The 135,899-nt window shown below is 45.6% G+C and overlaps 1 protein-coding gene and 1 pseudogene across 4 annotated transcripts; one reads left to right on the top strand and one right to left on the bottom strand.

Moving 5' to 3' along the window:
- The first annotated feature begins 49,920 nt into the window (after window positions 1–49,920).
- Window positions 49,921–99,412, top strand: LOC128595833 (carcinoembryonic antigen-related cell adhesion molecule 8-like). Of its 4 annotated transcripts, XM_053604875.1 has the most exons (10): window positions 49,921–50,097; window positions 50,951–51,310; window positions 53,074–53,352; window positions 53,710–53,964; window positions 56,499–56,777; window positions 57,175–57,429; window positions 85,254–85,532; window positions 85,888–86,142; window positions 96,585–96,715; window positions 99,355–99,412. In XM_053604875.1, exons 1-9 carry the CDS (start codon window positions 50,034–50,036, stop codon window positions 96,674–96,676), a joined length of 2,118 nt encoding a protein of 705 aa, XP_053460850.1. In that variant the 5' UTR covers window positions 49,921–50,033; the 3' UTR covers window positions 96,677–96,715; window positions 99,355–99,412. The 4 variants fall into 4 exon arrangements, with proteins under 4 accessions (XP_053460850.1, XP_053460851.1, XP_053460853.1 ...); XM_053604876.1 differs by lacking the exons at window positions 85,254–85,532; window positions 85,888–86,142; window positions 96,585–96,715; window positions 99,355–99,412 and adding exons at window positions 61,943–62,070; window positions 65,179–65,693; XM_053604878.1 differs by lacking the exons at window positions 85,254–85,532; window positions 85,888–86,142; window positions 96,585–96,715; window positions 99,355–99,412 and adding exons at window positions 61,943–62,070; window positions 65,179–65,317 and having other exon boundaries at window positions 56,502–56,777.
- Window positions 99,413–115,407: 15,995 nt separating this feature from the next.
- Window positions 115,408–116,653, bottom strand: LOC128595835 (dimethyladenosine transferase 1, mitochondrial-like; annotated as a pseudogene).
- Between the last annotated feature and the right edge of the window lie 19,246 nt (window positions 116,654–135,899).

Raw genomic sequence — 135,899 nt, 5'->3', positions numbered from 1 at the left:
AGATACCGAGTACCTCCTACTCCTCTGAGTGCGGTTAGGGAGGTTTGTTCGGTTTTCCTCATTCTCTCAGTTTCAATGGAGGGCATCGGTCTTGTCATCCTCTTGGTCGACGGTGCTCCAAAGTGAGACGCCATAGCTACCTGTCCCAGGTCTGGCACTGAGCAGGCACAAGTGTCAGCAGACAGCACTGTTCACAGTTCTGAGGCTCGCTGAGGAGTGCCTTATGTTAGTTGAAAAGTTTCTCTTTAACATAAGGACAGAAGGAGAAGTGGTGGTTAATCGTAAGTATGACAGAAGTTTTGAAGAAAACAGCTGAGGATCACGCTTTTCTTTTTACGTTGTCTTGAACACAGAGACTTAAATGCAAACGATTCGGTCGTTTGAGCCAGGAAGTATAATCGTATCTTTTCTCTTTTGCTAATTTGAAAGCCACACGACAAAGTTCAACAGTGTTACCAGGTCGTTTTGGGGGCTTTCTTTCTAGTTTATCATTTCTCTTCCACTGATCTTTGTGGCTCTTTTTCCACCAGTACGATGATGTCATCATTAGAGTCTTGCACCATAGGTGTGAAGTTTCTCAAACGTCGACGGGCCATCAGGTCCTGCACAACTGACAACCCTTTTTTCAGGGAGCAGAGAAGTATCTTTTTCAAGAGTAGAAACATAATCATGTGCTTGAAACGCCGGTTCTCTGGACAAGTCACGAACTCTGGTTTTAAATACATGCTCCCCACATACAGAACACACGAAGCCACAGCGTCCATCATCAATTCGATGGCTGTCTCTCTCATGGTCAAAATCAAAGAGTCCTTGCAGAGCATAGTGAGGCTGCCTCTTAGCATCAGTGGCCTCAAGGCATCTTCACCCAGGACAGTCACCCTATTATAGAAATGACAGGGGTTGCGCAATCACTACTGGCCCCACCCACAGAGTCCTGGGCCAATGAGGTTCTGCCAGAGCACCAAACCACGCCCAGCACAGTTCTCCTATGCCGGGAACAGAGGCTAGCAGGTCCTGAGATGCTCGGGGAGGGGAGGAGAAGAGCTGGGGACTGTCAGACACTGGTTTGCAGAGAAGAGCCGTGTGAGGAAATGAAGAGCCAAGAGCCTGATAAGCAGCTTTTGTGGGGAAGAACAGAGCTGAGAAGCTCGTGAGGGGACCTTGTGGGGAAGAACCGATGTAAGAGGTTAGTGAGGGGTCCGTATGTGGAAGAGAAGGTCTGGAAAACATCATTTTACTCACGCAGGCTCGCAGATCTACTCTATCAAGTTGCTGAGTTCTCTTGTTTTCGCGCTATGGAACGGAGACTTTATTTTTAGAGAGAGAAACAACAGAGGTTCCTCTGCTCCCCTGCCCCTTCAGAGACCAACATACAGATAATGAAGCTGTGAAAAACTGAAACAAGTAACCAATGTAACTATTCTTAGAGTGTTTCTAATTGCTTGTAGGAAAGAAGGTTTTTCATAATAAAGCTGGGATGTCAGCCCACCTCAGAAAGACATCTAAAAAGCAGAAAAGCCCTCCTTGCCTTTATTTTGTCCTGACAATGGGGTCCCTTTATGTCTAAGGGAAAAGGAGCCTGCTTTGTAAATCTTCTTACTCTGTAAATGTATCTTTCTCAATAAATTCTGTTTCGTGCTTGCCCTACAAGAAATAGAAAATAAATAATGAAAAGCAGAAAAGCCCTAAAATCAGTCATTCATTCAATCCTTTCCATCTATCTTTTGATTTGTCGCCTACCTCTTCTTCTGGGCAGTCACGATGAAATCTGTTATTTTCAGAGAGACAAAGAAAAGAAGTCGGTGTCTCTCTCCTGAGCCCAACATAGAAATAGTGATTCTGAGAGAAAGTTAAACGAGAAAGCAGCAATGTGGTTGTTCTGGCTGCTTTGAATTTCTCCCACCAAAGGATGACACGTATTATTTCTCAGTAAAGTCGCCAAGCTGGGAGGGAAGTCAGCTAGTGTCTGAGGAGCCTCTTACAAAAACAGCAGAGCCGAGAAGCTCCTTTCGGGCACCCCGTGAGGAACAGCAGAGCTGAGGAGCGCCCGTCTGCCGGTTCAAGCACAGAGATCTTCCCTGTCGAGCTGTTGTGTGGTTCCCCTTTTCTGGCCAGCAGGAGCGTGACTGACAGGTCATTTTTACACAGAGAAAGGACAAAAGCTACTCTGTTCCTTTGCCCCTCCTGAGACCAACATCGAGACGATGAAGCTGGCAGAAACTTAAACATATACCCAACAGAAGTATCTCGAGTGTTTCTCATTTCTTGTAGCAAAGGAGGACCTCTGTGGTTTCTTATCGGGGCCATAAAGCTCGGTGTGAGCCCACGTCTGAGGAAAACGTCTAAGAAGCAGTGAAGCCCCCTGGCCTTTTTATGTCCAAACAGTGGGACCCGTTTGCTGTCTAAGGTGAAGGGATCCTGCTTTGTAAACACTCTTACTCTCTAAACATCTTTCTCACTAAACTGTTTTGTGCTGGCCTTACAAAAAGTAAAAAATAAATTAGTAAGCAGGAAAGACCTGAACACCATCATCAGTTAAATGGTTTAGATGTATCTTTTGAATTGCTTTGTAGCTCTTGTTCTGGGCAGCGAGAATGAGACATTTGCTTCTGTTCACAGCCAAAAAGAAAAAACAAACAAACCTGGTCTTCTTCTCCTGACCTCAGCAAAGAAATAGTGATCCTAGAAGAAAGTGAAAGGAGAAAGCAGCAAGATGGTCGTTTTGAGAGCTTTGACTTTCTCCCACCAAAGGATGACATGTGTTATTTCTCAGTAAAGTCGCCAAGCTGGGAGGGAAGTCAGCTAGTGTCAGAGGAGCCTTGTACAATAACAGCAGAGCCGAGAAGCTCTTTTGAGGCGCCCCCGTGAGGAACAGCAGAGCTGAGGAGCGCCCTTCAGCTGCTTCAAGCACCTAGATCTTCCCTGTCGAGCTGTTGGTCGCTTCGACCAGCAGAAGCGATGATGTGATTTGTACACAGAGGAAGAACGGTAGTTCCTCTGCTCGTCTGGCTCTCCTGAAACCAACACAGACACAACGGAGATGGGAGATGCTTAAAGCCGTGACTAGCATCACTAATGTTTTGAATGTTTCATTTTTCTTGCACTGAAGAATGCTGTATATAGTTTCGTTGTTTGTAGAGACAGAGTCTCACTTTATTGCCCTCGGTACAGTGCGGGGCGTCACAGAGCTCACAGCAACCTCCAAATCCTGGCTTAGCCGATTCTCTTGCCTCAGCTTTCCCTAAGCTAAATAGGGAAACAGTTATGTCTAAATAGTACTGAGCCATAAGAAGGAATTATTTTTTAGAAAGGGGCCATAAGTTCTAAAAATTGGAGCCTCCACTTTCTTTATAATATCTCCCCCTAAACTTCCTGGTGCCCATAGGTGTTTCTTTTAACACACTGATAATATGTCAAAATTACACCACAACTTCTCCAAGGTCAATTAGTGGCCTTTGACTTCATCATCTTTGTTCCGGTGGTCTCACGTTTTTCTATCAGCTTTTCCTGTTTTTGAACGGGGTACTTAGCATTTTTTCAACTGCGTGTTAAGCAGTGCCTGCTGGTTCCCAGTCTGAAAACTTACTCTGTAATGAACAGACTTCATCATCTTAACTAAAACCTTCTTTGGGACCAACTCCAGTTTTTAGGCAAAACACGATTCCTTTACCAATAATAAACTGAAGAATCTCTGAATCCACCTCTGGGTTACACGCCCTGGGTTCGATGTACGCTGCCTCTTCAGGCAAACCCATGGATACATCCCATCCATTCTTTGGCATGTTGGTCTAAAATTGTAGCCTCCTTAGAAACCTATAAGACCAAACAACAATCTAACCACCTCTGCATTACTTACTCCAGAATTCTTGGGATTCTATTTCTCTGGGCAACAGTCACTCCCACTGCATGAAAACAAACCTCTTCAAAATATTTTACACACTTTATTTTTCCACTAACATCACAGAGCAAAGAACGGCCACACAGAGGTAGGGTCTGAGGAGCAGGGGTGCATTGGCTGGAGTCCTCCGGATGTCCCCTGCAGGATGCACAGATACGGAGCACCTTCTGACCCTCTGAGTGCAATTAGGGACGTTTGTTTGTTTTTCCTCATTCTTTCAGTTTCAATGGAGGGCATCGGTCTTGTCATCCTCTTGGTCGTCGGTGCTCCAAAGTGAGACCCCTTACCTGCCTGTGCCCTTGGTCTGGCACTGAGCAGGCACAAGTGTCAGCAGACAGCACTGTTGACAGTTCTGAGGCTCGCTGAGGAGTCCCTTATGTTAGTTGAAAAGTTTCTTTTTAACAGGACAGAAGGGGAAGTGGTGGTTAATCGTTAAGTATGACAGAGGTTTTGAAGAAAACGGCTCAGGATCACATTTTTCTTTTTACTTTGTTTTTAACACAGAGACTTAAGTTCAAACGATTCGGTCTGTTTGAGCCAGGAAGTATAATCCTATCTTTTTTTCTTTTGCTAATTTGAAAGCCACGCGACAATGTTCAACACTGTTACCAGGTCGTTTTTTTTTGGTTGTGCCTTTAATTTCCATTTCTCTGAAGATTAGCAATCCTGAGCATCTTTTCAGATGCTCGTTGGCCATTAGCTTTTTCTTTGTCTTTTTTCTTCTTTGCCATATCATTGTTTTTATTATTATTATTACTATTGTTATTATTTTAAGTGGCCTGAGGTTTGTATTTGTTGTTGTTTTATTTGCAGTTTTGGCCGGGCTGGCGTCAGGCTCGACCCCGCCACCCCTGGTATATGGGGCTGGTGCCCTACTCCTTCAGCCAAAGGCACCACCCAATATCATTGTTTTTCTGACAAGAAGTCTATTTGTGTCCTTTGCCAGCACTTAAATCGGATTCTTAGTGGGTTTTATTGTTAATATTTTCCTTGTGTGCGTTCTGATTTACTCTGTCAAAGACAAGTTAGCTGTTGGCATATGGCTTTATTTCTAGTTTATCATTTCTGTTCCACTGATCTTTGTGGCTCTTCTTCCAAGAAAGGAGAAACACTACTCTATTCCTTTGCCCCTCGTGAGACCAACATAGAGACAATGAAGCTGGAAGAAACTTACAGAAGTATCTCGAGTGTTTCTCATTTCTTGTAGCAAAGGAGGACCTGCGTGATTTCTTATAAGGGCTATAAAGCTGGGTGTGAGCCCACCTCTGAGGAAAACATCTAAGAAGCAGTGAAGGCCCCTTGCCTTTTCTATGTCCAAACAGAGGGGCCCATTTGCTGTCTAAGGTGAATGGATCCTGCTTTGTAAACACTCTTACTCTCTAAACATCTTTCTCACTAAACTGTTTTGTGCTGGCCTTACAAAAAATAAAAAATAAGTTAGTAAGCAGGAAAGACCTGAACACCATCATCAGTTAAATGGTTTAGATCTATCTTTTGAATTGTTTTGTAGCTCTTGTTCTGGGCAGCGAGAATGAGACATTTGCTTCTGTTCACAGAGAAAGAGGGAAAAAACAAACAAACCTGGTCTTCTTCTCCTGACCTCAGCAAAGAAATAGTGATTCTAGACGAAAGTGAAAGGAGAAAGCAGCAAGGCGGTCGTTTTGAGAGTTTTGACTTTCTCCCACCAAAGGATGACATGTGTTATTTCTGAGTAAAGTCGCCAAGCTGGGAGGGAAGTCAGCTAGTGTCAGAGGAGCCTTGTACAACAACAGCAGAGCCGAGAAGCTCTTTTCAGGCGCCCCCGTGAGGAACGGCAGAGCTGAGGAGCGCCCTTCAGCTGCTTCAAGCACCTAGATCTTCCCTGTCGAGCTGTTGTGTGGCTGTCGCTTCGACCAGCAGGAGCGACGTGTGATTTGTACACAGAGGAAGAACGGTAGTTCCTCTGCTCGTCTGGCTCTCCTGAAACCAACATAGACACAACGGAGATGGGAGATGCTTAAAGCCGTGACTAGCATCACTAATGTTTTGAATGTTTCATTTTTCTTGCACTGAAGAATGCTGCATATAGTTTTGTTGTTTGTAGAGACAGAGTCTCACTTTATTGCCCTCGGTACAGTGCCGGGGCGTCACAGAGCTCACAGCAACCTCCAAATCCTGGGCTTAGGCGATTCTCCTCAGCTTTCCTAAGCTAAATAGGGAAAGAGTTATGTCTAAATAGTACTGAGCCATAAGAAGGAATTATTTTTTAAAATGGGGCCATAAGTTCTGAAAATTGGAGCCTCCCCTTTCTTTATAATTTCCCCCCATAAACGTTCCTGGTGCCCAGGGGTGTTTCTTTTAACACACTGATAATATGTCAAAATTACACCACAACATCTCCAAGGTCAAGTAGTAGCCTTTGACTTCATCATCTCAGTTCCAGTGGTCTCACGTTTTTCTATCAGCTTTTCCTGTTTTTGATAGGGGTGCTTAGTCGCTTTTCAACTGCGTGTTAAGCAGTGCCTGCTGGTTCCCGGTCTGAAAACTTACTCTGTAATGAACAGACTTCATCCTTTTAACTAAAACCTTCTTTGGGACCAACTCCAGTTTTTAGGCAAAACACGATTCCTTTACCAATTACAAACGAAGAATCTCTGAATCCACCTCTGGCTTACACGCCCTGGGTTCAAACTACGCTGCCTCTTCAGGCCAAACCCATGGATACATCCCATCCATTCTTTGGCATGTTGGTCTAAAATTGTAGCCTCCTTAGAAACCTATAAGACCAAACAACAATCCAACCACCTCTGGATTACCTAGTCAAGAATTTTTGAGTTTCTATTTCTCTGGGCAACAGTCACTCCCACTGCATGAAAACAAACCTCTTCAAAATATTTTACACACTTTATTTTTCCACTAACATCACAGAGCAAAGAACAAGGACACAGAGGCAAGGTCTGAGGAGCAGGGGTGCGTTGGCTGGAGTCCTCCAGATGTGCCCTGCAGGATGCACAGATACCGAGTACCTCCTACTCCTCTGAGTGCGGTTAGGGACGTTTGTTCGGTTTTCCTCATTCTGTCAGTTTCAATGGAGGGCATCGGTCTTGTCATCCTCTTGGTCAACGGTGCTCCAAAGTGAGACGCCATAGCTACCTGTCCCAGGTGTGGCACTGAGCAGGCACAAGTGTCAGCAGACAGCACTGTTCACAGTTCTGAGGCTCGCTGAGGAGTGCCTTATGTTAGTTGAAAAGTTTCTTTTTAACATAAGGACAGAAGGAGAAGTGGTGGTTAATCCTAAGTATGACAGAGGTTTTGAAGAAAACGGCTGAGGATCACGCTTTTCTTTTTACGTTGTCTGGAACACAGAGACTTAAATGCAAACGATTCGGTCGTTTGAGCCAGGAAGTATAATCGTATCTTTTCTCTTTTGCTAATTTGAAAGCCACACGACAAAGTTCAACAGTGTTACCAGGTCGTTTTGGGGGCTTTCTTTCTAGTTTATCATTTCTCTTCCACTGATCTTTGTGGCTCTTTTTCCACCAGTACGATGATGTCATCATTAGAGTCTTGCACCATAGGTGTGAAGTTTCTCAAACGTCGACGGGCCATCAGGTCCTGCACAACTGACAACCCTTTTTTCAGGGAGCAGAGAAGTATCTTTTTCAAGAGTAGAAACATAATCATGTGCTTGAAACGCCGGTTCTCTGGACAAGTCACGAACTCTGGTTTTAAATACATGCTCCCCACATACAGAACACACGAAGCCACAGCATCCATCATCAATTCGATGGCTGTCTCTCTCATGGTCAAAATCAAAGAGTCCTTGCAGAGCATAGTGAGGCTGCCTCTTAGCATCAGTGGCCTCAAGGCATCTTCACCCAGGACAGTCACCCTATTATAGAAATGACAGGGGTTGCGCAATCACTACTGGCCCCACCCACAGAGTCCTGGGCCAATGAGGTTCTGCCAGAGCACCAAACCCCGCCCATCAGTTCTCCTATGCCGGGAACAGAGGCTAGCAGGTCCGGAGATGCTCGGGGAGGGGAGGAGAAGAGCTGGGGACTGTCAGACACTGGTTTGCAGAGAAGAGCCGTGTGAGGAAATGAAGAGCCGAGAGTCTGATAAACAGCCTCTGTGGGGAAGAACAGAGCTGAGAAGCTCGTGAGGGGACCTTGTGGGGAAGAAACGATGTAAGAGGTTAGTGAGGGGTCCGTGTGTGGAAGAGAAGGTCTGGAAAACATCATTTTACTCACGCAGGCTCGCAGATCTACTCTATCAAGTTGCTGAGTTCTCTCGTTTTCACCCTATGGAACGGAGACTTTATTTTTAGAGAGAGAAACAACAGAGGTTCCTCTGCTCCCCTGCCCCTTCAGAGACCAACATACAGATAATGAAGCTGTGAAAAACTGAAACAAGTAACCAATGTAACTATTCTTAGAGTGTTTCTAATTGCTTGTAGGAAAGAAGGTTTTTCATAATAAAGCTGGGATGTCAGCCCACCTCAGAAAGACATCTAAAAAGCAGAAAAGCCCTCCTTGCCTTTATTTTGTCCTGACAATGGGGTCCCTTTATGTCTAAGGGAAAAGGAGCCTGCTTTGTAAATCTTCTTACTCTGTAAATGTATCTTTCTCAATAAACTCTGTTTCGTGCTTGCCCTACAAGAAATAGAAAATAAATAATGAAAAGCAGAAAAGCCCTAAAATCAGTCATTCATTCAATCCTTTCCATCTATCTTTTGATTTGTCGCCTACCTCTTCTTCTGGGCAGTCACGATGAAATCTGTTATTTTCAGAGAGACAAAGAAAAGAAGTCGGTGTCTCTCTCCTGAGCCCAACATAGAAATAGTGATTCTGGGAGAAAGTTAAACGAGAAAGCAGCAACGTGGTTGTTCTGGCTGCTTTGAATTTCTCCCACCAAAGGATGACACGTATTATTTCTCAGTAAAGTCGCCAAGCTGGGAGGGAAGTCAGCTAGCGTCTGAGGAGCCTCTTACAAAAACAGCAGAGCCGAGAAGCTCCTTTCGGGCACCCCGTGAGGAACAGCAGAGCTGAGGAGCGCCCTTCTGCTGGTTCAAGCACAGAGATCTTCCCTGTCGAGCTGTTGTGTGGTTCCCCTTTTCTGGCCAGCAGGAGCGTGACTGACGGGTCATTTTTACACAGAGAAAGGACAAAAGCTACTCTGTTCCTTTGCCCCTCCTGAGACCAACATCGAGACGATGAAGCTGGGAGAAACCTAAACAAATACCCAACAGAAGTATCTCAAGTGTTTCTCATTTCTTGTAGCAAAGGAGGACCTCTGTGATTTCTTATCGGGTCCATAAAGCTCGGTGTGAGCCCACGTCTGAGGAAAACGTCTAAGAAGCAGTGAAGCCCCCTTGCCTTTTTATGTCCAAACAGTGGGACCCGTTTGCTGTCTAAGGTGAAGGGATCCTGCTTTGTAAACACTCTTACTCTCTAAACATCTTTCTCACTAAACTGTTTTGTGCTGGCCTTACAAAAAGTAAAAAATAAATTAGTAAGCAGGAAAGACCTGAACACCATCATCAGTTAAATGGTTTAGATCTATCTTTTGAATTGCTTTGTACCTCTTGTTCTGGGCAGCGAGAATGAGACATTTGCTTCTGTTCACAGCCAAAAAGAAAAAACAAACAAACCTGGTCTTCTTCTCCGGACCTCAGCAAAGAAATAGTGATCCTAGACGAAAGTGAAAGGAGAAAGCAGCAAGGTGGTCGTTTTGAGAGCTTTGACTTTCTCCCACCAAAGGATGACATGTGTTATTTCTCAGTAAAGTCGCCAAGCTGGGAGGGAAGTCAGCTAGTGTCAGAGGAGCCTTGTACAATAACAGCAGAGCCGAGAAGCTCTTTTGAGGCGCCCCCGTGAGGAACGGCAGAGCAGAGGAGCGCCCTTCAGCTGCTTCAAGCACCTAGATCTTCCCTGTCGAGCTGTTGGTCGCTTCGACCAGCAGGAGCAACGTGTGATTTGTACACAGAGGAAGAACGGTAGTTCCTCTGCTCGTCTGGCTCTCCTGAAACCAACACAGACACAACGGAGATGTGAGATGCTTAAAGCCGTGACTAGCATCACTAATGTTTTGAATGTTTCATTTTTCTTGCACTGAAGAATGCTGTATATAGTTTTGTTGTTTGTAGAGACAGAGTCTCACTTTATTGCCCTCGGTACAGTGCGGGGCGTCACACAGCTCACAGCAACCTCCAAATCCTGCGCTTAGCCGATTCTCTTGCCTCAGCTTTCCCTAAGCTAAATAGGGAAACAGTTATGTGTAAATAGTACTGAGCCATAAGAAGGAATTATTTTTTAGAAAGGGCCATAAGTTCTAAAAATTGGAGCCTCCACTTTCTTTATAATATCTCCCCCTAAACTTCCTGGTGCCCATAGGTGTTTCTTTTAACACACTGATAATATGTCAAAATTACACCACAACTTCTACAAGGTCAATTAGTGGCCTTTGACTTCATCATCTTTGTTCCAGTGGTCTCACGTTTTTCTATCAGCTTTTCCTGTTTTTGAACAGGGTACTTAGCATCTTTTCAACTGCGTGTTAAGCAGTGCCTGCTGGTTCCCAGTCTGAAAACTTACTCTGTAATGAACAGACTTCATCATCTTAACTAAAACCTTCTTTGGGACCAACTCCAGTTTTTAGGCAAAACACGATTCCTTTACCAATTACAAACTGAAGAATCTCTGAATCCACCTCTGGGTTACGCGCCCTGGGTTCGATCTACGCTGCCTCTTCAGGCAAACCCATGGATACATCCCATCCATTCTTTGGCATGTTGGTCTAAAATTGTAGCCTCCTTAGAAACCTATAAGACCAAACAACAATCTAACCACCTCTGCATTACTTACTCCAGAATTCTTGGGATTCTATTTCTCTGGGCAACAGTCACTCGCACTGCATGAAAACAAACCTCTTTGAAATATTTTACACACTTTATTTTTCCACTAACATCACAGAGCAAAGAACGGCCACACAGAGGTAGGGTCTGAGGAGCAAGGGTGCATTGGCTGGAGTCCTCCGGATGTCCCCTGCGCGATGCACAGATGCCGACCACCTTCTGACCCTCTGAGTGCAGTTAGGGACGTTTGTTTGTTTTTCCTCATTCTTTCAGTTTCAATGGAGGGCATCGGTCTTGTCATCCTCTTGGTCGTCGGTGCTCCAAAGTGAGACCCCTTACCTGCCTGTGCCCTTGGTCTGGCACTGAGCAGGCACAAGTGTCAGCAGACAGCACTGTTGACAGTTCTGAGGCTCGCTGAGGAGTCCCTTATGTTAGTTGAAAAGTTTCTTTTTAACAGGACAGAAGGGGAAGTGGTGGTTAATCGTTAAGTATGACAGAGGTTTTGAAGAAAACGGCTCAGGATCACATTTTTCTTTTTACTTTGTTTTTAACACAGAGACTTAAGTGCAAAGGATTCGGTCTGTTTGAGCCAGGAAGTATAATCCTATCTTTTTTTCTTTTGCTAATTTGAAAGCCACACGACAATGTTCAACACTGTTACCAGGTCGTTTTTTTTTGGTTGTGCCTTTAATTTCCATTTCTCTGAAGATTAGCAATCCTGAGCATCTTTTCATATGCTCGTTGGCCATTAGCTTTTTCTTTGTCTTTTTTCTTCTTTGCCATATCATTGTTTTTATTATTATTATTACTATTGTTATTATTTTATGTGGCCTGAGGTTTGTAGTTGTTGTTGTTTTATTTGCAGTTTTCGCCGGGCCGGCGTTAGGCTCGACCCCGCCACCCCTGGTATATGGGGCTGGTGCCCTACTCCTTCAGCCAAAGGCACCACCCAATATCATTGTTTTTCTGACAAGAAGTCTATTTGTGTCCTTTGCCAGCACTTAGATCGGATTCTTAGTGGGTTTTATTGTTAATATTTTCCTAGTGTGCGTTCTGATTTACTCTGTCAAAGACAAGTTAGCTGTTGGCATCTGGCTTTATTTCTAGTTTATCATTTCTGTTCCACTGATCTTTGTGGCTCTTTTTCCAAGAAAGGAGAAACACTACTCTATTCCTTTGCCCCTCGTGAGACCAACATAGAGACAATGAAGCTGGAAGAAACTTACAGAAGTATCTCGAGTGTTTCTCATTTCTTGTAGCAAAGGAGGACCTGCGTGATTTCTTATAAGGGCTATAAAGCTGGGTGTGAGCCCACCTCTGAGGAAAACATCTAAGAAGCAGTGAAGGCCCCTTGCCTTTTCTATGTCCAAACAGAGGGGCCCGTTTGCTGTCTAAGGTGAAGGGATCCTGCTTTGTAAACACTCTTACTCTCTAAACATCTTTCTCACTAAACAGTTTTGTGCTGGCCTTACAAAAAATAAAAAATAAGTTAGTAAGCAGGAAAGACCTGAACACCATCATCAGTTAAATGGTTTAGATCTATCTTTTGAATTGTTTTGTAGCTCTTGTTCTGGGCAGCGAGAATGAGACATTTGCTTCTGTTCACAGAGAAAGAGGGAAAAAAAAAACAAACCTGGTCTTCTTCTCCTGACCTCAGCAAAGAAATAGTGATTCTAGACGAAAGTGAAAGGAGAAAGCAGCAAGGCGGTCGTTTTGAGAGCTTTGACTTTCTCCCACCAAAGGATGACATGTGTTATTTCTCAGTAAAGTCGCCAAGCTGGGAGGGAAGTCAGCTAGTGTCAGAGGAGCCTTGTACAACAACAGCAGAGCCGAGAAGCTCTTTTGAGGCGCCCCCGTGAGGAACGGCAGAGCTGAGGAGCGCCCTTCAGCTGCTTCAAGCACCTAGATCTTCCCTGTCGAGCTGTTGTGTGGTTGTCGCTTCGACCAGCAGGAGCGACGTGTGATTTGTACACAGAGGAAGAACGGTAGTTCCTCTGCTCGTCTGGCTCTCCTGAAACCAACACAGACACAACGGAGATGGGAGATGCTTAAAGCCGTGACTAGCATCACTAATGTTTTGAATGTTTCATTTTTCTTGCACTGAAGAATGCTGCATATAGTTTTGTTGTTTGTAGAGACAGAATCTCACTTTATTGCCCTCGGTACAGTGCCGGGGCGTCACAGAGCTCACAGCAACCTCCAAATCCTGGGCTTAGCCGATTCTCCTCAGCTTTCCTAAGCTAAATAGGGAAAGAGTTATGTCTAAATAGTACTGAGCCATAAGAAGGAATTATTTTTTAAAATGGGGCCATAAGTTCTGAAAATTGGAGCCTCCCCTTTCTTTATAATTTCCCCCCCTAAACGTTCCTGGTGCCCAGGGGTGTTTCTTTTAACACACTGATAATATGTCAAAATTACACCACAACATCTCCAAGGTCAAGTAGTAGCCTTTGACTTCATCATCTCAGTTCCAGTGGTCTCACGTTTTTCTATCAGCTTTTCCTGTTTTTGATCGGGGTGCTTATTCGCTTTTCAACTGCGTGTTAAGCAGTACCTGCTGGTTCCCGGTCTGAAAACTTACTCTGTAATGAACAGACTTCATCATCTTAACTAAAACCTTCTTTGGGACCAACTCCAGTTTTTAGGCAAAACACGATTCCTTTACCAATTACAAACGAAAAATCTCTGAATCCACCTCTGGCTTACACGCCCTGGGTTCAATCTACGCTGCCTCTTCAGGCCAAACCCATGGATACATCCCATCCATTCTTTGGCATGTTGGTCTAAAATTGTAGCCTCCTTAGAAGCCTATAAGACCAAACAACAATCCAACCACCTCTGGATTACCTAGTCAAGAATTTTTGAGTTTCTATTTCTCTGGGCAACAGTCACTCCCACTGCATGAAAACAAACCTCTTCAAAATATTTGACACACTTTATTTTTCCACTACCATCACAGAGCAAAGAACAAGCACACAGAGGCAGGGTCTGAGGAGCAGGGGTGCATTGGCTGGAGTCCTCCGGATGTGCCCTGCAGGATGCACAGATACCGAGTACCTCCTACTCCTCTGAGTGCGGTTAGGGACGTTTGTTCGGTTTTCCTCATTCTCTCAGTTTCAATGGAGGGCATCGGTCTTGTCATCCTCTTGGTCGACGGTGCTCCAAAGTGAGACGCCATAGCTACCTGTCCCAGGTGTGGCACTGAGCAGGCACAAGTGTCAGCAGACAGCACTGTTCACAGTTCTGAGGCTCGCTGAGGAGTGCCTTATGTTAGTTGAAAAGTTTCTTTTTAACATAAGGACAGAAGGAGAAGTGGTGGTTAATCCTAAGTATGACAGAGGTTTTGAAGAAAACGGCTGAGGATCACGCTTTTCTTTTTACGTTGTCTGGAACACAGAGACTTAAATGCAAACGATTCGGTCGTTTGAGCCAGGAAGTATAATCGTATCTTTTCTCTTTTGCTAATTTGAAAGCCACACGACAAAGTTCAACAGTGTTACCAGGTCGTTTTGGGGGCTTTCTTTCTAGTTTATCATTTCTCTTCCACTGATCTTTGTGGCTCTTTTTCCACCAGTACGATGATGTCATCATTAGAGTCTTGCACCATAGGTGTGAAGTTTCTCAAACGTCGACGGGCCATCAGGTCCTGCACAACTGACAACCCTTTTTTCAGGGAGCAGAGAAGTATCTTTTTCAAGAGTAGAAACATAATCATGTGCTTGAAACGCCGGTTCTCTGGACAAGTCACGAACTCTGGTTTTAAATACATGCTCCCCACATACAGAACACACGAAGCCACAGCATCCATCATCAATTCGATGGCTGTCTCTCTCATGGTCAAAATCAAAGAGTCCTTGCAGAGCATAGTGAGGCTGCCTCTTAGCATCAGTGGCCTCAAGGCATCTTCACCCAGGACAGTCACCCTATTATAGAAATGACAGGGGTTGCGCAATCACTACTGGCCCCACCCACAGAGTCCTGGGCCAATGAGGTTCTGCCAGAGCACCAAACCCCGCCCATCAGTTCTCCTATGCCGGGAACAGAGGCTAGCAGGTCCGGAGATGCTCGGGGAGGGGAGGAGAAGAGCTGGGGACTGTCAGACACTGGTTTGCAGAGAAGAGCCGTGTGAGGAAATGAAGAGCCGAGAGTCTGATAAACAGCCTCTGTGGGGAAGAACAGAGCTGAGAAGCTCGTGAGGGGACCTTGTGGGGAAGAAACGATGTAAGAGGTTAGTGAGGGGTCCGTGTGTGGAAGAGAAGGTCTGGAAAACATCATTTTACTCACGCAGGCTCGCAGATCTACTCTATCAAGTTGCTGAGTTCTCTCGTTTTCACCCTATGGAACGGAGACTTTATTTTTAGAGAGAGAAACAACAGAGGTTCCTCTGCTCCCCTGCCCCTTCAGAGACCAACATACAGATAATGAAGCTGTGAAAAACTGAAACAAGTAACCAATGTAACTATTCTTAGAGTGTTTCTAATTGCTTGTAGGAAAGAAGGTTTTTCATAATAAAGCTGGGATGTCAGCCCACCTCAGAAAGACATCTAAAAAGCAGAAAAGCCCTCCTTGCCTTTATTTTGTCCTGACAATGGGGTCCCTTTATGTCTAAGGGAAAAGGAGCCTGCTTTGTAAATCTTCTTACTCTGTAAATGTATCTTTCTCAATAAACTCTGTTTCGTGCTTGCCCTACAAGAAATAGAAAATAAATAATGAAAAGCAGAAAAGCCCTAAAATCAGTCATTCATTCAATCCTTTCCATCTATCTTTTGATTTGTCGCCTACCTCTTCTTCTGGGCAGTCACGATGAAATCTGTTATTTTCAGAGAGACAAAGAAAAGAAGTCGGTGTCTCTCTCCTGAGCCCAACATAGAAATAGTGATTCTGGGAGAAAGTTAAACGAGAAAGCAGCAACGTGGTTGTTCTGGCTGCTTTGAATTTCTCCCACCAAAGGATGACACGTATTATTTCTCAGTAAAGTCGCCAAGCTGGGAGGGAAGTCAGCTAGCGTCTGAGGAGCCTCTTACAAAAACAGCAGAGCCGAGAAGCTCCTTTCGGGCACCCCGTGAGGAACAGCAGAGCTGAGGAGCGCCCTTCTGCTGGTTCAAGCACAGAGATCTTCCCTGTCGAGCTGTTGTGTGGTTCCCCTTTTCTGGCCAGCAGGAGCGTGACTGACGGGTCATTTTTACACAGAGAAAGGACAAAAGCTACTCTGTTCCTTTGCCCCTCCTGAGACCAACATCGAGACGATGAAGCTGGGAGAAACCTAAACAAATACCCAACAGAAGTATCTCAAGTGTTTCTCATTTCTTGTAGCAAAGGAGGACCTCTGTGATTTCTTATCGGGTCCATAAAGCTCGGTGTGAGCCCACGTCTGAGGAAAACGTCTAAGAAGCAGTGAAGCCCCCTTGCCTTTTTATGTCCAAACAGTGGGACCCGTTTGCTGTCTAAGGTGAAGGGATCCTGCTTTGTAAACACTCTTACTCTCTAAACATCTTTCTCACTAAACTGTTTTGTGCTGGCCTTACAAAAAGTAAAAAATAAATTAGTAAGCAGGAAAGACCTGAACACCATCATCAGTTAAATGGTTTAGATCTATCTTTTGAATTGCTTTGTACCTCTTGTTCTGGGCAGCGAGAATGAGACATTTGCTTCTGTTCACAGCCAAAAAGAAAAAACAAACAAACCTGGTCTTCTTCTCCGGACCTCAGCAAAGAAATAGTGATCCTAGACGAAAGTGAAAGGAGAAAGCAGCAAGGTGGTCGTTTTGAGAGCTTTGACTTTCTCCCACCAAAGGATGACATGTGTTATTTCTCAGTAAAGTCGCCAAGCTGGGAGGGAAGTCAGCTAGTGTCAGAGGAGCCTTGTACAATAACAGCAGAGCCGAGAAGCTCTTTTGAGGCGCCCCCGTGAGGAACGGCAGAGCAGAGGAGCGCCCTTCAGCTGCTTCAAGCACCTAGATCTTCCCTGTCGAGCTGTTGGTCGCTTCGACCAGCAGGAGCAACGTGTGATTTGTACACAGAGGAAGAACGGTAGTTCCTCTGCTCGTCTGGCTCTCCTGAAACCAACACAGACACAACGGAGATGTGAGATGCTTAAAGCCGTGACTAGCATCACTAATGTTTTGAATGTTTCATTTTTCTTGCACTGAAGAATGCTGTATATAGTTTTGTTGTTTGTAGAGACAGAGTCTCACTTTATTGCCCTCGGTACAGTGCGGGGCGTCACACAGCTCACAGCAACCTCCAAATCCTGCGCTTAGCCGATTCTCTTGCCTCAGCTTTCCCTAAGCTAAATAGGGAAACAGTTATGTGTAAATAGTACTGAGCCATAAGAAGGAATTATTTTTTAGAAAGGGCCATAAGTTCTAAAAATTGGAGCCTCCACTTTCTTTATAATATCTCCCCCTAAACTTCCTGGTGCCCATAGGTGTTTCTTTTAACACACTGATAATATGTCAAAATTACACCACAACTTCTACAAGGTCAATTAGTGGCCTTTGACTTCATCATCTTTGTTCCAGTGGTCTCACGTTTTTCTATCAGCTTTTCCTGTTTTTGAACAGGGTACTTAGCATCTTTTCAACTGCGTGTTAAGCAGTGCCTGCTGGTTCCCAGTCTGAAAACTTACTCTGTAATGAACAGACTTCATCATCTTAACTAAAACCTTCTTTGGGACCAACTCCAGTTTTTAGGCAAAACACGATTCCTTTACCAATTACAAACTGAAGAATCTCTGAATCCACCTCTGGGTTACGCGCCCTGGGTTCGATCTACGCTGCCTCTTCAGGCAAACCCATGGATACATCCCATCCATTCTTTGGCATGTTGGTCTAAAATTGTAGCCTCCTTAGAAACCTATAAGACCAAACAACAATCTAACCACCTCTGCATTACTTACTCCAGAATTCTTGGGATTCTATTTCTCTGGGCAACAGTCACTCGCACTGCATGAAAACAAACCTCTTTGAAATATTTTACACACTTTATTTTTCCACTAACATCACAGAGCAAAGAACGGCCACACAGAGGTAGGGTCTGAGGAGCAAGGGTGCATTGGCTGGAGTCCTCCGGATGTCCCCTGCGCGATGCACAGATGCCGACCACCTTCTGACCCTCTGAGTGCAGTTAGGGACGTTTGTTTGTTTTTCCTCATTCTTTCAGTTTCAATGGAGGGCATCGGTCTTGTCATCCTCTTGGTCGTCGGTGCTCCAAAGTGAGACCCCTTACCTGCCTGTGCCCTTGGTCTGGCACTGAGCAGGCACAAGTGTCAGCAGACAGCACTGTTGACAGTTCTGAGGCTCGCTGAGGAGTCCCTTATGTTAGTTGAAAAGTTTCTTTTTAACAGGACAGAAGGGGAAGTGGTGGTTAATCGTTAAGTATGACAGAGGTTTTGAAGAAAACGGCTCAGGATCACATTTTTCTTTTTACTTTGTTTTTAACACAGAGACTTAAGTGCAAAGGATTCGGTCTGTTTGAGCCAGGAAGTATAATCCTATCTTTTTTTCTTTTGCTAATTTGAAAGCCACACGACAATGTTCAACACTGTTACCAGGTCGTTTTTTTTTGGTTGTGCCTTTAATTTCCATTTCTCTGAAGATTAGCAATCCTGAGCATCTTTTCATATGCTCGTTGGCCATTAGCTTTTTCTTTGTCTTTTTTCTTCTTTGCCATATCATTGTTTTTATTATTATTATTACTATTGTTATTATTTTATGTGGCCTGAGGTTTGTAGTTGTTGTTGTTTTATTTGCAGTTTTCGCCGGGCCGGCGTTAGGCTCGACCCCGCCACCCCTGGTATATGGGGCTGGTGCCCTACTCCTTCAGCCAAAGGCACCACCCAATATCATTGTTTTTCTGACAAGAAGTCTATTTGTGTCCTTTGCCAGCACTTAGATCGGATTCTTAGTGGGTTTTATTGTTAATATTTTCCTAGTGTGCGTTCTGATTTACTCTGTCAAAGACAAGTTAGCTGTTGGCATCTGGCTTTATTTCTAGTTTATCATTTCTGTTCCACTGATCTTTGTGGCTCTTTTTCCAAGAAAGGAGAAACACTACTCTATTCCTTTGCCCCTCGTGAGACCAACATAGAGACAATGAAGCTGGAAGAAACTTACAGAAGTATCTCGAGTGTTTCTCATTTCTTGTAGCAAAGGAGGACCTGCGTGATTTCTTATAAGGGCTATAAAGCTGGGTGTGAGCCCACCTCTGAGGAAAACATCTAAGAAGCAGTGAAGGCCCCTTGCCTTTTCTATGTCCAAACAGAGGGGCCCGTTTGCTGTCTAAGGTGAAGGGATCCTGCTTTGTAAACACTCTTACTCTCTAAACATCTTTCTCACTAAACAGTTTTGTGCTGGCCTTACAAAAAATAAAAAATAAGTTAGTAAGCAGGAAAGACCTGAACACCATCATCAGTTAAATGGTTTAGATCTATCTTTTGAATTGTTTTGTAGCTCTTGTTCTGGGCAGCGAGAATGAGACATTTGCTTCTGTTCACAGAGAAAGAGGGGAAAAAAAAACAAACCTGGTCTTCTTCTCCTGACCTCAGCAAAGAAATAGTGATTCTAGACGAAAGTGAAAGGAGAAAGCAGCAAGGCGGTCGTTTTGAGAGCTTTGACTTTCTCCCACCAAAGGATGACATGTGTTATTTCTCAGTAAAGTCGCCAAGCTGGGAGGGAAGTCAGCTAGTGTCAGAGGAGCCTTGTACAACAACAGCAGAGCCGAGAAGCTCTTTTGAGGCGCCCCCGTGAGGAACGGCAGAGCTGAGGAGCGCCCTTCAGCTGCTTCAAGCACCTAGATCTTCCCTGTCGAGCTGTTGTGTGGTTGTCGCTTCGACCAGCAGGAGCGACGTGTGATTTGTACACAGAGGAAGAACGGTAGTTCCTCTGCTCGTCTGGCTCTCCTGAAACCAACACAGACACAACGGAGATGGGAGATGCTTAAAGCCGTGACTAGCATCACTAATGTTTTGAATGTTTCATTTTTCTTGCACTGAAGAATGCTGCATATAGTTTTGTTGTTTGTAGAGACAGAATCTCACTTTATTGCCCTCGGTACAGTGCCGGGGCGTCACAGAGCTCACAGCAACCTCCAAATCCTGGGCTTAGCCGATTCTCCTCAGCTTTCCTAAGCTAAATAGGGAAAGAGTTATGTCTAAATAGTACTGAGCCATAAGAAGGAATTATTTTTTAAAATGGGGCCATAAGTTCTGAAAATTGGAGCCTCCCCTTTCTTTATAATTTCCCCCCCTAAACGTTCCTGGTGCCCAGGGGTGTTTCTTTTAACACACTGATAATATGTCAAAATTACACCACAACATCTCCAAGGTCAAGTAGTAGCCTTTGACTTCATCATCTCAGTTCCAGTGGTCTCACGTTTTTCTATCAGCTTTTCCTGTTTTTGATCGGGGTGCTTATTCGCTTTTCAACTGCGTGTTAAGCAGTACCTGCTGGTTCCCGGTCTGAAAACTTACTCTGTAATGAACAGACTTCATCATCTTAACTAAAACCTTCTTTGGGACCAACTCCAGTTTTTAGGCAAAACACGATTCCTTTACCAATTACAAACGAAAAATCTCTGAATCCACCTCTGGCTTACACGCCCTGGGTTCAATCTACGCTGCCTCTTCAGGCCAAACCCATGGATACATCCCATCCATTCTTTGGCATGTTGGTCTAAAATTGTAGCCTCCTTAGAAGCCTATAAGACCAAACAACAATCCAACCACCTCTGGATTACCTAGTCAAGAATTTTTGAGTTTCTATTTCTCTGGGCAACAGTCACTCCCACTGCATGAAAACAAACCTCTTCAAAATATTTGACACACTTTATTTTTCCACTACCATCACAGAGCAAAGAACAAGCACACAGAGGCAGGGTCTGAGGAGCAGGGGTGCATTGGCTGGAGTCCTCCGGATGTGCCCTGCAGGATGCACAGATACCGAGTACCTCCTACTCCTCTGAGTGCGGTTAGGGACGTTTGTTCGGTTTTCCTCATTCTGTCAGTTTCAATGGAGGGCATCGGTCTTGTCATCCTCTTGGTCGACGGTGCTCCAAAGTGAGACGCCATAGCTACCTGTCCCAGGTCTGGCACTGAGCAGGCACAAGTGTCAGCAGACAGCACTGTTCACAGTTCTGAGGCTCGCTGAGGAGTGCCTTATGTTAGTTGAAAAGTTTCTTTTTAACATAAGGACAGAAGGAGAAGTGGTGGTTAATCCTAAGTATGACAGAGGTTTTGAAGAAAACGGCTGAGGATCACGCTTTTCTTTTTACGTTGTCTTGAACACAGAGACTTAAATGCAAACGATTCGGTCGTTTGAGCCAGGAAGTATAATCGTATCTTTTCTCTTTTGCTAATTTGAAAGCCACACGACAAAGTTCAACAGTGTTACCAGGTCGTTTTGGGGGCTTTCTTTGTAGTTTATCATTTCTCTTGCACTGATCTTTGTGGCTCTTTTTCCACCAGTACGATGATGTCATCATTAGAGTCTTGCACGATAGGTGTGAAGTTTCTCAAACGTCGACGGGCCATCAGGTCCTGCACAACTGACAACCCTTTTTTCAGGGAGCAGAGAAGTATCTTTTTCAAGAGTAGAAACATAATCATGTGCTTGAAACGCCGGTTCTCTGGACAAGTCACGAACTCTGGTTTTAAATACATGCTCCCCACATACAGAACACATGAAGCCACAGCGTCCATCATCAATTCGATGGCTGTCTCTCTCATGGTCAAAATCAAAGAGTCCTTGCAGAGCATAGTGAGGCTGCCTCTTAGCATCAGTGGCCTCAAGGCATCTTCACCCAGGACAGTCACCCTATTATAGAAATGACAGGGGTTGCGCAATCACTACTGGCCCCACCCACAGAGTCCTGGGCCAATGAGGTTCTGCCAGAGCACCAAACCACGCCCATCAGTTCTCCTATGCCGGGAACAGAGGCTAGCAGGTCCCGAGATGCTCGGGGAGGGGAGGAGAAGAGCTGGGGACTGTCAGACACTGGTTTGCAGAGAAGAGCCGTGTGAGGAAATGAAGAGCCGAGAGTCTGATAAACAGCCTCTGTGGGGAAGAACAGAGCTGAGAAGCTCGTGAGGGGACCTTGTGGGGAAGAAACGATGTAAGAGGTTAGTGAGGGGTCCGTGTGTGGAAGAGAAGGTCTGGAAAACATCATTTTACTCACGCAGGCTCGCAGATCTACTCTACCAAGTTGCTGAGTTCTCTTGTTTTCACCCTATGGAACGGAGACTTTATTTTTAGAGAGAGAAACAACAGAGGTTCCTCTGCTCCCCTGCCCCTTCAGAGACCAACATACAGATAATGAAGCTGTGAAAAACTGAAACAAGTAACCAATGTAACTATTCTTAGAGTGTTTCTAATTGCTTGTAGGAAAGAAGGTTTTTCATAATAAAGCTGGGATGTCAGCCCACCTCAGAAAGACATCTAAAAAGCAGAAAAGCCCTCCTTGCCTTTATTTTGTCCTGACAATGGGGTCCCTTTATGTCTAAGGGAAAAGGAGCCTGCTTTGTAAATCTTCTTACTCTGTAAATGTATCTTTCTCAATAAATTCTGTTTCGTGCTTGCCCTACAAGAAATAGAAAATAAATAACGAAAAGCAGAAAAGCCCTAAAATCAGTCATTCATTCAATCCTTTCCATCTATCTTTTGATTTGTCGCCTACCTCTTCTTCTGGGCAGTCACGATGAAATCTGTTATTTTCAGAGAGACAAAGAAAAGAAGTCGGTGTCTCTCTCCTGAGCCCAACATAGAAATAGTGATTCTGGGAGAAAGTTAAACGAGAAAGCAGCAACGTGGTTGTTCTGGCTGCTTTGAATTTCTCCCACCAAAGGATGACACGTATTATTTCTCAGTAAAGTCGCCAAGCTGGGAGGGAAGTCAGCTAGCGTCTGAGGAGCCTCTTACAAAAACAGCAGAGCCGAGAAGCTCCTTTCGGGCACCCCGTGAGGAACAGCAGAGCTGAGGAGCGCCCTTCTGCTGGTTCAAGGACGGAGATCTTCCCTGTCGAGCTGTTGTGTGGTTCCCCTTTTCTGGCCAGCAGGAGCGTGACTGACGGGTCATTTTTACACAGAGAAAGGACAAAAGCTACTCTGTTCCTTTGCCCCTCCTGAGACCAACATCGAGACGATGAAGCTGGGAGAAACCTAAACAAATACCCAACAGAAGTATCTCGAGTGTTTCTCATTTCTTGTAGCAAAGGAGGACCTCTGTGATTTCTTATCGGGTCCATAAAGCTCGGTGTGAGCCCACGTCTGAGGAAAACGTCTAAGAAGCAGTGAAGCCCCCTTGCCTTTTTATGTCCAAACAGTGGGACCCGTTTGCTGTCTAAGGTGAAGGGATCCTGCTTTGTAAACACTCTTACTCTCTCAACATCTTTCTTCTAAACTGTTTTGTGCTGGCCTTACAAAAAGTAAAAAATAAATTAGTAAGCAGGAAAGACCTGAACACCATCATCAGTTAAATGGTTTAGATGTATCTTTTGAATTGCTTTGTACCTCTTGTTCTGGGCAGCGAGAATGAGACATTTGCTTCTGTTCACAGCCAAAAAGAAAAAACAAACAAACCTGGTCTTCTTCTCCTGACCTCAGCAAAGAAATAGTGATCCTAGAAGAAAGTGAAAGGAGAAAGCAGCAAGGTGGTCATTTTGAGAGCTTTGACTTTCTCCCACCAAAGGATGACATGTGTTATTTCTCAGTAAAGTCGCCAAGCTGGGAGGGAAGTCAGCTAGTGTCAGAGGAGCCTTGTAGAACAACAACAGAGCCGAGAAGCTCTTTTGAGGCGCCCCCGTGAGGAACGGCAGAGCTGAGGAGCGCCCTTCAGCTGCTTCAAGCACCTAGATCTTCCCTGTCGAGCTGTTGTGTGGCTGTCGCTTCGACCAGCAGGAGCGACGTGTGATTTGTACACAGAGGAAGAACGGTAGTTCCTCTGCTCGTCTGGCTCTCCTGAAACCAACACAGACACAACGGAGATGGGAGATGCTTAAAGCCGTGACTAGCATCACTAATGTTTTGAATGTTTCATTTTTCTTGCACTGAAGAATGCTGTATATAGTTTTGTTGTTTGTAGAGACAGAGTCTCACTTTATTGCCCTCCGTACAGTGCTGGGGCGTCACAGAGCTCACAGCAACCTCCAAATCCTGGGCTTAGCTGATTCTCCTGCCTCAGCTTTCCCTAAGCTAAATAGGGAAAGAGTTATGTCTAAATAGTACTGAGCCATAAGAAGGAATTATTTTTTAAAATGGGGCCATAAGTTCTGAAAATTGGAGCCTCCCCTTTCTTTATAATTTCCCCCTCTAAACGTTCCTGGTGCCCAGGGGTGTTTCTTTTAACACACTGATAATATGTCAAAATTACACCACAACATCTCCAAGTTCAAGTAGTGGACTTTGACTTCATCATCTTAGTTCCAGTGGTCTCACGTTTTTCTATCAGCTTTTCCTGTTTTTGAATGGGGTACTTAGCATCTTTTCAACTGCGTGTTAAGCAGTGCCTGCTGGTTCCCGGTCTCAAAACTTACTCTGTAATGAACAGACTTCATCATCTTAACTAAAACCTTCTTTGGGACCAACTCCAGTTTTTAGGGAAAACACGATTCCTTTACCAATTACAAACTGAAGAATCTCTGAATCCACCTCTGGCTTACACGCCCTGGGTTCAATCTACGCTGCCTCTTCAGGCCAAACCCATGGGTACATCCCATCCATTCTTTGGCATGTTGGTCTAAAATTGTAGCCTCTTTAGAAACCTGTAAGACCAAACAACAATCCAACCACCTCTAGATTACTTAGTCAAGAATTCTTGGGATTCTATTTCTCTGGGCAACAGTCACTCCCACTGCATGAAAACAAACCTCTTCAAAATATTTTACACACTTTATTTTTCCATTAATATCACAGAGCAAAGAACGGCCACATAGAGGGAGGGTCTGAGGAGCAGGGGTGCATTGGCTGGAGTCCTCCGGATGTCCCCTGCACGTTGCACAGATACCGAGCACCTTCTGCCTCTCTGAGTGCAGTTAGGGACGTTTGTTCGGTTTTCCTCATTCTTTCAGTTTCAATGGAGGGCATCGGTCTTGTCATCCTCTTGGTCGTCAGTGCTCCAAAGTGAGACCCCTTACCTGCCTGTTCCCAGGTCTGGCACTGAGCAGGCACAAGTGTCAGCAGACAGCACTGTTGACAGTTCTGAGGCTCGCTGAGGAGTCCCTTATGTTAGTTGAAAAGTTTCTTTTTAACAGAACAGAAGGGGAAGTGGTGGTTAATCGTTAAGTATGACAGAGGTTTTGAAGAAAACGGCTCAGGATCACATTTTTTCTTTTTACTTTGTTTTTAACACAGAGACTTAAGTGTAAACAATTCAGTCTGTTTGAGCCAGGAAGTATAATCCTATCTTTTTTTCTTTTGCTAATTTGAAAGCCACACGACAATGTTCAACGCTGTTACCAGGTCCTTTTTTTTGGTTGTGCCTTTAATTTCCATTTCTCTGAAGATTAGCAATCCTCAGCATCTTTTCATATGCTCGTTTGCCATTAGCTTTTTCTTTGTCTTTTTTCTTCTTCATTTTTTTCTTCTTTGCCATATCATTGTTTTTATTATTATTATTATTATTATTATTATTTTATGTGGCCTGAGGTTTGTAGTTGTTGTTGTTTTATTTGCAGTTTTGGGCGGGCCGGCGTTAGGCTCGACACCGCCACCCCTGGTACATGGGGCTGGTGCCCTACTCCTTCAGCCACAGGCACCACCCAACATCATTGTTTTTCTGACAAGAAGTCTATTTGTGTCCTTTGCCAGCACTTAAAGAGGATTCTTTGTCGGTTTTATTGTTAATATTTTCCTAGTGTGCGTTCTGATTTACTGTGTCAAAGACAAGTTAGCTGTTGGCATCTGGCTTTATTTCTAGTTTATCATTTCTGTTCCACTGATCTTTGTGGCTCTTTTTCCAAGAAAGGAGCAACACTAGTCTATTCCTTTGCCCCTCGTGAGACCAACATAGAGACAATGAAGCTGGAAGAAACTTACAGAACTATCTTGAGTGTTTCTCATTTCTTGTAGCAAAGGAGGACCTGTGTGATTTCTTATCAGGGCCATAAAGCTGGGTGTGAGCCCACCTCTGAGGAAAACATCTAAGAAGCAGTGAAGGCCCCTTGCCTTTTCTATGTCCAGACAGAGGGGCCTGTTTGCTGTCTAAGGTGAAGGGATCCTGCTTTGTAAACACTCTTACTCTCTAAACATCTTTCTCACTATACAGTTTTGTGCTGGCCTTAGAAAAAATAAAAAATAAGTTAGTAAGCAGGAAAGACCTGAACACCATCATCAGTTAAATGGTTTAGATCTATCTTTTGAATTGTTTAGTAGCTCTTGTTCTGTGCAGCGAGAATGAGACATTTGCTTCTGTTCACAGTGGAAGAACAAACCTGGTCTTCTTCTCCTGACCTCAGCAAAGAAATAGTGATCCTAGACGAAAGTGAAAGGAGAAAGCAGCAAGGTGGTCGTTTTGAGAGCTTTGACTTTCTCCCACCAAAGGATGACATGTGTTATTTCTCAGTGAAGTCGCCAAGCTGGGAGGGAAGTCAGCTAGTGTCAGAGGAGCCTTGTACAACAACAGCAGAGCCGAGAAGCTCTTTTCAGGCGCCCCCGTGAGGAACGGCAGAGCTGAGGAGCGCCCTTCAGCTGCTTCAAGCACCTAGATCTTCCCTGTCGAGCTGTTGTGTGGTTGTCGCTTCGACCAGCAGGAGCGACGTGTGATTTGTACACAGAGGAAGAACGGTAGTTCCTCTGCTCGTCTGGCTCTCCTGAAACCAACACAGACACAACGGAGATGTGAGATGCTTAAAGCCGTGACTAGCATCACTAATGTTTTGAATGTTTCATTTTTCTTGCACTGAAGAATGCTGTATATAGTTTTGTTGTTTGTAGAGACAGAGTCTCACTTTATTGCCCTCGGTACAGTGCCGGGGCGTCACAGAGCTCACAGCAACCTCCAAATCCTGGGCTTAGCTGATTCTCTTGCCTCAGCTTTCCCAAAGCTAAATAGGGAAACAGTTATGTCTAAATAGTACTGAGCCATAAGAAGGAATTATTTTTTAAAATGGGGCCATAAGTTCTGAAAATTGGAGCCTCCCCTTTCTTTATAATTTCCCCCCCTAAACGTTCCTGGTGCCCAGGGGTGTTTCTTTTAACACACTGATAATATGTCAAAATTACACCACAACATCTCCAAGGTCATGTAGTGGCCTTTGACTTCATCATCTTAGTTCCAGTGGTCTCATGTTTTTCTATCAGCTTTTCCTGTTTTTGAATGGGGTTGTTAGCATCTTTTCAACTGCGTGTTAAGCAGTGCCTGCTGGTTCCCGGTCTGAAAACTTACTCTGTAATGAACAGACTTCATCATCTTAACTAAAACCTTCTTAGGTACCAACTCCAGTTTTTAGGGAAAACACGATTCCTTTACCAATTACAAACTGAAGAATCTCTGAATCCACCTCTGGCTTACACGCCCTGGGTTCGATCTACGCTGCCTCTTCAGGCCAAACCCATGGATACATCCCATCCATTCTTTGGCATGTTGGTCTAAAATTGTAGCCTCCTTAGAAACCTATAAGACCAAACAACAATCTAACCACCTCTGCATTACTTACTCCAGAATTCTTGGGATTCTATTTCTCTGGGCAACAGTCACTCCCACTGCATGAAAACAAACCTCTTCAAAATATTTTACACACTTTATTTTTCCACTAACATCACAGAGCAAAGAACGGCCACACAGAGGTAGGGTCTGAGGAGCAGGGGTGCGTTGGCTGGAGTCCTCCGGATGTCCCCTGCACGATGCACAGATACCGAGCACCTTCTGACCCTCTGAGTGCAGTTAGGGACGTTTGTTTGTTTTTCCTCATTCTTTCAGTTTCAATGGAGGGCATCGGTCTTGTCATCCTCTTGGTCGTTGGTGCTCCAAAGTGAGACCCCTTACCTGACTGGTCCCAGGTCTGGCACTGAGCTGGCACAAGTGTCAGCAGAGAGCACTGTTGACAGTTCTGAGGCTCACTGAGGAGTCCCTTATGTTAGTTGAAAAGTTTCTTTTACAGGACAGAAGGGGAAGTGGTGGTTAATCGTTAAGTATGACAGAGGTTTTGTAGAAAGTGGCTGAGGATCACGTTTTTCTTTTTACTTTGTTTTTAACACAGAGACTTAAGTGCAAACGATTCGGTCTGTTTGAGCCAGGAAATATAATTGTATCTTTTCTCTTTTGCTAATTTGAAAGCCACATGACAATGTTCAACACTGTTAACAGGTCATTTCGGGGGCTTTCTTTCTAGTTATCATTTCTGTTCCACTGATCTTTGTGGCTCTATTTCCACCAGTACGATGATGTCATCATTAGAGTCTTGCACCATAGGTGTGAAGTTTCTCAAACGTCGAAGGGCCATCAGGTCCTGCACAACTGACAACCCTTTTTTCAGGGAGCAGAGAAGTATCTTTTTCAAGAGCAGAAACATAATCATGTGCTTGAAACGCTGGTTCTCTGGACAAGTCGCAAACTCTGGTTTTAGATACATGCGCCCTACATACAGAACACAGGAAGCCACAGCATCCATCATCAATTTGATGGCTGTCTCTCTCATGGTCAAAATCAAAGAGTCCTTGCATAGCATAGTGAGGGTGGCTCTTAGGATCAGTGGCCTTGAGGCGTCCCCACACTGGAGAGAGTCGCCCTATTCTAGAATCGACCAGGGTGTCTCAATCACTCCTGGCCCCACCCACAGAGTCCTGGGCCAATGAGCTTCTGCCAGAGCACCAAACCCTGCCCTTCAGTTCTCCTATGGGGGGAACAGAGGCTAGCACGTCCCGAGATGCTCATGGAGGGGAGGAGAAGAGCTGGGGACTGTCAGACACTGGTTTGCAGAGAAGAGCCGTGTGAGGAAATGAAGAGCCCAGAGTCTGATAAACAGCCTCTGTGGGGAAGAACAGAGCTGAGAAGCTCGTGAGGGGACCTTGTGGGGAAGAAACGATGTAAGAGGTTAGTGAGGGGGCCGTGTGTGGAAGAGAAGGTCTGAAAAACATCATTTTACTCACACAGGCTTGGAGATCTACTCTATCAAGTTGCTGTGTTCTTGCTTTTTTAGGCCTATAGAATGGAGAAAGAGAAACGACAGAGGTTCCTCTGCTCTTCTGCCCCTTCTGAGACCAACATACAGATAATGCAGCTGTGAAAAATATAAACAAGTAACCAATGTAACTATTTTCTGAGTGTTTCTAATTTCTTGTAGGAAAGAAGGATGTGTGATTTTTTTTTTTCACGCAGTTTTTGGCCAGGGCTGGGTTTGAACCCACCACCTGTGGCATATGGGGCTGGTGCCCTACTCCTTGAGCCACAGACGCCACCCAGATGTGTAATTTTTTTATGATAGAGGTGGGATGTCAGCCCACCTTAGAAAAACATCTAAAAAGCAGTAAAAGCCTTACTTGCCTTAATTTTGTCCCGAGAATAGGGCCCATTGACTGTCTAAGGTAAAAGGATACTGCTTTGTAAATCTTCTTACTTTGTAAATGTTTCTTTCTCACTAGACTCTGTTTCATGCTGCCCTACAAAAAATAAAAAATAAAAAGCAGGAAAGCCTTAAATATCAGTCATTAATTCAATCCTTTAGATCTATCTTTTGATTTGTCGCGTACCTCTTCTTCTGGGCAGTCACGATGAAATCTGTTATTTTCAGAGAGACAAAGAAAAGAAGTCGGTCTCCCTCTCCTGAGCCCAACATAGAAACAGTGATTCCAAGAGAAAGTTAAACGAGAAAGCAGCAACGTGGTTGTTCTGGCTGCTTTGAATTTCTCCCACCAAAGAATGACATGCATCATTTTTCAGTAACGTCCTAAAGCTGGGAGGGAAGTCAGCTAGTGTCTGAGGAGCCTTTTACAAAACCAGCAGAGCTGAGAAGCTCTTCTTGGGTGCCCCTATGAGGAACAGCAGAGCTGAGGAGCGCCCTTCTACTGGTTCAAGCACTTACATCTTCCCTGTTGAGCTGTTGTGTGGTTCTCATTTTCTGGCCAGCAGGAGCGTGACTGACGGGTTATTTTTACACCAAGAAACTGAAAGAACCAGACCAGCACCATCTCAGGAGTTAAGTTTCGCTTTCCCCGCCATTTCGCTCAGTAAGTTTCACTTTCCAGACAAGCCCAGGCAAGCCTAGGCAAGCCCAGGCAATTCCCCAGAGACAACTGCCCACCAATCAGGGACACCTCACCTATCCAATCCAGAAGTGCCCCCTTTGTTTCAAGCAGTGCACGCCCACCCGCTGCGCGGGACCATAAGAACCCGCTGCTACAGAGCTCAGGGCTCCTGGCTTGAATCCGTTGTAACAGAGTCTCCGGGAGCCCAAGTTCGAACTTGCAATAAAAGGCCCTTTTGCTTTTGCATGGGACTCAGCTCCCTGGTGGTCCTTGTGGAGGATTTGGAGATCTGGGCACAACAAAAGGACAAAGGCTACTCTGTTTCTTTGCCCCTCCTGAGACCAACATCCAGACAATGAAGCTGGGAGAAACTTAAACAAATACCCAACAGAAGTATCTCGAGTGTTTCTCATTTCTTGTAGCAAAGGAGGACCTGTGTGGTTTCTTATCAGGGCCATAAAGCTCTGAGCCCACCTCTGAGGAAAACATCTAAGAAGCAGTGAAGGCCCCCTTGCCTTTTTTTGTCGGGACAGTGGGGCCCGTTTGCTGTCTAAGGTGAAGGGATCCTGCTTTGTAAACACTCTTACTCTCTAAACATCTTTCTCACTAAACAGTTTTGTGCTGGCCTTACAAAAAATAAAAAATAAATTAGTAAGCAGGAAAGACCTGAACACCATCATCAGTTAAATGGTTTAGATCTATCTTTTGAATTGCTTTGTAGCTCTTGTTCTGGGCAGCGAGAATGAGACATTTGCTTCTGTTCACAGTGAAAGAGGAAAAAAACAAACAAACCTGGTCTTCTCTTGACCTCAGCAAAGAAATAGTGATCCTAGAAGAAAGTGAAAGGAGAAAGCAGCAAGGTGGTCATTTTGAGAGCTTTGACTTTCTCCCACCAAAGGATGACATGTGTTATTTCTCAGTAAAGTTGCCAAGCTGGGAGGGAAGTCAGCTAGTGTCAGAGGAGCCTTGTACAACAACAACAGAGCCGAGAAGCTCTTTTCAGGCGCCCCCGTGAGGAACAGCAGAGCTGAGGAGCGCCCTTCAGCTGCTTCAAGCACCTAGATCTTCCCTGTCGAGCTGTTGTGTGGTTGTCGTTTCGACCAGCAGGAGCGACGTGTGATTTGTACACAGAGGAAGAACGGTAGTTCCTCTGCTCGTCTGGCTCTCCCGAAACCAACACAGACACAACGGAGATGGGAGATGCTTAAAGCCGTGACTAGCATCACTAATGTTTTGAATGTTTCATTTTTCTTTTCAAGAGCAGAAACATAATCATGTGCTTGAAACGCTGGTTCTCTGGACAAGTCACAAACTCTGGTTTTAGATACATGCTCCCCACATACAGAACAACACGAAGCCACATCATCCATCATCAATTCGATGGCTCGCTCTCTCATGGTCAAAATCAAAGAGTCCTTGCAGAACATAGTGAGAGTGCCTCTTAGCATCAGTGGCCTTGAGGCGTCCTCACACTGGAGAGAGTCGCCCTATTCTAGAATCGACCAGGGTGGCTCAATCACTCCTGGCCCCACCCACAGAGTCCTGGGCCAATGAGCTTCTGCCAGAGCACCAAACCCCGCCCTTCAGTTCTCCTATCGGGGGAACAGAAGCTAGCAGGTCCCCAGATGCTCAGGGAGGGGAGGAGAAGAGTTGGGGACTGTCAGACACTGGTTTGCAGAGAAGAGCCGTGTGAGGAAATGAAGAGCCCAGAGTCTGATAAACAGCCTCTGTGGGGAAGAACAGAGCTGAGAAGCTCGTGAGGGGACCTTGTGGGGAAGAACCGATGTAAGAGGTTAGTGAGGGATCCGTGTGTGGAAGAGAAGGTCTGAAAAACATCATTTTACTCACGCAGGCTCGGAGATCTACTCTACCAAGTTGCTGTGTTCTCGCTTTTTTAGGCCTATAGAATGGAGAAAGAGAAACGACAGAGGTTCCTCTGCTCTTCTGCCCCTTCTGAGACCAACATACAGATAATGCAGCTGTGAAAAACTTCAACAAGTAACCAATGTAACTATTCTTAGAGTGTTTCTAATTGCTTGTAGGAAAGAAGGTTTTTCATAATACAGCTGGGATGTCAGCCCACCTCAGAAAGACATCTAAAAAGCAGTAAAGCCCTCCTTGCCTTTATTTTGTCCTGACAATGGGGTCCCTTTATGTCTAAGAGAAAAGGAGCCTGCTTTGTAAATCTTCTTACTCTGTAAATGTATCTTTCTCAATAAACTCTGTTTCGTGCTTGCCCTACAAGAAATAATAAATAAATAATGAAAAGCAGAAAAGCCCTAAAACCAGTCAGAAGTTCCTCTGCTCGTCTGGCTCTCCTGAAACCAACATAGACACAACGGAGATGGGAGATGCTTAAAGCCGTGACTAGCATCACTAATGTTTTGAATGTTTCGTTTTTCTTGCACTGAAGAATGCTGTATATAGTTTTGTTGTTTGTAGAGACAGAGTCTCACTTTATTGCCCTCGGTACAGTGCCGGGGTGTCACAGAGCTCACAGCAACCTCCAAATCCTGGGCTTAGCTGATTCTCTTGCCTCAGCTTTCCCTAAGCTAAATAGGGAAACAGTTATGTCTAAATAGTACTGAGCCATAAGAAAGAGTTATTCTTTACAAAGGGGCCATAAATTCTGAAAATTGGAACCTCCCCTTTCTTTATAATTTTTTCCAAAACTGCCCTGGTGCCCAGGGGAGTTTCTTTTAATACACTGATAATATGTCATAATTACACCACAATGTCCCCAAGGTCAAGAAGTGGCCTTTGACTTCATTGTCTTTGTTCCAGCGGGTCTCATGTTTTCTATCACCTTTTCCTGTTTTTGATATGGGTGTTTAGGAGGTTTTAAACTACATGTTAAGCAGTGCACAGTCTGCATGTTAAGCTGGTTCCCAGTTTCAAATCTTAATCCGTAATGAACAGACTTCACATCTTAACTTAAACATTCTTTGCTACTGATTCCAATTTTTGGACAAAACATGATTCCTTTACAAATTACAAACTGAAGAATCTCTAAATCAACCTATGGCTTACATGCCCTCGGTTCAAGCTATGCTGCCTCTTTGGGCCAAAGCAATGTATATGTCCCATCCATTCTTTTGTGTCTTAGCCTAAAATTGCTTCCTCCTTAAAATATATAAGACCAAAAAAACAATCCAATCACCTCATTTACTCAAGGATTCTTGGGTGTCTGTTTCTCTGGGTCATAGTCACTCCATTGGCTGAAAATACATTTTTTAGAATACAGGTGGCAATTAAATTGCACACAAACTTTATGGCCACCCTGTATTTTACAGAGTTTAATTTTGCCACTAACACCAGAGAGCAAAAGACTGCCACACAGAGGTAGGGTGAGGTGGAACAGCTGTGGTTGAAAATGCAGCGTGCTTGCTTGAAGTCTTACAGACATGCCCTGCGGGATGCAGAACTCTGAGCAGTTTGGGACATTTGTTTCACTTTTGTGATTATTTCGGTTTCACTTGGGGGTGTCACTCTTTCTTATAATCCTCTCAGTTGTTGAATCTCCCAGATGAAAAGCCCTTATTCTGCTGTCTGTGCAGGGTGTCCCAGGTCTCATAACCTGTAGGCACGGAGGTCACTAGGAATCTCTATTGACATGTCCAAGTCTCACCCAGAAGTCCAATAGCAGTTAAAAAGCTTCTTTGTCCTAAAAGGCAGGACACAATGGCTCACGCCTGTGATCCTAGCACCCTGGGAGGCCGAGGCGGGTGGATTGCTTGAAGTCAGGAGTTCAAAAGTCCCTGAACAAGATTGAGACCTCCATCTGTACTAATAATGGTAAAATTAGCTGGATGTGGTGCTGGGTACTTGTTGTCCCAGCTACTCGGGTGGCTGAGGCAGGAGGATTCGTTTGAGCCCGGGAGTTGGATGTTATTGTGTACTATAACACCGTGGCAGTCTGCCGAAGGTGACAGAGTGAAACTGTCTCAAACAACAACAAAAACAAAAAGAAAGTTTCTTTTAACAAAGGCACAAAAGGGGAAGTGATTGTTAATCTTTTCTTTTCTTTTTTTTTTTAATTGTTGGGGATTCATTGAGGGTACAATAAGCCAGGTTACACTGATTGCAATTGTTAGGCAAAGTCCCTCTTGCAATCATGTCTTGCCCCCATAAAATGTGACACACACCAAGGCCCCACCCCCCCATCCCTCTTTCTGCTTTTCCTCCCCCCCATAACCTTAATTGTCATTAATTGTCCTCATATCAAAATTGAGTACATAGGATTCATGCTTGTGACTGTTAATCTTAAGTATAACTGACGGCTATGAAGAAAACTGTGGAGGAAAGTCTTTCTCTTTCTCCTTCTCCTCCTCTTCTTCTTTATTTTTTTTTTTTTAACACTGAGTTAACTAGAAATTATTGGGTCTCTTTGAGCCGGGGTAGGAAGTCTTTTTAGTTTTGCTGATATGAAAGCCACTTAACAGTGTTCTACACTGTACCAAAAGACTCCACTCCAAGGACCAAATCCCTACAGCGAAGGTGACAGTGAACGCCAAGGACCCTTTCCACACAGAGACACTGTGGCCGTCGTGTTTGTGGTGCAATTCAGGCTGGGCATTCATTTCTGAAGGTTCTGTTGACCAGAGTCCAAGTTCCTCAAACCCCTCAAGGCTAGCAATAGCCTGGTGTTCTACAGCGGATGTCCGGTGCCTGGCAGGCTCGGGGCTAGAATTCTGGTGTCCCATGTACCACAGTCCAGGATCTTGGCTCCCCCCACACCCCGCTTTTCAGGTGCCACCAATGGCCCTATTGTTACCTGGTGGCTGAAAACAGAATGCCCAGCACTCAAAAATTTCTATCACCTGTGTCCTGCCCTGGCATAGAGAGAAGTCACTGAAGTGAGTTAGGCAAGTTTATTCCCAATTTGTAGAGTGTGTGTTGTAATCACATGGTGTGCCTGCATGGTTTTCCTTTCCTTTGTTTCCCTTCTTCTCACTATTAATGATTACTTGAGGCACCTTGCTTTGAATAACTTGAATTAAGTTCATGCATTATGTTGTCAACATGATTTATGATTTTTTTTTTTTGAGACAGAGTCTCACTCTCTTGCCCTTGGTAGAGCACCATGGTGTCACAACTCACAGCAACCTCACACTCTTGGGCTTAAGTGATTCTCTTGCCTCAGCCTCCCACGTAGCTGGGACTATAGGCATCCACCACAATGCCTGGTTATTTTGGTTGTTGTTGCAGTTGTTGTTGTTTTAGCTGGCCTGGGCCAGGTTCGAACCCCCCAGCGTTGGTGTATGTGGCCGGCGTCCTACCCCCTGAGCTATGGGCATGGCCCATGATTTAGGATTTTTGATTGAATAAAGAGACCTATGGGAAAATGGCCCTGTGCTGCACTTGCTGGCTGCACTTGAGATGCTGCTGGCTTAGTGTATAACTCTCACAGCCTCTCATTGGTTACTTCACCTGAGATAACCTGAGTCTGAGTTTTTTCTCACGTCAACTGACCTCAGTGCAGATCCCAGCAAAGGTTTTGGGGACCGAGGCCCCAATAAGACATGGGTGAATATGCTCCCAGCCCTGGGATACCAGGCCACAGTGTTCCCGACGGGAATGAGTCCCCCAAGGGTTTGCCATCTGGAGCTTTCTCCTGGCTCTCTGACTCACAGGTGCAGGGCACAGGACCATGTCCTTCCCACAGGCATCAAAGGCCGAGACTCAGGGTCTTTTCAGAATCCTTCCTTGTGTTTCAGTTTGACTCCCCCACATCCCTCATCAGTGTAGCGGTGCTAAGATGAGTTACTTGTATTTGTTTTATTTTTGTTATTTGGATATGGATCTTTCTTATTACTGTCATAGTTCTGAATCTGGGCAGTCCTTGCCCAGGCGGGGACTCATGGGGATAACAGTAAAAAGGCTCCAGAAGTGGACCCAGGGCTGGGAACTATACCTTCAGGGCTCACCAATGCCCTGGTTCAGCCCAGGCTGAATGAAAGTGCCCGAGGACAATCAGGAGAGGGGACAATAGCCTCAAGAAGAGCAGAATCCAGCAGGGGATTCAGAGTGGTGAAAGCAAGACGAACAGAAGGTAGGAGAATAAACAGCGCAGAGGCAGATGGCAGCTGAGCCATTGTGTGAGGCATTTGAGAGAAGACCTGAATCTGAACTCTGTAGGATAATATTTAGAAATAAACATATCCTACCTCAAGCACACAGAGTGAATTCAGTGTGAGTTTAAAATGACTTGCTTTTCTTCCTGATGCTTAAGGGACTTGGACCCCCCTGGGTCACACATAGAGTTGGCTTCCTTGGAGTTAAACATTCCACAGGTCCATTCTCTGAAGCTGTGCACCCCGTGAAGCCTGAGATCAAAGGGCATGCTGTCCTTCCTCAGAGATACGGGCCAGAGGGTTGACGTATGTTAACAACATATTGTCAGAGGTCTATAGGTGCTCTGTCCTGAAGGAAGGACACAGTCCTTACTTCATACTGAGTAAACTGAGTGAATGCTTGAAGATATTCTTCTATTTACTCTGTTCCCCTGTGGCTACTTTCTTCTTTGTGATCTTTCTTTAGATACCTGCTCAGAAATTAGTCAATGTTTAGAAGAAGAGGTTTACTACAAAGGAGATTGTATTGATATGATAACAAAATATTTCCTTTCAAGTTAATTTCCGATAGGTAAATTGAGGTAATGGTGAAACTAATAGATAATAGATTAAGTGTGTATGTGACTAGAAAAGTATAAAATCAAAACCTGGAATAAAGATTTTTGCTACACGCCATCTCATCGTGTGTAGCCTGTTTCTTGACTTCATAATTACAGGAGCAAGTTTACACCCACGGCAAAGCTGCTGTTTGTTCGTGTCTCCGGTCACGCTACAGATCTCAGTGGTTTCTCTGTCCAGGATACTAGTCTAGAAAAAAGTGGGCAATGCAGGGTGAGGGTGTGGGACAGTGTGGACTCACAGCAGTTTCCAGACTGAGTGTCTGGCTTTTCCCATGTCCAGCTCTGACCAGGGTGAGACATGGGCAGGTTGCTGTCAAATTTGGTCTCTCTTTGGAAGTGGCAGCCATCCTAGGCCAGGCTGCACAGAGAACCAATGTCACTCACATTTCCTCGGGGCCTGTGCTGTCCTGGTGCTGGGGGTGTTATCAAGGCAGGGAGCCGGTCAACAGAATGTGGGCTCCAAGAATGGCTGAGTGACTGCAGGGGGGCGGGCGGGAAGGAGAGGTGGGGACCTGAGAAGGCCGGAGTGGGTGGGGGTGAGGAAAGAGGCTGGGTGGACCCTAGAGAATGAAGCCCTGAGAAACGGGGAACAAAGGAGAGGGACAGGAGCCCAGGTCCTGGATAACTGGGGTAAACTCCAGGTGGGGGGCACCTCTGAGGGCATCAGAGCTTTCCACACAGAGTTTTTCTTCTTCTTCCATCAAAGGGCTTTGATAGCAGAGTGAGCCATGGGAGCTGCCAGCCAAGCAGCCTGTTGAGTTTTCATTTTTCCACAGACATGTGGTTGGAAGTGAAACCAACCAGAATTCAAAAGCTATGCATTCCATGAACATGGCCAGAACAGTTCACTGGAAAGTCTCTTCTCCATCAGAAGCAGGTGGCACACTGCTCTTGCTGGAGCCTGCCAAGGGGGTGAGAATACTCTGAAGATCTGTAACAACATGCAGGGTTGTTACATGAGCAGAAAGACTCATCAGGACAGCTTCCCTGTTCTTTCACTTCCATTCAACCAGGGTGTGCACATCCTGGGCTCTGCCTGGTGAGGACTTGTAGGCTGCATGTCTCTAGGTGATCCCCCAAGAACCTCTGAGTCCTACACATGAGGAGTGGGGTGTGGATGCACTCAAACCCTCATGTGGGTCAGGGGTCAGTGGATTTTCTCTATGCCCTGGCCATTGGAATTCTTCTCTACTATCTCCAAACCACTTTCCCCAAGCTTGCTTACCTCACCTGTGTCCTCCAGGGGGCCAGTCTACTCTGGTCTTGTTTGGAACAGCTCCCCTCCACTCAGGAAATGTGCCTCTGGTCACCAAGTTGTGTACTGTTCTCATCTCCAGCTTCTCTTCCCAGGCAAGAAAAAGAATATACTTACTGTGCTGTGGAAGTAAGGCAACTTCATAAAAGTTGCCTTGTATGAAGTAATATTAATCAATGATTGTGGAGAAATGTATAATCACTGCAATTCTCATTATATTTAACCTTGTACTCATTTGCCTGCTATATGACTGTGACTGAGATAAAAGTAAAAGATCAAGAGCTGTAAATAATAGGTGTGGGAAACATGTAACAAAGATATCTTAAGATATGCATAGGGAACAGGATGTCTAGGGCAGTAGCCAAAGTTACTGATCTAGGACACTAGCTAGGCATGTGAAGCTGTAACAAAGTCGCAGCCTCATGCATAGAGAGAAATTAGGGCAGGTGCACCAGCAGCAACAGTTGCAACCAATTAATCACTTAACTAGGCAGAAATAGCTAAGGCAGATCCTAGTCAGACCAGTACACAGCCAGCGTCTGGACACGTTTCCCATAGTAAGATACATCAACCCAGAGAAAAACAGTTAGATTTGCACAGCCTGCTGCATGTTGTACCATTTTTTGTAACTTTTTCCTTATACGTCTTTGTTTGAATCTCAATAAATCTCAGTAAATACCCATTGGAACCTGGAGTCAGAGGAGCACTGCAGTGTCTGGCCCCCCAGGACCCTGCGTTGTAGGGTTGTATTACACTGAGAATCAGCGTCTTCTCTCTGTGGCATTCCCAGAAGCCTAGAGGCTCCACCCTGTTAGGGGTCGTCTCACTGTGAAATAATTAATTTGATGATCTTTAAAAATTTTCACATGGGGGCAAGACATGATTGCAAGAGGGACTTTACCTAACAATTGCAATCAGTGTAACCTGGTTTATTGTACCCTCAATGAATCCCCAACAATAAAAAATAAATAAATAAATAAATAAAAAATTTTCACAGCACACCTAGACCCTCTCACAGAACACCTGTTGAAAATCACTGGAATAGCATCTATAAACTTTGCCTTGGGTTCCCAAAATAAAAACGGAATGACGCTCTCCTGTCATCTCACTTTATGTCCTTGAGAGCTTGACTCGTGACCAAGTGGAAGGGTTTTCTCTTGGTCTTTCCCACAGGGGTGGTGATTCGGGGGTCACATCAAGTAGCCAATCTGAAAACGGCTGGGCACCCAAGACACATAAGATTTTAAGCAGTGGACTTTTTGTTCGGAATGTGTCACACTCTCAGGGGAGTTTAAGAAGTCCCACCATCCCTGTGAAACAGCCCTTTATGAAATTAATAAATGGCCACAAGGTGGAAACTGTGGTAGGAAGTAAAGAAAAATATACATATACATATATAATCTCCACCTTAGCTTGCTTTCCTATAGTTACTTACTACTCATTTTAGCCAATGATTATAAAGATTCTTAGCTTTCTTCATCGCTTCCATACAGAATATCACCCTCGTGAACCCTAAGGCTAGTTTCTGAAGTATCTCATAGCCCCAGCATCACAGTGGAGCTGCTGACCCACACGGACCGTGGCCCACACGGAGGAACTGACTCAGCTGGTCTTGTGACCTCCCCCCCCATCCAAGAATTAACTCTTCAAATAAGACTATTTCTATACCCCTGTGGTTCATCCATAAACCCAGTCAATTAGCAGACCGAATTGCCTAGCCTTTCGCCCACCAATCTTTAAAAACTCGTTCTCCCAAATTCTCAGGAAGAAGAATTTGAGAACTTCCTCCTGTCTCAGGGTTTTGGTTTCCTCTTGTGCAGAGGGCAGTGAACCTGGTAAGCCTGTAACACCTGCGGGGCTTTTGTCATCTCAACTCTTGTTGTCTGGTTAGTGCTGGGCAAGTCCAGTCCCAGGGTCTGTGACTGGTGGCCCCCACAACTTTGAGTGTTACTGAAGACACTGTATGCGCAAACACTGCTTTTAACCATCTGTGGCAGCAGAAGTCTTTTGCTATCTTTTCCTGAGAGTACATTTTTGGGAGGAAGGAGGAATCTTTGGGATTGCCTCCTCTATACCTTCTCTAGGAAACATCTCTGTCTTATATGCTAAAAACTTCTAAACCTGGAAAATTATATCCTGGGATTTTCCATGAAGATGCTATCAGGTTGAATCTGCTAAAAAGAAAAATAACTTAGTGTGGTCTGAGCTATAGGAGGGATTAATTTTTTTTTTCAGAGTCTGTCAGGGTCTCCCAGAGAGACAGGGAGCATGAAACTTCAGTCACAAATCCCACTCTCATGCCCAAGGGCAATTGTGTAAAGGCATTTTCTTCCAAACTAGGTGTATCATCCATTATCTTAATGTTGCTTGAAGTTGTGATACCAAGAAACATGTATAGCCAATCAATAGCTTTTAAATTGCCTCTCCTTTTCCTTAAAAAATGAACAACAACAACAAAAAAAAATAAAAATAATAAAAAACAGGGTGCAGTGGCTCTTGCCTGTAAACCTAGCCCTAGGGGAGGCTGAGGAAGGTGGATTGCTTGAGCTCAGGCATTTGAAACCAGCCTGAACAAGAATGAGAAAATCTAGCTAGGTACTGTGGCACTTAGTAGTCCCAGCTACTCAGGAGGCTGAGGCAAGACAATCACTCAAGCCCAAGAGTTTGAGGTTGTCATGAGCTATGATGCCACAGCCCTCTACCCAGGGCAACAGAGTAAGACTGTCTCTCAAAACAAAACAGAACACGCTCTTTGCCAATGACATGATCTAATACTTAGAAAACCCCAAAGACTCAACCACAAGACTCCTGGAAGTGATCAAAAAATATAGCAATGTCTCTGGATATAAAATCAAGGTCCACAAATCAGAAGCCTTTGTATATGCCATTAATAGCCAAGATGAGAAGCTAATCAAGAACACAATTCCCTTCACAGCAGCTTCAAAAAAAAAAAGAAAGAAAGAAAAGAAAAGAAATACCTAGGGATATAACTAACAAAAGAGGTGAAGGACCTCTATAAAGAAAATTACAAAACTCTAAGAAAAGAAATAGCAGAGGATATTAACAAATGGAAGAACATACCATGCTCATGGCTGGGAAGAATCAAAATTGTCAAAATGTCTATACTTCCCAAAGCAATTTACAGATTTAATGCAATCCCCATTAAAATACCATCATCATACTTTCAATATTTGGAAAAAAAAAAAGATTCCTCATTTTTTGGTTTGTTTGTTTTTTTGAGATAGAGTCTCAAGCTGTCACCCAGGCTAGAGTGCCATGACATTAGCCTAGCACACAGCAACTTCATACTCCTGAGTTGAAGTGATCCTCCTGCCTCAGCTTCCCCAATAACTGGGACGACAGACGCCCACCACAATGCCCAGCTGATTTTTCTGTATTGGGTAGAGACGGGGTCTTGCCCTTGTTCATGCTGGTCTAGAACTCCTGAGCTTAAGTGATCAATGAGCCTCAGCCTCCCAGAATGCTAGGATTGTAGACCTGAGCCACCACACCCAGCTGAAGTGTGGTTTTTTAAAATGAAAATTAATTTTTCCTAATTTAAAGTCTTAAAATTATTTTAAATTAAATAAAAATTTTAAAAATAGATAACAATAATTGGATAAAAATGTTGGAGAAAGATGATAACAATTATGAAAGATTTATAAAAATCTTAACTTTATGTTCAAATTAATTAAAATTAAATGATTTGTTTTATGAGATTTTATTAAAATAATTTACTTTAGTATTAGTAATACACATATACTTTTATAAAGGTAAAATTTGGTTTTCTCTTTTGGACAAAATTTTCATATAATATTAGTACATTTTTATTGCAACTTCTGAGTAATCTTTAAAAAAGAAGAGACAGAAAAAGAAAAACAAGTTTAATTTGCCTCTTCATTAGCTTATCTTTCAATTTGTTTTTATTAGCTCTTACATTTGAGAAACTAAATCTCTCCTTTAAAAAGTAAGGTTTTCGACTTTTGAAATCACTGATTATTGCTTTGTTTAAATGAACAACTTATTTTATAATAACTGGTAACTCTGTTTTAAACAGGTGTTTTAAACCTTTGATATTTGACAAACTTTCCAAAATCAAAATTCTCAATTCAGTCCTCAAACTAGCTTTCTAAATATGTCACTTAAAACCACCATAGGCTGGGCATGGTGGCTCACACCTATAATCTTAGCACTCTGGGAGGCCAAGGCAAGTGGATTGCTTGAGCTCAGGAGTTCAAGACCAGCCTGAGGAAGTGAGACCCTGTCTCTACTAAAAGAAAAACTAGCCAGGTGTGGTGGTGAGTGCCTGTAGTCCCAGCTACTTGGGAGGCTGAGACAAGAGGATTGCTTGAGCCCAAGAGTTTGAGGTTGCTGTGAGCTATGATGCCATGGCACTCTACTGAGGGCAACAAAGTGAGACTCTTGTCTCAAAAAAAAAAAAAAAATCCACCATATTAAGCTTCCTTGGTGTGTTAAATGTTAAACCGTACAGGAAGCATTGTCAAATATGTAACGGTGCTTAACTTTCTTTGGGTTAATTTGTATAAACACATAAAAATTGTGTGTTCCAATATTGTATGAGGTTCCTAAAATTCTAATATGTCTTATTATATATTATCAGTTATAATTATGATTATGTTAAGTTGTTGAAGGCCAAAGAAAACCAAATTTCTTTGTCACGTGTCTCTTTTTTTAATGGAATATATTGAGGGTGGACATTAATTGTCTCTTTTTAAAAAATCTTTTTTATTAAGTCATTTGTACATAGATCATAAATACATTTATGCCATTATGGGATTCGATGTGTTGATTATTTGTACAAATCGGAGTGCTTACATCCTACTAATCAATATAACTTTCACCTCATTTACCCAATTACAGCATTAAGACATTTGTGTTCTACACCTGATAGATCCAACTTGTACTTGCAATGTGCTCCATAGGTGTGGTCCCCCTACTAACCCTCCATCAACCCACCCCCCGTCCCTTCCTCTCTCTCTCCCCGCCCCTCCTTCATCCTAGGCTATAGTTGTGTTTCATTCTTCATATGCAAGTGTGAGTGATTCTAAATTGGTTTCACAGTAGTACTGAGTACATTGGATATTTTTTTTCCCATTCCTGAGATACTTTACAAAGAAGAATATTTTCCAGGGGCAGGGTGGGTGCCACTGGGTGCGGGTGTCCAGCTGCACCTCCTTCAGCGGAGCCACCGCTGTAAACATCTGGGTGATGAGGAATACTTGAAATTATTTGGAAAATGCAGCAATCCAAACGGCCATGGACACAATTACAAAGTTGTGGTGACAGGACATGGAGAGACTGATCCTGTTACAGGAATGGTTATGAATTTGACCGACCTCAAAAAATATATGGAGGAGGCAATTATGAAGCCTCTTGATCATTAGAATCTGGATTTGGATGTGCCATACTTTGCAGATGTTGTAAGCACAACTGAAAATGTAGCTGTATGTATCTGGGAGAACCTCCAGAGAGTGCTTCCTATGGGAGTGCTTTATAAAGTAAAAGTGTATGAAACGGACAATAATATAGTAGTCTACAAAGGAGAATAGGTCTTAGGAGTTGACACTGTAGAAAGACCAATTCAATTTCTTTCCATATTACAAAGAGCCTTATCCCCTTGGAATATTAAGCAGTTACCACATAGTTGTTATACCTTTATTTTGTGCCCCAGAGTGGGCTGATTCACTGAAATTCAAGACCTGTTAAATCTATTTTAAACAAAACTTTTAATATATCTTGGATATCATTTAGAGAGTCTCTTATATGGAGATTGAAAATCACTTCATTTTTGTGAACTGTTTTAATGTGGAATTATTTGAAAGCAAAAGAAATCCAGTCATTTTCTCTGTTATTCATTTTTGTGTGTGTAATATAAATGGCAAAAATGTTTTATAACTTAGAGTGGGCAAATCTTATAAACAATAAAATTCAGGCGACCACAAAAAAAAAAAGAATATTTTCTAGCTCCATCCACGTAAACATAAAAGAGATAAAGTCTCCATTTTTTAATGCTGCATAGTATTCCATGGTATACATATACCACAGTTTATTAATCCATTCATGGGTCGATGGGCACTTGGGCTTTTTCCATGACTTGGCAATTATGAATTGAGCTGCAATGAACAATCTGGTGCAAATATCAATTGTCTCTTTAACATTAACTATTCTATTTTTTTACTTTGATTCTTTCCAAAAATGGGTTGAATTGGCTACAGTCCAAAATTTGCTTCTTCAAGAAAAGTCATGAAAAAAACTGATAAGTACTCTTGAATAAAGGTGCCTGATAGCTTTGGATATCATACTATTTAGACAAGAAAAACTTCCAAAACTTTAATTAAAAACCTAAATATTCATGAATATTACTAACCCATGTTTAAATAGGAAAAAAATGTAATTACATGGGACAGAATCAATTTTTATATTTTTTTATTTAAATGTTACTAATTCTTTATGTTTGGTCTTCTAGAGTCAAGGCAAATGTTGAACAAATACAAAGTTTCCCAGAATTTAAATCTCCAGAATTTAAAACTATGGAATCCTGTGGGCCCAACCTGCTAACTACTGCCAATGCTCTACTGCTAAAACTCCAAACAGGCCCAGAGACTATCACAGAAGAGGGGGGGTGTATGAGATTGTAAGGGCTGTTTTGGAAGTTTGGTATTAGTTCAGACTCTCCAGATCAAGGAAACCTAAACAAACACTAAATGGGAGACTTTGCCTCTTGGGGCCATGTGGTCCAAAAATCAAGAACTCCATCCCAACCATAAAGAATTTCTTTCTTTTTTATTTATTTCAAATTAATATGAGGGTACAAATTTCTTGATTACATTGTTCTCACTTCTGAGGTAAAGTTCCAGTTGTAGAAGAACCCCTTACCTGGGGGTGTGCTATACACCCTCACATTGTCCTAGCTAAGACCCCACCAAATGCCCTCCCACCTTCTGCCAATCATCCTCCCCCGGCACCCATAGTAGACTATCTTTGTGTTTTGTTGTTCATATGAGCCTGTAATTGTTTGTAAATTGGTTTTATATTAGTATTGAGTACATTGGATATTTATTTTTCCATTCTTGTGCTACTTTACTAAGAAAAATGTGTTTCAACTCCACATAAACATAAAAGATGTAAAGTCTCTATCTTTTTTACAGCTGAATAGTATTCCACAGTATACACATACCACAATTTCCAACGATGAAGAATTTTCTGCTTACCATAGACTTAGACCTTTCTGCATATAATTGTTCTCAGTTATGGGGTTTATGCACATAGACACATAACAAGAAATTTATCAGCCACCTCAGGACAAATTACTAAAAATATTGTGATACAACAAAAGTCTAAATTCCTTAGCTTAAATGGTTAACAGTGCTTATATTTTATACAACAAATTGCTACAAATCTGCATCTAAACCCAAGAACACTGCAGCTCAATACTTATTGATAAATTAATCTTGTAGCCTTGCTTTGACATCTTGGGTTTTACTCTTACGTTACCTAGAGGGTTGATGAGTTCCTGTCCATCTCCAATCCCAACTGGCCCACAACATTTAATTACCTGTAAGTCTTTTCAGTTCTTAAGTCCTTTTTGGTCACAAGGGTCCCACCAAGGGCCTGGATGGACAGAGACAGTTATATCACCCACGCAATGATGAGACAAAATTAAACTTTTACCATCAATACTGCCTCTGGAAGATCTTGGCCAAAAGGGGAGAATTTTGAACTAAAGTAAAATCTTAAGACCCCAGCTGTCTAAGTGGATCCCTTCTTGGCCAGGTGGACCTCAAAAATACCCTAAAGGGTAAAATGCCCCCCAATTAAAAACTACTAAACTTGAGCTCCATAAAAAAGATAGCACAGAATAGCAAAAAATAATCTCGGAAAGGAATGACAAAATTGGAAGATTCAAACTTCCCAGTTTCAAAACTGACTACCAACATACAGTAATAAAAATAGCATGGTATGGGCATTGAAATAGACATATGGATCAATGGAATAGAAGAAACAGACCAGAAATAAATCTTCATCATCATGGCAGATTGATCTTTGACATGGATACCAAGTAACTCAATGAGGAAAGAATAGTCTTTTCAAATGGTACTGGGACAGCTGGATAAACGTGAAAAATGACAATGGTGGGACTCTGCCTCATTGTTGTGTGTATTTTGCCACATCTAGAAAAACCTTTGGGAAAGGAAAAGCCACCATGAAATACATTCACCCTGATCAGAGTCCTCACCATACTCACATACGGACAACAGACCCCTCATGACCTTCTGTAAGAGAGATCCAAGGATTTAGGGACATGACACTGACCAGCCACCTGCAGATGCACAAAGTAAATGTATCTGCAAAGAGACTGGGAGTTAAGCAGGAGGCACAGACCACAGCACTCCCGGGACACACATCCAACCCGTGGATTCTGATTCTACCTGACCCTGCCCACTGTTCAGATCTTGTCGTGGGGTTCAGAAAGGGGAGATAATGGGTCTGTCCCCTGGACACTCTGCGTGAGGACACAGGACTCTCCACTAAGTCTCCACACACAGCTCTGTCTGGATATTGTGAGGAGGACTCTGGCCCAGGCTTCGGGACAACGCACGAGAATCAGCCTCTAAGAGGAACCCGGAGCTGGAGAAGCTGGTTCCCTGCAGCTCGCAGGTCCAGCCCACCCTGGAGCAGAACTCCCTGTGATCCAGGCACCCCTGAGACACAGCTCCCTCCTGCGGCCTCCTCCCGGTGACACGTCAGGGAGCCTCCCGCTCAGGCTGTACAAAGAGCGCAGCACTTTGGACAGCGCCTATCTCGCCTTCACCTTCCCCCTCCTCACAGGGCTCAGGGCTCAGAACAAAGGGCGGAGAGGCCAGTGAGGCCAGAGTTTGGGAGGGGGCAGTGACCATGGGGAGAGCTGCCTGGAACGGGAGTAAGTGGGGGCACTGGTCAGGGCACCAGCAGAGGTCAGGAGAAGGGGGTGCAGGAAAGAAAACCCAGGCATGGGGAGCAGAGGAGAGAAGGACACAGGCTCTGTGGGGAGGAGCCCAGTGTGGGCTGTGAGTGTGGCACCATCTCAGCAGGTGAGGACAGGTCCAGATGAACAGGAGAGGAAGCAGCTCCCCTGTCCCCTGACCCAGGGATGAGAAGTGTGTGGGGCTGTGTTTCTGGAGTCAGGGCCCCCTCTTCTGGTTGGTGGGAGTGAAAAGTGAAGTTGCCTTGTCCCTCCTTCTCCCTCTGCTCCCTTGACATTTACCTCCCCCTCCTACCCTTCCTTCGTCCACTCCCAGACCCTCCATCGCCTAGTCCCAGACATCACTGGCTCTTGGAGCATGCAGAGTCCAAATACAGATGGATTGGGACTCACAGAGCTGGAACCTAATGGCGTTTTGTTGTTGTTGTTGTTTTGGGGTTTTTTTTTTGTTGTTTGTTTCTTTGTTTTGATGGGTATACTCACCACTACACTAACAAGGAAGTGATTTGTTTTGTTTTGAGACAGGGTCTTGCTCTGTTGCCCTGGCTAGAGTGCCATGGTGGCATCAGCATGGCTCATAGCAACCTCAAAATTCATGGGCTCAAGTGAACCTCCTGCCTCCCCATCCTGAGTAGCTGGGACTACAGACATGCATAACCATGCCTGTCTAATTCTCTACTTTTTCTAGAGATGGGGTCTCGCTCTTGCTCTCCAACTCCTGACCGCAGTCAATCCTCCCACCTCGGCTTCTCAGAGTGCTAGGAATCCAGGTGTAAGCCACCGCGCCTGACAGAGCTTTGACGTGCTCTAGGCAAGACCCATGGAAAATACCTACACAAGGATGTTGAACCAAACAGGCAGCCTGGCATGGTCTCTGCCCGCTACACTTTCTCCACTGTCCACCAGGGGGCGGCGGCGTCCTCAGCCTGAAGCCTGCAGCGCTGACCTGCCCAGCACCTTCCTCAGTCCTGCAATATCTGATCCTCGCCAGCCGCGCCTGAGTCCACAGAGCTCCCCACCTGTATCCCCCTGGTGACGGCCACTCTGCCAGTCTCAGCCCTCAGAAGGGCTGAGGGTATGCAGGGCCTCCCCTCCCCTAAAGAGGAACTCTGGGCCCCCCTGACCAAGCGTCCAGGCAGAACTGTCCCAGTTCTTGGGCCCTGTGCAGGAACCTGGAGCAGGTGACCGACAGGGGCACAGATGACTTTGAGGCAGCACCCCAGTGCTGGGATGGGGGAACACAGGGCACTCTGGAGACCACTTCCCAAGGCAGTTTCCTCCCCATAGGCCTCCAGAGGCATCTCCCCAGTCCCCACCTGTGAAACCCCAGGGACAAGCTCCCTCTGAGACCACCCATGCCCCTGGTGGACAGTTCTCCTGACACTGGACCGGGACTCCTCTAGACAACTCCCATCCTCCCCCTGCAGTCCCCCTACACTGGATGGAGTTAGGCAGCCTGGGGACTCCCAGTGAACAGGACTCAGGGTGACCTGACCCCACACTCTGACCCCAGAGGTCAGTGCCTGACTCTGCCCAGGGGTCAGGGCCAGCTCACAACCTTTGGAGCTTAGTCAGCCTCCCTGGGGCAGCCCCTGACATGGGCTGCAGGTGTCCTTACTTCCTCCAGGAGGTGACATCGGACACAGACAACACTAAGGAAATTTACAGGTGACTCTTGAACAATGTGGAGTTAGTGGTGCTGACACCTCCCACATTGTAAAAATCCACATATAATGTCAACTTCCCAAAAACTTAAATACTGATAGTCTTACCAGTAACATACATAGTAGATTAACACATCTTTTGTTATATATATTATACGCTGTGTTCTTACAATAAAGTAAACTACAGAAAGGAAAATGTCAAGAAAGTCATGAAAATATATTTCCTGATATATAATATTTATATATTATAAATATAGGATATTTATATATCAGGAAATATATTTGCTATTCATTAAGTGGAAGTGGGTCATCATGAAAGCCCCAATCCTGGTCTTCTCATTGAGTAGGGAGAGTATAAAGAATCGGAGGGGCTGCTATCTCATGGGTGGCTGAGAGGGAAGAGTCGGAGGAGGCGGGAGAGGTGGGTGCATGCAGTGTAACTTTTATGGAAAAAAATCTGAGTGCACCAACATAGCTCAACCCATGTTATTCAAAGGTCAAATGTAATTCCCCCCAGACGTGAACCTGGCTGTGGCTGGGAAGGTGGAGATGCAGCCTGATTTCCATCCTTTGCTCCAACAGACCCTTCTGGACCCTCCCACATGACTGCTGTGTCCTGCCTAATTCTTCCAGAGGACTCTGAGGGCCCTGCTCTCCCAGGGGTGCTGGGTAACTTCCCACTCCCTCATGGCACCCACCATGGGGAGGGCTGGGTGACTGCAGAAGGGTCAGCCAGGCAGAGAGCAGAGAACAGTTAGGGAGAACAGGGACAGGCCCTGAGCCACAGCTCAGCCACCAGACACAGAGAGAGAGGGTCTCCTTGAGGCCAGCAGAGCCCAGGGCCCCTCCACCTCCTGGCAGCACAGTCCTGTCTTCCCAGGACACAAGGACACTGCCCCCTCCACATCCAGGAACTTCAGTTCCTCCTTAGACCCCCCAGGCTGGGGCTCTGTCCCCGGGTCAGAGGCCAGGCTGGTGACTCTGGAGATAGAGGACAGGGGCAGGTCCTTCCCTAGTCGTCACTCAGCCACCCCTTTCAGGACTCCAGAGCCATCCCTGCCATCTGCCTATTGTGCATCACTCTGCTCCTGAGAGCACTGGAGAACACGGGAAGACCCAGGTGTCACACAGGGAAACAACCCACTTGGCTTGGTGACGCCAGAGCCTCTCTGGGTGGTGCTGACAGACCCAAGGCCAGGACAAAGCAGAGGTCTTTACTGAGTCATCCTGTCATGCGACACATTCTAACAGCCTTGCTTCTCAAAGCATGGTCTGGAAAAGCAAAATGAGGGCAGAGGGAAAGTTGAAGGAGGGACAAGGAAGCAGGACTGAGAGGGGAGGGGACAGGGAGGTGTCCTGGGTACAGACCCCGCCCCAGCCCCAAGACCTTTGAAAGTGCCCCTGCCCTAAGGGGGTGCTCAGCACAGAGGAAGGAAGGACAGCAGGGCTGACCTGTCAGAGCAGCCGTGCCCAGGAGCGTTCCTGGAGCAGAAGCTCTTCTGCATAGAGGAGGACAGAGCAGGCAGCAGGGACCATGGAGCCCCCCCTAGCTCCTCCCTGCAGAGGGTTCGGGCCCTGGCAGGGGGTCCTGCTCACAGGTGAGAGGGACGATGTCCTGAGGGTGGGTGGGAGGAGGGAGGAGACACTAACTGGGGTCTCCTAGGGAGGATGGGGCTCTAAGAAGGACAGGGGGTTTCTTCTGGAGCCTGATAGGAAACAGAGGAGCTCAGGAACAAAAGTCCTCAGGGAACTAGAATTGCTAAGGGGCAGGAAGATCTCAAGACTTCTGTGTTCCTGGTGAATTATCACTGGCTACTCCAGTGTGAAAGATTATAATAATAACTCTACGAGGTGACACTCACCATGAAACATCACCAGGCCATCAAACATTGTCCTGAGCCACCAATCTCAGAATTAGAGAATCAACACCAGGACGTGCAGGGCCCTGGGAAGACTCACTAATGCACTCACAGGCTCTGGGGGACAACACAGGCCAGACAAGTCCTCCCCTCACAGCGTTCACATTCTCGTGACAGGAGTGCAGACGAGCAGAGAGATCTCCAATGTGAGGTCGGGTGTGGACAAGAGCCAGGGAGGGAGCAGGCAGGGAAAGGTCACAAGGGGAAGGCCCAGGGTCTCAGGAGGAGGTGGCCAGGGAAGGGGCAAGGACGTCCCTGAATGTGAGCAGGGGTCTGAGGGCAGTGGGGGGTGAGCCATGCAGACCCCTGGGAAGAAGATTCCAAACAGGGACCTGACCAGTCCAGAGGCGCTGAAGTGATGGGGTCATGCTGCTGACCTTGACCCAGAGGACACACACACACTCTCACACAGTCACACTCACACTCACCTCCCAAGGCTGAGAGTGGAGAGACCTGCTCAGGACCCAGGGCCCCCTTTTCCATCCCAACACAAAGTTCCTAATGAGGATCGATTCTCTCTCCTCCCTCCTAGCCTCACTTCTCACCTCCTGGAACCTGCCCACCACGGCCCAGCTCACTGTTGAATCCGTGCCATCCAGTGCTGCAGAGGGGACAGATGTCCTTCTACTCGTCCACAATCTGACAGAGAGTCCTTTGGGCTACTACTGGAACAAAGGAGACAGGGTGGACAGCACCAATCGAATTCTATCATATGTAGTAGCCACTGGAGCAATTACCCCAGGGCCCACATACAGCAATCGAGAGACAATATACCCCAACGGGTCCCTGCTGCTGCAGAATGTCACCCAGAATGACACAGGATACTACACCATACAAGTCTTATCGCAAACTCTTCAGAGTGAAGAAGCAACTGGACAGTTACGCGTGTACCGTGAGTGATTCGGTGACGTCTGGGTGCTGGGGGGTTGGTTCACTTCACACACACGGGTTGTCAGGCCTGGGCGGCTCCTGCCTCCCCCTCTGTGTCCCGTCCCATGTTGGGGTTTGGGCATCAAGTGCAGCACACACTGTGGGACAGACTTCAGAGATCAGAATCCTTTCCTGCATCCAGACCCTGCAGACATTCCCTGGGGAAGGACCAGTCTGAGGGGGCAACTCAGCAGGGGGACATCAGTCTCAGACCAGCACCCCAGGCCCTCCCCATGGACATGACCCTGAGAAGGAGCCTGGTCTGAGGGACCTCCTGGGATCCTGGGACCTCCTGGGACCGTCAGGGCCTGGTCTGAGGGACCTCCTGGGATCCTCACAGGGAAGTTTAGACCCGGGGCTCCTGAGTCCAGGCCACCCTGGGGAGCCCGTGGCCAGGGCTGGGCTTTGGCCTCCTGGTCAGGGCTGACTGGGTACAACGATTTACCAGCTGTCTGAGGACCAAGGCTCCTGGGGCTGGTTACCAGCCAGGGCCAGACCCACAGCCTCATCTGGGCAAGGACAGAGCCAAGTCCTTACCTGAGACTCAGCATAGAAAGGAAAGATGGACCAAGTCACAGGTCAGAGGGGCAGGTCTGCAGCCCCCAAAGCCATGAGCTCATTTCACCCACTGACTGCTGACTCCAGCTTTGTCCTGGCTCAGGGCTTGCATCCTCCCTGGTCCCTGGGACCTGCCCAGGGGGAACTGGCCAGACCAGTGCTATCTGAAAGGTGGACAGCCTGTTTCACACATACCTGGGTCCCTCATGATGATACCATTACGAGAATTGGAGTCTCTTGGGTGGTGAGATGCACAAGCCAGTCTCACTTAGACTCTGCCTAGTTTGGACAAATTAGATCAAAAGCTATTTCTGTTTCCTGTGGCCTAGTGAAAAGGAACAAAGTATTTCACATGCCTTATTAGGCATCTCCCGATCTGCCTGACTGTCCACAGGAGTTAGGCATGGGGCTCTCTCTAAATTTACTAAATTACACTCATCACTTTTCCAAATATGATATCATTTATCCCTTAATATAATTGAGAGGCGTCAGACTTTCACCCAGTTCCTGCTGGTCTAACTCATTATTTCTAAATCCTTTCCTGAAATCTGCTCCATCACTTTGGTGGTCACTAGCTCATGCTAGTCACCACAGACACTTGGCCAGAACTGCCCATCTCCAGCCCCTGGGGACTGAGAATTCTGCTGAACCCCAGACCTGTGCCTGGTCTTCCTGTGTTACTTCTTGCCAAACACCCAGGCCCCACCATCACCCAGCTCTAGGATGTCCTTGTGTACTGAGGCCTCAGAGAAAACGCCCCTCAGCTGGGCGTGTAGGACTGTGCAGCTGGAAGGGTCTCAGCACCCACATGCCCTGAGGATGCTCAGGCAGTCAGAGCTCAGGGAAGGGCCAGGAGAGGAGCCAGGGAACCTCTGACTCCCAGTCCTGTGTCTGTCCACAAGCCAAGGCTGGGGCTTAATTTACACTTGAGAAAGTTGGTGCATCTCCCAGACAGAGCAGGCCAAAAGGTGTTCTCTGACCCTCGGACCCTCACGCATTTGTCTGTGACACACACACACACACACACACATACACACACACACGTGCCTTGGTCTTTTAAGGTCTAGGATTGGCTGAGAGGTGAGAGATGCCATCTCTAATTGAAAGACGCCTTTGGAGGAATCAAAGGCACCACACAGGGCAACCTTCTCTCTGTTATCTGCATAGCAGAGTTATCCAGACCCTTCATCACAAGCAACAACTCCAACCCCGTGGAGAACAAAGACTCTGTGGCATTAACCTGTGAACCAGCGGCTCAGGACGTGATCTACCTGTGGTGGCTAAACAACCAGAGCCTCCCAGTCAGTCCCAGACTGCAGCTGTCCCCGGACAACAGGACCCTCACGTTACTCAGTGTCACCAGGGATGACTCAGGACTCTTTGTGTGTGAAATACAGACCCCAGAAAGCTCTAACCGCAGTGACCCCTTCACCCTGAATGTTCTCTGTGAGTATCTCTGCTTCTCCCTGGCCCAGGCTGCCAGCCCGAATCCACACAGCCAGACCCAGGCCACTCAGTCTCAGGCTGGCCGTGACTTCCTGCTCCCGGCAAACTCAGGCAGGCCCAGTCCTAAGCAAGAAGTGGAGGGAGGGGCTGCTCCTGTCCTGGGAGGCTCAGGGTCAACAACCTGTGATGGGAGAAACAGGTGAATGTCTCCCCCAGGCTCAGTGAGCACAGATGGCATGGGTGGGACTTTGTACAAGGGTTGGGACACAGTTCAGAGAGAAACTGTGGTCCTTCAACACAGGAAGAGTTTCCCTTCCCTCTGATGACATCACATGTTGCTTTCTTCTCTTTGTCCAGATGGCCCCGATGCCCCCACCATTTCTCCTCCAGGGTCATTTTACATTTCCGGGGTAAACCTCAGCCTCTCCTGCCACGCGGACTCGAACCCACCTGCACAATATTTTTGGCTTATCAATGGGAGTTCCCCGCAAGCCACACAAGAGCTCTTTATCCCCGGAATCACTGTAGAGGATAGTGGATCCTACACCTGCCATGCCAATAACTCAGCCACAGGCCTCAGTGGGACCGCAGTCAAGAATGTCACAGTCTTGGGTAAGTAGATAGATGCAGCATTAACAGAAAGTTTTAGGGTGGACTCTCGTGGGATTTCAGAGAACAGCCAAGCAGATATTTCCTTTCCCAGCCAGTGTCCTGGGCACAGCAAAGCTCAGGTTCTCCCCTGAGCCCTCCTGTTCCGTCTCTGCAGACTGTCTCCTCTCCTGGCTTGTCTGATTTCTCACCTCTGACCTTGGGCCCCTCCTGGAATGTGGGGAAGGGGTTCTCTCAGCTCCAGAGAAACCCACCAAATGGGAGGACCTCACAGAGGGGTGAGAAGCAAAGGTCCTCAAGGTCAAGTGGCTTCTCTCTGTCACTACACATTAACTCTGTCATCTGCTGTTATTTGTTCGTTGCTTCTTTTACCTTCCCTGTGAGCTACCAGGAACATGGGAAGCTTTAAAATAAGCTCACATTGGTTTTCCCCAAAGGAGAAGATGAAACCCCCTCAGAGGAGGGATGAACAACTTGGAGCTCTGCTCTGTTCCTGGCTCACCCAGTGACCAGCTGTGCTCTGACTCCATCTGGGGTGGGACAGGTGTTTACAGGGAAGCTTAGGGTACCAGATAGCATATATAGTGGTGAAATTCATGACAAAATTGCATCCTAATCATTTTTAACTGAATAGTTGTATGTTATTAAGTATATTTATAGTTTTACATAACTATCGCCACTATGCTTTTCCCAAACTTTTTCATCTTACCGTACTAAACCTCTGTACACACTAAACCATAACTCTCTACTCCTCCCCAGAGTCCTTCATCCTATTCTGCTTTCTGTCCCTATGTAGTCAACTACCCAATGGACCTCATGTAAATGGAGGCATATGGTATTTTTCCTTTCGTGTTTTTCTTACTTTACTTAGTATAATGTCTTCAAGGTTCATCCATGTTGTAGAACGTTATCAAAATTGTATTCCTTGCTAGGCTGAACATTCTGTTGCGTGGATGTTTTTATTTTGCCTGCCCTACTTAAGTTTGGATGCACTTTTGAGTTGTGTACACAATCTGGCTTCTCTGAATAATGGTGCTGTGAACATGGGTGTACCAATACTGTTTGAATTCTCGTGTTCAGTTATTTAGACTATTTGGCCAGAAGTAGAATTTCTGGATCACGTGGTAATTTTTTGTTTAATTTTTTAAAGAATTTTTGTATCATTTTCCACCATGGCCATTTTACATTCTCACCTGTAATGCCCAAGAATTCCAACTTTACCAGCTCCTCAAGAACACCTGTGGTTTCTTTTCTTATCAAAGCCATTCTATGAAGTCATATGCCATTGTCATTTTGATTTGCATATCCCTAAGTATTAGTGGCCTTGAGCATCTTTTCATGTCCTTATTGGCCATCTGTATATCTTCCTTCAAGAAATGCCTCTTTCAGTCCTTTATCCATTTTTTATTTCTTGTTGACTTGCCATAGTTCCTTATATATTCCAGATACGAATCTGAAGTTAATTATCAGATATATGATTTTCAAGGGAAAAATATCTCCCTGGTCCTTGGGACCTTCCCAGGGGGAGCTGGCCAGACCAGTGCTGTCTGAGAGGTGGACAGCCTGTTCCACACACACCTGGGTCCCTCATGATGACACCATTACTAGATTTGGGGTCCCTTGGGTGGTGAGATGCACAAGTCAGTCTCACTTAGACTCTGCCCAGTTTGGACAAATTAGAGTAAACACTATTTCTGTTTCCTGTGGCCAAGTGAAAAGGAACAAAGTATTTCACATGCCTTGTTAGGCATCTCCCCATAGGCATGGCGCTCTCTCTAAATTTACTAAATTACACTCATCACTTCTCCAAATTTGATATCATGTATCCCTTTATATAATTGAGAGGCATCAGACTTTCATCCAGTCCCTGCTGGTCTAACTCATTATTTCTAAATCCTTTCCTGAAATCTGCTCCATCACTTTGGTGGTCTCTAGCTCATGCTAGTCACCACAGACACCTGGCCAGAACTGCCCATCTCCAGCCCCTGGGGACTGAGAACTCTGCTGAACCCCAGACCTGTGCCTGGTCGTCCTGTGTTACTTCTTGCCAAACACCCAGGCCCTACCATCACCCAGCTCTAGGACGTCCTTGTATACTGAGGCCTCAGAGAAAACGCCCCTCAGCTGGGTGTGTAGGACTGTGCAGGTGGAAGGGACTCAGCACCCACGTGCCCTGAGGACGCTCAAGCAGTCAGAGCTCAGGGAAGGGCCAGGAGAGGAGCCAGGGAATCTGTGACTCCCCGTCCTCTGTCTGTCCACAAGCCAAGGCTGGGGCTTAATTTACACTTGAGAAAGTTGGTGTGTCTCCCAGACAGAGCAGGCCAAAAGGTGTTCTCTGACCCTCGGACCCTCACGCATTTGTCTGTGACACACACACACACACACACACACACACACATACACACACACACACACGCCTTGGTCTTTTAAGGACTAGGATTGGCTGAGAGGTGAGAGATGCCATCTCTAATTGAAAGACGCCTTTGGAGGAATTAAAGGCAGCACACAGGGCAACCTTCTCTCTGTTATGTGCACAGCAGAGTTATCCAGACCCTTCATCACAAGCAACAACTCCAACCCCGTGGAGAACGAAAACTCTGTGGTATTAATCTGTGAACCAGCGGCTCAGGACGTGACCTACCTGTGGTGGCTAAACAACCAGAGCCTCCCAGTCAGTCCCAGACTGCAGCTGTCCCCGGACAACAAGACTCTTACTTTACTCAGTGTCACCAGGGATGACTCAGGACTCTTTGTGTGTGAAATACAGACCCCAGAGAGCTCTAACCGCAGTGACCCCTTCACCCTGAATGTTCTCTGTGAGTATCTCTGCTTCTCCCTGGCCCAGGCTGCCAGCCCGAATCCACACAGCCAGACCCAGGCCACTCAGTCCCTCTAAGGTCCAAGGACACAGACCCTCACCTCCGGGCACCCAGGCTGACCATGACTTCCCGCTCCTGGCAAACTCAGGCAGGCTTAGTCTTAAGCAAGAAGTGGAAGGATGGGCCGTTCCTGTCTTGGGAGGCTTTGGGTTAACAACCTGTGATGGGAGAAACAGGTGAATGTCTCCCCCAGGCTCAGTGAGCACAGATGGCATGGGTGGGACTTTGTACAAGGGTTGGGACACAGTTCAGAGAGAAACTGTGGTCCTTCAACACAGGAAGAGTTTCCCTTCCCTTTGATGACATCACATGTGGCTTTATTCTCTTTGTCCAGATGGCCCCGACGCCCCCACCATTTCCCCTCCAGAGTCATCTTACAGTTCAGGGGCAAACCTCAACCTCTCCTGCCACGCGGACTCGAACCCACCTGCACAGTATTTTTGGCTTATCAATGGGAATTCCCCGCAAGCCACACAACAGCTCTTTATCCCTGGAATCACTGCACAGGATAGCGGGTCCTACATCTGCCATGCCAATAACTCAGCCACAGGCCTCAGTGGGACCGCAGTCAAGAATATCACAGTCTTGGGTAAGTAGATAGATGCAGCATTAACAGAAAGTTTTAGGGTGGACTCTCGTGGGGTTTCAGAGAACAGCCAAGCAGATATTTCCTTTCCCAGCCAGTGTCCTGGGCACAGCAAAGCTCAGGTTCTCCCCTGAGCCCTCCTGTTCCGTCTCTACAGACTGTCTCCTCTCCTGGCTTGTCTGATTTCTCACCTCTGACCTTGGGCCCCTCCTGGAATGTGGGGAAGGGGTTCTCTCAGCTCCAGAGAAACCCACCAAATGGGAGGACCTCACAGAGGGGTGAGAAGCAAAGGTCCTCAAGGTCAAGTGGCTTCTCTCTGTCACTACACATTAACTCTGTCATCTGCTGTTATTTGTTCGTTGCTTCTTTTACCTTCCCTGTGAGCTACCAGGAACATGGGAAGCTTTAAAATAAGCTCACATTGGTTTTCCCCAAAGGAGAAGATGAAACCCCCTAAGAGGAGGGATGAACAGCTTGGAGCTCTGCTCTGTTCCTGGCTCGCCCAGTCACCAGCTGTGCTCTGACTCCATCTGGGGTGGGACAGGTGTTTACAGGGAAGCTTAGGGTACCAGCCACTAGATAGCATGTGTAGTGGTGAAATTACATGACAAAATTGCATCTTAACCATTCTTAACTGAACAGTTGTGTGTTATTAAGTACATTTATAGTACATCTTACCATATTAAACCTCTGCACACACTAAACCATAACTCTCTACTCCTCCCCGGAGCCCCTCGTCCTATTCTGCTTTCTGTCCCTATGTAGTCAACTACCCAATGGACCTCATGTAAATGGAGGCATATGGTATTTTTCCTTTTGTGTCTTTCTTACTTTACTTAGCATAATGTTTTCAAGGTTCATCTATGTTGTAGAACGTTATCAAAATTGTATTCCTTGTTAGGACTGAAAAACATTCTGTTGTGTGGAAACACCTTGTTTTGCCTAACCACTTAGGTTTGGATGCACCTTTGAGTTGTGTACACAATCTGGCTTCTCTGAACAATGGTGCTGTGAACATGGGTGTACCAATACTGTTTGAATTCTTGTGTTCAGTGATTTTGAATATTTGGCCAGAAGTGGAATTTCTGGATCACATGGTAATTCTTTGTTTAATTTTATTGAAGAAATTTTGTATCATTTTCCACAATGGCCATTTTATATTCTCACCAGCAAGGCCCAAGAATTCCAACTTTACCAGCTCCTCAAGAACACCTGTAGTTTCTTTTCTTATCAAAGCCATTCTTCACATGACTGTGAAGTCTTATGCCATGTGGTTTTGATTTGTATATCCTTAAGTACTAGTGGCCTTGAGCATCTTTTCATGTGCTTATTGGCCACTTGTATATCTTCAAGAAATGTCTCCTTTAGTCGTTTACCCATTTTTAAATAGCTGTTGACTTGCAATAGTTCTTTATATATTCTGCATATTAATCTGAAGTTAATTATCAGATATATGATTTGATCCCTGGGACCTTCCCAGGGGGAGCTGGGCAGATCAGGGCTTTTTGAGGAGTGGACAGCCTGTTCCACATGCACCTACGTCCCTTATGATGACTCCATCTTTTAGCACTTTACCCATTTTTAATTGGATTTTATTTGTTCTTGATTTGTTATAGTTCTTTATATATTCCAGAAATTAATCTGAAATTAATTATCAGGTATATCATTTGGAGATATTTTTTCCCATTCCATGGGTTGCCTCTTCACTTTGTTGACCATGTTTGACCATTTGTATGTTAAAGCATACAAATGTTTCTAATTTTCATGAAGCCCAGCTTACCTACTTTTTCTTTGTTGCCTGTGCTTTTGTGTCATAGTCAAGAAATCATTGCCAAATTCAACGTCATGAAGCCTTCACCCTATGTTTTCTTCTAAGAGTTTTATGGTTTTAGCTCTGACAATCTAAGTCTGAGGTCTATCTTGTGTTAATTTTTGTAGACGGTGTTAGGTCAAGAGTCAACTCATCCTTTTACATGCGCATTCAGTTTCCCAGTATCGTTTCTTGAAAAGACTATCCTTTCCCCATCACATAGTCTTGACACCCTTGTCAAAAATGTTAAGCTGTATGTACCACTATTTATCTCTGGGCTCTCTATTCTAGTCCACTGGTTTCTATGTCTGTCCACACGGTATTGATTTGGCTTGGCAGTAAATTTTGAAATCAGGGTGTGAGCTCACCAGCTTTTTTCTCCTTTTTCAAGATTGTTTTGGCTATTCAGAATCCCTGAGATTACACATCAATTTTAGTATACATTTTTATATTTCTTCAAAAAAATGTCTGTGGGATTCTGATAGGGTTCACATTGATTCTGCAGATCGCTTTGGACAGTGTTGTCACACTAATAAGTCTTTCAACCCATGAAAATAAAATATCTTTCCATTTATTTACATCTTCTTTGATTTCTTTGGGCAATGTCTTGTTTTTAGGATACAATTCTTTCACCTCCTCAGTTAAGTTTATTCCTAAGTATTTTATTCTTTTCTACAATAATGTAAATTGAATTTTTTTTAAATTTCGTTTCATATTGTTCATTGCTAATGTATAGAAATACAATTGATTTTTGTCTGTTGGTTTTGTATCCTGCAGCTTTAGTGAACGTATTAATTCTAATATTTTTCAAAAACGATTATTAGCATTTTCTACATATATGTTCATGACATCTGTGACCAGAGACCATTTTACTTCTTCTTTCCAATTTGGATGTCCTTTTTTTCTCTTGCCTAATTTCTCTGGCTAGGTATTTCAATACTATGTTGAACAGAAGTGGCAAAACCAGGCATCCTGGTCTTGTTCCTATCTTAAAGGGAAAGCTGTCTGTCTTTTACCATTGAGTAGATGATGTTACCTTTATTACACTGAGGTCATTTCTTTCCTCTGTTCATGCTTTGATTGTTTTTATTATGAAAAAATGTTGAATTTTGTCAAATGTTCTTATTGATTTAATCTCCTTACTAGTTATAGGTCTAGTCAGATTTCCTGTTTCTTCATGATTCCATCTTGGAAGGATTCATATATCTAGGAATTTGCCCATTTCATCTTGTTATCCAATTTGTTGGTAATACTATCCCTAGTATTCTATTAATCCTTATCATTTCCGTAGAATGGGTAGTATGTCTCCAATTTCATTTCTGATTTTAGTAATTTGAATCTTCTCTCTTTTTTTCTTAGTCAGTTGAAGTAAACATTATCAATTTTGTTTATCTTTTTTGAAGAATGTGGTTCTTCAAAAGACTCAAGTCACATTTGACTTCTGCAATTATAAGAGGTGCTCAATGTGACTTGTATTCATCTTTTATTATGGGTATATATTGAGTACCGCAAATTTAATAGTTTTTTCCTGTCCTAAAATGTGTGTACATTTTTTAACACCCTCTGTATGTGAGTGTGTATATGAATGAGAAAAAGAGAGAAAAGGGGGGATTACTTTTGTCCACTCATGTCCGAGTGGACATGATTACTGACTAAATATGAGAGGGGAAAATAAAGGAGCTAAGTGCAAGTTCTCAAGCTTGGTACATTTGTTTTCCTCCATTGAAATATAGTCATGATGGTATGACATATGCAAGATAATTTATTGGGCAAAATGCTTGTGAGAGAGAGTGGGACAAGAGTGGGAGGAGCCTGGGAGAGTCCTCCGTCCTTGCTCCTGTGAGGGAGAAAGAGAAGGAAGTGTCAGGTTGTGGTGTGGTGCTAAGGGAGTTTCTGCCAGGCTGATGGGGAGTCCTCGAGACAGTCACCCAGCACAGAAAAACGGGGTGTGGGGGAATTGGGCCTTCACACCTCTGCTGGGAGCTCTGGGAAGCGAGGACTCTGCTGCACAAAGGAGGTGGTGAACTCAGAGTGCACTGGCCTGGGCCTTCTGTCAACTAAATCCTTACCATAGAGACTTGAGAGGCTCATATTCATGGCTCTGAGACACTGAGGGAAAAAAATGCAACCACAGAGAAAGTTGTAACAACATACAAAATTCAATGAGTTTCTCTCACATTTCAAAGCTTTCAAAAATGTCTGAGTGCAGAAAGGCCAGGAGGAAATTGTCCAAAGATTGATTAACAACCTAGAAACATGGTGAACAGAAAAAATTGCAAGGATGTAGTTGGCTAATCACCTCCCAGCAGCTTTTCCCCCCACCACACATGCAAAAGAATTCCCTAAAGGGGGTGATCGGTGGGATTACACCTGCAGTGCATCTTACAAGGGTACACGTGAAACTTAGTAAATGTAGAATATTAATGTCTTAACACAATAACTAAGAAAATGCCAGGAAGGCTAGGTTAACCAGTGTGATGAAAATCTATCAAACGGTCTATAAAACCAGTGTATGGTGCCCCATGATCGCATTAATGTACACAGCTATGATTTAATAATAAAAAATAAAATAAAATAAAATGAAAAAAAAAGTATTCCTGGAAGGAACAAGTAGAGACTACTTCATGCTGAGAGTTGTTTCCCATGGGAACCTCCACTGTGAAATAATCTCACCTTCCTTCCTTCTCCTCTTCTCTTCCCATGCAGATGCTCCAGCGCCAGGAAGTTCTCCTGGCCTCTCAGCGGGGGCCATTGTTGGCATCGTGATTGGAGTGCTGGCCGGGGTGGCTCTGATAGCAGCCCTAGTGTACTTTCTGTTTTCTCGGAACTAGAGGGTATGATGCCTTTCCTCTTGTTGGGTTTCCTCCAGGCTAACTAACTGCCTTGCTTGGGAGAGGGAAAGATGTTCTTCACCTGTCTCTGGGCCTGAATCTCCTCCTCTTGCTAAACAGCTTCTAGGCTCTAATTCCTACTCAGTCTCTTTTTCCCTGGTGTCCATGCTCCCTGCATCCCGCTGTCCTCTGGACATGGCTATTCACCCGCCCCTGTTCATTTGCTCCCCCGATTCAACACATCATCAGAGCTTCTTGATCCTGTAAGATCTCTTGCTCCTGTTTTCTCTGTTCCCATAAACCTGACTAACCCAGGCCCTCAACAACTTGCAAAATATTGCCTGACTTTTTGTGTCCAGCCTCTCTGCAATCTTCCTTGCATGTTGCTGCCTTGTTGCCTTCCTGAAGAAAAGTTCACTCTCCTACTCAAGAATCTATCATGGCCTACTCTAGCCTATTAGATAGGTTCAAATTTCTTCTCTTTACTAATCCTTCTTACTTTCTTTACCTCGGCTTCCTAGCATAATCCCTCATCCTGCTTAGATCTGTCTCCCTACCCAACCATGCCCTTTCACCCTACACATACACATAATTCTTAGTCCCAAAGCTATGCCTAAAATGCTCCAGACAGGGTGGTCTGCCATCCACTACCTGCACTGTGGACTTATCCACACCCTTCATCACTAGCACCACTGACCTCATGGAGGATAATACTATGGCATTGACTGTCAACCTGAGGCTCAGGACAAAACCTACCTGGTGTTAAGCTTCTTCCTGAGGACTAATTCACATGTGCATTTATATATTTCATGTACCTCAGGGAAAATAGAAGCCTAAAACTAACGATACCAAGACCCAAGAGGCTCATATTCATAATATTGGAATACAGTAAAACTTCTGTAAGTTGACCACTCAAGGTTACTGTAACAAATTGGTCAATATGTGGAGGTGGGCAATGTAAGGAGTTAGGCCTACTGTGTGAATACATACATGTGGTGCATGTCCAGTCTATGAAAATTAGGTCAATTTAAAGAAGTGGTCAGTGTAAAGAGGTGGCCAAATCTGGAGGTTCTACTGTATAATAGAAAAATGGAGAGGGATAAATGCCATGAGAAGACAGAGAAATCTAGTAGGAAATAGGGCTACATATTGGAATCACTGGGAAACATTTTTAAAGATGAACTAATGCTCAGGCCCCACTCACAAATTCCAATTTAATTGGTTTGGAGTGGGACCAGACATGGATAATTCTTAAACCTTACCAGATGCTACTAAGAAGTACTAAGACAGAGAACTGCTATAATAGGCAGGACCCAGGCCTAAGTCAGTGGTTGTCAGGTAGGGGAAATTACTAACATTGGCATTACCTAGCAAAATTTTTCAAAATACAATAAGTACAGACTTTGTTGGATCTAATTCAATAATTGTCTCCACCCTGAACTCATTCATACAGTTAAGAAACAGAGCTAAATTAAGAAGCCACTTTATTTGATGCTAAACCTTTTAGTTTGAAATGTTTTTAATTTTCTTTTTTTAAATGTTATTTATTTATTTATTTATTTTATTGAGACACAGTCTTACTTTGTGGCCCTCAGTAGAGTGCTGTGACATCATAGCTCACAGCAACGTCCAGCTCTTGGGCTCAAGTGATTCTCTTGCCTCAGCCTCCCCAGTAGCTGGGACTATAGGTGCCCACCACAATGCCCAGCTTCTTTTTGTAGAGATGGGGTCTTGCTCTGTCTCAGGATGGTTTTAAACTCCTGAGCTCAGGGCAATCCACCTGCTTCAGCCTCCCCGAGTGCTAGGATTACAGGCATGAACCCCTGCGCCAGCCTAAACTGATTTTTTCAGACAAATTAGTCCTACTCTGATTATCTTTAGTAGAAACAGGGATAACTGTAGAGGCAAAATTTACATTTCAGAAGAAAAATTACAGGATACTCATTATTAGGTTGTAGCTCTATTCATTGTTTTTGAAGTTTTATTATCTACCTGTAGAGCAACCTGGATCCCAAACTCTGCTCGCTGCTTGGATCCAATTTTCCCTCAAGGAATCAGTAAGAACAAGAACTTCTCTTTTCCCCAAACCTTTGAAGTTGAAGCCAGATGACTGAATGCAAATCTCCAAGCAAGCAATTTGTGCCACTCAGAGTTCACCACAATGTCCAACACCATAACTAGAGACATGCAAACTGCAAACCAGAGCCAGAAGGCAATGACTCCACCCTCGTGGACACGAGCCTCCCCATGATAAGGATACTCTTACACCTCTTCATTTTTTTAAATTTCAGATTAATATGAGGGTACAAACGATTAGGTAACAGTATTTGCATTTGTTAGTTAAAGTCCCTGTTGTAGTTAGTTGTCTCTGGCACCCAGGAGGCGTGCCGTATACCCTTAAACTGTGCCCATTAAGTGGGAGCTTACCAATCCCCCTCCCTGTTCCCTTTTCCTCCTCCCCACTCCCCTGCTTGAATTAAATTGAGTCTTTCCACCTCTTAATTTTTCCCTGCTCATGCCTACCTCTTTCTCTTGGGAAGATAATGCTGTAATTAGAATTTCATAATCCATTGCTTGTGCAGGTCACTTGACTGAGTATTGGATCTGTCAGGTCATCGGGTCAAACCCAAATCTTTACACGACTTCAGGGGTCCTCTACTGCACTTAGCAAGCAATGTTAGCTGCACCCTTAAATCACTCGGTCATTCAAATGGTGGTAGGGATCCCTTTTGCAGCCATACTTCTAGGCCCACTTGTTCTCCCTGTTTTAATTTAATCCAGCCATGAAATGCTAGGTAATAGAACATCTACCTATCAGATAAACAGAAATCTGTGAACTTGGCTGACATTTCTTATTTCACATGGGTAAATACATCAGGTATTGCAGAGACTCTGGTGCAAACATTAACAAACATGCTACTTGGTTAATAATGGGTAGATGCCTCATCTGGATCATTCTTGAATTAATTCTATTGTAGTTGGTTTGGTTCACAGGGACCTCACCTAAGGAGCATACTCCTAACTCTTGGTGTTGTCCTCCTGATGGTCATAGTAGTCGTAATAGTTGTCTTCCTGTTGTGCTCTCTAAACATTTTAAATGTTTGCATGCAGCCCTCTTTAATCCATTTGAGAACATCAAATCGTTGCTCTTCGGCTGGAAGAACAAAAACTCCAAGCAGTGTGTGACCGGGAGGACACCATAACCTACGAATGATGTCTTGAGACCGGATGTCCAGAACGACGGTAATGGACACTAATGCTTTAAGTTTTGGTCACACTCTCACCTGGGCGAGAGCCTAGGGGCTCCAAAATCAAGTCACTCATACTAAATGCCACATACTCAAACCGAAACTTTAAGGAAACAGAAAGATTCCAAAGAAGACCAGTTTTTTCCTGAGAACAGGAGATTCCAGTCTGAGTCAACATAATAAGGAAGTTCCCTCTGCTTCAACTCTCACAAGGAATAACCTGAAGTAACTTGATGATAACCAATCAGTTTTCCATGCTCTGTTTTCTCCTTCCTATTTAAATGCTCTTGTAGGGCCCCGTGGGACCTATGGCTGTATTTTGTGGAATAGAAGCTATTCATGAATCATAAATAAAAGCCAATCATATTTATAACTAAATGCGTTGTAATTTTGTCTTTTGACATTTCTTCAAGGCCAGAGATGGCCGCTGCAGTTCTTCTCCCTGGGCGTGATTCTGACCCTGGCTCTCCTTTCTCCCTCTTTCAGTTATGAGGACCCTTCTGATTCCGCTGGGCCCACCCTCAAAATCCAAAATCATCTTCCCATCTCAAGATCCTTAATTTTGCCACACCTGTAAAGTTTTTTGGATCAAATAAACTAACATCAAAGGGCTCCAGGGACCAGGACATGGGTGTTTTGGGAAGCCAGGACCTTCCTAACACAGATTTCTTTCATAAACTTTGCCGAGAAGTTAGCTTTGCTTCCTTAGCTTCCTTCTGTATCTCTCACTTTCCCTCTGAACAACAAGCACGAGCACGAACTTGGAGGTGAAACACACCAGCTCTTTCACAAGCTGGCTGGATGGCCCTGGCCAGTCACTTCGCCCCCCTCGTCTGCAGCACAAGGATGACTTTCAGTCCATCAGGGACTGACAGGGGAAGAGCAAAATAAGACATGTGAAGCATCGGACATGGGCACCTGGGGGACGTCCCTCCCGTCCCTTCCCTCCTCCATCCATGTCCTGTCACCTCACCCGTCTCCTCCTCTGTCACTGTTCTCTCCAGGGACTTCCTCAGTCTAACCTGCCACTGAGCACAGAAGCCACACTATCATTCTCTTGTGACTCTGCTGGAATGTTCCTGAGCGTTCAAGGCAGCCCACGACATTTATAGAGAGACGTAAAAAAAGAAGGCCTTTTTTTAATTTTTCATTCTTCTATTGTTATTTGCCTTTTAAAAAATTTATTTCAGATTAATACAAGGGTACAGATGATTAGGTTACATTGTTTGCAGTTGGGAGGTACAGTTCAAATTATAGTTGAGCCCTCCACCCAGGGGGTGTTTTGTTCACACTTACCTTGCGCCCATTAGGTGAGAGCTCACCAATCCCCTCCCTCCTCCTCTCTCCATTGGAATTGAGCTGTGCTTTTCTCCTATGTGGGTATGCAGCTGTTTATTGATTTCATATAAGCTGCGAAGTCTCCATCTTTTTTATGGCTGAATAGAATTTTATGGTTTACATCCACCACAGCTGATTAATCCACTCACGTGTTGATAGGCACTCGGGTTGATTCCACGTCTTGGCAATTGTGAACTGAGTTGCTATGACTATTCTGGTGCAAATGTCCTTATGGCACAATGATTTTTTTCTTCTGGGTAGATACCTAGTAATGAGATTGTGGGACAAATGGAAGGTTTACTTTTAGCTAAAAAGAAGGTCTTTTCATGTTCACCTAAAACGTGGACACGCGTCCTCTTCACTCACACCACGCCCGATCCCGCCCTGTTATTTCACACATGCGTTTCCTTCTTCAGTCTTTCTCTTTACACCTTAGAAAGAAGGACAGTAGAGAGGCAAAAATAATGAGCTGGGCCACAAGGGGGGATTCCTCGCACAAGATGCAAGCTTTCCTTAAACAAGACAAGTGCTTTCCTTTGGCGAGACAAAACCTGTTTGCGAGGCCACCAGAGGCCTGTTCCTAGGAGGGGCTCTCAGCTAAACCATTTGACTCAAGGACACAGTCCTAGACCCCCAGGAGACAGCGACTGTGACAGGAGCTGCACCCCCTCTGGGTATCACTGCTGACCAGGAAAGGTGTTTTCACAGAACGTTGTGCGTGAGTTGCCGCTCCCAATCCTCCCACTCCTGGAAGTTAAGCCTCCCCCCAACCATATCCACCTCCAGCTGGCCTGCCAGGGCTGGAGAACACCTCCCCGGCCTAGATGGTCAGGGCGCCCCTTCTTCCATTACTACAATAGCTCACCCTGACTCTGCACTCACGGTGTGCCAGGCACTGTCCTATAGGTTTTACTTACAGCTCTAGTCCTCGCAAAAATTCCTGTGAGCATTATCATCCCCATTTTTACAGATTAAAATAACTGAGAGGCTCAAACCTGTAATCCTAGCATTTTTAGAGGCAAAAGTCGGAGCATTGCTTGTGTTCAGGTTCAAGACCCACCCTGAGCAAGATCAACGTCCTATCTCTACCAAAATAGAAAATTAGCCAGATTATGAGCACCTATAGTCCCAGCTACTCAGGAGGCTGAAGGGGGAGAATCACTTCAGCTCAGGAGTTCGAGGTTGCTGTGAGCTATGATGATGCTATGGCTCTTGACTGGGTGACAGAGTGAAACCTTGTCATAGATAGATAGAGAAGTAATGTACCTAACATGGCCCCAGTCCCCCACCATATCTGGGTAGAGGAGACCCCAAGATTTCCGAGGTCTCCTCAATGACATCCACCTTCCATAATGATTTTTGCCCCTTCTTCTTTCAGGATTTAGCAAACCGCATTTTGTTTTCTGTCTCACGGTTCCCTCCTGCACCTGTTCCCTAACACCCCACTCACAAGTGCACAGCCCCTCATAAAAGCTGGCTTTTATGAACTTCAATCTCTTTGGGGGAGAAAGCAAGGCCAGCTTTGCCGTCTCATAAAAAGTTAACTTTTACTGAATTATCAACTATTTGCACAGCCATTCTCTGGCCATAAACAGGGGGCACCAGGGAAAGAAAGTGTAGTGAGAAGGAAGTAGGAAGGTGAGTTCCCAGCATGGTCACAAAGAAAAGAAGATTATGAATCCAGGAACTGTCATAAAACACACCCAGATTTTGTGGCCGTGAATAATGGCAGCCCCACCTGTCTCCTTCCATGCCTGCTGCCATCTGTCTTCCTTCTCACTCACCTGTCAGACCAATACTACAGGCCTGGGAGCTGGGCCAGAGCAGAGCACCCAGCACTGGGCAGTGGGGGACGAAGAGGCAGGAGAGGGAGAGGAGCGTTCCCCGCACCGAGGGCCTGACTCACCTGGTGCACTTCCCCAGGGCAGGGGATGGATCAGTGACGGGGCACACGGGACTTACTTAGCTTAATGAGTTGTACTAAGGAGTTGCACTTCCTTAATGCTGTCTGACTAGGAGCAAAGGGACGGGCGTGGAAGGCGTCACAGCTTTTCCCCATTTAGAAACCCACTGTCCCTCTCTTTTCCCTCTTTTGGGATACATTCATCTATCCATAGATCACTTTACTGAGTTGTGTTCCAGAAAAAAAAAAAAAATCTTAGTTGAATTCCTTAAATTCCCAAGCGTTGAGTTCAGTTCAAGAATGTTCATCATTTTAGGCTGGTGCCTGTGGCTCAAGGAGTAGGGCGCCGGCCCCATATGCTGGAGGTGGTGGGTTCAAACCCAGCCCCGGCCAAAAACCACAAAAAAAAAAAAAAGAAAGAATGTTCATCATTTTAGTGATAACCAGGCATAAATACTTTAAAAGGCCATGCAGGAAATTTTGTTAATAGTCTTTGCACCACCCACAATCCCATTGTGAACCACTGAGCCCTAAAAATAAAGAGGGAGTCACCTGCTACGTGCTGGGAACCTTTGTGTTTGCACTTCATCTGATACTCACAATGACCTTTTCTGAAGTAGGTGAGGCTATCCCTCTATTCCAAGATGTCAATCAACTTGTCCCTTGCCTCAGAACGGGTGAAAAATAAAGCCAGGCGTCACACTCACATTTTCTGAACCTGAAGCTCATGTTTCACTTCACACCCTGTCTCTTCCAAAGACAGGGAGGATGACTGCTTCTGGTAGAAATACGAGAAGTCATACGAAGCTTCAGTGAAGAGAGGGGGTCCAAAATGGGCTGTAGAATGAAGCACAATTCAGGAAGCCAAGGAGGAAAGCAAGGGTATTATTTTAAGAAGGAAAAGAATGAGAATAGGACGGCACCTGTGGCTCAAAGGAGTAGGGCGCCGGCCCCAAACACCGGGGTGGTGGGTTCAAACCCAGCCCCGGCCAAAAACTGCAAAATAACCCAAAAAGAATGAGAATAAATTCAGACATGAGAAAAGGTAACATGGGTAAGGTCCTTCTATGTAAATCAAGGAAGCACTTTGGGGCCATGCTATGGGGGTTTTGAAAGGCAGCTTAAGGAACAGGAGTTTCCTGTTTCCTTATACAAGACAGGAGTCACTGGAAAGGTTTGAAAAGGCCAGACATATGACAAAAAAGAATTTTCAGGAACATTACTCTCATAGTATTGGGCAAGATAACTAAGGAAGTGGTTCTCAACACTGGCAACTCACTAGAATTACCTGGAAGTTTTCTTTTCTTTCCTTTTTTTTTTTTTTAACTTGTCATTTGGAAATTATTTCAACTTTCAAAAATGTCCCACAAATAGCAAGAGTACCCCTATACCTTTTACTCACCTTTCTCAAATAGTAACATTTTAGATGACCGTTGTATAATCATCAAAATCAAATTCTCACTGGCATCACACAATTATCTTTTCAAATTCCATCCGTCTTCCCACTAATGTCCCTTCTCTGCACGAGGACCCAATTGAGGAACACATGTTGCTTTTGGTTGTTTTGTCTCCTTCATTTCCTTTAATCTGGGACATTTCCTCAGAATTTCTTTTGCTTTTATGACCTTAACAGTTTTTTTTTAACAGACTTAATTCACTTTATTATTCTTGTATAAAAACCCTATGTTGTAGCCACAGCTGGAGCCTGGGTCCTGCACAAAGACTCTGGTGTGGGTCTTGACAAGATGGTCAGTGAATTCTTGGTAAGGGGACTTGGTGAACACTATCTCTTTCCAGAGGTCAGGAGGGAGATAGCTATAGGTCTTGGAAATGGCATCAAAAGTAGCCTTGGCAAAGTTGCCCGGGGTGGCCGTGCAGCCCCTGGCTGAAGTGTAGCAGTCATCAGTCCCAGCCATCATTAGCAGCTTCTTAGGCACGGGCGCTGAGACAGGCCAGTTCCTCTAGGAGCAGGGATGAGCACCAGCGCGGAGCCCACAGTGGCCTGTCACCTTGCAAGGAACAGTGTGGCGCTTGCTGATCTTGTTCCCACAGTAGCCTCTCTGCACTGGGACAGTAGAGAGCTTGGCCAGGATAATGACCCCTCGGATGGCAGTGGCTACTTCCTTGAAACAACTTAACACCCAGACTGACATGGCCATTGTAGTCCCCAGTGGCAACAAACACCTTGAACCTGGTCCACTGGCCAGCACTGGCAGAATCTTCAAAACCTCATCCTTGAGAGACGCCCCCAGGAAAAAAATCAATGATCTCAGACTCCCGATGGGCAGAGAGAAGAGCTAGATCCCTCCAGGGATTTGATCTTCACATCCTTGACCAGACGGCCCAGCTTGGTGACAGGCATCCACTCTTTGTCCTTGGCCTTGCCTCCATGAGCTCCATGGCCTCGGCCCCGACCCCGACCACAGTCCCGACTCCAGCCCTGAATGCCGCTGCTGAAGCCTGCGCGGGAACCACCACTGCTTCCCATGCCAGGGCCCCCGGGGCCTCCAGGCCCTCCCGCTGCACCAGCGTCATGTGTCATTTGGTGTTTTCATCAGAGAAGAAGTGACCTTAACACTTTCGAAGCATATTGTACAGTTATTTTGTAGAATGACCCTGAGTCTGGACTTAACTAATATTTCCTCCTGATTAAACTCAGGTTACACAGTTTGGGCAAGAATCCCACTGTGACACTGCCCCTTCTTGGTCCATCATGTTAGGAGGCCCAGGATGTTGACATCTCTGAACACTGGGGATGGTGACTCTAAGCAGTAGGCCCTGCTGTACATCCTCAACCTACCAATGCCTGGGCTGCACCATACCAGACTCTCGGGGTAAGGCATGGGTGTTGGCAGGTTTTAAGTGCCCTAAGGAAGCAGGAGCAGTGGCTATGTCTGTAATCCAGCACTTTCTGAGGCTGAGGTGGGAGGGTCACCTGAGCCTGCAAATTGCAGACTAGCCTGGACAATAGCAAAACCCTGTCTCAACAAAAAACAACAAAACACTTAACTGGGCATGGCCGTGCAGGCCTATAGTCCCAGCTACTGGAGAGGCTGAAGCAGAAGGATCATTTGAGCCCAGGAGCCTGATGTTGCAGTGAGCTGGGATCACATCACTCCAGCCCCCAAGACAGACAGAGACCCCATCTCAAAAAAAAAAAAAAAAAGCCATATGGGTAATTCTAACCAGCATCCATGGTTAGAAACCCACAGCTTAGACAATAAAGGTTAGAATTCTAGAAATGACCTAGGAAGCCATTCTTTGTTTTTTGTTTTTTTTCTGAGACAGAGTCTCAAGCTGTCACCCTGGGTAGAGTGCAGTGGTGTCACAGCTCACAGCAACTTCCAACTCTCAGGCTTAAGTGATTCTCTTTCCTCAGCCTCCCAAGTAGCTGGGACTACAGGTGTCCGCCACAACACCTGGCTATTTTTTGTTGCAGTTGCCATTGTTGTTTGGCGGGCTGGGGCTGAATATGAACCCGCCAGCTCCGGTGTATGTGGCTGGTGCCCTTGCTACAGGTGCTGAGCTGGGTCTCTCTTTTTAAATGAACATCCAGGTCCAGGCACTGATAAAGATATCTGGACTTTGGCATGGACTCGTGACAGGGGAATGAAAAGGCCAAAAATCGCTACTGAGAAAGTGAAGGGTGAGTAGACTGCTGTCCAATAATAAGAGAGGCAGGACACTAAACAGACTGTCCAGCCCTCCTGGCCTACGTTCTCTCCAGACCTTAGAGAAACCTTTGCTGCAGTGAAAGCATAAACCATTGAATTTTACCACTGTAAACCAGACGTGAGCTCCTAATTGCCCCTGACTGGGGTCCTGGCCAGAGTGGCTCTGGCGGCCTCCCTGGAGTGTATTGTGTTCCTCACAAGGACTGGAAGGCACTAGGGCTTTCCCCCCATCCTCATCCTATCCTCCACCTGCCCCAGGCCAGGAGGAAGAGTGTTTTGATGGGCTGCAGTCTGTCTTTCTGCTGGTGGAAACTTAGCAGAAATTCACCTGCTCCACTTGTACTCTGACCAGGTCACACAGGGAAAAGATCACCTCTGCATTACCCAAACCCTAGTCTCTCTTCCCCGGGAGACAGGAGTCAGGGACTGGGACTAGGGCTCGGGCTAGGACTAGGACACTCACGAGAACCTGCCCAGCCTGCAGAGCCCTCAGCTGTCCTCACACCACCCAAGAACCAGGCACCAAGGACAGCTCCCAGCCTTGCCCTCTGTGAATGCAATTTGAGTCTCAGGGGTACAGAAGATGGGGACTTTCACACAAAGATGAGCAAGGAAAACGCACCAGTGGGTGGTTCAGTGTCCTGAGTTCTCCTGCCCTCCTCTGTAGGGGAAATTGTGCCCTGATCCCCCATACTAAAATGTTCTTACTTAAGCTTGTTCTCTGCATACCCTTGACCTTTAGCATAAACTTGTTTTCTGTCTAAAGGGACCTCAAACGTTATGAGAATGGTATATGAGCTGTGTACATGCAAGAAGCCAGAAAACTGATCTCCGGGGGGAGAACGAGCTCGCGATGTGTGCACAAAACCAGCCAAAAGGTTTCGGTAAAGATTCTCTAGACTCCAAAGGTCACTTGATGACAAAGGCAAGGACTTGCTTAAGGTCTGTGGTTTTTCAAGAATAAGTTGAAGACATATTGTCTGCTATTTTCCATGTCCCTCTGTTATACCTGAAGTGAGGGGACTAGAGAAACGCCAGCACATGGAGTCCAAATTAAGCAGGGGTCCTTTATTGGCCTGTGGTCAAGAGCGGGCTCATGCCTCAAAGTCTCTCAACCCCCAGAAGCAGGGGCACTAACTTTTTATAAGGTGCTTTCGGTAGGGGAGAGGGAGTCCTTAACACAAGCTGAGTTTCATAAAAGCCAACACCTACAAGGTTAGATCTATAGGGTAAGGGGAGTGCTTATGAGGGAGAGCTGTGGTTTCACAGGATTTTGCAGTTTTTGCTAAACTCTGCAGCTTTTAGGGGAGCTTCAAGGGAGTGTGTTGAAAGCCCTTAGCAAAGTCCTTAGCAAAATGGAGTAAGTCTAGATCGATGTACAAAATGAAATTAGGGCATTACACATCCTTTTACTGCTGATTTTCTGATAAATAATTTTTAACCATTTCTCCCTGTTTTATGATAATAAATACCCAAGGTTTGCTCAGTAGGACTCAACCAGAGTGCCTCAGTCCTCTACACACATAATCTATGTGAGTCTCTTTATTCCTCATGCCGAACTCCTCCACTCCTCACTGAGGGCCTGCTCACTGCTCTCTACAAATGAACTTGCCAGGCCCAAAGCTCGGGAGGCTGAGGCAGGAGGATTGCTGGAGCCCAAGAGTTCAAGTTTGCAATGAGCTGTGATGACATCCCTGCACTCTAGCCTGGGTAACAAAGCAGGACCCTGCCTGAAAGGAAGGAAGGAGGGAAGGAAGGAGGAAAGGAAGGAAGGAAGGAAGGCTCTGAAAGAAAAGATATGGAATGTGATATGCCCTTACAATTTTGTTTAGACACATGAAAAATGCTTAAAGAATGATCTTTCTTTTTTTTTCAATAAAACTGCTATCATATTTTTCCTTCTATATTTTCTCACTGTCCATGAAAGGGCAGCAAAGTCACCCCCATCCTAGAGCCCCCTGGAGCCTGACTTCCCTCAGGACCACTCATAGCGATAAGCTTAACTCTCAGTCTCTTTATTTTGTGCCTCTGCCTTTGAATGGTCAGTCTCATGTCCCTAAATCCTTGGATCTTTCTATACAGAATGTCCAGGGATCTGCAAGTGAGTTTAACCAGGACTATCTGACCAGGGTGGGTGTGTTTTACATGGTGGATTTTTTGCATCAAGACTTTTTAAAAATTATAGTAAAATATGTATATCTAAGATAAAACATACCATTTAAACTATTTTTAAAGGCACAAATAAAGTGAAATTAACTATATTCATAATGTTACATTAACCACCACCATAATTTTTTTCCAAAAAATTTTCATCACCCCAAACAGAAACTCTGTATTCATTAAACAATAACTCCCCATTCCTCCTGCCCCCCAGACCCTGATAACCTCTAATCTATGTTCTGTCTCCATGAAGGTACCTACTTTTAATATGTGTGTATATATATGTGTATATTTGTGTACACACATACACTTATATATAATTTTTTTTTTTGAAACAGAGTCTCACTCTATCACCCTGAGTAGTGTGCTGTCATAGCTCACAGCAACCTGAAACTCTTGGGCTCAAGTGACCCTCCTTGTCTCAGACTCCTGAGTAGCTGGGAATACAGACACCTGTCACAATGCCTGGCTAGTTTTTCTGTTTTTAGTAGAGATGGGATCTCTTGCTCAGGCTGATCTCCAACTTCTGAGCTCAAGCAATCCACCCGCCTCAGCCTCCCAGAGTGCTTCATCTTTCATGTAAATAGAATCATACAGCATATGTCATCATGTGCCTGGCTTATCTCACTTAGTATATAGTCTCCAAGGTCCACCCATGTCATAGCAGGTGTCAGGACTTCCCTCCTTTTCACAGCAATTAACCTTCTGTGGACCGTATGTGCCATGTTTGATTATCCTCTGTTGACAGGCACTTGAGTTGTTTCTGCATCTCACTTATTGTGAATAATGGTGCAAAGAACATTCCCATGTAAGTATCTCTTTGAGTCCCCATCTTTAATTCTTTGGGAATACATCTAGGAGTGAAATTGCTGCTTCACACGATAATTCTATGCTTAGCTTTTTCAAAAGTGTTTCCCATATTGTCTGTACCATTTTATATTCCCATCAGCCATATATGAGGATTTGAAATTCTCCACATGATGCCAGCATTGGTCATGTAACATTTTAAGAGCAGGAGAGCCATTATTGTAGGTGTGATGTGGCATCTCACTGTGATTTTGTTTGCATTTCTCTAATGATTAATGATGTTGAGTGTCTTTCTATGTACTTCTTGACTATTTGTGTATATTCTTTAAAGAAATGTCTATTTCAGCCTTTTCCCCATATTTTTATTGTGTTTTTTCTTTTTGTTGTTGAGTTGCAGCAGTTCTCTGTATAGTCTAAACATGAAAGCTTTATGATGTCTATGAGTTGCAAATTTTTTCTCCCATTCTGTGAGTGTTCTTCTCTCTTTCTTGATAATGTCCTTTGATGTTTAAAGGGCTTTCATCCTGACAAAGTCCAATTTACCTGTTTTTCCTTTTGTCGTTCATGCTTCTGTGTCATAGCTAAGAATCCATTGCCACATCTGAGGTCATGAAGAATGACCCTTGTGTTTTCTTCCAAGAAGAGTTTTTTATGGCTTCAACTCATGTTTGGCTCACTGATCTATTTTGAGTTAATTTTTTAATATGATGAGAAGTAGAGTTCCCAAATTTCATTCTTTTGCAAGTGCCTGTCCAGATGTTGCAGCATCATTTACTTGAAAAGATTATTCTCCCCTCATTCAATTAGCTTGGCACCTGTTTGGGGATCTGCTTACATAAATATGGAGGGAAGAAGACCCAGGATATGCTGGCTGTAGGCTGAAGAACTAGGGAGAAGCCTGGCTCAGTCCAAGTCCCAAAGATTCAGAAGCAGGGAAGGCGGTGGTATGACTCTTGGTCCGAGACTGAAGGCCTGAGAACCTGGAGTCTAATATCCAAGGGCAGGAGAACAAAAGTGTCTCAGCTCCAGGAAAGGGAGGGAGGCAGAGAGAGACTCTCCTTCTCTCTGACTTTTTATTCTATGCAGGTACCCAGGCCCTCAGCTGAGTGCATGTTGCTCCCCTACACACACCCTGCCCTGGATGGTGTCGGGCAGCCTAGGGACCTGCAGTGAACAAGACCTAGGCTGACCTGACCCAGAACCCACTCTGCCCAGGGGTCAGGGCCACCTCACACCACTTAGAGCCCAGTCAGCCTCCCCGGGGCAGCCGCACATTGGCCACAGGCCTCCTTGTGCCCTCCAGGGGGCGATATCAGGACAGAGAAAATACTGAGGATATGAAAATTCTCAAATCTGAACCTGGCTTTGGCTGAGGAGGTGGAGATGCAGCCTGATTTCCATGTCTTGCTCCAAAAGACCTTTCTGGACCCTCCCACAGGCCTGCTGTGTCCTACCAGATCCTTGCAGGGGACTCCAAGGGCCCTGCTCTCCCAGGGGGCTGCCCTGTGCAGCTCCCCACTCCCTTCTGGAACTCTCCATGGGGAAGATGGGGTGACCACAGGAGGGTCAGCGAGGTGGAGGGCAGCGGCCACCCCAGGCTGTCAGGGAGAACAGGGACGGGCCCTGAGCCGCAGCTCAGCTACCAGACGCAGAGAGGGAAGACTTCCCTGAGGACAGTGGAGCCCAGAGCCCCCTGACCTCCCTGTCTCCCTGCACCACAGTCCTCTCTTCCCAGGACAGAGGACAATGCTCCCTCCACACACAGGAGCTGCAGCTCCTCCTTCGACCCCTGGGTCAAAAACCAGGCTGGTGACTCCAAGATACAGGGTGGGTCCCAGAGCCATCACTCCCAGCCATCACAAAGCTGCCCATTTTAGGACCTCAGAGACATTCCTGCCACCTGCCTGCCAGGTGTCTGCCTTCTCCCCAGAGCTATGGACAACTTAGGAAGACCTAGGACCCAGCTCAGTCACAAAGGGAAGGATTCCCCAGTTTGGGAGCCCCCAGGGCTCGCTGTGCGGTGCTGACAGACCCAACAGGGTCAGCGATGGAGGGTCAGGTCATCCTTTCAGGGCACAGGGGCCCCAGCAACCCTGCTTCTCACAGTGAAGCTTAGAAACTGAAGTGCAGACAGACGGAAAGGGGAAGGAAGGACAAGGAGGCAGGACTGAAAGGGGAGGGGACAAGGTGTCCTGGGCACAGCCCCCCACCCCGTCACACGTGACCAGACAAAGCTCTGGGCCCCAAGGAGGAGGCCCAGCACAGCGGGAGGAAGGACAGAGCTGACCCGTCAGAGCAGCTGTACCTGCGAACGTTCCTGGAGCCGAAGCTCTTCTGCACAGAGGAGGACAGAGCAGGCAGCAGGGACCATGGAGCCCCCCTCAGGCCCTCCCTGCAGCAGGCGCGTCCCCTGGCAGGGGCTCCTGCTCATAGGTGAGAGCAAGATGCCCTGGGGGTGGGTGGGAGGAGGGAGCACACCCCACGGAGGGGGCCTCCTGGGGAGGATGGGGCTCTGAGAGGGACAGGCTGGAGCCTGAAGAGGGTGGAGCGGGGCTCAGCAACAAAAGTCCTCACCCAGCTAGAATTGCTGAGGGGCAGGAAGATCTCAGTTTTCTGTTCTCCAAGTTAATCATTGCTGGTTACTATGTATTTAAAATGATAATAATAATCAAATCAGGTGACACTCCAAAGAAAAGCAAAACTGGGGGCAGTAAACATTGCTCTTACCCACCATATCACAGATTATCCTTTCGCCAAATAAACACCAGGACGTGGAGGGCCCTGGGAACACTCACTAATGCACCCACAGGTGTCTGCAGCCTGTCCCAGGCTCTGGGGGACAACACAGGCTAGACAAGTCCCTGTCCTCACAGAGCTCACGCTCTAGTGGGAGGAGGACAGATGAGCAGAGAGATCTCGAATTTGAGGTCGGGTGTGGACAAGAGCCACGAAGGGAGCAGGCAGGGAAAGGTCACAAGGGGAAGGCCCAGGATCTCAGGAGGAGGTGGCCAGGGAAGGGGCAAGGACGTCCCTGAATGTGAGCAGGGGTCTGAGGGCAGTGGGGGGTGAGCCATGCAGACACCTGGGAAGAAGATTCCAAACAGCGACCTGACCAGTCCAGAGGCGCTGAAGTGATGGGGTCATGCTGCTGACCTTGACCCAGAGGACACAGACACACTCTCACACAGTCACACTCACATTCACCTTCCAAAGCTCAGAGTGGAGAGACCTGCTCAGGACCCAGGGCCCCCTTTTCCATCCCAATACAAAGTTCCTAATGAGGATCGATTCTCTCTCCTCCCTCCTAGCCTCACTTCTCACCTCCTGGAACCCGCCCACCACAGCCCAGCTCACTGTTCAATCCATGCCGCCCAGTGCTGCAGAGGGGACATATGTCCTTCTACTCGTCCACAATCTGACAGAGAGTCCTTTGGGCTACTACTGGGACAAAGGAGACAGGGTGGACAGCACCAATCGAATTCTATCATATGTAGTAGCCACTGGAGCAATTACCCCAGGGCCTGCACACAGCGGTCGAGAGACAATATACCCCAATGGGTCCCTGCTGCTGCAGAATGTCACCCAGAATGACTCAGGATACTACACCATACAAGTCTTATCGCAAACTCTTCAGAGTGAAGAAGCAACTGGACAGTCACGCGTGTACCGTGAGTGATTCGGTGACGTCTGGGTGCTGGGGGGTTGGTTCACTTCACACACACGGGTTGTCAGGCCTGGGCGGCTCCTGCCTCCCCCTCTGCGTCCCGTCCCATGTTGGGGTTTGGGCATCAAGTGCAGGACACACACTGTGGGACAGACTTCAGAGATCAGAATCCTTTCCTGCATCCAGACCCTGCAGACATTCCCTGGCCCTCCACATGAACATGACCCTGAGAAGGAGGCTGTGGCACTCGGTCAGGGCCTGGTCTGAGGGGCCCCCTGGGATCCTCACAGAGAAGTTCAGGCCTGGGGCTCCTGAGTCCAGGTGACCCTGGGGAGCCCGTGGTCATGGCTGGGCTTTGGCCTCCTGGGCTCCTGGCTATGACAATTTACCAGCTGACTGAGGGCTTAGGCTCCTGGGGTTGGTTACCAGACAGGGCCAGACCCCACAGCCTGGGTAATTACAATGCCCAGTTAGTGACCTGAGGCTCTGTGTGGGTGGCACAGACCAGCAGTCTCCTCAGGCCATCAGCGCACTGCCCTGGGGGACCTAAGAGACTTCAGGGAAGGAACAGAGGAGAGAGGAAGCTCCTGGAGGTGGCTGTCCACAGGGATCAGGCCCAGCAGCTCCTTCATGGGCTCCCGCAATAATCCATGCTGTTTATTTGGGCGGCTTCTCTACACAAAGCTCTAGGGCAGGCAACTGGGAATATCTAGGGTTAACTCACAGTCATGATAAGCCAGAGACCCCCTGATCATTTATCATATTTTACTGAGGAGAAACGGAGGCACAGGGCCGTACAGTCCTTGGATTAGGGTCACACAGAGCATGACTGGAAGACCAGAGCCCGGGAGGCCCGTCTGCAGCCACAGCCTCCACCTCTCCTCAGCGCCGGGCCCTTACTAGGCATCCGGGGGCCCAGGGCCAGTCCGTGGTTCAGCTGCTTTCCGCTCAGGCGTCTGTAGCTCAGAGGGGGAAATTGCAGTCTGGGAGTAAGATCAGACGGAGAATCAGTCAGTTGACTCCAGACCTAGACCTCCTGCCTCAGCAAGCAGAGTCAGTGCCAGGAATACCCAGGCCTCCCCCTTGGCGCCCCCTTCCCACTGGCCTTGAATCCGTGTTCTTCCTGGTGTGTCCGAGTCACTCCCGCTGAGGACACAGGGCAGGACTTGGCTTTCCCTCTCCCCACTCACACCCTGCACCAGCAGAGGCCCCCGCATGTGACACTCTCAGTAGTTCTCTGACAAAGAAGGGCGGGAATGAATGAGTGAGGGTATGAATGATCCACACCCTCTTCAGAGACAGATCCCGGGTGCAGAATCCCAGGAGGTTCTGACCAGGCCTGTTCCCTCCCCTCAGGGCCTGAGACCCACGCTCCATCCCTCTGACCCCTGCCCCTACAGCCACCACGAATCTCCTCTCATGTGACTCGGGGGCTTCCGGGCTGTGGGTAGGTTTGGGGGCTCCCTGGTCTGGTTCTGGGGTCTCCAAAGCCCCTGGAAGCCCCGTGCTGGCTGCTGTGATGTGTCTGGCTCTCCCTGCTCCTCCGTGTCCCTCATCTTCCCGCTCCCTCTGTTCCTGCAGGGACTGCTCCTGCCCTGCGTGGCTTCCTCTACCTTTAAACCTTCCCCAGATACTCTTGCTAACAATGGCTGCCTGTCTTGGTCCCTTAACACTGTGGCCGGACTCCCCTCCCAGGCAATAGTAAAAGCACGGAAATAAGTCAGAGTAGCTGCCCCTGCCAGGCTCTGTCATGACCCACTGTCCCCAGATCACCTGGAGAATGAGCTCCCACAGTGTCCCCACCCAGGACTCTTTCCCTCTGTGGGGCCAACAGATGGGACAGGCCACAGGACAGGGACTTCCTACCCTGCCTTACCAGGGGTCAGAGGAGAGGGACAGGTCTGCAACCCCCAAAGTCACAGGCTCATTTCACCCAGTGACCCCTGACTCCAGCTTCATCCTGGCACAGGGCTCCCATCCTCCCTGGTTCCTAGGACCGTCCCAGAGGGAGCTGGCCAGACCAGTGCTGTCTGAGGGGTGGACAGCCTGTTCCGCATGCACCTGCATCCCTCATGATGAGACCATTACCAGAAAGTGAAGTCCCTCAGACAGTGAGACAAGCCAGTCTCACTTAGACTCTGCCCAGTTTAGATGAATTTCGTTAATTCTGAGGTTGAGAGAAAAGGAATAAAGCACTTCACACACCTTGCTGGGCTCCTGCCCATTTTGCCTAACTTGTCACAGGAATTAGGGACGTGGGGCTCTTTCCAAATTCACTAACATCACACATGTCACTTCTCCTAATTTGGTATCATTCTTCTCTTTTTATTATTGAGACACTTCAGACTTCCTGTGACCCATTCTGTCCTCTTAATAGGACATGTGTCTCTCTCTACCCAGGGAGTCACTGACCCCAAACCCACTTCAGCATCTTCTTTTGAGCATAATGTAACCTGCCAGACTTCAGAGCTTGGTCCAAGATCTTATGGTGCTCTCTAGAGAAATATTCATGCCAGCAATTGCTCTTAGATCTTGACTATTAATGCTGCCCTTCAGATATGGAAGACACTTAATTTCTCAAATTTCTATCCCAGATCCATCAAACACACAAAGTCCATGAGGGCCAGATTTCCAGCACATTCATGCTCCCTTTCCGCCACTCAAGTTTGTGTTTCCAAACGTCCACGTGTATTTCAGGAAAATCCACATTGTTCTCACCTGCCCTCTGCAAGGGGAGAAGGGACCAAAGATAGGGAATACGGTTCTGCTGCTAAATCCAGCCAGCTCCTCACTCTTTCTGGATAATTCCCCAGACTCTGCTCTCCCTTTTCCGAGTCACTGGCTCATGTCAGTCATCATCAAACACCTGGAAAATCTCCCCCAACCTGTGGCCCCACAGCCTGACCAGGGAGCTCATCTCCAGGCTGGGCCTGGTCTCCCAGGTGTCATTTGTGCTCAAACGCCCAGCCCTGGGCCAGTGTTTAAGGACAACGGGAGGTCCCATCAGCACCCATCTCTGGGATATGGGGGAGAGGGAAGCCTCAGAGAAACACACCTGGGGGGCGGCAAAATGGGACTATGAAGCTAGGAGGCACCTAGCACCTCCACATTCCCTGTGAGGACCACGAGGTCAGGCAAACAGCTAGTTAGGGAAGGATAAGAGAGGTGCCAGGGTGGGGTGGGGGGACACTCTGACTCCAGGTCCTGCGTCTGTCCACGACCCAGTGCTGCTGCTTAGTTGAGAACGTCTGTATGTTTCCCAGACACAGAGGAGGTGGCCCGACATTCTCTGACCCTCAGACCAGCACACACCTGTGTTGGAACACACACACCTGCTTGGTCTTTTAATCGCTCATTTGGGCTGAGAGGTGACAGGTACCGACTCTGATTGAAAGACACCTTTGGAGTAATCAGAGGTCCCACACAGGGCAACCTTCTCTCTGTTATCTGCACAGCGAAGTTACCCAAACCCTCCATCGCCAGCACCAACTCCAACCCCGTGGAGGACAAGGACTCCGTATCACTAACCTGTGAACCTGAGACCCCGGACACGACCTACCTGTGGTGGATAAATGGCCAAAGCCTCCGAATCAGTGACAGGCTAGTGATGTCCCAGGACAACAGGACCCTCACTTTACAAAACATCACAAGGAATGACATAGGACCCTATGAATGTGGAAACTGGAACCCAGTGAGCTCCAACCGCAGTGACCCCTTCACCCTGAATGTTCTCTGTGAGTATCTCTCTTCCTCCGTGGCCCAGGCTGCCAGTCCAAAGCCACACGGCCAGACCCAGGCCACTCGGTCCCTCTCAGGTCCACGTACACAGACCCTCACCCCTGGACTCCCAGGCTGGTTGTAACTTCCTACCTCAGGAAGGAAGTGGCCAGACCCAGGGCACTCGGTCCCTCTCAGGTCCACATACACAGACCCTCACCCCTGGACTCCCAGGCTGGTTGTAACTTCCTACCCCAGGCAAACCCAGCAGGCCCTGCCCTGAGCCAAGAACAGGAGGGAGGGGCTGCTCCTGTCTTGAGATGCTCACAGTCAACTACCTGTGATGAAAGAGGTGATGTCTCAGACACAGCTTCTGGCTGGGATTTTTTTTTTTTTTTTTTAAGAAACAGGGTCTTGCTCCGTTGCCTAGGCTGGAGTGCTCTGGCAAGATCATGGCTCACAGCAACCTCAAACTCCTGGGCTCAAGTGATCCTCCTGCCTCAGCATCCCGAGTAGCTGGGACTACAGGTTCCCCCCACCACACTCAGTTTGTTTGTTAATTTTTTATAGAGACAGGGTCTCCTATGCCACCCAGGCTGGTCTTGAACTCCTGGCCTCAGGCAATCCTCCCACCTCTTCCCAAAGCACTGGGATTATAGGAATGAGCCACCACACCTGGCCAGGTTATCGCTCTTTAAACAAGATTATAACAAGATTCAGAAGGATACTGTGGTCCTTCTACAGACCAGGAGTTTCCCCTTCCCTCCGATGACAACACATGTGGCTTTATTCTCTTTGTCCAGATGGCCCCGACGCCCCCACCATTTCCCCCCCAGAATCATATTACCGTCCCGGGGCCAACCTCACCCTCTCCTGCCACGCGGACTCTAACCCACCTGCACAGTATTCTTGGCTTATCAATGGGACGCCCCAGCAAGCCACTCAAGAGCTCTTTATCGCCAGCGTCACTGTGAATAACAGCGGATCCTATGCCTGTGTCGCCCAGAACTCTGCCACTGGCCGCAATGGGACCACAGTCAAGAATATCACAGTCTCTGGTGAGTCCTTGGAGGACGGGCATTAAGTTTTGGCATGGAGTGTGCCTCCTGTCCAGAGATGAGCCAGAAGGGAATTTTCTTTCTCAGCCTGTGTCCTGGGCACAGACAAGTCCCAGGTTCTCCCCTGAGCCCTCCCCTCTGTCTCTGCAGACGCTCTCTTCCCCTGGCTACTCTGATTTCTCACCTCTGACCTTGGGTCCAGCCTGGAATGTGGGAAGGGGGTGCCCTCGGCCCCAGAGAGCCCCACCTAGTGGGAGGGGCTTCCAGAGAGGGGGAGGAAGAAGGGCCCTCAAGATCAAGTGGCTTTTCTGTGTCATAGACTTGTCTGTCTGTCACCTTTTTGTTTTCTTTTACCTACTCATTGATGTACAAGGAAAATACCAGGCTTTAAAACAAGCTCATGCTTCTTCCCCGAATGAGAGCAGAAAATCCCCTCTGAGGAAGGGTGAGCATCTCGGAGCCCCGCTCCCTGCTCTGCTCCCAGCTCACCCAGTGACATTTTTCTGAGCTCTTCTCTGACTCCACCTAGGGTAGGACAGGCCACGTGGAGAAGGTGCCCAGGTGGCCAGCATTGAATCTGGCCACATTATGCCACCAATCAACACCAGAGACTGCCCAGGTCAGGCTGCAGGAAATGGGAAGAGTGAGCCTCAGGGAAGACTCCTAAGCTGTGTCCTGACTCTGCAGTCACCAGATTGTCAGGACGCTATACCTGTGCCATATGCCAGAGGACAGCGAGTGATGCCCACATGGAGAAACAGACAGACCCCCCCCCAAATGTGTGTGTACAGGGAGGGCAGGAGTACCAGGCACCACATAGGGTGTGTGCATGAGCACTGTCCGGGATGTATGCGTCTTTAATATAAGGAGAAAAGCTCTGGACAGATCTTGCACGCACCACACAACCCATATATAATACAATGTATATATTATACATATATATTACCGAACAGAAATTTTACCTTAACAGTCCTTTTCAGTGGACAGTCTAGCGGCACTAAGTGCCCCACATTGTCCTGCTGTCATCACCACCATCCATCCATAGACCTCTTCTCTTCCAAACTGAATCCCTGGGCCCATCGACACCTGAGCAAAACTGCCCACCTCCAGCCCCTGGGGCCTGAGAACTCTGCTGACCCCCAGACCTGCTCCCATCTCCCTGTGTTATTTCTTCCCAAACACCCAGGCCCAGTGTCACCCAGCTTTAGGACGCCCTTATATACTGAGGCTTCAGGGAAAACACCCCTCAGCTGAGTATGTAGCTGGAAAGGACTCAGCACCCACATGTCCCGCGGTCGCTCAGGCAGTCAGAGCTCAGGGAAGGGCCAGGAGAGGAGCCAGGGAACCTCTGACTCCTGCTCCTATGTCTGTCCACAACCTAAAGCTGGGACTTAATTCATACCTGGGAAAGTCTGTGAGTCTCCCAGACAGAGCAGGCCACCTCACATTCTCTGACCCTCAGACAAGCTCACATCTGTCTTATGACATACACAGCTGCCTTGGCCTTTTAAAGACTTGATTGGCTGAGAGGTGAGCGATGCCATCTCTAATTGAAAGACGCCTTTGGAGGAATCAAAGGCACCACACAGGGCAACTTTCTCTCTGTTATGTGCACAGCGGAGTTACCCAGACCCTTCATCACAAGCAACAACTCCAACCCCGTGGAGAACGAAGACTCTGTGGCATTAACCTGTGAACCAACAGCTCAGGACGTGACCTACCTGTGGTGGCTAAACAACCAGAGCCTCCCAGTCAGTCCCAGACTGCAGCTGTCCCCGGACAACAGGACCCTCACGTTACTCAGTGTCACCAGGGATGACTCAGGACCCTTTGTGTGTGAAATACAGACCCCAGTGAGTGCCAGGACCAGTGACCCCTTCACCCTGAATGTTCTCTGTGAGTATCTCTGCTTCTCTGTGCCCCAGGCTGCCAGCCCGAATCCACACGGCCAGACCCAGGCCACTCAGTCCAAGTACACAGACCCTCCCTCCTGGCCACCTAGGCTGGCCATGACTTCCTTCTCCTGGAAAACTCAAGCCAGCTCAGCCTTAAACAAGAACAGGAGGGTTCAAGGCTTGGGGTCAACACCCCTTGATGGGAGAAACAGGTGAATGTCTCCCCCAGGCCCAGTGAGCACAGGGGGTATGGGTGGGACTTTTATAGAGATTGGGACACAATTCAGAGAGATACACAGAAAGTGTTTCTCCTTCCCTCTGGTGACATCACCTGTGCTTTCATTCTCTTTGTCCAGATGGCCCCGACGCCCCCACCATTTCCCCTCCAAACTCGTCTTACAGTTTAGGGGCAAACCTCAACCTCTCCTGCCACGCGGACTCGAACCCACCTGCACAATATTCTTGGCTATTCAATGGGATCCTCCAGCAATCCACACAAGAGCTTTTTATCCTTGGAATCACTGCAAAGGATAGCGGGTCCTACATCTGCCATGCCCATAACCCAGCCACAGGCCTCAATGGGACCGCAGTCAAGGAAATCACAGTCTCGGGTAAGTAGATAGATGTAGCATTAGCAGAAAGTTTTAGGGTGGACTCTAGTGGGGTTTCAGAGAACAGTCGAGCAGAAATTTCCTTTCCCAGCCTGTATCCTGGGCACAAGCAAATCCCAGGTTCTGCCTGAGCCCTCCCACTGTGTGTCTGCAGACTCTCTCTCCTCCTGGCTTCTAGGATTTCTGGCCATTGACCTTGGGTCCAGCCTAGAACGTGAGGAGGAGCTTCCCTCAGTCCCCAGAGAGCCCCACCTAGTGGGAGGGGCTTCACAGAGAGGGGCAGAAGCAGGGTGTCCAACCTCAAGTGGTTTTTCTCTATTACTAACCCATCCCTTTCTTTTTTTTCCTGGTTTCTTTTTTTCCTCCTGTACCTCCTCCCTGAGCTACAAGGAACATAGGAGGTTTTGAAATAGGCTCACATTATTTTTTCCTCAAACGAGAGGGGGAAACCCACTCCGAAGAGGGATGAGCATGTGCTCTCTGCTTCCTGCTCTGTTCCCAGTTTGCCTAGTGACCAGCTGTGCTCTGACTTCATCTGGGGTGGGACGGGTATTTACAGAGCTGGTTAGGGTACCAGTGTCTATAGAGTATATATAGTGGTTAAATACACATGACAAAATTTAGCATCGTAACCATTTTTAAGTGGACCGTTCTATGCTATTAAGTACATTTATAGTGTTTTGCAACTATCACCACTATTCATTTCCAGAACTTTTCATCTTACCATGTTAAACTTCTATACACACTAAACAATAATTCTCTGCTACTCTCCAGAGTCCTTGGCCCTCTATCCCACTTTCTGTCTCTATGTAGTCAACTATTCAAAGTACCTCATATAAATGGAAGCATATAATATATGTCCTTTTGTGCCTGTCTTATTTTACTTAGCATAACTGTAGCATATAGCAAAATTGTATTCCTTGTTAAGACTAAATACCATTCCATTGTACGGATATATCTCATTTTGCCTGCCCACCTATCTTCAGATGGACTTTTGAGTTGTTTACACAATTTGTCTCTTGGGAATAATAGTGCTGTGAACATGGATGTACCAATTCTGTTTGAATTCTTGCTTTCAATTATTTTGAATATTTGGCCAGAAGTGGAATTTCTGGATCACATGGTAATTCTTTGTTTAATTTTTTGAAGAATTTTTGTATCATTTTCCACAGTGGTGGTACCATTTTACATTCTCATCAGCAATGCGCAAGAGTTTTGATTTTCCCACTTCCTCAAAAACACTTGTTCTGTGTTTTCTTTTCTTTTATCAAAGCCATTCTAATATGTGTGAAGTCATACACCATTGTGGTTTTAATTTGCATATCCCTAAGTATTAGTGGCATTGAGCATCTTTTCATGTGCTTATTGGCCATTTGTATATCATCCTTGAAAAAATGTCTATTTTAGGCTTGACACCCATAGCTCAGTGGTTAGGGCGCCAGCCACATACACCGGGGCTGGTGGGTTCAAACCCAGCCTGGGCCTGCTAAACAACAATGACAACTACAACAACAAATAGCCAGGCATTGTGGCAGGTGCCCATAATCCCAGTTACTTGGGAGGCTGAGGCAAGAGAATTGCTTAAGCCCAAGAGTTTGAGGTTTCTGTGAGCTGTGACGTCACGGCACTTTACTGAGGGCGACACAGTGAGACTCTGTCTCAAAAAAAAAAAAGAAAGAAAGAAAGAAAAGAAATTTTTATTTTTAGTCCTTTACCCATTTATTTTTTAATTGTTGTTGACTTTTTTCTTTATCATAAATCCCTTACTGCGTTTACAGGTGCTCACCACAATGCCCAGCTATTAATTGTTGTTGACTTATAATAGTTCTTTATATATTCCGGAAATTAAACTGAAATTTATTAACAGATATATCATTTGCAGATATTTTTTCCCATTCTATGGGTTGCCTCTTCACTTTGTTGACCCGTGTTCTTTTTTTTTTCTTTTGTAGAGACAGAGTCTCACTTTATGGCCCTCGGTAGAGTGCTGTGGCCTCACACAGCTCACAGCAACCTCCAACTCCTGGGCTCAGGCGATTCTCTTGCCTCAGCCTCCCGAGTAGCTGGGACTACAGGTGTCCACCACAACGCCCGGCTATTTTTTTGGTTGCAGTTTGGTCAGGGCCGGGTTTGAACCCACCACCCTGGGTATATGGGGCCGGTGCCTTTACCGACTGAGCCACAGGTGCTGCCCAGACCTGTGTTCTTTAACATACAAATGTTTCTAATTTTCTTTTCTTTTTTTCCCCAAATGTTTCTAATTTTCATGAAGTCCAGCTTACCTACTTTTTCTTTGTTGCCTGTGCTTTTGTGTCATAGTCAAGAAATCATTGCCAAATTCAATGTCATGAAGCCTTCACCCTGTGTTTTCTTCTAAGAGTTTTATGGTTTTAGCTCTTACAATCTAAGTCTGAGATCTATCTTGTGTTAATTTTTGTAGACGGTGTTAGGTCAAGAGTCAACTCATCCTTTTGCATGCGCATTCAGTTTCCCAGTATCATTTCTTGAAAAGACTATCCTTTCCCCATCAAATAGTCTTGATACCCTTGTCAAAAATGTTCGGCTGTATGTACACACTAAAATAGACATTTTTTCAAGGAAGATATACAAATGGCCAATAAGCACATGAAAAATCTGCTCAATATGGAAATCAAAACCACAATGGTGTGTGACTTCAATGGTGTATAACCACTATTTATTTCTGGGCTCTCTATTCTTTTTTTTTTTTTTTTTTTTTGGCTTAAGAAGAAGGAGACTTTATTAGCTTACGTAACTGGAAATTCCAAGAGTAAATGTCACTTCAGGTATGGCTGGGTTCAGGGCTTAAGCAGTGTATTTTATTTATTTGTTTACTTTTTTGGTTAGGGTTACTGGAATGTAATTTATGTAGGGTAAAAATCTATGGACTCTCTATTCTATTCCATTGGTTTCTGTGTCTATACCACATGGTATTGATTTGGCTTGGTAGTATCAGGGCATGAGTCCACCAGCTTTTTTCTCCTTTTTCAAGATTGTTTTGGCTATTTAGAATCCCCAAGATTCCACATGAAATTTAGTGTACATTTTTGTATTTCTTCAAGAAATATCTCTGAGGCTTGGTGCCTGTAGCTCAAGCGGCTAAGGTGCCAGCCACATACACCAGAACTAGCACGTTCAAACCCAGCCTGGGCCCGCCAAACAACAATGACAACTACAACCAAAACATAGCCAGGTGTTGTGGCAGGCACCTGTAGTCCCAGCTACTTGGGAGGCTGAGTTAAGAGAATCACCTACGCCCAAGAGCTGGAGGTTGCTGTGAGCTGTGACACCTTGGGATGACAAAGTGAGACTCTGTCTCTAAAAAAAAAAAAAAAGAAAGAAAGAAAGAAATATCTCTGAGATTCTGACAGGGTTCACATAGATTTCACAGATCACTTTGGACCGTGCTATCATCCTATAAGTCTTTCAACCCATGAAAATAAAATGTCTTTCCATTTATTTACATCTTCATCAACTTTTTTTGGCAATGTCTGTTTTCAGGATACAATTCTTTCACCTCCTCCATTAAGTTTATTCCTATTTTATTCTTTTTTTATAGTAATGTGAATTGAATTGTTTTCTTAATTTCATTTCAGATTGTTCATTGTTCATGTATAGAAATACAACTGATTTTTTGCATATTGATTTTATATCCTGCCACTTTACTGAATTTATTTATTAGTTTTTAATAAAATTGTTAGCATTTTCTACAGACAGGACGACCGTAAAGTTCATGCACATGTTAAAAGATACCACTATTTTAAATTGCACACAAACTTTGTGGCCCCCCTGTATATGTTTATGACATCTGCAAACAGATAATTTTATTTCTCCTTTCCAATTTGGATGTCCTTTTATTTTCTCTTGCCTAATTTCTCTGGCTGGAAATTCCAATACTATGTTGAATAGAAGTGGCAAAAGCAGGCATCTTTGTCTTGTTCCTGTCTTAAAGGAACACCTATCTGTCCTCTACCATTGAGTACATGTTTCCTGCGGGCTTTTCATATTCCTCTTATTACACTGAGGAGGTAGTTTCATGTTCCCTTTATCACACTGAGGTAGTGTCCTTCAATTCATACTTTGAGTGTTTCTTTTTTTTTCTTCTTCTTCTTCTTTTGAGACAGACTCTCAAGCTGTGGCTCTGGGTAGAGGGCCATGGCGTCACAGCTCACAGCAACCTCAAACTCTTGGGCTTAAGCTGCCTCCCAGGTAGCTGGGACTACAAGTGCCCTCCCCAACGCCCGGCTATTTTTTGTTGCAGTTGTCATTGTTGTTTAGCTGGCCCAGGCTGGGTTCAAACCCACCAGCCTTGATGTAGGTGGCTGGCGCCATAACCACTGTGCTATGGGCACCGAGCCATGAGTGTTTTTATTATGAAAGAATGTTGAGTTTTGTCAAATGCTCTTATTGATTTAAACTCCTTGCTAGTTATAGGTCTACTCGAATTTTCATGATTCCATCCTGGTAGGGTTTGTATGGAATGCCTAGGAATTTGCCCATTTCATCTAGTTATCCAATTTCTTGGCAAAAAAATATTGCTAGTACTCTAAAAATCCTCATTACTTATGTAGAATTGGTAGTATGTCTCCACTTTCATTTCTTAGTTTAGTAATTTGAATCGTCAATCTAGTTAAAGATTTTCAATTTTGTTCATCTTTTTTGAAGAACCAAGTGTTGTTTTCGTTGATTTCCTCTATGTTTTTCTCTTTCCCGTTTTATTTATTTCTAGTCTAATCTTTGTTGTTTCCCTCATCCACTATCTTTGAGTTTAATTTGTTCTTTTTCTATATTGTTAAGTTCTAAGTTAGGCTGTTGATTTGAGATCTTTCTTTCTTAATGTGCTTGTAGTAATACATTTATTTCTTTTCTAATTTTTTAAAATTTCAGGTTATTGTGGGGGTACATACAATTTGGTTACATAATTTGCTTTTGTAAGGTTAAAGTCCAAGTTGTAGTTGTGTCCTTCACCCAGGAATTGTGCAATACACCTGTGCAATGTACCCGTTAAGCGAGAATTTACCCATTTCTTACCCTCCTCAACTTGACCTTCATTGCATTATTTTTGCATGTGACACTGGATAAGACACTGATCCAATTTAGAAGTCAATACATGGTATGTTTTTTTTTTCCATTCTCGTGACACTTTACTTAGGAGAATGGTCTCCAGTTCCATGCAGGTTATTTAATAAACTATAAGATCTCCATCTTTTTTATGAGTGAGTAATATTCCATAGGGTATCCATACCACAATTTATTAATCCAGTCACATATTGAAGGTCATTTGGGTTGTTTCCATGACTTTGCCACTGTGAATTGTGCTGCTATAAACATTCAAGCACAGGGGTCTTTATGATAAAATCTCTTTTTTTCCTTTGGGTAAGTACCCAGTAGTGGGATTGCAGAATCAAATGGTAAGTCCATGTTTAGTTCTCTAAGGACTTTCCATACTCCTTTCCTTAGCGTTGCACTAGTTTACAGACCCACCCATGCCAGCATCTGACTTTGGAACCTTATAGTCTGAGCCATTCTCACTGGGGTTAAATAATATCTCAATGTGGTTTTCATTTGCCTTTCTCAGATGATTGAATATGATGAGACTTTCTTTTATGTTTGTTGGCCATTAGTCTATTATCACTGGAAAAGTTTCTATTCATGTCTCTTGTCCAGTTTTTAATGGAATTGTTGGATCTTTTCCTGTAGATTGGCTTTAGTTCTTTGTAGATTCTGATTATCAGCCCTTTGTCAGATGTGCAGCATACAAATATCTTCTCCTATTCTGTAGGCTGTCTTTTTGTTTTGTTGATTGTGTCCTTAGCTGTGCAGAAACTTTTTAGCTTGATTGGGTCCCATTTATTTATTTCATTATTGTTGCAATTGCCCGTGGGGTCTTCTTCATAAATTCTTTCCCTAGACTCATATCATTTGCACACTTTCGTCTAGGATTTTTATCGTTTCATGTCTTAGGTTTAAATCTTTTACCCATCATGAGTTGATTTTTGGGAGTAGTGAGAGGTGTGGGTCCAGTTTCAATCTTTCAAGCTTTCAATAGCTATCCAGTTCTCCCAGCACCATTTTTTTTTTTTGAGACAGAATCTCACTACATCACCCTCTGTAAAGTGCTGTAGCATCACAGCTCACAGCAACCTCAAACTCTTGGGCTTAAGCAATTCTCTTGCCTCAGCCTCCCAAGTAGGTGGGACTACAGGTGCCTGCCACAACACCCAGCTATTTTTTGGTTCTAGTTCTTATTGTTGTTTGGCAGGCCCAAACTGGGTTCAAACCCGCCAGCTCCTTTATATGTGGCTGGTGCCCTAGCTGCTGAGCTACGAGCACTGAGCCCCAGCACCATTTATTGAATAGGGATTCTTTCCCCTATTGTATGCCTTGCACTCTTTCCAATTTCTGAATGTGGTCATTTAAGGCAATGAGTTTCCCTCTTGGGACTGCTTTTGCGATATCCTATACCTTTTGATAGTTTGCGGCCCCGTTGTCATTTTGTTCGAAGATTCTGTTGATTTCCCTCTGTTGATTTCTCCTCCTTGACCCAGCAGCTATCAGTCAGCAATAAGTTGTTTAGTTTCCATGACTTTGTGTGGGGATAAGTGTTTCTGTTGGAATTGAGTCTTAATTCTATTCCATTGCAGTCTCTAAAGACACATGGTGTAATTTTTTTAATTTGTTTAAGCTTTATTTGTGACTAAAGATATTATCAATTTTGTAGAATGATCCATTAGCTGATAAGAAGAAAGTATATTCAGTATTATTGGGGTGAAATGTTCTGTAAATGTTAAGTACGTTTGTTCTAGAATCATGTTTAATTCTAAAATTTCTTTCTTTAAGTTTTGCTTAGAGGATCTGTTCTGTTCTATCAATAGGATATTGAAGTCCTAAGGGTGTTTTTGTTCAGAATTTTGTTTAGATTAAGTAGAATTTGCTTTCTCAATATGAGAGAACCTAAGTTAGGTGCATACATATATAGGATTGTTATGTCTTCTTCTTCTTTTTTTTTTATTGTTGTTGTTGTTTTTTGAGACAGAGTCTCACTTTGCCACCCTTGGTAGAGTGCCATGGCGCCACAACTCACAGCAACCTCTAACTCTTGGGCTTAAGCAATTCTCTTGCCTTAACCTCCCAAGTAGCTGGGACTACAGGTGCCCACCACAACGCCCAGCTATTTTTTTTTTTTTTTTGGTTGTAGTTGTTATCTTGTTGTTTGGCAGGCCCAGGCTGGATTTGAACCTGCCAGCTCTGGTGTATGTGGCTGGCACCCTAGCCACTTGAACTACAGGTGCCGAGCCTGTTATGTCTTCTTATTGAATTGTTCCCTTGATCAGTATATAATGTGTTATCTTCGTCTTTCTTTTCTTTTGTCACTTTAAAGTCTATGATGTCCACAATGAGAATCACAATTCCTGCTATTTTGTGGTTTTGATTTGCAGGAATTATTGTTTTCCAGCCCTTCACCCTGAGTCTTGATGTGCCCTTGGGGTGTTAGATGTGTTTCCTGAAGACAACAGGTGCTAGGCTTGTATTTTTTTATATAATCAGCCTATGTCTCTTTGATGGGGAGTTCAAGGCATTCACATTTATTGAGAAAAGAGATAAGTAGGGTGGATTTGTGTTCATTCTCTCTGTGAGACTCTGTTACTTTGTTTATACCTGTGGGCTGATGTGGTAGCTAGGCATAGTCCTTTAGTTTCCAGGTAGTTTTACTTTGGTAGGACTCCAGCATTTTGGTCTGTGTGTAGTACAGGTCTGAGTACTTCCTAAAGGGGTAGTCTAGTAGTGGTAAATTTTGCTTTTCAGGAAAGCTTGCTTTCAGGAAAAGATTTGCTTTCTCTGTCAAATATGAAACTTAGTTTTGCAGTATATAGAGTCCTAGGCTGGCAGTTGTTATGTTTGAGAAGACCGAAGATAGGAGCCCATTCTTTTCTGGATTGTAAGGTTTCCACTGAGAAATCAGCTGATAACCTGATGGGTTGACCCTTGGAGGATAACTGCTGCTTAATGACTGGCTGCTTGTAGAATTTTCTCTTTCATTTTGACTTTGACCAGGTTAATAACAAGTGTCTAGGAGATACTCTGTTTGAGTTGAATCATCTTGGGGTATAATATCCATCTAGTAGCTATATGTCTGAGTCACTGGCAATGCTGGGGAAATTTTCAACTATAGTGTCCATGCTTTGGGGACTTTCTTCTCCTTCAAGGATACCTATAATTCTTATGTGCATATACTTGGCATGGTTCCATATGTTTCTAAGGGATTGTTCTGCTTTTGCTCCCTTCTTTTCTGGCTCTTTAAATGGCCAGGTTGCCTTAAGAGCTTTGTCTTCAAACTCTGAGATTCTTTCTTTTCCCTGGTTTAATCTATTGCTGAAACTCTACTGTGTTTTGAAACTCTTTGAATGCCTCTTTCAAAGCTTTAAAGTCTTTTATATCCTTCCTAATTTTGTCCAGATCCTTGATGACATTGTCTTTAATTTCATTAATAACATGAGTCAATTTTTTTACTTCTTTTTGCTGGTTTTCAACTTTATCATGAATTCCAGTCATCTTGTTTGCCATCCATTTCCTAGACTCTATTTCTGTTATCTCACCAATTTCTTTATGGTAAAATTTTCTGCTGTAGCTCCATTGGGATCCCTTGCAGGAGTCGATCTATTCTGGTTATTCATATAGCCAGAGTTCCTTTGAGGCTTTCTCCTGTGTGATATCTTCTTTTTGTTTTCCACCTTCCCTGTATCTTCTTTAACTCTAGGCTATAGGGTTAAGACAACCTTGTGACCTTGCCAGAGGATCATGCCCACCTTCTGCATCTGCAGATTCTGGCCCAGGGGAGGGCATAGCTGCCAGGAACCTTTCCTTACTCCTGGGCACTTTTTCCCCCTGCTGTCTCTCCTTCCACTGCTAGTGCTTCCTTTCTCTTTGGGCTCCTGTTGCTCAGTGGACACTTGCCACTACCAGCTGCTGGTGCCCAGGTTAGCCCAGCTCCAGGCCCCCAGGTCCATGAAATTGAAAACCAGACTGCTGCAGATGGAGTGCTGTCAAGTGACACTTACAAATTTCTAGCCTCAGATTCCTCAAACAAAAATTGCAATAACAAGATCTGCTTCGTAGCATTGTTTTTAAAAATTAAGGTAGTAATCAATTAGACCTTCAGCAAAATGCCACACACAGAGAAAAGGCTCCATACATGTTAGCTGCTATTATTACCACTATTAGCATTAGCATTGAAATCAAGAAGTCCCAGAGTCAAATTCAAGATTCACCTCTCACTAGCCACACCACTTTGAGTAAGTTTTCTCACCATTCAAAGCCTACATTTTCTTATTTGTAAAAAGAAAATAATGTATCTCTGATAGAGTGACTGTACAGATCAAAGGAGATATATGCCAAGTGTTTGGCACAGAGCTTTGCACGTAGGAAGTACTGTACAGCACTGGCTAACTAATCGTCAGCCTTGAGTTAATGGGTGAAGGCCATCCCCAAATGGCTGCAACACAAATAAAGAAGAAACACATGCAAAAGGTATTTTTGTATAGATATAGCTATTTACACACACATATTTTGGAGGAGGCATTACACAAAAACCCATCGGGACATGGTTACTGATAAAATGGGGAGAAGGGGGGAGGAGCTAAGTGCAAAGTCTCAAGCCTGGTACATTTGTTTTCCTCCTCTGAGATACAGCCACAATGGGATGACACCTGCAAGATTGTTTATTGGGGGAAATGCCTGTGAGGGAGAGTAGGGCAGGAGTGAGAGAAGCCTGGGGGAGCCCTCAGACCACGCTGCAGACCTGATGCCTGTGAGGGAGAAAGAGAAGGAAGTGTCAGATGATGGTGTGGTGCTAAGGGAGTTTCTGCAAAGCTAACGGGGAGTCCTTGAGACAGTCACCCAGCACAGAAAAATTGGGTCTGGTGGAATTGGGTCTTCACGCTTCTGCTGGGATCCCATGAGAAGCGAGGACTCTGTTGCACAAAGGAGGTGGTGAACTCAGAGTGCACTGGCCTGGGCCTTCTGTCAACTAAGTCTCAGCCACAGAGACCTGAGAGCCTCACATTCATGGCTCTGAGACACTGAGAAAAAATGCAACCACAGAGAGGTAGAAAGTTATAATAACAGACGAAAATTGCAATGAGCCTTTCTCACATTTCAAAGCCTTTAAAAATACCTGAATGTAGAAAGCCTAGGATGGAATTGTCCAAAGACTGATCACTAACCTAGGAATACAGGGAAGGGGGAAAAAAATTTAAGTATGTAGCTGGCTAATCACCTCCCAGCAGCTTTTCCCCACACACACAACCAAAGTATTCCTGGAAGGAACAAGTAGAGACTACTTCATGCTGAGAGTTGTTTCCCATGGGACCTCCACTGTGAAATAATCTCACCTTCGTTCCTTCTCCTCTTCTCTTCCCATGCAGATGCTCCAGCGCCAGGAAGTTCTCCTGGCCTCTCAGCGGGGGCCATTGTTGGCATCATGATTGGAGTGCTGGCCGGGGTGGCTCTGATATAGCAGACTTGCTGCACTTCCTGTATTTCGGAAGACTGTCAGGTATGATGCCTTTCCTCTTGTTGGGTTTCCTCCAAGGCTACCTGCCATGCTTGGGAGAGGGAAAGACATTCCGCGCCTGTCTCTGCGCCTGGATCTCCTCCTCCCGCTAAACTCCTGCTTCTCGGCACTGATTCCTGCCGGTCTCTTCTCCCCTGCTGTCCGTGCTCCGTGCACCCCTGTCTCCTGGACATGGCTGTTCCAATCCCCGTGTAGTCTAGAGGAACAGACCCAGTTATGTTCCGATGGTCCCCACTCAGGGAAGCCAAGGTTCTAAGAGGAAAACAAATGAGAAAAAGAAAGAAGCAGCAGGAGAAAGCAAGTCCTGTGCTCCGCTGACCACAGTGGCAGGAGGAGGGGGAACAGGACCGGAAGAGAACCTAAGGAAAAGGAAAGCTACCAAATCCCTTCAGACAATAGAAAAAGACAAACAAATGAAAACTTAGCATCTACCCCTGGAAAACAAACTGAGAGAGTTCTTTGGGTAGAAGTAGGCACAGAAACAGTTAATAAAGAATGGAGCTAAACGTGAACATGCAGCAAACAGGAAAAGAGTAAACACCACAAGAGAGGGTGTTCAGATGGATAGGTCCCTCACAGGAAGGGCAATGCCAAACATGGTATGAAGGAACGTGGAGAAACTGACTACTCACAGTGTCCTTCCTAACTCAGGGAGCAAGGATCCTGTGCTTGGGAATAGCAGTCACAGTGTCTGATGTTTATTTAGGGCAAGTGACCAGCATGATCTCACAGAGCACAAATCCTCAGCCTCCAACCACAGTAAGTAAAACCACTCACTCAGTGAGAACTGGTCAGTTCCACCATATGTCCTGCCCTGGCCGGGAATCCTAGATTCCCAAACCACTCCTTCCCTTCTCAATTTATTTTTTTTCTTTTTTGAGACAGAGTCTAGGTCTGTCACCCAGGCTGTAGGGCAGTGACATCATCGTAGCTCACTGCAACCTCAAACTCCTGGGCTCAAATAGTCCTCCTGCCTCAGCCTCCCAAGTAGCTGGGACTACAAGCATGTGCTACATCTAGGCCCTTCTGAATTTTTACAGAGGGCCTCTCCATTTCCCAATCTTAAATTGGCACAGGTCCTCACACCCTTCCTCAACATAGCCCCGCCAGAGAGGGTCCCTCCACCTAGGCCAGGCAGGCCTGAGTAAGATCCCTTGTTCCCAGGAGCCATCACCTGGTCCTTACTCCTTCCCCTTCCTGCCTCTATTACGGATGTGGGCATTCTCCCGTGGGGAGACTTTCCTTGTCTTTTGGGTTCTCTGGGTGTGGTGTGCCTCAATGCCCCTCCTTGCCACTGGAGCGTGTTGCTGAGAAACATATCTGGGCAAAAGTCAAGGCCTCACCTACTGGTAGAAACCTTCAAAAGTGGATAGTGGCCTCCTGTGGCTTTACCCCTGCCCTCCTCTAATGCTACTGTGCTGGGCCTGGAGCACAGACTCGGATGGAAGCGAATTCCTTAACTGACAATGGGCTACATGCCCAACCACTACCACTGCCCCACCTGCCACTCCTGCAGCTAGAAATCACCAGGCCTTAAGTCAGTGCATTTCCATGGATTGGTAACTCATTTTTTGCTTCCCCAGGTGAGGACCACTCTGACAACTCACCTGACAATGTAAGCACAACCAGTGTCACTGCTCATTTTCTCATGGAAATGACTCTGTATAGAATTGATTATTCTTGAAGGCACAAACGTGAGATCAAATTTGGGCTAAAGTTTTTAGTGCAGCAACTCCCAATAATCACTCCCACGAGTACCTCACAGCAGGAATGTGCACTTTGGAATTATCTTCATCCTGTGCCGAATACAGACTGTGGCTCTTAGTAGCTTTGTGACTTTGGGCAAATAACTTAACCTCTTTGACCCTCAGCTTTGCCATCTGTAAAGTGGGCACTTTGCCTGCTTCAAGGACAAGGTGAAGGGAGTAAGGAATTTAACATGTGTAGAACACTCAGCACCGTGGCCATAGAAGGAGGACACTAAATCCTTCTCCCTCCTCTACCTTCAATCTGACCCTGTGCTTACTGTCAAAAGGATAATTTCCATTCTAATGGATCTGAGATCCTGCCTCCTTTATTTTATAACAATTTTACAGAATTTTTCCCATTTTAACCTTTCAATAGGGTACACATATATCCTGAAAAGAGCTAAATCATTATTACACTGTCTCAGGGTATGAACGTTCACGAGTTAAACACACCCGTGTAAGCAGCAAGCCAAGAGACCGCCATCCTGACTTCCAGTGCTCCAGATTAGTTTTGCCTGGTTTTGCTCTTCCAGACGTGAGAAACACGGCACATCCTTACCCGCGCGCGCGGCTTTTCTCATTCAATGTTGTTTTGTGAGTTCCATATTGTTCATGCACATTGTTATATGGATTTATGGTCTGCTCACTCTTGTTGCTGTATGATCATATTCTGTGGCACAAATGCCACTTTGATGTGTCTCTTCTGATGATCATTCATCAGAACGTCAGCAAGCAGAGGACGGGCAGCAAGAGCCCTTCTCCAAATCTCAGACTTTCAAAGTGGTGACAGGCCCTGGTGCTGAATCTCACTGAGCAAAGGCGAGGGCCTGAGTCATGACACTGACTTAACTGATCACTGTTCATGCTTTTCAGATCGATGAAATTGCCTATTCTTCTCTGAACTTCAAAGCCCAGAAACCAACAGAACCAACTTCAGCCTCCCCACCCCCAATGGCCACAGAGACAATTTATTCAGAAGTAAAAAAGAAGTAATGAGACCTGGCCTGCTCTCTGCACTGCTGATGTCCGAGTCTCTCACCCTCATCACTAGGAGAAGAATTACCCTCAGGGGAAAAGGGGAAAGGCTCCCCCACCCTTTCTTCCCTGATATGCACCTCTTGGCTGCCTGGTCACAGCCCCTCCCTTCAATGTCAACACATGAAAAGGTACATTGAGAGTCCTAAGGAACCTCACCTTCTGGCTCAGCGCCTGAGCTCAGTGGTTAGGGTGCTGGCCACATACAGCAGGGCTGGCAGGTTTGAACCCGGCCTGGGCCCGTGAAACAATAATGACAACTACAACAAAAACATAGCCAGGCATTGTGACGGGCGCCTGTAGTCTCAGCTACTTGGGAGGCTGAGGCAAGAGGATCGCTTAAGCCCAAGAGTTTGACCACAGCACTCTACGGAGGGTGACATAGTGAGACTTTGTCTCAAAAAAAAAAAAAAAAAAAACCCACCCCTTCCTTGTCATGGAAATTTGGCAAAGCCAAATTGGGACAGAAGTTGCCAGAACCTCCCCATGTCTCCCCATTTCTCCCACCTGGACTTGTTTTAAACTAATACATTCAGCACTCACTCATTTCTTCCCACCCCAGTCCTGTCCTATCAGGACTTGAACTTGCCATAACCTTGAGAATACACATATGTCCTTCTCTCTGTGAGAAACAAAGAGAGAGAAAGTAAAGGCAATAATTGCTCCTCCTATCTCTCCAAAGCCCGGGGTGAACCCACCATACCCAGGAAAATCAAGCATATAACCAACAGTGACCTTGGAAATTCTACCCCTCTGTCCACTTTTGGGGTTGTCTATAGGCTCAGGGTCTGAGCACCTTGCTGCTTACTTAACTAAGCACTTCAGCAAACCTCTCTCCAGAGAACCCACTAGAGCAGCTAGGAAAACTATTTGCCAAGAGCCACAGGCGAATCCTGATGGAAAATGCAAAAGTGCACTTTGTTTTGATATCTTTATGTGCTTTATTCAAGGAAGTGCCAAAGAGGGAGGGGTTACAGCCTCAGGGGGAAACAAACTTTTAATAGACACAACCTGCCAGGAACTTCGAAGCGGATCAGAGAGCTCCCCTTCAGGGATTATTTAAAGTATTATTTTAAAATGCACAGTTGGGGTTTTTCTCCTTTTCTCTCAGACATTCTACCATTTTAATATTTGTAACTATTTATTTATGTGAAAAGGGGTCATTTTTACTTAGAGTAGCTGTGTAAGCCAATCCAACTGCCTTATGTGGAAGAAGTCACCCAACTCCCTCAGGTCCCTTGCTCAAGAGCCTCCGAGGCTTTTTTGTCAGGGCTCCAAATAGAAATCAGAAGAGGCTTCCCTCATCCACAACTAGAAAAGCCCCAGACTTCATTTCCAGGCACCTCAGACCAATCCTCAGCTACCATTCCCGTCCGCCTCTCTACCTGCGCACCTTCCTGCTGCCCTGCTCACTTTCTGGGAAGCCGCCTCTGCTGAGGTGTATGTGGCCCCTGAGAAGTGGGAGCACCTACAGGCCTCTCACTCACACTGGTGGCATTGTCTACAACTTGAAAGCTGCACTGGTGCTGATGCCTTTGGGACACAGGGCTGTGGGAGGGTCTGAGGACCTTGGCGGAGGTGTTGTAACACAGCCCTGGGCATTTTGAACAGCCTGTGAGATTTACCTTTTTTCCCATGGGGTCCATCAGTATATCTTAGAATAAAAAAACAAGGACGGAGAGCTTCTCACCCGGCCTTCTTCTACACAAATGGAAACTCTTTGGGGCTAAGAGAAAGGTTTTATTTAATATTGCCTACTTGATCTCAGGACATACCAAACAGGCCTTCTCCAAGAGAATTAGCTGGAAATTCTATGTACTCACGTACCTCTTTCAAGGTTTTCTAACCCTGACGTGACTGTACATACCTTCCCTCATCCGTGCTGCGCTGTGTTATTTAATTTTGTCTGGCTAATGCCAGTTCCCAATTATTTGTAAAATGTGCTCTATATTTCTAATAAAAATTATATGTCAGACATCAAGATGCTGCCTCATGGTTATTACTTTAGTTTAACAATGTTATCTTTGCAAGGAGAAGAAAGAAATTCTTCCATGGAGAGTCAAAGTAAACCCATTTCTAAGTCTACAGATGTTGATCCAGTGATCAGAGAATCAGCTACTAACCAAGTGGGTATATCTGGTAGGCACAGACCACAGCTGCAACCTGCCGGGAAGGAATTGCCTATCTTCCTCCAAGAGAGAAGATGATTTCAAGAGCAAAAGGTTTCCCAACCTCTTCACTGGGGCCAACACTTCCCACTCAGGTGGGTCCGGAGACTCAGGTGTAGCAATACGAGGGTCCCCACGGTTCAGTCACACAGCAGCTTCCCTAGACCTTCCGTCTCTTCCTCGCTCCCAGTTCCTTTTTTCCGCCCTCTCAGAGATCTCTGCCCTCCTGGATCTGTTCTAATATGAATAACCTTCATGTATTAACTCCACTAAGTATTAACCCATCACACGGATCTCATTTCCTTCCCTTCTAAGCAACTGAAATCCACGTGCTGCCTTCCCCTTTCCTTAGCACCTACCTTCCTGCCCTCCACAGTGGTGCCTCCAGACCCAGGACCACTGGAAGCCGCATCAAATCAGTGTCCATCTCTTGGCCAAATAAAAGATTTTTCACCATCCTCACACCTTTTTACTTTTACAACATCCGAGACCACAGACGACTTTTTCGTTCTGGGGCGGTCCCCCCGCCTACGTATTGTACCCCCACGTCGCCTTTAGTCCTCAGGTCCTTCTTGTCTCCCTCCTTCCTCAGCTCCAGTGACCTCTGCAGAAGGCTCCTGAGCTTACGTCTCTAATCCCAGAGCCCCTGGCACGGCGTCCACGTGCAGTCTGACATCAGTCATTTAAACCAGCCTCCCCGGCCCACTCACTTCCCTCTGCTCCTTGGTCCCCCAGGTGTAACACATCCTCAGGGCCTCTCAATCCTTTTGTAACATCTCCCACTTATGCTGTTCTCTCCACTTCCTTAAACCTGACTAACCCAGGCCCTCCACAACTGCTTAAGGCACTGCCTGACTTCTTGTCTTGAGGCTCCCTGAATCTTCCCTGCGTGAGGCTGCCACACTTCCTTCCTGAAAACTAGTTCACTCACCTACTCAGGAACCTGTTCTGGCCCACTCTGGCCTATTAGATAAGGTAAAATTTTTTTCTCTTTACTAATCCTTCTTACTTTCTTTACCACTCCCTACTATAAGCCCCCATCCTAACTTTTCTTTACACAGAGCCTCTCGCTGTTGCCCAACTAGAGTGTAGTAGCATCATCACAGCTCACAGCAACCTCAAACTCCTGGGCTCAAGAAATCCTCCTGCCTCAGCCTCCTGAGTAGCTGGGACTACAGGCATGAGCCATCATGCTCACCCAATCCTAATCCATGCTCACCCTATCTCTCTACACAACCCTGCCCTTCCACCCCCCACACATATATAATTCTTACTCTCAATGCTATGCCTAGAACATTCCAAACAGGGTGGAATCTCCCATCCACCATCTGCACTGCAGAGTTACTCACAACTTTATCACTAGCAATCTCCAACCTCATGGAATCATGGAAGACAAAGACTGTGGCATTAACTGTGAACCTGAGACTCAGGACACAACTGACCTGTGGTTGAGAATCTTTTACTTATGACTAATTCAGGTGTTTGTGAGAGAAATGAGGAAGATAGGACATGAAAAATAATTATAATACAAAAAAAGGAAGGGATAAGTGCCACAAGAAGTCAGAGAAAATTAATGGGAAAAACAGCTACATACTTGGGACATTTTTTTAAAGAACAAGCGATGCTCAGGCCTCACCCATAAATTCTCATTTAATTGCCTGGAGTGGGACCCAGGCTTTAGTAATTTTTAGGCCTTCTTGGATGATACTAATATGTAGCCACTATGAAGAACCCTCACTATGATAGGTAGGACCTGGGCCTAAATCAAGGATTTTTAGCTAGGAGTAAAAAATTAGAATCATCAGAATTACTAGAGAACTTTTTCAACATACATAAGCCTATAAATCATCCCTGAGAAGCTGATACTCTCGAGTCCAGAGTGAGACTTGAGCTCGTATATTTTGAAAAACTCCCAAGTGATTCTTGCATGTGAGGAAACCGTGATCTGAAGCACAGATATGACAGAAATGATGAAGAAGAGCTGGAAGAACACTCCACAGGATGTGCACGAATGACCTGTTCCGCAGGGCACAGAGAGGTACTCAGGACGAAACTGCTGGCAAATGGCTAAACTTTAAAAGGCCGACAATACCAGGTGTGGTGAGCATGGGAACAACCGGTGTTGTCATATATGGTGGTGGAAGCGTGGAATGGCACAGCCACGCTGGAAAACAGTTCGACAATTTCGTATGAAGTTAAATATGTGCTGATATGACCTAATGAACCCATTCCTCGATATTTACCAAAGAGAAGTGAAATTAAAAGGCATTATCCCCTTTTATGTCTTCTTTCTTAGACTTTATGCTCCTTGGGGTAGGGACTTTGCCTTCCTCAATTCTGTATCTTTCATGAACACATGATTGGTCATAAAGAAACGATTTGGAACCACAGGTAGGTGTGTCCTGAGTTTCGAGTCCACACAAAGAGTTGTACATGAATGCTCAGAACAGCATTGTTCAAAATAGCCAAAAATTGGAAATAATCCAAAAGTCTCCCAGCAGGTGAATGGATTAAATAAGTTGTGGACTACCCATACAATAGGACACTAATCAGCAACAGAAGGACACAAACTACTGATAAAACAAGACGGATGGATCGCAAAACATCCTGGTGGGCAGAAGCAGCCAGACGCAGAGGAGTGGGTGCTGTATGAGACCATTTAAATAAAGCTGCACACTTCTAACTGATGGTGTCAAAGCTGCACACTTCTAACTGATGGTGTCAAGAATTCGCCCTACACAGTGGGAGTAACGGCAAAGGTGCTCAAGGAGCTTTGGGCCTGGTGGAAATGTTCTACATCTCCGTTCAGGAGCTGATTACATTTTTGGTATCCATTTACCACAAACTGAGTTGTCCACTTAAGGACTGTACACATTTCCATGTATCTTAATTTGCCTCCAATTTTAAAGATAAAATAAGAAAAGGAGCCATTAATTCAATCTTTCAACTACAAAGCAGCTGTATTCGTTTTCCATTGCTGCATCATAAGTCAGCACAAATTTAGTGACTTAAAATAACACCCGGGTGGCGCCTGTGGCTCAGGGAGTAGGGCGCCTGTCCCATATGCCAGAGGTGGTGGGTTCAAACCTAGCCCCGGCCAAAATCCAAAAAAAAAAAAACAACACTCACTTATCAGTTTGCAGAGTTCAGTTCCTGTCACAGGTCAAGGACCCCATTGTCCTGCTGGCAGCCAGGGATCACTCTCAGCTCCTAGAGGACCTTCTCAGACCCTCGCCCATGACCCCCTCCATCCCAGCAGCGAGAACCCCTCAAGTGCAGCCCCTCTCTGAGACTAGCCTGAGAAAACCTCCACTGTGCCTTCAAACCGTCTCTCTTTTGATTGACGCAGAATCAATTTATTTGTTACATCTTCAAAATCCTGTTTGCCACACAAGGTAACAAAATCATGGGCACGCTATCTGATCACATTCCCAGGTCCAGGGATTAGGGGCCGTGGTAGAATTCTGCACACCGCAGCATCACAGAAAGCTGTTCATGTTCTCAGGAAGCTCCTTCAGGCTCCTTTCTGAAGAAGTGGCAAAGAAGCTAAACAGGGTCAGGTTCCTAGTGTGAGATAAGATACCGTTGGGTTTGTTTTTTCCTCTCGGGAAATTGCCTCACAAAGATGTCGTTATTAACCTGCCGTGGCTGCCATAACAAAGTGCCAGGGAACCCGGGTGGCTTAAACAACAGAAATTTATTTCTCACAGAGTTCTGAGGTCCAAGGTCAATGTCAGCAGGTTTGGATTCCTCTGAGGCCTCTCTCCTTGGCTTGCGGCCGGCTGCCTTCCTGCTGTATCTTCATGCAATTTTTTTTTCTCTGTGAATGTACATCCTTGGTGTCTTCTTTTGTGTCCAAATTTCCCTTTTGTAGAAGGATGCCAGTCAGACTGAACTATGGCCCACCCTTTAACAGTATCCCCATTAAAGGCCCTATCTCCAAAAAAAATCCCATTCTGTACTGTATGATTGTACAGAATCACAATCACACCAGGTTAGGGTTTTAACACAATTCAGCCCACATCAGACACCAAAAACAGAAACAGGAAAGAAAGTGCACATTCATTTCCTGCTAGCCTGTAAATGTCTGATTTAGGGATACAACCACTGTTCTCAAGGCCTTAGCATGTTCACAGGCACTGATAAGTAGGCTCAACGGAAAAGAAGCCATACTCAGTAAAACTTAATTTTAGGAGGTTTATTCTGAGCTAAATTTGAGGCCCATGACCCGGAGCCACACCAAGAAGCCTTGAGCATGTGGTCTCAAGGTGGTGGGGTTACAGATAGGTTTTATCCATTTTAGGGAGCCAGGGATTACTGGTGAGGTCATAAATCAATACAGGGAAAACATACATTGGTTTGGCCCATAAAGGTGGGACATCTAGAAGTAGGAGCTTACAGGTTGCAGGTGGATTTAAAGATCCTTTAGATGACATTTGGCCAAAAGAATTAGGCTCTGTCTAAAAGACCAGGAGGCAGTGAAAAGGAATGCTTAAGGGAAAGGATCTGTTGATTAAAGACAAAGAACCGGACAGACTCACATGGTTTCTTATTAATACTAAGGACCAGCAGGTAGGTGTTGCGTAGCCTTAGGCCTGTTAGTGAGTCACAGAGACCATCTTTAAGAAGAGGAGAGGCGTGATGAGGGAGGTCTGATCTCCTTTCTCATGGCTAACGACTCAGTTTTAGGGATCCTCTTAGCCAAGAGGGGGGTCCAATCTGTCAGTCACTGAGGGGGGAGCCTTAAGATTTTATTTTAGTTCACAATAATTAGCATCTAAGTTAACCCCTGAAAACCAAAGTTATCAGAAGTTGGAAGGTATCCTAAGAAACCAAGCAAAAATCAAACAGGACTTTTCCTAGAGTCTTAATGATTTATACATCAACAAACATTTATTGAGGACTTACTAAATGTCAAATACTCCTCATGTTGAGGAGAACATGAAGATTAAAAAGTAAAATCCTGGGCGGTGCCTGTGGCTCAAAGGAGTAGGACGCTGGCCCCCTATGCCGGAAGTGGCGGGTTCAAACCCAACCCCGGCCAAAAACTGCAAAAAAAAATGGAAAATCCTCTGATTTGAATCCCCTGTTTTCAAAAGGAGAAGGGAAAAAAGAACAAAGGAAAAAATGAAAGTAACAAGAGAATGAAGAAAAACAGGACGGAAAGGAAGAACAAGCATGAGATAATAGCAGGAACTTGAGCAGGGGCTGCTATTTTATGCTATTAAGGAAGTACTAATTTTTAGTGTCATAACTGAAAGGACTGCTTTCCTAAAATAACAGGAAAAGATAACCCCACAATTTCCCTCTCACACCTGAGTGCAATGCTATGAGCTACTCTTGATAATGGGCACCTCACACAGGGAGTTCTATTTACACAACATCTAAAAGAGCAGCTAAATAGACAAAAAGGAAATGTAAATCTTTCTCTTTTAAAGCTGTTTTGAGAATCTGCTTTTATAGCCTTGAAGAGTTCCTGAGCGGATAGCAGGAGCTGTGACTTCCGGCCTCTGTTCCAGCACAAAACCGTATCTTTAGTGGTAAAGCCTGTACCCAAGGGAAGACGTCCACTTCTGTCACCAGCCTGCCACTAAGAAAAACAAGTTTCACACAGCCCATCTATCATCAATTGACAGCAATCACTATTTTTTCCTCCTTCACTTTGTCACCATAAAAATGGCAAGCTGCTTGTCTTCCCTTCTCTTTCTCAGGGGTGCCAGGCCACCTTCCTTCTCTCTTTTTCGCTCTCCCTTTCCCTCTCTCTGTCCCACTCTCTCCTCCTCTCTGTTTCTCTCCTAAGAAGATAAAATAAACCTTTTATGGCCATATATCCTAGTCTCTGTGTGAGAATTTTTTCTCCATCTGCACTGGGAGCTACTGGCAAGTCTCCACCCTAGCATTTGGGAGGCCTACACAGGGAAACTGAGTCACTTCTCTAACTCTGTGGGAGGAGCTCACTTTCCTGCCTCTGTCTCTAAATTGCTCCCTCCCCTGCCACACAGTGACTAGGATTTCCTTCTCCGTGCCTCCACGGAATGTGATGAGTTTCCAGGACTTTGGAAATGGTCACACACTCGAAAAAGAGCTGGCACCTCCACGATTGAAACTCTGGTGCCAGCCTGCCGCTGTGGAGGGGGCGGGGGCAGATGCCTCCTGGCCACAGCCTCTGGGACCTTGCCCAGAATCAGGACATCTGTCTTTGGGGAAGCTCCTCTCCAAGTTTCAGTCTGGACCAGAATTTGGGGACGTCGCCTTCTGACCAGAGCCTTGCTCTGTGTGGATCTGACTCAGAGTAGGGAACACCCAATGTCTGGTCAGTACCCGAAGTTCTAGTGGGGGAACGTCCCTCTCAGACTCTCAGTAGGTCAATATATGGCTGTCCCTAAAGTCCTTCTCCTTTTCTTTCTCCAGGGGCAACATTCAGCTCCACCTAAAGGCTCCACATGGGGTGGTCTCTTTAAGAACTGGAAAACTTTGGGACTTAGGTGACCTGTGTCCCAAATGTTTACCAGAAGCCTGAAAATGGATCTTGCAATTGCAATGCTATTCTGCCACACCACCATCTGTTGCTACTGGCTTAGCTAAAAAGTCTGAACGAAGCCCTCTATGTCCAGGCTTTTTTTTTTTTTTTTTAAGTTGCTAGACTTTCTTTTTTGTTTTGTTTTCTTTTCTTTCATTTGATTTTACTTATTTATTTCTTTATATTGAGACAGAGTCTTACTCTGTCGCCCTGGGTAGAGTTCTGTGGCATCATAGCTCATAGCAACCTCAAACTCTTAGGCTCAAGAGATCTCTTGCCTCAGCCTCCTTAGTAGCTGGGACTATAGGCACCTGTCACAATGCCCAGCTAATTCATTTATTTATTTATTTATTTTGAGACAGAGCCTCAAGCTGCCACTCTGGATAGAGTGCTGTGGCATCACAGCTCACAGCAACCTCCAAATTCTGGGCTCAAGCGAGTCTCCTGCCTCCGCCTCCCAAGTAGCTGGGACTACAGGCGTCTGCCACAATACCCGGTTGTAGTTGTCATTATTGTTTGGCAGACCTGGGCTGGATTTGAACCCGCCAGTTCTCTTCCTCTCACCACTGTCTGAAGCCTTTCACCTCTTTACCAATGTAAACCTTGATACAACGGAGGGAATAACTGTCTTAGCAATGCAGCTCATCTCCCTGTTGGTCCCTAATAATTGACGTAAACTCCAAAAAAACTTGAAAAGGGCCTTAGACTCCACAAGTGGAATTTTTAAACCTTCAAGGTCTTTGAGAACTGGGATGGGGTGAGGCAGGAGGAAAAAAGAGAGAGAGGAGCTGACAGCAGCCGGGAGAGCAGAAAGGGCTTTCAGGTGATGGCTGCATTGTAAGCAGGTAAGCAGGAGGATTTTCCAATTAACACCAGAGCCACTTCCTCTGCTCTTTCTGAAATTTCAAGACCTCTGTTTCCTTCCTCTATCTCCATGGTCAGAGTGAAAGGTAAAATACAAACTTCCTGTGTGCTCACTGAGAGATCAACTGGTTAAGTTAAACACCCAACTCTTCAGCACCACAGACTTTCTTTCTGGGACTTCTAGAAAAAGCTTAACTAAGACTTTACATATGTCTTTTTGCCTTTCCTTTGTATGCTGAGGGCTTTCAAACTATAAACTTTCCACCTTGTTTCACCTAAAAAATCTACTTCTGTCTATATGTCTCTGTGTTCGCGTGTCTATATATATATCATGTGTATGTTTCACTACCAAAACCTGGGAAAGAAAGCAGGTTGTGATGGCTCACGCCTATAATCGTACCACTCGGAGAGGCCAAGGCAAGAGGATCGCCTGAGCGCAGGAGTTCAAGAGCAGCTGGAGTAAAAGCAAACACCCATCTCCACTAAAAATAGAAAAAACTAGCTAGGTGTGGTGATGGGCACCTGGAGTCCCAGCTACTGGAGAGGCTGAGACAAGAGGATCACTTGAGCCCAAGAGCTTGAGGTTGTTGTGAGCTATGAGGCCACAGTACTTTACCCAGGGCAGCAAGAGTCACACTCTGTCTCAAAAAAACACATAAAAGAGTTCTAACTAATTGGCTTAAAGAAAAAGTAAGCACTTAAATCAAATATTTAATCAAGAACATAAGAAGGAACTCAAATGTCTTTCATGTCACACGACCTTGGTAACCTTTGGAAAACTAGTTTTTCGTGTTCAATTTCCTCTGTATTGTACTGTTCATTCATGAAGTGCCCTTTCATCAAGTTTAACTTCCAAATTCTGTAAGTGGGGCTGTCTATAAAGAATGAACAAACAAAATTAATCACACTATAGAAAAGTTATCTTCACCCTTTTGGTAACTGGCTTGAAAGAAACAGGGATTTTATGCTTTGTCAAAATAATCCCTGGGTTGTCTTTGCTGGGTTTTTGACTAACTAGAAACACTAACTCATTAAAAAAACTAAATCGTAAAGTGTGAGATACACACCCGTATGACTTCCTGCATTGCCGTTAAAGTCTACTGATGACTATCACCCTTGATTTAAATGAAGGCCATTGTTTTGCAGTGACTCATGATTCAATTTAAACAAATGTTAGACCTGTTATGTTTGGCAGACTTTCCAAGAACAAAACTCTGTGTTTTGTTCTTATAACCTCAACCTGTCTTTTAATGATAGACTTAATTAGGCTTATTAGTATGTTAAACTAATGATAGACTTAATTAGGCTTATTAGTATGTTAAACTGTACAAGTAAGCATTGTCAAATATGAAATGGGGTTTAACTTTCTTTAGTTATATTTGTATAAATATATTATAAATATCTGTTCCAAACCTGTTTAAGATTCCTAAAATTCTAGCATGTCTCAATAATAATTATCAAAATCATGTACAAAAATAACCAAATCTCCTTTACATCTTTAAAACCAAAACTTTTACAAGATTTTTATTGGTTTTTTTTTTTTTTGAATTTTGCTTTCAACTGGCCTTCACTCATCTTCGTTGAAGTTTTTTTTTTATTGTTTTATTTTTTTTAATTTTCTTCCTTTAGTGATTCTCTTGCCCTCAGCCTCCCAAGTAGCTGGGACTACAGGCACCTGCCACAACACCCGGCTTTTTTTTTTTCGGTAGAGACAGGATCTCACTCTGGCTCACTCCTATTCAGGATGGTCTCGAACCTCTGAACTCAGGCAATCCACCCGTCTAGGCCTCCCACAGTGCTAGGACTATAAGCGTGAGCTAAGATTTTTATCATAGGCTTGGCACCTGTAGCTCAGCATCTAGGGTGCCAGCCACATACACTAGAGCTGGCGGGTTCAAATCCAGCCTGAGCCTGCCAAACAACAACTACAAAAAAAAAAAAATAGCCGGGCATTGTGGCAGGTGCCGGTAGTCCCAGCTACTTGGGAGGCTGAAGCAAGAGAATCACTTAAGCCCAGGAGTTTGAGGTGAGTGAGACTCTGTCTCACAAAAAAAAAAGATTTTTATCATCTACAGAAAAGTATATATTTTACTTTGCTTCTTCTTAAACAATAGTGTATAATCAGCTATGGACCAAGATTTGCTTCTTTAAGAAAACGTCATGGAAAGAACTAAAGTATTTCTATAACCTTTTGTTTAAGCCATTATTGATTGTCCTGCTCTGTTTTCCAGAGTTATGACAAGTATTAAGTTTATCTGATATCACCAAGATTTAAAACTATTAAATTTCGCCGGACCAACCTTACTCACTCATCCTCTCTAGGCCGAGGAATTGTCATAGAAGGAGTAGGCATGTGAAATCGTAAGGGTCGATTTCAAGGGATGGAATTAGTTCTGACGCCACATTTCCCTTAAGACGCCTTTGTTTCCTAGTCCCTTGAAACTCATGTATAGGCTTTCTGTTCTCTGGTCCTTCTCCTCAATTTCCCCACCCCTACCTGGCACCTACCTGCCAGTAGGAATACCACTCAACAACTTCTTAAAGAGACCACAACATTTATAGCCTAGACCAGTGTTTTTCAATCTTTTTTTATCTCATGGCACACTGGAACCACAGTTAAACTTCCATGGCACACTTAAATTATGTTGATCAAAAAAAGAGTTTTAAAAAAGATATGGCGGGGCATAGTGGCTCACACCTGTAACACTAGTACTTTCAGAGGCTGAGGCAGGTGGATTGCTTGAGCTTAGGAGTTTAAGACCAGTCTGAGTAAAAGCAAGACCCCATCGCTACTAAAAATAGAAAAATTGAGGCAAGAGGATCACTTGAGCCTAAGAGTTGGAGGTTACTGTGAGCTATGACACCATGGCACTCTACCCAGGGCAACAGCTTGAGACTCTGTCTCCAAAAAAAAAAAAAAGGGGTGGTGCCTGTGGCTCAAGGAGTAGGGCGCAGGTCCCATATGCCGGAGGTGGCAGGTTCAAACCCAGCCCTGGCCAAAAACCACAAAAAAAAAAAAAAAAAGAAGAAGAAGAAAAAGAAAAAGAAGAATATAATTACTGTGCTTTGAACTTCTTTTGAAAGAATTTTTTTTTTTGAGACAGAGTGTCACTATGTCACCCTCGGTAGAGTGCCATGGCGTCACAGCTTACAGCAACCTCAAACTCTTGGGCTCTAGTGATTCTCAAGCTTCAGCCTCCCAAGTAGCTGTGACTACAGGTGCCTGCCACAATGCCTGGCTATTTTTTGTTATTGTTGTCATTGTTATTTAGCAGGCCCAGGCCGGGTTCTAACCCACCAGCCCCGGTGCATGTGGCCGGCGCCATAACCACTGAGCAACCAGCACCGAACCATGGAATAATTTAATTAATGATCTTTAAAAATTTTTGCAATACACCTGAGATCCTCTCATGGCACACTGATTGAAAATCACTGGCCTAGAGACTAGGATTTTTACTCAAGGATTTCCGGGTATCTCAAGGGTAAATCACATCCCCAGAGATAAGCCGGTCTCCAGGGGAAAGACAGCACTTCTGCTACCAGCTTGCTGCTGAGAAAAAAAGACAAGCACCTTGGTGTGTGTCACACTTTATGGGGGCAAGACGTGATTGCAAGAGGGACTTTACCTAACAATTGCAATCAGTGTAACCTGGTTTATTGTACCCTCAATGAATCCCCAACAATAAAAAAAATAAAAAAATAAAAAAGAGAGAAGCAGGCACACCTGCTTCTGTTATTGACTTACTATAACCACTATTTTTTCCCCTTCTCTTTGTCCCCATAAATACCCCAAGCTGCTTGGCCTACAGGCTGGCACCACCTTTCTGTTTCTTTGGGATATCATGCCAACTTCCTTCTCTCTTTTACTCCCTCCTTTCCTCTTCTCTCTCCTTCTAAGAAGATAAAATAAATTTTTACTTTTATATATCCTAATCTCCATGCGAGAAATTTTTCTCCACCTGTCCCATGCACTCCTCATAAGTCTCCACCCTGACAATAAAGGTATTATCATTATTTTTTGGAAGCCTTGTATGTTAGGACTGAAGTGGCAAGGCCTCCACACACTAACGTGACTTACTAGCAGCTGTGTTAGTTAAGAGACCAGGTTGTAGAGCCAAACCACCTGAACTGGAGTTTCTGCTCCTGAGTGTAACCTTTCCGTGCCTCAGATTCTTAGCCTAAAAAATAGAGATGGTAACAATATATACCTCACAGGCCTGATGTCAAGAGTCAATGAGTTAATCCAAGCGCAAGTGAACAATAAATACCAGCTATTAGCAGAATTCTGGTTCACGATACCACATGTTTTGAAAGTCTCCTCCATTTCGGTTTGTTCCTTTTTGTTAGACTGTAAATCTGTAAAGTAGGGACTATGTCTTACCTATGTCCCCAGAACCTACCTAAGGCCATGTCCATAATAGGCCTTGACCAGGCAACCCTTCCTTCAGGTGACAGGGAAGGAACCACCAACAGCCTCTATCTACCCTCCTCTTCTTTCCCCACGCTACACCCTTACTTCCTCAATTCTCTGGCTTCCTCGTTTCCACTTCCATCCCCTGCTCCAGGGATGTTCATTCACAAATTGTGCCCTCTGCGCCCTTCCCTGCAGGGTTTAATGCTTCTTTCTGCCTCTCCCCATCACCATGATATTGTCCAAATAGCCTGGGCCTCCCTTTTTCTAAAACCAGTGAAGGGTGTAGGAATTTCTATACATTGGCCTCACACCTATTTGTAAGAAGTAGAACCCTCTGGGGCGGCGCCTGTGGCTCAGTCTGTAGGGCGCCGGCCCCATATGCGGAGGGTGGCGGGTTCAAACCCGGCCCCGGCCAAACTGCAACCAAAAAAATAGCCAGGCGTTGTGGCGGGCGCCTGTAGTCCCAGCTACTCGGGAGGCTGAGGCAAGAGAATCACTTAAGCCCAGGAGTTGGAGGTTGCTGTGAGCTGTGTGAGGCCACGGCACTCTACCGAGGGCCATAAAGTGAGACTCTGTCTCTACAAAAAAAAAAAAAAAGAAGTAGAACCCTTTGGCTCAGTGCCTGTGGCTCAAGTGGCTAAGGCGCCAGCCACATACACCTGAGCTGGCGGGTTCAAATCCAGCCCGAGCCGCCAAACGATAACGATGGCTGCAACCAAAAAATAGCTGGGCATTATGGCGGGCACCTGTAGTCCCAGCTACTTGGGAGGCAGAGACAGGAGAATTGCTTGAGCCCAGGAGTTAGAGGTTGCTGTGAGCTGTGACGCCACAGCACTCTACTCAGGGCAACAGTTTGAGGATCTGTCTCAAAAAAAAAAGTAGAACCCTCTTGAAAAAAAGTAAAGCAGGTCAGATGGCCAGAACATACGGCCTTCAGCTGTAGCCCCAGCTTTGAGGAACTCCTGTAGACATATTTGTACCATCAGCTGACAACTCACTGTGGTGTTCTGGGGATTCGGAACTGCTTGGGAAGAGAAGGAGGGCGTGATGAGAGGGAGCCCACCTTTCTCATTTTCCCCCTGAGCAGACTCACAGAGAAAGAAAATATGAAGATGCAGAGCCAGAGAACTAAGAAGATACAAGACCACAGGTGGCTACAGACTCTAAAGATGGAGCAGGAAGGTCAGCTGCAGCTCCCTGAGAGCACAGAGTGCCCTCTGCCCTGAGTCACGCTGTGGTGGCGAGAAGAGGATCCTGGTCTTCCCAAGAGTAGGGACTGCTGGTAGATCATTCACCAGCTACTCAGGAGCAGAAGGAATGGTGACCTCTGAGGGACCTCACCCCGCCTGTTCTTCCCAAATTTCTTCTGAGAGGACAATTCAAAGCTATGTCCCCAGCCCTAGGTTTGAGGGTTCTAACATGAAAAGGGTGAGAGAAGAGATCACAGAGCAGAAATGAGGCACTGGAGACAGCACACCACGAAGAATAGCGTGAGCACGCCTGGTTTAAAGGTCAAGGTCTTGAGAAGTGCCAATCCCCTTCACAGCCTGGGCTCTGTATGATGCGAGCCCTGTCCCTGCTGGGAGCCTACCTGAGCCCAGAGTTTTCCATGCTTAGGGCTAGAGCAAGAGAGAAAGGGGACTGGAAACAGAAAGGCCAATAAACAACCCGCAGAGTGGCAGGTACCTGAGATACTAAGTGTGATTTTGTTTTCCTTTTTACCACACTATAGCCCTCAGAGCTTACTAAGTGTGATTATAAGGAAGTGAAACTGGTTTTCTTATAGGTCTCTTGTAGGTTTTTATTTTATTTATTTATTTATTTACCTTATTTGATGATATTTATTTTCTCTACCAAGCTGTACAGTAAAAGGAAAATAAGTCGCATCTGGTTATTGGTATTTTCATTGAAATTCTGTATAAAAAGTGCCACACTGCAAATCAACTCCTGGCAGGCTGCTGTCCCCCACAAAGGGGCAGCTAGACTCTGTGACTCTCTTCTTTGTCCATTTCCTGAGTTTTACTCCTTTGCTTGAGTTCTTCTCTGAAATTATACGCAAAGAAGTTCGGGTCTTCATCACACATTTTCCTGTCCACATCACAGAGACTCTTAAAGTGCGAGATGCAGAGCTGGCTGGGCCGCAGCGTGGAGTCCACGTCGGCCCACTGTACCAACCTGCCCGTGCTTCCTAGGCACTGTGCTTCAAGGAACAGCATTCAGAGCCCTCAGTGGCAGTATTTCCTTTGGAACTGGAACACGTTCTGAACGACTTTCTCACCAGCTTGAACAGCTGCTCTATCCTGGTCTGTATCAAGGGGGTGAAGCGCACCACGCCCACTTCCACCTCTGGTTTTGGAACAAAAGCTCGGCCTGGAATCATGAAGATGTGCTGGACACTGCAGAGATACTGTGCCCTGACGGAAAGGTGGCTGCGCTGTTTGCCTCCAGTATTGGCCATAAGTCTCTCTGCCACTTCCTTTTGAAATGTCAGAGTCAATTGAGTTCTGCCATAGGCAAAAGGCCCATCTCTACAAGAAACACTTTCAAGCCATTTGGTAATCAGTGGGGTTGAGACATTAAAAGTCAGATTTCCAATGATATGTATATTTGGAGGGTCATCCTCTCAATGTCTTTTAAGACTTTCCGGAAAAGCCTTTTCTACTTTAAATGTCGACGCATCTCCATGAACAATTCTCAGTTTTCCAGATGCTGCATCAGAAAGCATCTGTAATCCAGGAATAAATCGAGTATTTTTTTTTTGTAGAGACAGAGTCTCACTTTATGGCCCTCGGTAGAGTGCCGTGGCCTCACACAGCTCACAGCAACCTCCAACTCCTGGGCTTAAGCGAGTCTCTTGCCTCAGCCTCCCAAGTAGCTGGGACTACAGGCGCCCACCACAATGCCCGGCTATCGAGTATCCTTTTCAACTACCAAAAGTTCAGCAACATTAGCATTGAGAATGGATCTTGTGATTCCCCCTGGCCCGGGGCCCACTTCATAAGCATTTGTCAGATTGCCAGCTTTCCTTACAATTTTATCTGTCAGCCTCAGGTCCAGGAGAAAATTCTGGGATAGCTGCTTCACTGCTTTCAGTCTAAAGAACTTAATGATTTCTTGGATCATGGGCAACAGCCAGAGACGAAAAGTGCTGAGCTTCCGAGAGGCAGCCATGGTCCCAGAGCTCTTGTAGGTTTTTAAAGTGACTCTTCATAATAAGTAGCCAAAATATCTTGCATAATGACAGAATATTTACCCTATTTTCCTTTATGATATAAAAGGAATCTTACACCTATAACTCACATGTTATAGGTGAGTCTCATAACTTTTATTATCTGAACTTACTTACTGAGGAGTTTGAGAGGCCAACTCCACCCTCGAAGCCTTCCTGGGCAACTCTATCATCCAGCCCCAGTTGGTACAGGGAAGGAGGCAGAGGTGGAAATAGACAGAAATGGACACTAAATTCTCCCACTTCCATTTCAACCCATGAAGGGCTTTATTACTTTTATTATCCTACATAAGAGAATTAGGCTTTGCTCCTTCATTGGCTACCTCACATTGGACAGAGAAACTTTAATGTCAGCTCTTCAAAGAACCAGATATAAAGTGACGTATTATGAAATTAACGAAGTAAAGAGCAAAGTTTTTAGTGCTTCGTATGTTTGTGAGCTTTTTCTTCAAAGTTGAGCAACCTTTGTTCTTAAAAATCGTATGGCCTGGGCGGCACCTGTGGCTCAGTCGGTAAGGCGCTGGGCCCATATACCGAGGGTGGCGGGTTCAAACCCGGCCCCGGCCAAACTGCAACCAAAAAAAATAGCCGGGCGTTGTGGCGCCTGTAGTCCCAGCTACTCTGGAGGCTGAGGCAAGAGAATCACTTAAGCCCAGGAGTTGGAGGTTGCTGTGAGCTGTGTGAGGCCACGGCACTCTACCGAGGGCGATAAAGTGAGACTCTGTCTCTATTAAAAAAAAAAAAAAAATCATATGGCCTACATATGGTCCAGCAATTCCACTCCTGAATATATACCTAAGGGAAATGAGAACGTGTCTGTATGCAAACTTGTGCAACTTATATTTATAAGCAGCATCATTTGTAATAGCAAAAAACGTCCATCAGCTGATGAATGGATTAACAAAACAGTGCATTTGCATGCGCTAGAATATTATTTGGCAATGGAAAGAAATGAAGTACAATACATGATTCAGCACAGATGGACCTCAAAAACATTCTGCTACGTGAAAGAGGCCAGTCACAAAGACCAGGGCTCTATTATTCTAGTTATATGAACTTTCCAGAATAGTCAAAATCATAGAGACAAAAAGTAAATTAGTGGTTGGAGGTTGGGCTGGGATTGAGGAAGGATGAACAGTGGCTGTGGGGTTTCTTGATGGGGTGATGAAAATGCTCTAAAAATTGATTTGTGGTATATGAATTATATCTCAAAAAAGCTGTTATAAAAGGGAAAAAGAATCTTAAGGCCTGGATAAGGGCCATGACAGCTGGCTGGAGTTGATTCAGTTGTAATAGCCTGTAAGTCCATTAAGCTCATAGCCATTAGCCTAAGTGAAGTGTCCAAAGAATGGAAAAACAAACACCATATGCACTCCCTGTTAAATCAGAACTAACCCACGAGCATATATGTGCTCAGAGGGAAGTAAAACTAAGTGGAAATCAGGCAGGGGGAGGGAGGGAAGGGGAGGAGCAAAGCCTACCTAATTGGTACAATGAACACTATTTAGGGGATGGGCACAATTACAGCCATAACTCGAGCATTACAAAACCAATCCATGTAACAAAAACATTTGTAACCTCTTAATATTTTGATTAAAAAAAAAAAACCATAGCCAACCTGTAAAACTGCAATAATCTGGCTTGGCACCTGTAGCTCAGCAGCTAGGGTGCCAGCCACATAGACCGGAGCTGGTGGGTTCGAACCTGGCCTGGGCCTGCCAAACAACAATGACAACTACAACAAAAAAAAATAGCCAGATGTTGTGGCAGGTGACTGCATCCCATCTACTTTGGAGGCTGAGGCAAGAGAATTGCTTAAGCTGAGGAGTTGGAGGTTGCTGTGAGCTGTGATGCCACGGCACTCTACCCAGAGTGACAGCTTGAGGCTCTGTCTCAAAAACAAAACAAAACAAACAACAAAAAAAACCTACAATAATCTGAACTTTTGCTTTAATTAAAAAAAACGAAAACAAAGATCAAGGCCTTGGACCTTATTTTTGGTCTCTCCCTACCAGCTCTATACCACTCGTTCAGTTGGCTTATTGAGAGACAAATCCAAGGCAACAAGGGACGGGTACTTTTCTAGGACTCAGGATTCAATGATGAGACACGTAGGGCCTCACTGGGTGCAGTGGTGCATGCCTGTAATCCTTGTACTCTAGGAGGCCAAGGTAGGTGGATTGCCTAAGCTCACAGTTTCAAGACCAGCCTGAGCAAGAGCAAGACCGCATCTCTAAAAGTAGCCGGGCGTTGTGGCAAGCTCCTGTAGGCCCCGCTACTCAGGAGGCTGAGGCGAGAGAATTGCTGCAGCCCAAGAGTTTGAGGTTGCTGTGAGCTGTGAAGCCACAGCACTCTACCCCGGATGACAAGAGTGAGAGTCTGTCTCCAAAAATAAAAAGAATGGAGATGAGATAGGGGCAGTATTGACACAAATGAAGCTGGAGAAGACTGAGGTCTTTTAAGCTTATAACACAATAGAAAACACGGGAGCCATGCAAAAGAGACACAAGTGCATCCTGAGGGCAACAGAGAACCAGGAAAGGGCTTTGAAACTGCGGAAAAATGGGATCAGCATTTTGTCTCCCAAGAGTGCTCTAGCTGCATTGCCAATCGTGAATTAAAGGGGGCAAGGAATTAGTCTGGAGGCAGAAAAGGGAGTTAGTGATTTAGAAAAGTAATGTGAATCACTACTGAGAATAAGGTGGGGAAAAAGTAGTGTGACTAAGTAGTGTAAATAAGGAGGGGAAAGGGAGTGGACAGGTTGGAGAGATGTCTAGGAGACAGCCATGTCAAGGCTGAGTGATTGACCAGACGAGGGAGTGACGAAGGGCGGAGTCAGGATGGCAGCCAGATTTCTGATGTGGACACTGAAATAAAAAACATTATTTTTAAGAATTAGGTTTGGGGGAGGCACCTCTGGCTCAGTGGATAGGGTGCTGGACCCATATCCTGAGGTTGGTGGGTTCGAACACAGCCCTGGCCAAACTGCAACAAAAAAAAAGCCAGGCGTTGTGGTGGGCTCCGGTAGTCCCAGCTACTCGGGAGGCTGAGGCAAGAGAATCACTTAAGCCCAGGAGTTGGAGGTTGCTGTGAGCTGTGACAACACGGCACTCTACTGAGGGCGATACAGTAAGACTGTCTCTACAAAAAAAAAAAAAAAATGAAAGAAAAGAATTAGGTTTGGACCAGGTAAGGTGGGTTATGCCTGTAAACCCAGCACTTTGGGAGATCACTTAAGGATGGGAGTTGGAGGACAACCTGGACAATATAGTGAGATCCCATCTGTAAAGAAAAAAAAATTCTTTTTAGAGAATGATATAATTTATTCTTATAAAAATGTGTGTATTTATAAATTCATAGGAAGTATCCAGAAGAATAAACACTGACTGTTAATAGTTTCTTCTCTGTACCAAGTGACTCCGGAGGAAAGGGAGATTTTCCTGAAGATCTATATAACTTGGCTGTTTTTTTTTGAGACAGTCTCACTTTGTCACCCTCAGTAGAGTGCCATGGTGCTCACAGCAACCTCACACTCTTGACCTCAAGCGATTCTCTTGCCTCAGCTCCCAAGTAGCTGGGACTACAGCCCCCCAGCCCACAATGCCCAGCTATTTTTTAGAGATGGGGTCTCACTCCTGCTTGGGCTGCTTTCGAATGTGTGAGCTCAGGCAATCCACCCACCTCGGCCTCCCAGCGTGCTGGGATTATAAGAGTGAGCCACCACACTCAGCCCTAAAACAATTTTTTTTTTTTTATTAATCAGGCATGGTAGTTTGTGCTACTCAGGGGACAGAGACAGGAGGATCACTGGAGCCCAGGAGTGTGAGGTCACAGCGAGCTATGATGATGCCACTACACTTTAGCCCAGGCTATACAGTGAGACCCTGCCTCAAAAAATAATAATAAAGAAAGAAAAATATCTCCCTCCTTCTCACAGGAAATCTAGAAGGGAAGATCTACCTGAAGATATGGATGCTAAGTATTTTAAGCCAGACCAGCTCCACTACAGACTTGACTCACCAACATCTTTCCAAACAGCGTGCCTCTGATACCTCCATTAAAATTGACTCTCCTACTACCAAGTCTTTACTGATGGCCACACACGATATAAAACTACTGATTTTCGCATCATCTTTTAACAGACCATATTCTTCTAAAATGGGCCTTTTGAAACTATAAGCAGTAGCTAACTTATAAAAAGCAAACAGATATGTAGATGATTTCCGTCCTTTTCTCTCCCAATATTGGCAGTAGAGTCTCTGTTGCTACTTTGGTGGTTGTCCTGGGTTGTTACTGGTTTTGAAGCATCTGTGGTTTCAGAAGTGGAAAAGGGAAGAATCTGTCAAAGCAGGAAGTGCACGGGGGTGCTGACCCTCCGACTGAATCCAGGAAGGCTGACATGCTTCCCATTGGGCAATTACTCAGAGATATCGCCACCCACCCACCCCACCTCCACTTAAAATCTTCATCCCACTTTCTGAAATTCCTAGACATTACATCCAATTCACTTAGTAAATGATTCTGAGACCGTTAGAGAGCTTTCAGCTATACACGAATCACTTGTACAATCAAGCTGCTCTTCCCACTCTGAGCTTCCATCTAACACACTGAGTTAGGAGTTTTCACGGAGTAGGGTTTGGGAAAAGACTCCGAAGCAAGGAAAGTGTGGGCCATAAGTGAGGAGCAAGACAGGCCTGGATCAGATATTACAATGGAGGGATAGGGTAGCATCAAAGTCCTATGTGCCTGAAATCCTAGAAGAGGGAGAAGAGTTCAGATAAAGAGGGCTCAAGGGATAAGAAGGTATTAAAAATAAGTGTCATGGGGGCAAGACATGATTGCAAGAGGGACTTTACCTAACAATTGCAATCAGTGTAACCTGGCTTATTGTACCCTCAATGAATCCCCAACAATAAAAAAATAAATAAATAAATAAGTGTCATAGGACAGCGCCTGTGGCTCAAAGGAGTAGGGTAGGGCGCCAGTCCCATATACCGGAGGTGGTGGGTTCAAACCCAGCCCCGGCCAAAAAAAAAGTGTCATTTTTAAAGTATGCCTCATGTTAATCCAGCGCCAAGAGAACTGGATAAAACCCCTTTCCTTTCTCTGGAATATTTCTAACATTCAGAATCTAAGTATATTAGTCAGGGTTTTCCAGAAAAACAATCAATAAGGTGTGTGTGTGTGTGTGTGTGTGTATATATACAAAGAGATTTATTGTCAACGATTGTCTCTCTTGATCATGGAGGCTGACAAGACCTTCAGGGTGACTGGCAGAGCTGGAGATCCAGAAGAGTCAAGGGTACCGTTCCAGTCCAAAGACTGGAAGGCTCAAGACCCGAGATGAGCTGATGTTCCGGTTTGAGTCTGGAAGGCAGGAAAAAGCCAATATCCTAGTGGAAAGTAGTAAGGCAGCAGGAATTCCTTTACTCGAGGGAGGACGAGCCTTTTTGTTCTATTCAGGCCTTCAGCTGACGGGATGAGGCCCACCCACAATGGGCAGAGAAATCTACTCAGTCTACCAATTTAAACATTAATCTCATCCAAAAATATTCTCACAGAAATACTTAGAGTAATGTTTTTCCAAATATTTGGGCTTCCCATGGCCCAGTCAAGTTGACAAATAAAAGTAGCCCTAACACTCAGTTAGTCACGCGGCTCAGTCCGTCATTAATTCAGCCTGGACCGGCCCTGTGCTGGACACTACGGAACACTCACCGCTAAATCCCACGCAGTTCCTTCCTCGCAGCAGGAGTAAGGATGATAACCCACGCACCTCTAGGTAGCTGGCCGTAAGTACCATGGGGAAGCCTAAAAATTGAGATGCTCAGGGTAGGGACAGATCATTTCTTCCACGAGTTTTCATGGAAAGAGCAGCATCTCAGCAGGGCACCGAAGGGTGATGAGAACTGCATGAGGGAGGAAACATTCCTGACGAAGAAAAGAAACAGAAAATGACAGAGCCTCGAGAAAACACAGCAACTCATCGGGTTTAACTGTAGTTGACAGTGTGTGAGGAGGGACGAAAGCCATCTTGTATTACAGAACTTCCCAATCTCCCAACAGGTCTGTCTGAAAACCTCTAACCTTTGGCCCAGAATCTTTCTGAAACTGCTTTAGGTCAGCTGCTAAATATTTCTGAGAAATAACTTACATCACATTCTGCTAACTTCTTCCATGTCTTAAAGTTCTCTTTCTCAAGCCTTAGATATGCCCAGTACCCCTGTTAGGCTGTAGATTTAAAAGGCTTCTGGGGGGGGAATCCGAGCACGTAATCAACATTTACAACATATTCCATGAAACACACATCAGAGTTTCAAATTCATGAAACAAATACCTGTCATCCCCTACTAGGTGTCCCAGACCGCAATAAGTCCAGGGAATAAAAAAATAAGCAAAAATAGATTTCCTGCCTAAAGGTGCCCACTGTCAACTCTGGAACAAAGATTCTTCACAAAATGGAGAATGTCTACGGAGTCACCTGGAGAACGGCCATGCAGCAAAACGTACCTTTCAGGTCGGGTCTAACTAGTGCTCAGTAGCATAAGCCACGGTGGTAAAGCTACCCAATGCACTCTGAGTACCTGCATGAGTGAGGCCTGGGAGATACAGAAAGGCCTGAGACGGCCACCAAGCATTCCTTAAATGCCTTTCATTTGCCAGGTGCCATGGCAGGTCCTGGAGACAAAATCCCTAAAAATGGAAAGGAGTACCCTGAGGAGAAGGTAGTAGGAGTCAGAGCTAACTCAACCCCTCCTGCCCCTGGGCTTTCCTTCACTAAATTGGTCTGCTTTTAGTTCATCGTTCCCCCAACTCATTGGCTTAATCCGTCTTCCACTTTGATCATCAAAGGGGTTACCCTGAAACCCAAGACTGATAATATCAATGACCTGCCTAAAATCTAGGTGCAGTTCAAAAGCCAAAACTTCTTGGCTTGGGAGATACAGAAAGGACTGAGACGGCCACCAAGCATTCCTTAAATGCCTTCCATTTACCGGGGGCTATGGCAGGTTCTGGAGACAAAACCTTAACTTCCTCACACAGCGTACCAGGCTTTCATAATCTGGTCCCCGCTTATTTCTAGCCACTGTCCCTCTGCATTCTCTGTCACAACGTGCTCAGCTACTTGCAGTACCCTAACAGGCTCTACCTGACAGCTCTGACTTCGCTTGTGTTGTTCCCTCACCTAAAAGTCCCTTCCCTCAACTTCTACTCCTGTTTCAGAACTCAGCTCCTGGGGAAAAAAAAAAAAAACACGATTGCTGGGTTTGGGATGGTTTGTTTTTCCTTTTCCAATTTCTTTTCTTTTCTTTCTTTCTTTCTTCCTATCCTTTCCTTTCTTCTTTCTTTCTTTTTGACACAGTCTCACACTGTTGCCCCTGGGAGAGTGCTGTGGCATCATAGCTCACAGAAACCTCAAACTCTTGAGCTCTTGATCTCCCTGCCTCAGCTTCCCAAGTGACTGGGACTATAGGTGTCCACCACAATGCCTGGCTAGTTTTTCTATATTTAGTAGAGATGGGGTCTTACTCTTGCTCAGGCTGGTCTTGATCTCCTGAGCTCAGGCAGTCCACCCACCCCAGCCTCCCAGAGTGCCAGGATTATAGGCATGAGTCACTGTGCCTGCCCCTTTTTCTGATTTCTTGAGATGATTCATTGGATTGTGGACTTGTGATCTTTCTGTCCTTTGGATGTAGAATTTTATGGCCATACATTTTCCTCTTATGACTGACTGCTTTTGCTGAATTGCACAGGTTTTGATGGCTTGTGTCCCCTTTGTCATTAAGTTTCAAAGAACCTTTGGTTGCCATTCTTAATTTCCTCCTTGACCCAACTATCACTCAGCAGTTGGTTGTTGTTTATTTTCCATGACTTTGTGGAGAGATGAGCGTTTCTGTTGGGATTGATTTCTAATTTTATTCCACTGTGGTCTGAGAAAAAACATGGTATAATTTCTATTGTTTTGAATTTGTCGAGACATGTTTTATGGCCTAGAATGTAATCAATCTTAGAGAATGTTCCATGAGATAATGAGAATATACATACAGTCATTTGGGGGTAGAACATTCTGTAAATTTCTGTCAGTCCATTTGTTCTAGAGTGCCATTCAAGTCCATCATTGCTTTGCTTATTTTCTGCTTAGAGTATCTGTCCTGTTCTGTCAATGGGGTGTGATAGCCCCCAGGTATTGTGATGATGCTGTTTATCATTTTGTTTAGATCAAGTAAGGTTTGCTTTATGAATCTGGCTGCACCTGTGTTAGATGCACACATATTAGGATTGTTATGTCTTCTTCTTGAATTGTTCCCTTCACCATTATATAATGACCATCTTTGTCTTTCTTTGCTTTTGTTAATTTGAAGTCTATGTTATATGCTATGAGAATAGCTATACCAGCTTTGTTTTGGTTTCTATTTTCATGGAATATTGTTTTCCATCCCTTTGCCTTAAGTCTGAATGAGTCCTTGTGGGTTAGATGTGTCTCCTGGAGATAACAGATACTTGGCTTATATTTTTTTTATCCATTTACCCAGCCTATGTTTCTTGAGTGGGGAATTCAAGCTATGCACACTGACTGAAAGGATTGATCAGTGGGTGGATTTCTGTTCATCCTATTGAATAGAACCTTTTGCTTTGGTTTACCTCTTGAGCCATTGTGGTATCTGGACTCTGGCTTTCTGGTGGTTTTACACTAGTGGGTGTCTATTGTGCTGGTCCATATATATAACATGGTTCTGAGGACTTCCTGCAGGGCAGGCTCAGTCTTGACAAATTCTCTCAGTGTTTGCTTGTCTGGGACAGTATTTCTCCCTTATATAAGCAACTTAATTTTTCTGTATACAAAATTCTAAGCTGGCCATTATTCTGTTTAAGAAGATTGAGAATGGGGCCCCAGTCCCTTACGACTCATAAGATCTCAGTTGAAAAGTCTCCAGTTAGTCTGTGAGTTTTCTTTTGTAAGTTACCTGATGCTTTCATCTTACAGTTCATAGGAGTTCTTCTTTTGTGTTAACTTTGGCCAGTCTGATGATTGGACTTTGTGGTGATTGCCTCTTGGTGATGAATCTTCCAGGAGTCCATTGTGCTTCTCGTACCTGGATGTCTAGATTTCTAGCAAGACCTGAGAAATTTTCCTCAAGCTTTTCCTCAATATGCAGCCCTGTGTATTTTCCTCTTCACCCTCAGGGATGCCTCTGATTCTTACAAGAACTCTTCACATAATCTCAAATCTCTTGTAGGCTTTATTCATTCCTCTTATTTCTCTGTGACTGACTTATTTAATTTAAAGGTATTGTCTTCTAGCTCTGAGATTCTTTCTTCTACCTGATTTACCCTATTCTAAAGGCTTCCCATTGTGTTTTATGTTTTCATGAATGAGCTTTTTATTTCCAGAAGCTCTGCTTGATTCTTTCTAATACTTCAATTTCTTTAGTGAATTTTTCATTCATTCCTTGAATTGTTATGTAGTTTCTCTGTCCTGGGTTTCTGTTCTCTCTTATGTTTCATTGAGCTTCCTTACAATTTGAAATTCTTTGTCAATCATATCAATATTCTCACTTTGGTTGGTTTCCATTGGTACTGAGTTATTATTTTCTTTTGGGAAGAAAATATCCTTTCACTGTGCGGCGCCTATGGCTCAGTCGGTAAGGCGCCAGCCCCATATACCGAGGGTGGCGGGTTCAAACCCGGCCCCGGCCAAACTGCAACCAAAAAATAGCCAGGCATTGTGATGGGTGCCTGTAGTCCCAGCTACTCGGGAGGCTGAGGCAAGAGAATTGCCTTAAGCCCAGGAGTTGGAGGTTGCTGTGAGCTGTGTGAGGCCACGGCACCCTACAGAGGGCCATAAAGTGAGACTCTGTCTCTACAAAAAAAAAAAAAAGAAAAGAAAAAGAAAATATCCTTTCACTCTGATATTTCATGCATCCCTAGACTGGTTGCTGATTTCTTCTCCTCTGGAGCAGCTTTTGCTTCTTTGGGTTGTCTTTTATTTAGATAATGGCATGCTTAGTTTAATCACTGAGACATTTGGGTGGTATTTGTGGGTGAGATTCAACTACACCCTGTATGATTGAGTCAGTAAATACTGCAATGGGTGTGTAAATTGATCTCCCTGATGGTAGCCAATGCTTGCCAGAATAAACAAGTTGCAATGTTGTTTTGGGTCCCTGTGACTAGCTCTAGTTCCTCAAGAGAAGCACCTGATTGCCCCAGGTGATGGGTATACCCTAGAACTTTGGGTGAGTCCTAATTCTCTTCCAGAGCAGAGGTGAGTGGAAGGGTACAGATGGAAGAGGCAGGGCAGGGCGTGTTGCCCTCAGGCTCCACCAAAGGTGGTAAAGCATCTGTTTCAGCACGGATCAGAGGGCTGCTCCCAGCTTCTAGGCAAAGCCCCCAAGGATGAGCTGTAGTGGCCTCACCCAACCAGAAAGCCCACTTGTGGAGGGAAGCTATCTGAGATTAACCATCTGTAACTCTGAAACATGCTATGGTCCTCCTGTGGAAGGAGGGGTGCCCCACAAGTATGCTGCAGCTAGGACCCACACTGCACTCTCCACCCTAATCTGCCCACACGGGCAGCCTCACCTCCTGAGACTAATTCATAATTCTCCCCACCTTGTCCCTAAAGAATGTAGTTTAGACCTTGGGGTTACAGGATCTGGCCTGTAGGCCCATCCCCAGGTCCCTGAAGATCAATCCCAGACCATGCCAGGGAGCAGCACACTGGTCCTGGGTTGCCCATGGGGTGCCCTAGCAAGTTCCATGTCCCTCCACCTTGGGATGTGCTCTGCTCTGACGGAATCACACAGGACACAGTGCCAGGGAAGGCCTGCGGGCAGGGAGCTCATAGCCCGAACACCCCTCAGTCTGCTGTAGCACCCCTAGAGCAAAGGTCTGAGCCCCACTCTCTGTGTAAGCCCCAGTGTTGTGGATGTACTAATAGAGGGAGAAAGCAGTTCCTGTGAGCCCCAACTCAATCATCTCTTAGCAACCATGGGCAGGGAAGGGGAAGGGGAGGGAAAGAGTCTGAATGGAAGAAAGCCAGCACTCTGGTCATTTCTGTCCCTCTCTCCAGAAGGCAACCCATCTGCAATGTCCAGCTCTGGGGTCATGGCAACCCCTTGGCAGCCCTTGGACCTCTGTGACTCCCATAGTCTGGGCTTAATTGGGGAAATGTTTGTTTAGGAGCAAGCAAGACAAAAACTGAAGGGCTGAGGCATTCTGGGAAGGATAAAGTTGCACGGTGGAGAGGAAAACAATATGGCACCTGCATTTTCAGCTTGGGTCTACAGTGTCAGGAAGTGGCCCCAAGAACGCTTTGTCCTCAAGACATTCCCAGTTGGTTGGCAGGAGCAGCTTTGGGGCTTGTGAGGGTAGAAGAGCTCTCCAGTGACTCAGGAGCCCACCGACTGCCAGAGATGTGGGGGAGGGAGAAATGAACCTCTCCAGCTGCCCTTCTGGCCAGCCTCCAAGCCTCTGTGGGAGGAGGGTGCTCTCTGCCAATATCCTTCTCCTTCCTGCTCTGCAACTTGTTCTCAGCAATTTAGGTTTCGTGCAGGGAGCAGAGCAGCCTCACAGTCTTGTTTGAGACCCTCCCACTCTACAAATAGACTTTTTTTTTTTTTTGTAGAGACAGAGTTTCACTTTATTGCCCTTGGTAAAGTGCTGTGGCTTCACACAGCTGACAGCAACCTCCAACTCCTGGACCTAGGTGATTCTCTTGCCTCTGCTGGGAGTAGCTGGGACTATAGGCGCCCGCCACAACGCCCGGCTGTTTTTTTGTTGCAGTTTGGCCGGGGCCAGGTTTGAACCCTCCACCCTTGGTATATGGGACCGGCACCCTACCCACTGAGCCACAGGTGCCGCCCAGATTTTTAGAAGGAAAAGAAGACACAGTTCCTAAGTTGTTTACTAAGAATTTACACTAAAACAACATAAGCCAGGTTGGGTGGGCCTATGGGGGAAGTTTTCAATCAGCAACATTTGCACCTTGGACAGAGCTCACTGGCTACAGTTCTGCCCCCCGTGCAAAACTGGCGGGTGTTTCCATGCTTTCCCGACACTGTGACTTACATGTTTATTCCACGCTTTCTCAACACTGTGACTTACATGTTTATTCCACGCCTTCCCGACACTGTGACTTACATGTTTATTCCATGCTTTCCGGATACTGTGACTTACATGTTTATTCCACGCCTTCCTGGCACTGGGACTCACATGTTTACCTATCTCATTACCTCTCATCCCACCTAGACTTTCACCTAAAGGCAAGAGATTGTATCTTATATTTCTCCACAGCCCCCAGCTAGACCTAACCAGAACTGTGAACGCTCACTGAGCACCCTCAGTATGTAAGTTGCTATTCTGGGAGCTTTGTGGGTGTTATTTAATCTGATGCTCACAACTTTTTCACAAGTGATAAAACCAAGGCTCAGAAAAGATGAATAAACCATTGAGGTCACACAATTAAAAAGTGGCAGAGTCGGCTGGTCCAAAGGTAATGAGTTATCTCACTGGATTGCTCACAGTCAGTTACAGATTGAACTTGTTCTATTCTTTCCCCACATCTCACTACTATACTTGACTAGTTTTAAAAAAAAAGAAAAGTGGCAGAGCCCTGACAGAATCCAGGTCCCTTGGCCTCCAGTACACCTAAAAGCTGCTGCCTCTGGCCCGGCTGCGGACTTGAGAGGGGCAAGTGTACCAGAACTGCTCACGGACCCACGGAGCCGTTCCCAGGGCCAGGTGTCCGGACGGCCAAGGTACACATGACAAGGGGACAGGGCACACTCGACGTGCCCTTCCTCTGAAACCCACACTTGGGTTCTCCAGTTTCCTACAAGGTCTCCTGAGCTTCCTGGCATTGACCCTTCACCCTGTGCCAGTTTAGGTGGCAGCCCACTCTGTTCTTAGCTGGGAGCCCTGACCAAATACACCAGGAAATGAAAAGCCACATTCCTCTGAAGCAGAGTCGGAGACGTGATTCTTGAGCTACTAATTCACTTGGAATTAGCCACCCAGTTTCAGCTCCTGTGTTTTCCTTTCAGGGCCTGTCAGACAACTATGGGATTATAAGGACAAAACTTTTGCCAATAAACTCCGTTGGAAAAAATCCTAAATTGGAAGCAGTCCTGACATCTTGCTAGTCCCCGGGCAGCAGGAGGACCCATCTGCCTCCTGACTCACCATTTCCTCCTGGTATGTGACGGAGAGCCACATCCTCCACATGCCAGGGGGAAACATGTCTTAGAAAGTGGCTTCTCAGGCCAGCTGAAGTGGCTCATGCCTATAATCCTAGCACTCTTGGAGGCCAAAGCAGGTGGATTGCTTTAGCTCAAACGTTGGAGACCAGCCTGAGCAAGAGTGAGACCCTGTCTCTACTAAAAATAGGAAAACTAGCCGGGCATTGTAGTGGATATCTGTAGTCGCTTCTGCCTCAGGAGGCTTAGGCAGGAGGATCACTTGAGCCCAAGCGTGTGAGGTTGCTGTGAGCTATGATGCTACAGCACTCTATCAAGGGCAACTGAGTGAAAAGAAAGTGGTTTCTCCACTCTGGTGGTAACAGCTACTATTTACTGAGTGTCAACTGTTTGCTAAGCACTGCTTTAAAGGTTTTTTCCTCAATCTTTGTTAACCTTCTGTGGACGCCATGGTCTAGTGCAGTAGTTAAGGACGCGCAGGCTCTGAGGTCAAACTGTCCATGTTCAGAATCCCAGCTTCACCACTTAAAATTGTGTTAATGTGGGTGTGCTGCTTAACTTCTGTGGGCATCGAAATCAACTATAATAGTACCTAATTCCTGACACCGCTCTGCTAATGCCATCTCACTGCTGCTAATGTTCTCAAGAACAGATACCAAATCCCATTTCAGGTCCCCCAAACAACACGCATTCATTCTCCACCTCTGGGTGGGTTTGAGGGCATGCTTTTTTTTTTTTTTTTTTTTTGTAGAGACAGAGTCTCACTTTATGGCCCTTGGTAGAGTGCCGTGGCCTCACACAGCTCACAGCAACCTCCAACTCGTGGGCTTAAGGCGATTCTCTTACCTCAGCCTCCCGAGTAGCTGGGACTACAGGCGCCCACCACAATGCCTGGCTATTGAGGGCATGCTTTTATACTTTGAAGAGCTGATGGACAATCACAGGTGCCATCCCCACCACATTACCTGTCACAGCATTTCCTAAGAAGCCCAGTGTCCTATTTGCCACAGTCATTATGCTCTGAAAAGGAGAGTTGGAAAGTGCAAGGGTCTGGACTCCTGCCTCACTCTCCTCCGCCAGCCGCTGCAGCGTCTCAGTCACCTGTCTGGTTCTGAGAGCTACCAAAAGGCTTCCTAGTGAGAGAGAGTCGGGTACTGAGGGAATTAGGTACCAGGGAAAGCCTGGTTCAGGAAAAGACAAACTATTAGCAGCTCCTGAGGACAGGGATCATTTATCTTTGAAAATTCAGTGCCTGGGCCTTGGTAGGTACATAACAAACATCCGTGAAACTTAATTGTTTTCAAAGGTCAGAACACCTGAGTATTATGTAGAAACAAGCCACAAATCTGACCAGTTTCCTGCATGTCAACTGGCCTCTCCTCTTCCCAGAACAAGATGATACCTCTGTTAGAGAAATTCCTTTGGGTCCTACTCACATGTCCAAGGACAGCAATGACTAAATAATCCACATCTAATTTTGGAGAACTGACCTCAGAGGGTGGGGAGGTGTTCAGTCTCCACCTCCTCACCCTCTCACCTGATGCACACCCAAGAAAAAAACAAGGTGGATTCCAGCCTGGATTAGGGAGATGACTAACATTTTATCAGCTCTGACAACAAGTTACCCAGACCTGGCGCAAAAAGCAGAGATAGGGAGAGAGCAAAGCCTTCCTAAATCACTTCCTCTCAGCATCAGCCTCAACTACCCCTGTCCCCTGATCCACACACACCCATGAGTCCCCACATGAACATGCGTGTGCATGCATGCGCCCACGTAAGTGCACACATGTGCATACACGCACATATGTAATACACTCGTGCACTGCTGTAGCAACCACCCTGAACTCTTAAGTGGCAGTGATATACAGGACATTAGGACCTCACATGGGTTCACATTGACATACAGGACATTAGGACATCACATGAGTTCACATGTGTGTTATCAGAACTCCCCAGACCATATTAACCAAGTGACAGGGCTGGAACTCACCCACCCTTCACCATACTGTCAATGCTGGACGTCAGAACACAACCAAAGCCCCAGAGGAGCGCCTCTCTCCTGGTGCTCATCCCCACTGAGCACCAATCCACACAGAGGTCCCTACCCAGCTGGGAAGCCCCCCGGGGGACAGAAAAGTGGAACCAACAGCTAAGGGGGGACAGTGGAGAGAGGGGTGAGAAGGGAGAGAAGCAAATGAAGGGTGAAAGGCAAATGTGAGTGAGCGGGCGCCTCCTCCGGACAACCCTTCTAGCGATCTCCCCACTCTGGGCCCCTCCACACCCCTGCGAGAGCCCAGGGAAAAGGAGCACAGGCTACATTGCTGGTTTCAGAGGAATAAGACCCAAACTGGGGTGACTGGAGAAGCCAAGATTCCATTCCCTTCCAAAACCCAGACATCAGTCTCAAGTCAGTAGGACTCAGACATCATCAGTGTTTCAGAAATTCTGCTTTCAGTTGGCCTAAGGTGAGACCTTTATATCTCAGTCAGTAACAAACTTTCCAGATGGTTCTGATACGGATGGACCTACACAAACATCTGATGACCACTCTGTGGGAGCCCTACCCATCACCTTCCCCAGCCTGCCTGCTGTCAGGCAGCCTGGTTGTCAACCTGAAATTCAACAATTTCTGTACCTGAGCTGTATTTTATCTACATCTTCTTTTAAGATAGAAAGAAAAAATAAAAGCATAGAATGTACTAAACTCTCCCTTAATATTTTGACATTAAAAAAAAAAAAAAAAAGATATCCTGAACAGAACTTCACAGGACTGTGGTGGTTAGGAGCACAGGCTATGACATCCGGGCACCTGGCTTCACACTCTGGCTCCAGCACACAAGCTGCAGGGCCCCGGGCAAGTGACTTTCCCTCAGTTCCCGCATCTGTAGGATGAGGCCAAGGCAAGAGCCCACCGCCTGCGCCCTGTGAGGATCAGATGAGGTCATCTAGTCAGGGGTCAGCACGCTCCCTGGTCTGGACTCAGCACACGGCCTCTGTTGACTGTGAGTTTTACTGGTTGCGTTAAGTGTACTGATGGCAAGCACACCACATTTGTTGCTATTGGTATTTAATATTGTCATATGAACATGTGATTTTTAAGCTGTAGAGAGTGTTCCACGGAGACTTCTAGGAGCCTCGTCCTTGGAATGACTTCTTTACCCTCCTAGTCTCACCCCTCCCACTTCTGCCCCATGGACATGACGATCTCAGCAGAACTGCACATTTATGTTGTGTTTTTATGGTTTACAATGAAAGTTAAAGTATTTTATAGTATGTGTTTAACCTGCCTGCTCCTCCCTGTGTGCTTTTCCCCTTTCCACCTCTCTCTTCATCAGCTCACAGCCCCATTTTCTAAAAGACCTGATAGTTAACATGTGACCCCCAGGTTAAGTACATCTGTCTGGCCAAAATCCTGAAAAATCACTCTGGTCAACAAAGAAAAGGGTGAGAAAGAGTAGAACACAGCCGTGGCTGAGGCCATGGCCTTGTGACAGGGGCAGAGACCCACCGGTTCCTCCCTCATCCTCCTCCCCAGGCTCACCCAGTAGTCCCACCTACGCGGTCCTCAGGAGTCCCATCTAAACATATCCAGAACTGAGCTGCCTCTCAGTCCCTGACCACGCTAGCCCTCATCCTTACCTCAGGGCTAATGTCGGCATCTGATCCACCCAAAGGCCCAAACTATACTTGGCTCCAAGCCATCTTCAGGCCGCCTTACCTGTCGCTCACTAAGGCCAGCCAGTTCTTCCTGAAATGGTTCTTCCCTGTCCCCTGCTCACCATCCCCTCTGATCTCCCAGTTAAGATCCACGTCTCTCACATGAACTCTCCTCAGCACAGTTCTCCCAACGAACCAGCTGCCAGGCTGAGCCCTGGGACCCAGATCTGCCCAGGTCACTTCTCGCTTCAGCCTCTGGTAGTTCCCCAGTCACAAGAGTCCAGACTCCTTAAGCTGGTGGTCAAGACTTTCACAATCTGCCAGAAACCTACCCTGCCGGCTACCAGAGAGCCCCGAAACAAGACCAGGCCAAAAATACTCCCCCACTGCCTTTTCCCTGAAAGGCCAAAGGGCACACATGAAGCCTGGGAGCCGGATGGACATCAGCCAAATCGATTCTACCTGAGGGGGGGGTTCTTGGGCCCTGGAGGGTAATACAGAGTTGGGGGGGGGGGGACAACGCAAGGCCAGAGCAGTCACGTCATGGAGCTGGAGTTCCTCGAGTCAGACCTCACTTTGCCAAAGGCACATCTACTCCTGCGGTCAGAGCTCTGGCGCCAGCACAAGGACCCAGATCCCGGCCTATACTTCTGCTTCTTCAGCCAACAGGCCCAGAAGACTCTCACGGACAAATGTCAGGGAGTCTCACAACCTCCCCTTCCTGTGAGCACAGCTCGGGACCCTCCACCCCACTCCACAAGCCTGCAGATGACAAGACGACCTGGAAGGGACAGAACAGGAAGGTAGGAGCTTTGGCCCCAGCTCAGCGTGGAGCCGCAAGGCCCAAACACAGGGCCTTTGACTACAGAAAAAAATGGGCCCATTGTCTGTCTTGGTGGGTGGAACCAAACCACAACAGGAGCGGGGCAACCAGCTTCTTTGTGCCCAGAGATGAGGAGTTGGCCCTAAAATAAGAAGGTGGAGGGGGGAGGGGTGAAAGGAATATATGCTTTAAGAAAATAGAGGCAATTATGAGAATCTTACCCCTGGGTTTGGTTTGGTTTGGTTTCCTCACATAGCGCTCTACCAGGCCTTCTTAGGAGGGCTGGGAAGAGGTGCGGCTCCCTGCAGGGTGGAGGAATAAGGAAGGGGTTCAGCTGCCTCCATCAAGGGGCTGTCAGGGCAAAAAGGAGCCACTCTGCCGTTTCCTTAATTGTTAGTACAGAAAAAACAAAACACAAACTCAGAGCTATAAGGAAGCGACCCTCCTGCAAAGTGCAGGGACCTGTGCCAGGACTGTGCCTGACCCACCTCAGGACTGCAGGAAAAAGCAGAAAAGGCTGAGCCTTAATGAAGATTTCACAGGTGCATTCTCTCCCACCGCCAAGGACGGAGCTGCTGATACTGATTCCAGGTTGCCAGAATCTCATGTCTCAGCTCATCCCGTGGTTCTCAGCCTTCCTAATGCTGCAATGTATTTTCATTGTTAAAAGGGGTTGCGACCCACAGGTTGAGAACCTCTGCCATAAGAGGCCACTAACCACATTCCTTTTTCTTTTTCTTTTTTTGTCAGAAATTAAAGTCTCACTCTCTTGCCCTGGGTAGAGTACCATGCGTAGCATCATAGTTCACAACAACCTTAAACTCTGGCTCAAATGATCCTCTTGCCTCAGCCTCCCATGTAGCTGGGACTATAGGTGACTGCCACAATACCCAAGTAGTTTTTCTATTTTTAGTGGAGATGGGGTCTTGCACTTGCTCAGGCTAGTCTTGAACTCCTCACCTCAAGCAATCCACCTGCCTCGGCCTCCCAGAGTGCTGGGATCACAGACATGAGCTGACTAGAGAGTCATCCCTTTGAGTTTGATCCATGGAAATGATGAACCATTTAGAATGAAGGGCAAGGTCCTCCCTTCTCACTTTTGCAAAAGCTATTTCTCTACCTGTAACATCCCCACTTCTGAGCAAATTTGTCTTTAAACGTAAAGGACGTACCCTCTCCAAGACCTTTACAAGGCTCACACAGGTACATTGAATATCCTTCTGTTATAATATCACAATATAATAATCTTTAATTGTTTATCTTTAAAAATTAAGATATAGAGTATGAAAAAGGAAATGACTATCACTCATATTACATTTTCCACCCAAAATCTAGATTTAATCATGACTTAACATTTTGTCATATTTCCTTTTTTTTTTTTTTTTTCTTTTAGAGACAGAGTCTCACTTTATCACCCTTGGTAGAGAGCCGTGGCGTCACAGCTCACAGCAACCTCCAACTCCGGGGCTCAGGAGATTCTCTTGCCTCAGCTTCCCAAGTAGCTGGGAC

Source organism: Nycticebus coucang, chromosome 10 (assembly GCF_027406575.1).
Source record: "Nycticebus coucang isolate mNycCou1 chromosome 10, mNycCou1.pri, whole genome shotgun sequence".
Classification (NCBI taxonomy): Eukaryota; Metazoa; Chordata; class Mammalia; order Primates; family Lorisidae; genus Nycticebus; species Nycticebus coucang.
This window is presented reverse-complemented; position numbering and strand designations above follow the sequence as displayed.

Coding starts and splice junctions, on each gene's coding strand:
- LOC128595833 (XM_053604875.1), top strand. CDS start 50,034: ATGGAGCCCCCCCTAGCTCCTCCCTGCAGAGGGTTCGGGCCCTGGCAG. Junction 50,098..50,950: donor GCAGGGGGTCCTGCTCACAG/GTGAGAGGGACG, acceptor CCTCCCTCCTAG/CCTCACTTCTCACCTCCTGG. Junction 57,430..85,253: donor CAAGAATATCACAGTCTTGG/GTAAGTAGATAG, acceptor TTATGTGCACAG/CGGAGTTACCCAGACCCTTC.